The 144179-nt window shown below is 39.3% G+C and overlaps 2 protein-coding genes and 1 long non-coding RNA gene across 6 annotated transcripts; 2 read left to right on the forward strand and 1 right to left on the reverse strand.

The window, feature by feature from the left end:
- Positions 1-13923: 13923 nt before the first annotated feature.
- On the forward strand, positions 13924-95151 carry LOC149751090 (transmembrane and coiled-coil domain-containing protein STS1-like). Of its 3 annotated transcripts, none has more exons than XR_016398709.1 (16): positions 13924-14389; positions 14486-14626; positions 14728-14809; positions 17296-17790; positions 37585-37747; positions 37829-37981; positions 40843-40961; positions 41136-41227; positions 70277-70347; positions 70434-70569; positions 70677-70733; positions 70824-70909; positions 70992-71068; positions 93000-93622; positions 94540-94610; positions 94685-94745. XR_016398709.1 is itself a non-coding variant. In XM_089927840.1 (16 exons), exons 1-16 carry the CDS (start codon positions 14136-14138, stop codon positions 94906-94908), a joined length of 2136 nt encoding a protein of 711 aa, XP_089783966.1. In that variant the 5' UTR covers positions 13924-14135; the 3' UTR covers positions 94909-95151. The 3 variants fall into 3 exon arrangements, 1 of the variants encoding a protein (XP_089783966.1); XM_089927840.1 differs by lacking the exon at positions 93000-93622 and adding an exon at positions 94828-95151 and having other exon boundaries at positions 94685-94742; XR_016398710.1 differs by lacking the exon at positions 93000-93622 and adding an exon at positions 94828-95151 and having other exon boundaries at positions 13927-14389; positions 40866-40963; positions 70677-70740; positions 70827-70909; positions 94685-94742.
- LOC148699707 (uncharacterized) lies at positions 26064-31831 on the forward strand. Its single transcript, XR_015973971.2, has 2 exons — positions 26064-27225; positions 27300-31831. It is a non-coding gene; the product is annotated as an uncharacterized LOC148699707 (long non-coding RNA).
- Positions 95152-103477: 8326 nt separating the features above from the next.
- LOC103723430 (uncharacterized) lies at positions 103478-119171 on the reverse strand. Of its 2 annotated transcripts, XM_088713036.1 has the most exons (11): positions 117863-119171; positions 117695-117774; positions 114877-115064; positions 112655-113600; positions 112414-112541; positions 111542-111682; positions 110270-110329; positions 110130-110180; positions 109963-110033; positions 107397-107551; positions 103478-107294 (listed from the first exon to the last, which is right to left on the reverse strand). In XM_088713036.1, the coding sequence occupies exons 1-11, from the start codon at positions 119050-119052 to the stop codon at positions 104164-104166; spliced, it is 6141 nt and encodes a 2046-aa protein (XP_088569162.1). In that variant the 5' UTR covers positions 119053-119171; the 3' UTR covers positions 103478-104163. The 2 variants fall into 2 exon arrangements, with proteins under 2 accessions (XP_088569162.1, XP_008812561.1); XM_008814339.5 differs by lacking the exon at positions 111542-111682.
- Positions 119172-144179: the final 25008 nt, after the last annotated feature.

A 144179-nucleotide genomic window follows, 5' to 3' on the forward strand; every position in this document is an offset into this window, starting at 1 on the left:
GCACGCGGGAGAAGCGGAAGGAAGCTGAGATCTTTGCTGGAATCTTGGATGCGGACGCGTGCGGGATCTGGGAGAAGCTGAAGATCATGGGATGCTGGGATCTTCGGACTCGGATGGGAGAAGCGCAACGGATAGCAGGGATGCTGGGACGCGTGGACTGATCGCGAGTTGATGAGCTGCATGCGGACGCTGGGAAGCTTCGCGAGGATGAATGCATGGATTCGGATGATGTGCTGTGGGTTGCTGGCGCAGAGAAGATGGAAAACAGTTCCTTGGGGTCGCAAATTCGGAAGACGCCCGGATGGATCGCGCTCTTCCACGCTGGCGCTGTGAACTGGGATGACCTGGAGAGAAAGGAGATCCGGGAAGAGCTGGGACGCGTGGACTGCGAGGAAGATGCTGAAGGAAGCTTGGACCGATCACACGAACACGGGATGGGAGCTGGGATGCATGGCTTTGGACTTGGGTTGCTGGATGCTTCGTGGACGCACAGGAGAAAGACCTGATTGCGGGTTCCAAGAGCTGGGAGAAAGGGTCTTCGGACGTGGCAGCTGATGCGGGGGTGACGGCTGGGATGAGTGAACTCCAAAAGCCTTTGAAATGGGGGAAAGAAGAGAATGCTCATTTCTTCCACGCAGGCAGAGACGTTGAATAGTGCCGGCTTGCAAAAGACTGAAGCTGCAACAAAGTAGACGGCTGAACTTGACCTCCTCCTAGTATGCAACTGGGGTCGACCCATGCGGTTGGCTGGTCACCTGCGGTGATGCATATTTTTGGACCCGATGCGCATTTCAACTTGATTTACGATCACCTGCACCCAACAAAAATAAAATATTAATGCAGCACTGTTATCATTATTTGTTAGCAATAATGTTAATTTAAGTAATGTGTAGATCGCACTTTTGTGCTCTCATCACAAACTCTTGACAAAGACTATCATTAGTAGCACCAAAAATTATATCATCCACATAAATTTGCACAAGCAATAAGTCATTCCCTTTTCTTTTAATGAAGAGGGTTTTGTCTACATTTCCTCTCTTAAATTTATTTTCAATTAGGAAATTACTTAATCTTTCATACCACGCCCTAGGGGCTTGCTTAAGTCCATACAATGCTTTATGCAATTTATAAACGTAATCTGGATGTAAGTGGTTTTCAAAACCTGGAGGTTGTCCTACATAAACTTCCTCCATTATATAACCATTTAAAAAGGCACTTTTTACATCCATTTGATAGAGTTTAAAATCCATGAAGCATGCATATGCCAAAAGTAGTCTAATAGCTTCTAACCTAGCAACAGGAGCAAAAGTTTCATCAAAATCTATTCCTTCCTCCTGATTATAGCCTTTGGCAACTAGTCTAGCTTTGTTTCTTATAACTATTCCATCTTCATCTAGTTTATTTCTATATACCCACTTGGTGCCTATAATTAAAACATTAGGGGGTCTTTTCATTAGAGTCCAAACTTGATTTCTCTCAAATTGATTTAATTCCTCTTACATAGCATTTATCCAATTTTCATCCTTTTCGGCTTCCTCTAGTGATTTAGGCTCTATTTGTGAAACGAAAGCAAGATAATTACTAGTATTTCTTAGAGAGGATCTTGTTCTTACCCCTTGTGAGGGATCACCAAGGATTAAATCCCTTGGATGACCATGTGCATACCTCCATTCCCTCGGAAGATCTTGATTTCTTGTTTGGGGTGGATCTTCTTCATCTTGCTGAATTGCATCTTCCTTGACTTCATCCTCAAGTTGTTTGTTTTGTATGGAGAACTCCTTCATTCTGTCTTCAAGTATACCTGCATCACCATCTTCTTCTTTTCTAGAAGAATCTCCATTAGCTTCATCAAAAACAACATGAATGGATTCTTCAACAACGAGAGTTCTCTTGTTGAAGACCCTGTATGCTCTACTAGATGAGGAATAACCTAAGAAGATCCCCTCATCTGATTTAGCACTAAATTTACTTAGATTATCCTTTCCATTGTTTAAAATAAAGCAACGACAACCGAAAACATGAAAATAACATATATTTGGCTTCTTATTATTCAGCAACTCATAAGGTGTTTTCTTTAAAATAGATCTGACTAATGCACGGTTTAGAATGTGACATGCAGTATTTATTGCTTCAGCCCAAAAATATTTTGGTAGATCCGATTCGCACAACATGGTACGAGCCATATCTGCTAGTGTGCGATTCTTCCTTTCTACCACCCCATTTTGTTGGGGTGTCCTAGGGGCCGAGAAATTGTGATTGATACCATTTTCGTCACAAAATTTTTCAAAGTGCTGATTTTCAAACTCGGTACCATGATCACTCCTAATTGCTTTTAGTTTAAGATTAAGTTCATTCGAAATTCTGTTATGAAACTTGATAAAAGTGGGAAAGGACTCATCTTTATGTGCAAGAAATGAAACCCATGTAAAACGTGAAAAATCATCAACAATTACAAGACCAAATTTCTTACCCCCTAGACTAGCAGTTCTAGTGGGTCCAAACAAATCCATGTGAATTAGTTCTAGGGGTTTTGATGTTGAGACTATGTTCTTAGACTTGAAAGAACTTCTTGTTTGTTTCCCTAATTGACATGCAGCACAAATTTTGTTCTTTTCAAAGTCTATTTTTGGTAGTCCTTTTACTAGATCTTTTGTAATCAATTTAGAAATTAAATCCATGCTAGCATGCCCTAACCTACGATGCCATAACCAACTAGTCTCATTGACTTTGGTACTCATGGCTACAAGACATTGGCCATCCTTCATGGTGAGATCATCAAGATCTACCATGTAAACATTTCCATGCCTATGTCTTGTAAGTATGATCTCATTGTCAACTGGACTACTAATTATGCATAGTGAAGATTCAAATGACACTTTAAAGCCCTTGTCACAAAATTGGCTTATACTTAATAAATTATGTTTTAGTCCATTAACTAACAATACATTGTCAATAAATGAGGAGGGTGATATGGAGATTTTACCAACACCAATGATTTGACCTTTAGCATTGTCTCCAAATGTGACTATTCCTCCTTCTTTTGATTTCAAGGTGACGAAGAGACTCTTGTCACCGGTCATATGCCTTGAGCAACCACTATCAAGATAACACATTCTCTTTTTACTCCCGGCTGCCAGGCATACCTACAAAATAATCATGTGAAGCTCTTAGGTACCCAAGTTTTCTTGGGTCCTTCTTGGTTAGTGTAGTTAGTTCCCTTAGGCACCCATACTTTAGTTGTGTTTTTACCCTTTACAAATGTATTCTTGTTAGTTTGAATCTTTCTTTGAATGCAAGAATAGACTTTATGTCCACTTTTTCCACAATGAAAGCATGTAGGTTTTTCAGTTTTGACATCTTTTGCTTTCACAAAGAAATTCTTTAGATACTTTTGTTGTTTGCTAGTTTTATATCCTAATCCGGCTTTATTAAAAACAGCTCTTTGATTGGATAGAATAAGATTTAATTTTTCAGAGCTTTGTGTAAATTTTTTCACAATTGGTTTGTACTTATGTACCTCATTTTTAAGAATAAAATTTTCTTTAGCCAATTCTTTCTTATCATTTTTAAGGGATTCAACATTTTGCGCAAGTGAGGTATTACTATTCAGTAGGGATTTAACTTTTAGATTTAATTCCTTAATTAGTGTTTTTGTCGTTTCATTTTCAATGCTAAGTTTTGAATTTTTATTTTCTAGGTCAATGGTGTTAACATTTTTAACGCTCTCCTTCTCAATCAATAGGTTTTTAATATCATCCTTTAGTTTTTGATTGGAGGCCTTTAATTCTTTATTCTTTGCTCCTAGCATACTACAATCACTCATGAGTTCTTGAAAAGCTTCATATAATTCTTCTAATGTAAAATTTGTAGTTGAGCTTTGACATACCTCATCGTCTTCGAATGCCATGAAGCACAAGTTGGCGGTCTCCTCCTTCTCTTCCTCGGAGGAGGATGTGTCACTATCATCCCACGTTGCTTTCAACGCCTTCTTCTTCTTCTTTCCAAAGTGCTTCTTCTGTTGAGGGCATTCGGAACGGATGTGTCCCGGTCTCTTGCAATCATAACATATGATTGGGTCTCTTTCCTTTTCTTTTTCCTTTTTCCAATCATTTCTCCCTCCAAACTTCTTTCTTGGGAAGGGTTTCTTTCTTCTCATGAATTTCTTAAACTTTCTTACTATTAAACCCAAATCCTCATCTTGCTTTCTTCTTCACTCTCACTACTTTCTTCTTCACACACACTCGAAGTAGCCTTGAGTACGATTGTCTTCTTCTTTGGCAAATCTTCTTCATGTTGCTTCATTGTGAGCTCATGCGTCATCAATGAGCCCAATAGTTGTTCAAGCCCCAATGTGTTGAGGTCTTTGGCTTCTACGATCGCCGTGACCTTCGCTTCCCATGCTTTTGGCAAAGACCTGAGAATTTTACTCACAAGTTCTGGGTTAGTGTAAGATTTACCTAAATTTTTTAGACTATTTATTATGTCCGTGAAGCGTGTGAACATGCATGAAATGGTTTCATTGGGTTCCATCTTAAATAACTCATATTTGTGAACTAGAATGTTCACTTTAGACTCTTTGACTTGATTTGTACCCTCGTGGGTAACTTCAAGCCTATCCCATATTTTCTTAGCGGAATTACAGGTGAAAACTCTATTGAACTCATTCACATCTAGAGCACAGAATAATGAGTTCATGGCTCTAGCGTTGAGTTGAACCATCCTATTATCATTCTCATCCCAATCCTCCTCAGGTTTGGGAACTTGAATGCCATTAACCATGTGAGATGGTTCGTGTGGTCCCTTGATTATAACCCTCCACAAGGCATAATCTTGTGCTTGAATAAAAACCCTCATTCTAGTCTTCCAATAGGTATAATTTGTCCCATTGAAGAGTGGAGGTCTATTGGTTGCCTGCCCCTCAGCAGGAATATTATTGAAGGGTGTTGCCATCTAGATCTTTGGCTAAGACGGTTAGGTCTTCAAGAAATACACAGAGCACCTGCTCTGATACCACTTGTTGCCCAGAGATGGTCACCCAAGAGGGGGGTGAATTGGGTGTTTTAAAAACTTTTTGACTAATTAAAATCAAATACTCAAGTGTGTGTGCAAAAATAAAACTAGAGTAGCAATCACAGTCAATCGCAAACACACAAAGGTTTATAGTGGTTCGGAGCTTCCACTGCTCCTACATCCACTCCCCAAACACCTTTGGGAATTTCCACTATAATCTGCGATTACAGTACGGTAGTTTTGCGAGTTCACTACCCAACTCGTTGTTTTACCCTGGGCTAACAACGAACCCTACAATCTCCCAATTTAACCTAGGCTTGGGACGCCTATCTCTTGTTCCAAGTCCCTTGACTGGAACAAGCACAATAAACAAAGGTTTTACAAAAGATTTGAAAGCTCTTAATAAGCAAATATGACAATTAGAAATAATAAAAAATCTGGAAGAATCCTTTTGCCGTTGGAAGCGTGGGAAATGGTGATTCTTCCGATGTGGATCGCGTTGGCTTGAATGTGAGCTTTGAATGCCGAGTGGGAGTGAATATTTGAGCACGAAATCAGTTGGAAAAACTTGAATGCACTTGATTTCTCCTCTTGAAAGCTCTATCTCCCTTGAACCTCTTTTTCTTTCTTCTCTCTTGAATGATCTTGTGTTGGGTTGGTGAGAAGTTGTTTGAAGGCACTTAAAAGCTCCCTTTTATAGCCCAAAAAGCAATAGATCCGTTAGACACAAAAATATGACCGTTTGAAATTCAAATTTACCTGAAAAAGTGTGTCAGTCGCATCCCAGGCGCTCCGAAGACGTCTCCGCTTCAACGCGAGACGTCTCGGCTGTGTAAATTTTCTTTTGACGATGTTTGGAGTCGACTCTGCACTTTATGGGGACGACTCCGCAGAAGGACTCTATGACTTCTTGTTTTTCTGTTTTTCTGAGAGAGTCGCCTCGGCACTTTACGGGGACGTCTCGGGATGTTTATGCTTTTTGCATGGGGACGACTCCGCTGCCTCGGGGACGACTCCGCTGTTTTATCTCTGAAAAACAAGTCCTCTGGAATTCCCTGAGAGAGTCGACTCCGCGCTTTCAGGGGACATCTCGGCAGTTCTGTCAACGAAAAACACATCCTCTGGAATACCCTGAGAGAGTCGACTCCGCGCTCTCTGGGGACGACTCGGAAGGTCTGCTTTTTACTCGCGGGGACGACTCCGCGTCCTGTGGAGACGACTCGCGCGCATCCCTTGAAATCGGCCTTTCTGCCGCCTCTGAGAGAGTCGACTCCGCAGTGTCGGGAGTCGACTCCGACCCTGCGAGACGCCTCACCAGGTGCCGGGGACGTCTCCAGACGTGCTAATTCTTCCTGTTTGTGCCAGAGACGTCTCTGAGACGACCTAGAGACGTCTTGGCTGTCCCTAATCTGTTTTCTTCAACTCAAAAATTCTTCAATAAATTCTTGAAAAATATGGGAACTTACCTAGACATTTCTTAACAATATTCTTAATTAATCACCTGAAATCCTCAAGTAAATTGTTAAGATAAATGGAATTATACTCTAGTATTTTGTATTCATCAAAATCCATTAGGCGGTCAACATGTTATATATTTTTTTTGAAAAAAGGGTTTTGTTCTTATACTCTGAAAATTAGTTCAATTGCTCTCATGTTGCTAAAATACTTAATATATTGGGCAAAAGATCTTAAATGAACAAGCTTTCATACTTATTATTAAAGAATGGTTAGATTTTCATTCGTGCTTTTTTTGAATATCATTCTTGGTACTTCTTGAATTAACTTGAGAAAGATTCTACCTACACTTAATTTGAAAACTATCTTTGGAAAAAAAAAATTCATATTCATTAATCTTTTTCTAACATTGTTGCCTTGAGTTATATGATTCATATTCTTGCAATAATTTGACATGCAAATTAGAGTACAAAAAGAAAAAGAAATATTTGAGTATTCTTATCTTTGTGCTTAATGTTTCATTATCTTGCAACCTTTTTTATGTTGTCAAAAAGGGGGAGAAATATCTAAGTATATGCTCATAATGCTTTATGTGTTGATTATGTTAAGTTGATTAAATCTAAAGCATTATCATGAAGTATATTTAAAGATATATATTTTCTACTTCAAACAACTTAGCTATGCATTACTTCTAGAACACAATATATTTTATATTACATATACTCCAAGTTTTGTCATCATCAAAAAGGGGGAGACTGATGACCCAAAGATTGATTTAAAGATTGATTTTGATGATCACAAAACCTTGAAGTATAAATACTAATGTTTGTGTTGCAAGAAGAAAGATAATTTATTTTGCAAGGAACATAGCAAGTTGGAAAAATACAAGAAGGCCTCAAAAGCTCTCAAAAAAAGTTGGAAGAAACCTACACTTCATTGGCCCAAGTTTCAAGTTCAAAGAATTCAAGTTGGAGGAGCAAATTTAAAGAAAGATTCAAAAGAATAGTCCTCGAGTCGACTCCTGAAAGTTTAGAGTCGACTCTGGCACTCTGGAGTTTCAAGGAACAGTGCTCGAGTCGACTCCGGGACTCTACGAGTCGACTCCGACTAAGAACAGGCAAAAAGACAGAGAGTTGTTTTTCAGCGCTACAGTGCTCGAGTCGACTCCAACTTCAGCGCTACAGTGCGAAGTCGACTCCCAGCTACAGTGCCGGCAGACTACTATTCACGAGTCGACTCCTATTTCAGCCGAGTCGACTCCTGCTTCAGCCGAGTCGACTCCTGCTTCAGCCGAGTGACTCTAGCACGCTGGGAGGCATAACGGCTAGTTTTTTCTTGACTCCAACGGCTCTATTTTTGTCTCTAACGGCTAGATTTTTGTTTCCACGCCGTCTAAAGCTATAAAATCAAGAGGAGAGCTAGGGGAGAAGTATGGAAGTGGGAGAGAACATTTAGGGAAGAGATTTCAAAGAGATTACAAGAGAAATCTTCCAAAAGCACAAAAGGGCCATTCAAAGTAAAAGAGAGAGAAGAAGAGCATCCAAGTGAATTCCAAAGCTTCCTCACCAACTGTGTGCTGCCTCGGTGATCTTCTACTTCATGCAAAATCAGAAGAGGGTCAAGTAAAGAAGAAGCCGAGTTTCTTCATCTACAAATTTGTTTGAGGGCTTCTTCTCTTTACTCTACTTGTTTACATTGCTATATTTGCTTGTTTAAGAAGCTTGTATTTGTTTTAAATTCTTGTTCTAATATCTTGTAACTTGATTCAATCAAGGGATTGAATCAAGGGGTTAAGGTTTGTTGGTGAGCCAAAGAAAAAAACCAACGTTGTAAGGTTGTGGTTGGTGAGCCTTTGGGAAAACCAACTGGGTTGATTGTGAACCCGGAAAACAATCGTTGTAAGGTTGTGGTTGGTGAGCCTTTGAAAAAACCAACTGGGTTGGATTGTGAGCCCGTGAAAACAATCGGTTGGTTCTAGTCGGTGAGCCTGTGAAAACCGACCGAGTTCGTTGTGATCTCGCAAAACAACAAGTTGGATTGTGAGCTTGTAAAACAACCGACTGTAATCTGAGGGATTATAGTGAAATTCCCAAGAGGTCTTGGGGAGTGGATGTAGGTGCTGGGGTGCACCGAACCACTATACATCTTTGTGTTTGTGATGCCTTATCTCTTGTATTTCCTGCCTTACATTCATGCTTGATTGTGTAATATCTCTAGCTTTGTTTTCTATAGAGTTACAAGTGATTGTTTAGAATTTGCTTAGCTTCCACTCCGTTCTTACCATACACATAGATTAAATTTGATCATACAACTATAAGTTAATTTTAGATCAATTGCACCCTAAAGCCATAGTATAATTGCTCTAGCTTAATTTTCCACTGCTTTACTTATAATTGCCTAGAGCTTAAGTAAATAACATCTTATCATTCCGCTGCATTCTATTCAAAATAAAAATTAGGAAACATAATTTTTAGAAAACCTAATTCACCCCCCCTCTTGGGTTGTCACCTTGGGCAACACCTATCATTGAAGAACTCTATCATTGCCCACCATTGCTAGTGATCTCCACAAGTACCACCACTATTATTAGTTTTTGCCACCACCCACCATGGCTAATGATCTCCACCATAGTCATTACTGCGAGCAATCTCCATCATTGCCCACCACCAACCAAGATCTCTATCACTACACACCATTGATAACGATCTCCATCACAATCCACCATCATTGATGATCTCTAATATCACCAATCAATGATGACAATCTTCACCACTGCCCATAATCAATGATAATTTCTATTGGGGCCCACCATCATGATAATCTCCACCATTGCCTATCCTCGCCGATAATTTCCACCACCACTCGCTATTGATAATATCCACCACTAGCCACTATTACCATAATTTCTACTATTGTCCATAAACAACAACAATGGGGAGTGGATGATTACTATCGGAGATGACATATCTCAACCGAGTGATGCATGCATTAAGAAATGAAAAATCTCAATGCCCACACAATGCCTAGATCTCACGCTTGTTAGCAAATTTATCTTTGTTATCCAAGAACGCCTATATTTAAAATTTGACAGGCTCCAACCATCTTTCATAGCTTCTATCTCGGATTATCCCATAATGTAGCCAGGTACTGGTAAAAAATATATGAAGATAAGAAGATTCTATCATTGCTTAGTCTCATTTAACAAGAATACAAATCCCAAGACATCATCTTCAACTTGAAGCAAGCAATTTCCACTAAAAAATTATAGAACAAAAGTCATGCAGGTAATGTGATCATAGTAGGCGCAACAAAAGGAAACAAAACTATTTTAACTATCACTATTATTCAATTCTCTATACCAATTCAATGGAAAGGAGAGAGAAAACACAACCCATATATTTATTAAATTACTCTTTCATACCCGTACATCCCCTGACCTATATTGTACATGTTCAAACTCTCTAAGTCATTCTTCTCTCAATTTATCCCAAACTGGTATTAACTCTATCTTTTTATGAATGACTTCATTTTTTTATTATCTTTTCTCATATTACTACGTATCCATCTGGGTTTTCTCATTTCGGCCTCACTCATCTTGTGCACATGTTATTTTCTAATTGCCCAATATTCTATAACATAAAATACAGCTGGTCGTATGATTTTTTTATAAAATCTTTTCTTTAACTTGACAAGTATCCTAGAATCATAGAATATTCAACTTGTAGTTCTCTATTTTATTCATCTTGCTTTAATCTTATGGATAAAATCCTCTTCAATCTTTTCTTCTTTATGAATAATCGGTCCTAAATATTGAAATGATCATTCTTAGGATCTTCATGATCCTCAATTTTTATTGTACCTTCGTCTGTTTTTCTAATTTTACTAAGACGACATTCCATATATCCTATTTTGGTCCTATTTAAACTGAAACTATAAGATTCTAATGTCCTCCTCTATAATTTCAACTTACAATTAGCTCTCACACCTTAGTTTCATTTATGAAGACTATATTATCCACAAATAGCATACACGAAGAAAAATCTTCTTGAATATGTCTAATAAGCTCATCCATAATTAATGCACAATAGTTAAGGATTTAGAGTAGTTCTTTGGTATAAATATCTTATGATGGAAAACTCACTAGTCTTACCACTAGCCATTCTCATATTAGTAATTGCTCTATTATACATATATGTAATCATATTAATATAATTAATGGAGACTCGCTTTCTTTTGTAATGCTCACTATAAGACTTCTCTATGGTTCCTATCATGTTCTTTCTCAAAATCATCAAAATATTATTAATTTTAACATAATTTCAGAAGTCAAAATTAAATACTACGGTCTCATGCCCCTATATCAGGTTGGTCAGGTGATTGTGCCCAATTGGTCAGTCCGAGCTAGAAGGATTCAATGGATCAGATAAAGATAAAAAGTGGTCAAATCTAGCTGCGGTTCAAGTAATGGCCGGTCTACCGCTAGGTATTGGGACGGTTTAGTGTCTCCAACCTAGGTCAACTTAGATCCGAGCAACAAGAAGAACATGGCTTATACTAGGATCCCCGAGCTCATCTCGAGGGAGAAAAAGGAGGAGAGAAAATCTCAGCTCGGGTCAAGATTTAGTCTGATCATGGTCTTGGGCTTGGTCCGAGTGGATCTGATCGGCTATCAGATGAAAGGTCTAGATCTAGTCAGAATGCGGGCTTGCTTAGAGAGAGAAAGAGATACACAATCTAAGATAATTAAGCTTTTGGGCCTGATCCACTTAGTTTCGGGCTTAATCCACTTGGTTGATCCAATTAGAGGCCTGGCCTATTTAGTTTGGTTTGACAAAAATAAAAAAAAAAAGAGAGATTTGGCCTTGGTCGACTAGATAATCAATGTAACTGGTCCAAAATGAATGGAGTCAGCCTACAATGGATGAACAAGGCCCAAGAGGAATGCAGCCCACATGACACGACCCAACATGATGAACATGTCCTGGACTTGGCCCATGATGGATGCAGCCTAACAGAGTGACCATGGCTCAATAGGGCTCAAAAGGTATACAACCCACAATAGACGCGGTCCAACAGGATAAATAGAGCCCGAACTCAGCCACAATGGACATGACCTAACAGGGTGAACAGGGCCTAAAAGGTATACGACCCACAATAGGCGTGGCCTCAATTGGATGAATAGGGTCCGAAGTCGGCCCACGATGGACACTACCCACCAAGGTGAGCAGGGTTCAAGATCAGCCCACAATGGTCATGACCTAACATGATGAACGGGGCTCGAGCTCGGCCCACAATGGACGCAGCCCAACAAGGCCCAAAATAACCGAACTGGGCCCAAATTTGGCCTAAAATAGGAACGGCCCAACAAGGCCCAATATGATTGAATTGGGCCCAAATTTGGCCTTGTATGGGTACAACCCAATAAGGGTGAACGAGGCCCAAACTTGGCCCACAATGAACACGGCCCAACAGGGCCCGAACTCGGCCCATATTGGACACGACCCAATAGGACCAGAACTCGGCCCATATTGGGCACGACCCAATAGGGCCAAAATGGTTGAAGTGGGCCCACATTTGAACAGGGCCTAAGCTCTGCCCAGCTCGGCCAACGATGGGCATTTTTCATCCCGACACAGTTAAGGATAGGAAGGAAAGAAAAGAGAAGGAAGAGGGAAGAGAGGTTGGAAGGGGTGGCTAGGCCTAGGTGGCCGGAGGTCCGGCATGGTGGAGCCGGTGACGAAGGCAGTAGTGATAGTTGTGGCGGCTAGCAGAGGTGGCAAAACAGCCTGGTGGAGGACCACTACAGGGAGAAGAGGAAGAAGAAAAAAGGAGAAGGAAGAAGAAGAGAAGAGGAGGAAAACAGAGAAGAAAGGGAGGCTAGATTTTATTCAATTCTTCAATGCCCTAATTTATGAGAGGGATGGCCTTTATATAGGCCTTATATCAGGTCAATCAATTGACGACATACCAAACTTGGATCCTCAATCCATTGACTAAGTCAATCGATTGATAACATACCAAAATCGATCTAATCTCTCAACCCAATTACATGACTTAACAGCTAACCCAATTGATTTGTCTAATAACAAAACAACTGACTAAATTGACTTGACTAAGAGCAAATGACCAAATTGACTCAATCAAACAAAAACAAAATGTAGAAAATAAAAATGACGCAGACTAGATGGGATCCAATCTGGAGCCCGACTCAATCTGGTGGCTCAAGATCATCTTCTAGCCATAATGATGTCAACCCCCGGTGCGAACGCGAGCGAGTGACTCTGATAGCGAGATCGTCTGAGCGAACGGCTCTGATGTCCCCATCACAGCAGGCGATGGAAGAGAAAAAGGAAGAAAGGGCCGAAAATAGATACTTCAACCCCTTTTTTCACGATCTCAGATGGGGGCTCCGACAACCATCTAGAGCGAGGGAACAGGAAGAAGAAAGCTCATCGAGGCAATGCGGTGGTTCTTGCAGCGGCGACAGCTTCCCACGAAGAAAGGAGTCACAGAACAGAGCAAGCAGAACAACAAGGCTTCCATGAGGTGGCGCTCAAGCAGGGTGGCACGTCGACCATCGGAGAAGGAGGAGGGAGGAGAGGGAGGAAGAGGGAGGAGAAGGTTCTCTGGTGGTGATCTTAAAGGAATTGGAGGTTTTATAGGGCTTTTGAACGAATAAGCCTATGGGCGGTTGCTCCGCTTGCGAGGATCGTGGGCAATGGCACCATGGGACGGCTAGCGATTGTTCTAACTCCCCACGTAGTTGGGAAGTTTTATTGCTAGTGGAGTCGACCACGACTCCGCGGTCTCGTTGCTCCGAGGAAGACGAAGCAGAGGCTCCTCTGTTTTGGCTTTGGGGTCATGGGCTAAAGTCGGTTGGGCCTGCCGACTTCAGCTCATTTATGCCTACTTTTGTTGATGGGACACTAGCTGCCTCCCTTGAGAGGGGGGGGGGGGGGGGGGCTAGCCGACCTCAGCCCGGCGGGGGCTAGCCGACCTCAGCCCATTCAGGCCTACTCTTACTGATGGGATACCGACCGCCACCCTTGGAGCATGGAGGGGAAGGGGGGAGGATGCTGTGGTGTCTCCATCCGCAACCGACTTCAGCCCATTCAAGCCTATTCTCACAGATGGGCCACGAGCTGCCTCCCTCGGAGCATTGGGAAAATGGCCTCCACTTCCAAAAAATTACTACACTAGCCACTCGTGTCAGTATGAAAACAATCCTGGAGTTCTAGAAAATTACCACACCAATGTACTGGCTTCAGGCGTTTGCTGGTTGACGGATCTTGATCGTTCATGTCGGCCAGAGTTTTTCTCTTAGATCAAAGGACGATTTTACCTTTTGGAGCAGAGAATGGACTGGATCGCATTGACATGAAATATTGAAAAAATAAATTTTGGAGGCTAAAGGAGACCTTTGTGTCGTGCGATGTATAAATACGTTATCACGTGCACTACTAGATGGAAGCGGGCTCCGGATGCATCCCCAGCATGCAAGAGCGCGCGTTTCCGGTGCCACCGCCGCTCACCTCGCTGAACGATGGACCCTTTCTTCCCTCACCCGGCGCACATGAAACGCCCAACCCACGAATCATTTCTCTCAGCCCAACAGGCCGACGTGCCCCTCCACGCCCGCTTCAAGGCAGCGACTCGAAAAGCCGTGAGCGATGACGTTCTCGATTCTGACCCCCGACCAGAGAGTCGCCGCGGGAGGGCTGCTCGCCCTCGCCCTCCGCCATGCGCAGCTCCTCCAAATCCTCCCCTTCGGTTCCTCCTCCTTCTCCATCTTTACCAGCGCCGACGACGGCCGAAGCAGCAGCAGCAGCACCACCGACAAGGATGGCGAATCCTCCCTCCCCCATCATCATCGTCATCATCACAAGATCCACAAGTCTGGCGGCCTCCTTCGTCCCGTTTTCGAGTCGCTTCTCCCCTCTTTGCTGTGCCTTCTTCTTGTTTGTTTGTTTGTTTGTTTGTTTATTCTTAGGATCACTCTTATTCGCTGATTCTTTTATAGGTTGCTGGATATTGAATCTATGGACTGGCCTGGACTGCGTGAAATGGTAGCGCACATGAAGGGCGATGGCAAGGAAGGGGATAGCCACTCCTCCCAGCTCTGGACCCATGAATCGCATGGCCTTCTTCGTCCCGTTTTTCGGTCTCTTTCTCACCCCCCCGCTCTCTTCTTTTATAATTGTTTCTTCCAGTTCCATGGAATTGAGGTTCTTGGGTTTGCTCTGATACGCTGAAACTTTGTAGGTTCTTGGAGATTGATTCCAAGGCCTGGCCCGTGTTGGAGAAAGCGGCTGTTTCTTCTCCAGCTAGGGAACAAGTTGTGATGGTATGCCGTCCAATTCCTTTCCTTTCTGCTCCCCTGTTCTATCAGGTTTACTGCAAGATGATGTCTGCTTGCGAGAAGAATAAATGTCTGCACGGTTATGGAGCTTGAAATGAATTAGGTTTGTGTAATTATAATGTTGGTAAGTAAAGCTCATGTGAAAAGGCATGAGATGTTTGATTAAAAATGTATCACCCAAGAAATTTGTTAAAGAGGCGAGACAAGAATTAATGCCAAGGTAATCTGATTTTTGGATTAAAAGAAAATAGCCATCAGCAGGAATGCATGTCGGGTCAAGGACACAAAATGGAATTTGAAATCTGTCAAGCTTATGGTAAAGGAAGCACCATCAAAGCTTTGAGAGTCAAAAGGAGAAAATGAGACCATGACCGTGGATCACCATCAAGCCCAATCCAAATATGAAACCTTATTTTCCAAGCATTCCAATTAAGGGCTACTTAAAGATGGCTGACTTACAAGCTTTTTCAAATCATGGTGCCCAATTTTCTCGAGTGTTCTCTAGATGTTTGCTTTAGATTATGCAACTTTTTGATAGAAAATGGAGCTTTTTTTTTTTTTTTTTTTTTTTTGTATTAGAGCCTCCTCTGGTCTTTTTCTGCATGTGCACATGCTATCTCCATCTCAATTTTTCCTCCATCATTTTTCCCTCAACTTGCAAGAGCATGATGGAGAATCATAACATTCCTAAGAAAGGTTTTAAATTCTAACAATTCTAAAAACTTGCTAGAAATTTAAATCCTTAGGCTATATGGTGCATCTTTTCGATCGGTTTTCTTTTTCTTTCTTGAGTTGAAAGAGGGATATATAATAATATAACCCTTCAGATGCAAAGGCCTCTAAAATAATTCTTATTATAGTACTTTACAAAGATTATTTCAATACAATATAAAAATAATTTTTTATATAAATAAATAAAACATTCTATAACTACATGGATTGGTGGTGGTAATGATGATGATGATGCATGACCCACCTTGCAATAGTATTAATATGCGGTAGTTAATAGGTAATCTAATTTGTTTTATACTCTTACTACTTGTCTGGTTAGTTTATGCTTAATTAAGTGATATTGGTATTTTTCTTAGGAGATCAGTGCGTTCATGTGATTTATTAAAGCTATTAAGCTTCAACATAGCCTAAGTTCAGCTTGAAACCCTCAGAGCTACATAAATTATGATATTTGATAACTTAAAACAAAGTTAAATGATGTGAAATAACTTGTCTTATTCTTTATGTTTTTATTTTACTTTATTTTTGGATTTTCTCATGACTTTTTTTTAACTGAAACTCTGCAACTTGGAGTGAGACTAGTGAAACCGCTGAAAGTGCTGAAAACCAAATCTCTGGCTGAGAGGCACCGAATCTGAGTTTTAAAAACTTGCAAAGTTTTGAAAATTTTGTTTATCTTGCTGATAATATTGCATATTTGTGTTGATATATAGGGACCTGAGATGTACTCATGTTAGGTTGGCTCCAGGGGGTTCCTGGGACATATTGGGTGTCATATGGGCCTTACAGTAAATAAAACATGATTGGAAAAATTATATATATCAGCTACACTTTTCCTTTATGGGCAAGACACTTATTTGCAGAGATACACATGTGGAGGAAAGCTGCTCACCTATTTTTATCATTAAGGTTCTGCTATGTAAATAAACATGACTGGAAAAATTATTTATATCAGCTACACTTGTCCTTTATGGGCAAGACACTTATTTGCAGAGATACACATGTGGTGGTCTCAATAGAACAGGCATGCTGCTCACCTATTTATATCGTTAAGCTTCTGCCGTGTCTTTTCTTCTGCTATGTGTGTTTTATTATTCTATAATATCTGACATCTTGATGATAAATCTGCAATTTGCTGGTGGTATTTTTTTCATTCCGATGAACTCAAATTTTTTTTGAAGTATTGGAACTTTGAAATTCATCGACTAGAATTTCTTGTGAACGAACTTTCTGAAATTTATTGTCCATATCTTATGATATCCCACTTAAAGATATTTAACTCTACTTTCTGAGGTTACACAAACTTGATCTTTAACTTATTCATTTACCTAGTGGGTATGCTCACTGGCTTTATCAATTTTAGGAAAGTGCTTCTGAATTTCTTGAAATACTCAATAATAGGTGAAGCTACTACCTGGTTTATACCAAGTTGTATGACAAACCAAGCTACCTCCTTCATGAGCAAAAGCTTCTTCCTTTGTGGTGAAGATTTCATATAACCATTCTAACCATCGTCGTAAGGAAGATTCTACATCACTATTTTATAGGCACATATAGTTCTGAGAAAGGTTAATAATAATAATCCTTGCACTTTTACTATGTTGTACATAGATTCTGAAGTTTTAAGCATTTCATTCATTGAATTCTACTTTTTTGTCACTTTGCTCTAACTCTGTTCTTTCACTTATGAGTGTATTTGATATTATTTTTATTCCCACTGTTTGTTCGTTCTTTTCTAGTTCCTGAAGACAATTTTTGATGACGAGGAAGCATGCTCAGAAAGATCAAATCAAGAATTTGCATTGACAGAAGCAGTTGATTATATGGTAAAGGATTTGCAAACTTCTTCTGCCTCAGCTGAGGCAGTAAAGAAGCACAACAAGCACAAAGATAAATATCATGAAAGAATCACTTCTGATGTGATGTGTAGAATTTCTGAAGTGACATGTAAGCCATATGAAATCTTTGAAATGACAAAGCTGGAGAGCTTATTCAGTAGAGAGGAGGCACACAGTCAATCTAACAATGAGCATGGTGAAAAATCTTTCCTAGAGGACATTTTAGTCAAACATCAGCGGAAAGTGGTAGTTCTATATGAACTTCTTTCTGCCTGTGTGGCTGATATACCTCAAGAGTGTAAGAAACCTTCACAACACAGGAAAGGCTATGATGCCCGTCACCGTGTCGCTCTACAATTGTTGGCAAAGTGGCTCAATGTCGAGTGGATAAAAATGGTTTGTTTGTCTACTGAAACTGCTTTTAATATAGAACAAGAGCTTCTCTGATATGACTCTATTCATATTATTTCTCTTGAATTTCTAGAAATATGTATATCTTTCACTTTTTCCTCAAGCATGATGATGTGATGCAACTACTATGTTTCTTCCCCTGCTTTGAAGTAACATATAATTACTTGATGATGTCAAGCTTAATTTCATAGTTTGGGCCTTGCTTTTTCTGACTGCTTGTCATTCATAAGATCAACCTCTATTATTTTTGTTCAGTCTTGACACTGGCATCAGCAGTGTTAAAACACCAAGATTCCAGGTTCTTAAGGCCACATTGTAGCATTCTAACTTTTAACCTGCAACAACTGAAGCTTATTAACTACACTCCAACCTATCTGGCTTTATGTAATCTTCAATCCATGAGATTTTGATTCACTGTAGATTTTTGGTTTACTCGAGCCCAAGTAAAGTTGGGGTAACCAGGTGCTTTCAACATTGTCTTGAAAGATGTAGAAGCCTGAGACTCCAGTAGATGTCTTTATAAATCATGTTATTTATTGTTGTTTAATCTTGTACTAGCTAGATAAATTGATATTCTCTTTTATAGACTTGTATTTCCAACTTTTATGGAAATAATTACTTTCAACAGTTAATGCTGTTTTCATTTTGGCATAATTTAGATTATCAGTGTTAACTGACCACTAGACTCCAAAATCTTAAGCTGTTGGGAAGTGGTCAACAATGTATGTCAGGTCCTAACAATCAGAATTCTCATGCTAATGCTATTGAAAATAAGAACATAGGGTGGTGCAAAGTCCGCCGAACCGGTACCGGGACCCGTACCGGTCGGCCCTTGGTATGGTTTGGTACCATACCGAATCAGTACGGGTAGGGCGTGCCGGTTCATGGGCCGACACACCCATTTTTTTTGGAGTTTTCAAAAATATTTAATTGGTAATCACTCTTTTTGAACTTTTTCAATGATTTTAATTTGATGTTTTCTTGATATTTTTTTGATGCTTTTTGATGTTTCTAAGATTCCAGTTTAACCAAGATGATGCATCTTATTGCTTTAAAATGATACAAATTATAAAATGAACAACATAAAATATATTCAAATCAAGTAGTGATGTGAAAATTTAAAAATAATACAATCAATTACATACATTTAAAGTTCAACATGCATACCGATATTTAAAATCGGATCGAGTGGCGATGCCCCTCATAGATATTCAGATCATCAACATAGTCAGGAGGTACATTAGCCTACCCCTCTAACCAAGCGGCGTTGTAGTCTTATACGTTTATCCCATAAAAAAACATGCATCAGGTTATAAATACTTTCAGATATCTCGCTGAAGCTTTGGCTATGATAGGTGTTTTCTGACTGATAATCCGGCTGTAGAGGGGCCCATTCAAATATACCGGCAGCAAAATTCGACTAGTAAGATGCTCAGATGCTCTAGATTGCGTAGGATAGTAGCAACTGAAAGATGCCTTAGACGCACCATATTCATATCTGTATCCGTATGGATTATAGGCTGCATGTGGTTACGGATAATAGGATTCAGTATACGACTCGAAATTTGATACGTCTATGGATCTTACTCTACGTGCAAGGTCATCTACAGCTGCATCGTGTCCTCCTAAATGACCTCGAGGGGTCTGTCTCCTATTCTCGCGGGCTCTACTAGATCGTGCACTGTGGTTTCTATCCTGTGTAGCATGCGTAAATTGGAACTCATCGATGAATCGAAGACTACCCTGCGGCTGTCTCAAAAGCAGTAGTCTCTTGTCCTCCACTGTCTCTCTGGCCGGCAGATCCATGACCATTAGAATTGCCATCACTGCTGCTTCTAGTCTCTAAATCTGAGTGTATTTACTCCTCAACACTGCCCATTGAGGCTGTAGGTGCCTTTTGTTTTTCTTTTTTGGAGTATTGGGCAACTACCTTCTTACCCTTCGTCTCTTTTTGCCGGGCTATGCTGAAGGATCTATGTCGCCATCCTGACCGAGTCGACCGAATAGTGTAGTGGCATCGTTTATGTGGAGTGATTGATTAAAACCCTATTTGATTTTGATGAGCTCAAAGCATTTGAGTATATCTCTTGCTTACTAATGAATTCAATTAAGTGTTTCAGTGAAAATCTTGTCTAAGTGTCTCTAGACTTGGTTCATAATATTTTGGATAAGTTAAGAAGTCAGCCTGAACCAAAGTCTGAGACTCGAGTCGACTCCAGAGTATCACGAGTCGACTCCAAGCGTATCAAGTTCACTGGCACGGGCTCGAGTCGACTCCGGATAAGTACGAGTCGACTCCGACTTAGAACAGACAGACGAACAGAAAGCATCAACTCAAAACCTGTCAGCGAGTCGACTCCTGAAGTGCGCGAGTCGACTCCGATGTTCACCGAGTCGACTCCAGGGTAGCAAGAGTCGACTTCAAGGAGCCACAGGCAGAAAAGTCAGAGAGCAGTTTTCGGGTCTGAGATTCGAGTCGACTCCCGTGGAACGCGAGTCGACTCCGATGGTTGGCAAGTCGACTTCAAAGAAAGTGAGAGTCGACTCTCAGAGGAACACAAGGAAAAAGTCAGAGAACGTTTTTCGAACTCTGAGATTCGAGTCGACTCCCGCAATACGCGAGTCGACTCCGAGACTCCGCAACCACAAAGAAGACAGAAGACCAATTTACTGTCTCTGAGATTCGAGTCGACTCCCAGACAGCTAGAGTCGACTCCAAGGCAGCTCTACATCAAAAAGACAGAAGACGGTGTTTCGGAAACTGAGAGCCGAGTCGACTCCGGGGAAGTTCGAGTCGACTCCAAGACTGGACGAGGCAAAAGACAGAAGATAGGGAGTTCGGGCTCTGAGCGCCGAGTCGACTCCCAGGATTGTCGAGTCGACCAAATTCAAAAATAGATCCACGGACTCCATGGGATGAGCCGACTCCGAGAAAGCCAAGTTAGCTCCAGAAGTTGGCGAGTCGACTCCAGGTCAAGACGAGTCGACTCCCAGCCTAAGAGGCTACTTTAATTCAAATCCGAAACAGTTGCTGAGTCGACTCCAGAAAAGCATGAGTCGACTCTCGCTACAGCCGAGTCGACTCCTGATCGCGCGAGTCGACTCCAACCCACCAACGGACACATTGTCAGGGTGTACAGAGTGTGCAGAACGGGCAGAAAAAGCTCTCTAACGGCTAGTTTCCGTGGGGGTTGGTTTAAATAGCCACAGAGGACTGTAGCAAAGCAGAGAACAACCATTCCACTCCAAGTAATCAAGCTTTCAATCTCTGCAACTTGTTCTTCAACGAAAAAGAGGGAAGAGCAGCATTAACTGCATCCACCTACTTCTTCCCAACAGTGAAAGAGCGTCCTCCTGCATTCAAGTCGACTACACATTCAAGAGAAGACCCGAAGTTCAAGAAGCCCTTCCTCTTCTCCAACTTAAAAGCGTTTGAGGGCTCTTAACTTCGTTATTGTTCATATTGCCATTTATCTGCTTTTGAGAAGCTGTATTTTTCTGTTTGTTCTTTTCATCTACACATTGTCTTTGCTTGGTTCAATCGGGGGATTGAATCAAGGGTATAGAGGTTGGTTGGTGAGCCGAGTGTAAAACCAACGTGTAAGGGTTCGATTGTGATCCCGGAAAAACAATCGGGGTTGGTTCTAGTCGGTGAGCCTGGGAAAACCGACCGAGTTCGTTGTGAGCTCGTAAAACAACAAGTTTGGTTGTGAGCTCGGAAAACAACCGGCTGTAATCCAAGGGGTTATAGTGAATTCCCAAGTGAGACTTGGGGAGTGGACGTAGGAGCAAGGGTTAGCTCCGAACCACTATAAAACTTGGTGTTTGTGATTGATTGTCTCTCTTTCTCTTACTCTCATATCACTCACAGCACATAGCAATTAATCGAACAACTTGCAATAGCTTTAATTAGTCATCCACATCGTTTTAAATTGTAAGATTATTTTAAAACCCAATTCACCCCCCCTCTTGGGTTGTCTATCTGGGCAACAAGTGGTATCAGAGTCTAAACTCTTCCACCCAAGAGTAAAAGATCGAAATGACAACCCCATTTGGATCTTCCCACATTGAGGGTCAGTCCACCCAAAGACCCCCATTCTTTAATGGATCCGACTACTCATATTGGAAGGCTAGGATGAGAATATTCATCCAAGCCCAAGACTATGAGATGCGGACCATTGTAGTAAATGGGCCATACATCCCATCCATATATGTAGAGGTTGTCACGGTACCCAAACTAGAAAAGGATTGGGATGAACATGACATGAGAAAGGCACAACTAAACTCTAAAGCTATGAATGTGCTTTATTGTGCCTTAGATAGAAATGAATTCAATAGGGTCTCAACTTGCAATTCTGCAAAAGAGATTTGGGACAGACTTGAAGTGACCCATGAGGGCACGAATCAAGTCAAAGAATCCAAAATAAATATTTTGGTTCATAAGTATGAACTATTTAAAATGGATTCTAATGAAACAATCACATGCATGTTCACTAGGTTTACTGACATTGTCAATGGCCTAAAAAGCCTTGGCAAGAACTATACTAACAGTGAGCTTGTCAGGAAAATCCTTCGTTGTCTACCAAGGTCATGGGAAGCTAAAGTGACGGCAATCCAAGAAGCCAAGGACTTGAACAAGTTACCACTTGAGGAGCTTCTTGGATCCCTAATGACGCACGAGCTAACCATGAAGCAACACAACGAGGAAGAGTCCTCCCATAAGAAAAAGGTAATAGCTCTTAAATTTACTTCATCTAACAAGGACTTGTCTTGCAGTAGCAGCAGTGAAGAAGAAGAACATGAGGAAGATGATGGTGAGGCTCTTCTTGTGCGCAAATTCAGAAAATTCATCAACCACAAGAAGTCCTATCATCAAAGGAGAGGCCCCTCAAATTCCTACCGCAAGGACAAAGGTAAGGAAAGGGAAAATGAGGGGATTGGCTGCTATGAGTGTAAAAAACCGGGACACATCAGAGCTGAGTGTCCCTTACTAAAGAAGGGCAACAAGTACAAGAAGAAGAAAGCCCTCGTCACCATCTTATCGGACTCCGACGCATCATCTTCATCATCGGATGAAGAACAAGAAGAAAAGGCCAATTTGTGCTTCATGGCCAATGAAAATGAGGTAACATCTGAATCACATCTCGATTTTTCTTTTGATGAACTTTATGATGCATTTAATGAATTAATGATAGAATATAAGGCCATAAATCTTAAGAATAAAGAACTTAAAATAGCTAATCAATCATACATACTTAAATGCGATAAACTAGTTAAGGATAAGGACTGTATCACCAAAGAAAATCTAGAACTTAAGACAAGCAACCAACTCTTAATTAAGAAAACTAACACCTTAAGTAAAAATAACGAAGAACTAACTAAGGAATTTTCAGAACTTAAAAACCATAAACAAATCTTAAACAAGGATCTCACAAAAGAACTAAATGATCTAAAAGCAGAAAATCAAACACTAACTAAAGAACTTAACAAATACAAACCTTTGGTTGAAAAATTTACATATAGTTCTGAAAAGTTAAATATGATACTAAATAGTCAACGAGCAGTATTTAATAAAGCGGGTTTAGGATATAAACCAAGAAATAAACAAAAACTTCTTAGTAACTTCTTTGTTAAAGCTGGGGAAAGTAAAACTAAGAAAATAACCTGCTTTTGTTGTGGAACTATAGGTCATAAAGCAAATGTGTGTAATTTTAGGAAAGGTAAAACAAAAAGAAAAATTAAAAGGGTATGGGTTCCAAAAGGAACCAACTTGACTAACCATGAAGGACCCAAGAAAACTTGGGTACCTAAGATGATATGATTTGCTTGTGTAGGAGTGTCTTGCAGCCAAGGTCAACAAAAACTGCTGGTATTTGGATAGTGGCTGCTCAAGACACATGACGGGTGACAAGGATCAATTTTTCACCCTTGAAGCTAAGAAGGGAGGTGCTGTGACTTTTGGAGACAACAACCAAGGTCACATCATTGGTATTGGTAAAGTTCAAATACCCCTTCTACTTTTATTGATAATGTTAGATATGTTGATGGTCTTAAGCATAACTTATTAAGCATTAGTCAATTATGTGATAAAGGGTATGATGTTATGTTTAAACCATCACTATGCATTATAACAAACCCTAATGACAATAGTTTAGTTTTTAAAGGAATTAGACGTGGGAATGTGTATGTTGTAGACCTTGAAGATCTTGCCAAACATAACCAATGTCTAGTTGTTAATGAAACTAAGGATAATGATGCTAGCTGGTTATGGCACCGTAAGTTAGGTCATGCAAGCATGGACACAATAACTAAACTAGTTAAAAGAGATTCCGTGATAGGTTTGCCAAAATTAAAATTTGAGAAGAACAAAATATGTGAAGCATGTCAATTTGGCAAACAATCTAGGAACTCATTTAAATCCATAAAATGTGTCTCTACATCTAGACCTCTAGAATTATTACACATGGACCTATTCGGACCAACTAGAACCACTAGCCTAGGTGGAAATAAATATGGTCTAGTTATTGTAGATGACTATTCTAGATACACTTGGGTTATGTTCTTAGCACATAAAGATCAAGCTTTTTCAGTATTTAAAAAGTTTCATAAGGAAGTAACCAATGCTAGAGATACTTCAGTAATAGCCATTAGAAGTGACCATGGTACCGAATTCGAAAATCAGTCATTTGATGAGTTTTGTAGTAAAAAGGGGATAACCCATAATTTTTCTGCACCTAGGACACCACAACAAAATGGAGTTGTGGAGAGGAAAAATAGAACTCTAGAGGAAATGGCTAGAACTATGTTATGTGAAAGTAACCTCCCTAAGTACTTTTGGGGAGAAGCCATTAATACTTCTTGTCATATATTAAATAGAGTTCTATTGAGACCCATCATAAAGAAAACACCTTATGAACTTTGGAAAAACAGAAAACCAAAAGTTAATTACTTTCATGTTTTTGGATGTAGGTGTTTTGTTCATAATAATGGGAAAGATAATCTAGGTAAATTTGACTCTAAATCTGATGAGGGAATATTCTTAGGTTACTCTACAACTAGTAAAGCCTATAGAGTCTTTAATAAAAGAACCTTAGTTATAGAAGAATCTATACATGTTGTATTTGATGATTCTAGTGACATCTCCTCTAGTAAGAAAGTTAACTTTGATGATGATGCTGAAATTCTTGAAGAAAAGATAGATGAGATGACATTACAAGATGATAATCAAAAATTGATTGAAGGAGCATCATCAAGCCAAGAGGCTATTGTGAATCATGGGCTAACTAAAGCTTAGAGGTATGCTCACGGGCATCCTAAGGAACTAATTCTAGATGATCCATCTCAACCGGTTAGGACTAGAGCATCTCTTAGGAATTTAAATAACCATCTAGCTTTCGTCTCACACTTTGAGCCCAAACATATAGAAGAAGCCGAAAATGATGTAAATTGGATAAATGCAATGCAAGAAGAATTAAACCAATTTACTAGAAACAAGGTATGGAATCTAGTAGAGAGACCTTCTGAATATCCGATTATAGGTACTAAATGGATTTATAAAAATAAACTTGATGAAAATGGAATTGTTATAAGGAATAAGGCTAGACTAGTAGCAAAGGGTTATAATCAAGAAGAAGGTATAGATTTTGATGAAACCTTTGCTCCTGTAGCTAGACTTGAGGCTATTAGATTATTATTAGCATATGCATGCTCTAAGGACTTCAAACTATTTCAAATGGATGTAAAAAGTGCATTTTTAAATGGGTATATAAATGAGAAGGTATATGTAGAACAACCTTCTGGTTTTGAAAATCATCAATACCCTAATCATGTATATAAACTGAACAAAGCACTTTATGGTTTAAAACAAGCACCTAGAGCATGGTATGAGAGGCTTAGCAAATTCCTACTAGAACATGAGTTCTCTAGGGGTAATGTAGATACAACACTATTTCTGAAAAAGAAAAACCAAGATATGCTACTAGTACAGATTTATGTTGATGATATCATTTTCGGTGCTACTAACAATCGCCTCTGCGAAGAATTTGCTGATTTGATGCAGAGTGAATTTGAGATGAGCATGATGGGAGAGCTGAACTACTTCCTCGGGCTTCAAATCAAACAGTCTGAAGGAGGCATCTTCATCAATCAAGCCAAATATATCAAGGAGATGCTCAAGAAGTTTGATATGGAGGGAAACAAGTCAATCAGCACCCCCATGAGCTCATCATGCAAATTAGACCAAGATGAATCAGGTAAATCTGTAGATCAGAAACTGTATAGAGGTATGATAGGATCTTTATTGTATCTTACTGCAAGTAGACCTGATATTATGTTTAGTGTCTGCATGTGTGCTAGATATCAGGCTAATCCTAAGGAATCACATCTAGTTGCAGTTAAGAGAATTTTTAAATACTTAATAGGAACTAAGAATATAGGATTATGGTACTCTAAAGAATCTAGCCTAAACTTAATAGGATACACAGATTCAGACTTCGCTGGATGTAAGCTTGATAGAAAAAGTACCAGCGGGTCTTGTCAATTTCTAGGAGAAAACCTAATCTCATGGTTTAGCAAGAAACAAAACTCGGTTGCATTATCTACTGCTGAAGCTGAATATGTTGCAGCCGGGAGTTGTTGTGCTCAAATCTTGTGGATCAAACAACAATTAGAAGATTATGGCATTAAACAAGATAAAATACCTATTAACTGTGATAATACAAATGCCATTAATCTAACTAAAAATCCAATTCAGCATTCAAGAACTAAACACATTGAGATAAGACATCACTTCATAAGAGATCATGTACTGAATGGTGATGTGACACTACAATTTGTTTGTACTGATGATCAATTAGCAGACATTTTTACAAAACCCCTAAGTGAAGAGAGGTTTAGTGTGCTTAGGAGGGGATTAGGAGTGATTGATCCATCCTAGTGGTAGTTTCCACTAGATTCGTTGATTTTGATGATTAGATTGTGGTTAAAATAGAGTTTCTTTTCAATGATCATCAAATCAGATCATAATTTAGTGATTTTCCCTCATTCGGCACGAACATAACATGATTTTTAGGTGCGTGCCAAAGTTAGAGACGACTCGAGTAAGTTTCAGAGTCGGCTCCTAAGGGGGAGTCGACTCGCGCATTTGCGGGAGTCGACTCGCGCATTTGCGGGAGTCGACTAGCAAAGATGGCAGCAGAGGGGGAGTCGACTCTCATATAGTCGGGAGTCGACTCGAGGTCTACAGGCGCATAAGGAGAGTCGACTCGCGCATATTCTGGAGTCGACTCGAGGTCGAGTCGACTCGCGACTCAGTGGAGTCGACTCGCAGTCGGGATCCGACTTTTTAACCCTAACTTTGTCGTTTCGAAAACACTTCTTTCTCAGCCGCCACTGTTCACAAGCCCTAGAGCCGACTCCTAGGTCGTCCCCGGTCGTCCCAAAGGCCTTTTCCCGTCGATTTTTCACCGTCCCTTAGGGTTTTCCTCCCTTCCTAGGTCGTCCCCGGTCGTTCCCAAGCCTTCTCCGTCGACCTTTCACCATCCTTTAGGTTTTCATCCCGTTCTAGGTCATTATGCCGCGTAAAACCGTAGTCCGGAAGAGGTCCCGACCCGAGGCCGGTCCCGAGAGGCGCTCCAAGGCTCGGCACGATCCCGCGAGGCCACAACCTCCGGCTCGTTCCCCGCCAAGGGCGGTTCCCGCGAGGCCATTAGCCGGGAAGGCCGTCACCACCGGGAGATATGTCGACTTCGACTATCTCTCCCGGGAAGGGTTCACTATAAGTGATAGACTTAGGGCCCAGGGCTTAGAGTACTTCCTCACCTTAGATCTCCCCACATATCCAGGGCTCATTAGAGAGTTTTACGGTACCGTCCATCGGGGAGATGGGGGTATCGAGGGCACGGTAGCCGGTGTCCCTCTGTTCATTACGGAGGATCTTATTGCCCACATCCTCCACCTTCCACTAGTAGGGGTGGCTCCCACACATCCCGAGGACAGGGTTGAGGCCCTTACGGCCGTTCTAGGGCATCCACCCCAGTCACCCTTAGACGAGGTATCCGCTAGCTCACTTCCGATTGAGATGCGGATCCTCCTAAGTATATTGTCTAGGTCCATCTTCCCTAAGACCGGGAGATTTGACTTTGTATCTGAGAGAGACCTAGCTCTCATGTTCTACATGCTTCATGACACCCCAATCAACTTCCCCAAACTCATATATCGATACATGTGTGAGCCACTAGACAGACCTAGGCTCACTTTGCCCTACGGTATGGTCTTCACCTTGTTATTTAGGGAGTACGAGATTCCTATCCCTGAGGGGGAACCCTTTCGCGCATTGCGATGGACTGATCGCACGCGTGCAGGGACCCTACACAGGATGGGGTTTCGGAAGAGAGAGGGGACATGGGTTAGGAAGTCTTCCATCACCACACAGACCACCAGACCTTCTCCCAGTCCTGAGCCAGACTCTGACCTTCCCGACTTACCAGACTTTCCATCCACTTCTGCTCCTACCACCTCCGCCGGACCCTCCTCCTCGTCTCCACCATCCATGGAGGTCCGCATCGCTCCTGAGCAGCTCCGGGAGCTGCGGCAGGAGATAGTCCGAGATCTGAGGGATGAGTTGCTTCGGGAGCTCCGAGGTTCGGTGCCTGCTCCCTCTCCCGCTCCATCTTCAGCGTTGGTCCCTTCCCTGACGGCCGTGACTGACATGACGGCTCATGTGCGGAAAGAGATCTACAACATGAGGACTTTGCTCCAGGCCCAGTTTCATAGCATGAGTGAGGTCACGAGCACCACTCGACAGATGAGGGAGGACATCGGTCGTGACATGCACACCACTACCGAGGGGGCCGAGCGCTTGTCGAATGTGCTCATCGACAAGCTGGACGCACTTCAGACGTCGGTGACTGAGCTCTCTACTACACATAGCAGAGCCACTTCGTCCATTATCACTCAGCTCGGGCATGTTACAGATGCAGTCACCCTCCTCATAGAGCAGAGCAGATCGAGAGGAGGAGCTACATCCTCGAGGAGACCATAGCTACTTTTTGTGTTTTGTTTTGACTGTATTGTTTTGCCTTATTTTTTTTTGTACTCTCGAATGTATTTACATGCAAATCAATACAATGAGTAGCCATATTTTCTTCAATTCTGTGCCATTTGATGATTGATTGGTTGTGCCATTGATTGTGTGTGCTTACCTTCTTTTTGATACGATGACAAAAAGGGGGAGAAATATGTATAAAATATGTAAAAGGAATCAATGAAAATCAAAAAAACTGTTAAAACACACAAAATTTGTTCTAAGTGGATTTGGTACCTCGAGGCTCATTATCTCTCTTTTGGGGCTCCTAATGGAGTAATCTCCAGAATCTATTCAAGGGATATTCGGAGATTAGCTGAATCCTACTCAAGAACAAATTGACAAATTTTTCCTCTAAAAACAAAAAATTCAGTTCAAAAACTTCAAAGCATTAAAAGAAAATTCAGAGAATCAAAACATAGTAGAATGCATATGTTGAGGGGGAGAATCTGAATATTAATCAAGCTAAATCATTAAAGATATATAAGCCAAACAATTGATTGTATAATATGAAGGCTTATATAATTCCAAATGAAAGGGGGAGCTTTAACTCCGAAATTTATTGTTTCACTCCTTTCAAGCTTGGATAAATTGAATTACCAGACATTTGAATTCAATTATGGATTTTATTTCATTGTTTATTGAGCAATTCACTTTACATATACTCAATGTTTTGTCATCATCAAAAAGGGGGAGATTGTGGAGTGATTGATTAAAACCCTATTTGATTTTGATGAGCTCAAAGCATTTGAGTATATCTCTTGCTTACTAATGAATTCAATTAAGTGTTTCAGTGAAAATCTTGTCTAAGTGTCTCTAGACTTGGTTCATAATATTTTGGATAAGTTAAGAAGTCAGCCTGAACCAAAGTCTGAGACTCGAGTCGACTCCAGAGTATCACGAGTCGACTCCAAGCATATCAAGTTCACTGGCACGAGCTCGAGTCGACTCCGGATAAGTACGAGTCGACTCCGACTTAGAACAGACAGACGAACAGAAAGCATCAACTCAAAACCTGTCAGCGAGTCGACTCCTGAAGTGCGCGAGTCGACTCCGATGTTCACCGAGTCGACTCCAGGGTAGCAAGAGTCGACTCCAAGGAGCCACAGGCAGAAAAGTCAGAGAGCAGTTTTCGGGTCTGAGATTCGAGTCGACTCCCGTGGAACGCGAGTCGACTCCGATGGTTGGCAAGTCGACTTCAAAGAAAGTGAGAGTCGACTCTCAGAGGAACACAAGAAAAAAGTCAGAGAACGTTTTTCGAACTCTGAGATTCGAGTCGACTCCCGCAATACGCGAGTCGACTCCGAGACTCCGCAACCACAAAGAAGACAGAAGACCAATTTACTGTCTCTGAGATTCGAGTCGACTCCCAGACAGCTAGAGTCGACTCCAAGGCAGCTCTACATCAAAAAGACAGAAGACGGTGTTTCGGAAACTGAGAGCCGAGTTGACTCCGGGGAAGTTCGAGTCGACTCCAAGACTGGACGAGGCAAAAGACAGAAGATAGGGAGTTCGGGCTCTGAGCGCCGAGTCGACTCCCAGGATTGTCGAGTCGACTCGAGTGGACCAAATTCAAAAATAGATCCACGGACTCCATGGGATGAGCCGACTCCGAGAAAGCCAAGTCAGCTCCAGAAGTTGGCGAGTCGACTCCAGGTCAAGACGAGTCGACTCCCAGCCTAAGAGGCTACTTTAATTCAAATCCGAAACAGTTGCCGAGTCGACTCCAGAAAAGCATGAGTCGACTCCCGCTACAGCCGAGTCGACTCCTGATCGCGCGAGTCGACTCCAACCCACCAACGGACACATTGTCAGGGTGTACAGAGTGTGCAGAACGGGCAGAAAAAGCTCTCTAACGGCTAGTTCCGTAGGGGTTGGTTTAAATAGCCACAGAGGACTGTAGCAAAGCAGAGAACAACCATTCCACTCCAAGTAATCAAGCTTTCAATCTCTGCAACTTGTTCTTCAACGAAAAAGAGGGAAGAGCAGCATTAACTGCATCCACCTACTTCTTCCCAACAGTGAAAGAGCCTCCTCCTGCATTCAAGTCGACTACACATTCAAGAGGAGACCCGAAGTTCAAGAAGCCCTTCCTCTTCTCCAACTTAAAAGCGTTTGAGGGCTCTTAACTTCGTTATTGTTCATATTGCCATTTATCTGCTTTTGAGAAGCTGTATTTTTCTGTTTGTTCTTTTCATCTACACATTGTCTTTGCTTGGTTCAATCGGGGGATTGAATCAAGGGTATAGAGGTTGGTTGGTGAGCCGAGTGTAAAACCAACGTGTAAGGGTTCGATTGTGATCCCGGGAAAACAATCGGGGTTGGTTCTAGTCGGTGAGCCTGGGAAAACCGACCGAGTTCGTTGTGAGCTCGTAAAACAACAAGTTTGGTTGTGAGCTTGGAAAACAACCGGCTGTAATCCAAGGGGTTATAGTGAATTCCCAAGTGAGACTTGGGGAGTGGACGTAGGAGCAAGGGTTAGCTCCGAACCACTATAAAACTTGGTGTTTGTGATTGATTGTCTCTCTTTCTCTTACTCTCATATCACTCACAGCACATAGCAATTAATCGAACAACTTGCAATAGCTTTAATTAGTCATCCACATCGTTTTAAATTGTAAGATTATTTTAAAACCCAATTCACCCTCCCCTCTTGGGTTGTCTATCTGGGCAACAGTTTAAGCATCTCATGATCATATCTCTGAGAGAATGTCTCGGACAAGGAGTCATATGGTGACTGGCTCCCCTGTGGCTATGGCTGTGGCTGATCAGCTGGAAAAATGCATGGAATTTTGCGCTTAGCCCATTGCCCTTTATCGATCTTAGCCTCGCTGGCTACGAAACTGGCCGATCGTGGAGGTGATCCTCGCTCTTCAAGCTCCGAGTCCTGCTGCTAGCCCACAAGCCATTCGATCATAGGATCATCGTCATCATTAACAAAAATACTATAGATCAGATTTGTATATTTGAGCTCCACTTCCTCTCGAATGCACTTCAGTCTCAATCTTAGATTGTAGTTTACATATATAAGGTCGTTGAGGCACTTTTGTATCAAACGATTCCTCTACTTGCTATGGATGAGGGCGAAGGTGGATCAGTTTCGCTCACAACCACTCGAGGAGACTGTCTGGAAGAAGATTTGGATAGCTAGCTGCTTAAAATTTTTCGCGGACAATCCAAAATGAATCCACCATTCAGCTATAAAAATATTGAAGAAAATTACATATCAGAGTACTATATTAGTAACCATCTAATGTCAGGTAAATGCCCTCCTGATGTGTAACATACCTGAATTCATACTTTTCTTACTTACGACCAAGATACTAAAGCTGTCGCTGCCCTCTCCAAATATTTTGGTTTGTGAAAAAAATCGTATTGTACTATATTAATAATAGAAGATACCAGTTAACTTAATATGTCACTTAAGTTAATTTACTTCTTCCAAACATAGGGCCACGACTTATATTCTGGCTCCATCTTGTAAATCACATTACGCAGAGCGACCAGAAATTCATCATCCATATCGATTTCAGATACGCATCTACTACTTATTTTTTAATTTTTTCCAAATTTAAGCCTAGGCCACTGTGCGCATGATCGCATCAAAACTTGAATGAATGTATACCAAATTTTTATGGAGAGTAGCTTGCATACCCCTAAATACGTTTCTCATTTTACCTTTTTTTTAATTTTGATTTATTTTAAAAAAATTAATCCAAAATTATATTTTTAATTTTTAAAAATTATATATAATCTAAAAATTAAAAAGTTTTATATCAGCGTGTTGATCGTGCATAGATCTACAACATATAAAAAGATCAAGCCAAATTAAAATTTTGGCATGATGTCTACTTATTTTGTAATTTTTGAGCTATTTTTTTAAACCTCCAAAAAAAAGAGTGAGTGAGATAGGAGAGAGAAAGCACACCTTATTTAGCCTTGGATCTTCGTTCTGATAGCCGGAATCGGTTTTTTTTGGAGTATTTGGAAAGCGGAAGCGGAAGCGGAAGCGGAAGCGGTGGAGGGAGCCGTCGCTTTCAAAATGCTGTTGGGAAGGCCTTCGGCCTCCCTACTGGTGAACAGTCAACAGTGTCAACCTGGTTCGGAACCGGATTGACTCGGTGCGAATCGGCTGGTTCGCACCAAGTCTGCACTGAACCAACTAGTTGCGGCCGGTTTTGGTTAATAAAGGACCGGTTCCGGCTGGCTCAGTAGAGGTTTTGGCCGGTACAGGGCCAGAAATGAATGCATTAGGCAAGGCGGTACAGGGCCAGAACTGAATGTATTAGGCGAACCGACCCGGTTTCGCACCATATCGGTTCGACACTGCCCAAACTTGGCGATTTGACACAGTTTGGCAGACCTTGGAGTGGTGTTTATAATTGTATTCTAAGCAATTATCTTCAGTAGGCATCTGTAGTTGCTCAAGCTTACTACTTGAATAGAAAGTTATAGTCAAGGTAGGCCGAACTGGATTGAACTGCCCAGGTCGGCCCGTACCGAGCCGACTCGATGGGAAACTGGGTCGGTTCGCCTATTGAATTCGGTTTAGGCCCCCAATCGGCCAGAACCGGTTCCAAACCGACCGAAATCGTTGGAAAAGGCCTGAACCGACCGAAAAAGGCCCGAACCAACCTGAAAAGGCCCGAACTAGCCCGGAACCAACCGAAACTATCGAAACTGGCCGGTTCTGTTCAAACTCGGTGCGAATCGTCCGGTTCGCACCGAGTCGACTTGGTTCGGAGTTTGCACTAAGTCGACCTGGTTCGGAACCGGGCTGCCTCTTTCTTTCTTTGTTTTGTGACAAAAGGATGTTGGAAGGCTCGAGAAGGCCTTCTTAACATCCTTATTATGTTTCTAAGTTGGAGAGTTTTTCCCTTTTCCCTCACGGCAAAAATCACACCAATTCAACTTGATTGAAGAAAGATCCAAGCTTAAATAAGGTGTGCTTCCTCTCTCTTATCTCATTTCCTTTATTTTTTTGGGCTTGAAAAAATAGCTCAAATTTTGCAAAATAAAAGAAGATCATGCCAAAATTTTTGATTTGAGCTTGATTTTGTTATATTGTAGATCTATGGATTATCCACATGATGACATAAAATTTTTTAATTTTTGGAGTATATTCAAATTTTAAAATATATTTAGGGGCATGCAAGCTACTCTCCAAAAAAAATTGGTCTCCATTCATTCAAGTTTTGATGCGATCATGCGCATAGTAACCTAAATTTAGAAAAAATTGAGAAATAAGTAGTCTTTGATGCATGTCCGAGGGCCTAGAAAAATATATGTAGCATCCATTGTTGGGTTCAAATGGATCTAAGCTGAAATTAATTTTTTAAAATATTAATATTTAAAAATTATTTTTAACTTCAAAAAAATAAAAATATATAAATAATACTAAAAATTATGAAAAATTAGTAGTACATATTACATAATTCAGAAGTAATTTCTGAGGTAGAAATCATATTTTTTTGAATTTATGATATTTAAACATATTTTTAAATTTAAAAAATATTTAAAAAATATAAATAAATAATAATAAAACAAATTAAGGTGTATTAGATAATCAGGTGTATTTTTTGAGAAAAAAATTTTATCTTCGTCGTAATAAAATTTTGCTATTTTTAAATAATTGATAAGTTGACATACTTGATAAATCTGCAGAAATAGAGCCATCAAGAAAAAAGGAGGACCTAGAGCATGATATTGGTTGGGATCATGGAAAAATGCTCTCGGGCCGGCACCATTGGAAGTGCAATTGGTACGATACAGAGTTTAAGAGAGGAGAGATAACCAGGTTAAAGCAGCACTTAGCTGGTATCTATGTGCCGGAAATGTCCACAGGAGGTTCGTCAGCTTATGAAGTAGCACTTCGCTGATTTCAGAGCAGCGAAGGAGAGAATTTTCAAAAAGAAGGCGGAGGTGGACCGCCGAGAGGCAGAGCCACCTTTCTATCACTCTATGGATTTAAAGGGGGCGTCCACTCCAGATGACGAGGAGCCACAAATTTAGGCTGCTATACAGGCGAGGCTAGATGATCAGTGGTAGCAGGATGAGGTAGCTAGGCATAGGGCTCGATTTGGGCCTCATACTAGGAGTCGGGCTTTGGTCTGTGAGCAGTAGGGCAGATTCAGAGTTTAGGAGGACTACCTGAGTCTAGAAGGCCGTCACCAGAGGTGGTGGCCATATTGCATCTATGCTTGGCGTTTGTGGTAGCAAAAAGAAGTCATTTAAAGAGATTCCACTAGGAGCAGCAATTCATGATTTAGATCTTTATATCTTTTCCAATAGAGATTCAAAGCAGCAGAGGGTTGACACAATACTAATGAAGGATAAGAAGAAGGATATGTGGTGAGCTATTGGATCTTGGTTCCACTTTAGCCATATCCCAGCAAATGTGGCAGACAATACGTACTATAGGTCTGCTATTTTTATCATACAAGCTGGCGGTCTCGGTGTAGATCCTCCAGGCCCGAAGGGCATCTACTGTGAGCTTCTTGACAATAATAAGGAGGAGGCAATTCTGGTTTAGCAAGCTTTGGCTGTTGCTGCTAGCTCTCAAGCTAACCAATTATCAGATCTTCCTTATTGCATACAAAATTATTGTGAAGTGGATTATTATACTTAAGATCCCCTTCCTCTTATATGCACTTCAATCAAAGACTTAGATTACCAAATTATTCCACTTCTTCTGCTTCAAGAGGTTCCTCTATTTATTGTGAATCGGAGTGAAGGTTGACTAGTTGCGCTTATAGCTATTAGAGGAGACCGTTGCAAGAAGATCTGGATCGCTAGCCTCCTAAGATGTTTCAATGATAAGGCAAAGGGAAACTACCATTTAGCTGCAAATGGATTCAAGTGCATATTAGATACTATTTATCGTAAGATATTAGATCAGTTTGTCTATGTTGAAAAATACCTGGATTCATGTCATTTTTGCTTTCCATAACCGCCCTCGCATCGAAGTTGTGGGAACCCTCCTTAAATACTTTAGTCTATAAAACATACATGTCATATGATGTTAATAATTTGCTTACATTGATAAATAGTGATTCTGTATCTCATTAAAATTAACTTATCTTATCCAGACATCGAGCGACAAAGGCCAAATCAAGCTTCCTCTTATAAATCACTTTGTTAAAAGGCGGTCGAAAGTTCCTTCTCCATTTCCATTCTTGGGATTTTGAACTGGAATTTTGGATTCAGATAGTAGGCTACCAAGATATTTTGTACGTAATTAACAAACACATGATTGAGCTTGGATTTTATTTTATAAGAATAAACTAGCATAAGAAATATACTTGTTTATTAAGAGTAAATTAATGATTACATGCTAGATGTAAGGTCCTGTCTATTTGCTAATTCCACCTATGCCCAATGATCTCAATATATACTCATTAACATGCATTGGATCTGCCTGCGCAATCTTGACTTTAACAACCCTTATCATATGAGATAGGAGCTTATCTGTCTCACTATCCATGGCCCTAAGCACTCGATATAATGGTGCAATCGCTTTAACCATTTTGTCAGCCTGCTTCCAGAATTGTTGGTTTGTTACAAAGCCTCAATGTGACTGCGTTTCATGTCACTACAGGCATATTTGCTCTTTTGCTACTTGGCACTCGCGAATATTTGACACAGTCATGCCTTTTTTGATAAGGCTTTAGAGTGCAATGTAGTGCATGGTAAAGCGGGTGACTACTGGCCTCAATATACGAATTTTGTGTGCTTTCTCATCAAAGACAATACCTATGTGTGGTTATATACGAATTTTGTAATGGATTGGGCTGTCTCCACAACTTCACCCTATAGATCTTATTGATGTCCATTAGAATCAAATCTATGCAATGGGCAGAATATGGGGTCCTAAAATTATGCGGCCTCGTGATCATCAAAATCTCCCCGTGGCTATGTACTATGGTCCATTATCTATAAGCACCTACACAACAAGCTCTCCCCTAATGGCCTTTGTACCTTATCGGTCCAACGATGGCACCAAATGATGACAACAACGACATCCCCAGTTGGGTAAGTCTCTCTCTCCCTCTCTCCCCCCTCTTGACGGCGACGATGGCCTCTCTCTCCCTCTCCCTCTCCCTCTCCCTCCCTGGCTCTATCCCCCCTCGACAATGATGATGGCCTCTCCCTCTCTTTCTTTCGGACTCTCTCCCTTCCTCCCTCTCCCTCTTCCTCTCCCTCTCTCTTTTTTCCTCTCTCCTCTCTCTCCCTCTCCCTCTCTGGCTCTCCCTATTTTGGTATGCCTTGGAATGGCATGGTACAGACTTATACCGTGCCAAACCAGTCGCCGGCCGGTACGACCTTCGGTACTGATTTGGCGAACCTTGAGTTGGAGCTCTATGACTTAATCATTGAACAATAGGAGAGGTGATGTTGGCTATGATAGTTAAGTGATGAACAATAGAAATTACCAAGGAACTCATCATGTTTTAGTTTAAACTTAGTATGCCTTGAGTTGCTAAGTAAAAGTTTCATTCTACTGCTCTTGTAAGTTCACATAGCAATCTTTCAAAACTTGTGAACTTAGTCGTACCACAAGAGATGCATTTTACTAATTTCTTATTTAAATTTTAGCTTGGGAAAATTATAATGAAAATGTTGAAGTTTGTATTGTATTTTTCTCTCCCTGGGTTTGCTTCCCACTTCCATATTTGATTAGATACCTTGGTTTTTAGGAAGCTATGGAGATTATGGTTGCTTGCTCTGCAATGACTGCAGCAAAAGAAGTACAGTCAGAAGAATGTGAATCAACAGATAACAGCTGGTCTGGATGGAAACGTAGCGGCATCATTGGTGCAGCTGCACTTGCCGGAGGAACGTTGTTGGCCATTTCTGGAGGTAACAAACTCATCAATTTGAAAGAAATATCAAAATTTCCATGCATTGTGATTTAGCCCTTCCCCCTCTCATTTATAACAGGTCTAGCTGCTCCAGCAATTGCTTCAGGATTTAGTGCTCTATCTCCCACACTGGGAACCTTGGTCCCTGCTATTGGAGCAAGTGGCTTTGCTGCAGCAGCGAGTGCTGCAGGATCAGCTGCTGGCTCTATAGCTGTTGCTGCATCCTTTGGAGGTGAACTTCTATTGATCTTAAAATTCTTTGCATTAAGCAACCACAAATTTTTAAATCACAAAAACCGTAAAGGCAACAAGCTTGAGCATATTCTTACATTATTTTTTAATTATTCCTTGCCTTTTGTGCTGCTGCAATTTGAGCAAGACTTTATAAGGTTCTTTCCTGTCAATTACATTTGGCTCACATGGCTGTGTATTGCTTGCCACAATGTTGGTTTGGTGTCTTTCCCCATTTTCTCTTTTCATTTTTTTTTTCCAAAGAAAGAGGTGGCTGTTCCACATTGTTTAATTTCACTAAATTTAAAAGAAACAAGCTTGTAGAAGTCTTAAGGAAACAAAAGAAACCCAACAGCAAGAACAAAAGTAGAAGCCCCCCAAAAATATAAACCCATTCCTAACATGACCAAGAAAACGAGATAGGGCAAAAAGAATAGGGAAACCATTTTAAGAGGAATTAACTACAAGGTTGTCATTATTTGGCATGTCCAAAAGGTTATCACCGTTACTCTTGGGTAACATTTTTGTAAGTGCTTTTCCTTTCTTCTAATTGAGTACCTACCAGCCATTGAGATAGAAGAAACTTCATTGAAGAACCAAAGTCTCATCAAGTCAGCACACTTGTTTTAAGAAAAAATCTAGAGTTCTGTTCATTTGGAACAGCTGAAACAAAGTAGTAAATGCACCATCCCACACTTGTAAGACATTTTTCTTGATATTCTTTTTGTCTCAAAGAAGTCCAGCCTGACGTAAGAGAACCTGGTCCTCACACAAATTTGAAGCATTCCTTGAGCCACCTAAAAACATCCTAAAAAAAATGTAGTTTATAAAAAAATATCTCCTGTTTCATTGAAAGGAAAACATGGACATCTGACATGCATCCAATTCTTCTTTAGAAAATTAATTTTCGCCAAAATTTTGCACAAGGTAAGCCAATAAGATGTTTTCATCCTGAGAGGAGCAATAGAATTCCAAATTTGATTGACAATGCCCCCTAAAACTCCACCACAATTTAACAATCTATAGAAAGAGCGCACAGTAAAGACATCACTGCATTTCCATATCCTTAGGCATTTGTCCATATCATCAGCACTTAAAATCCTTGAAGAATCTGCATTAAAATGTCGAGTTCATCTGTGATTCTTACCAAGAATTCTTCTGAATTTCAAATCTCAGCTACCATGGTGCCACTTTGAAGCCATTTTACATTCTCTCTCCCAGGCAACAGAAAAGAGTTTAGGGAATTGTGAACTAGTTAAAATGAAGGCGGCGACTGCTGACTTCATTTAAAAAAATAAAAAAGGGGCCGAAGCCCCTATTTAATTTCGAAATAGGGGCTCTACCCCTATTTCGAAGCTGCAGAGGAGAGAGGGCTTTCAAAGCCCTCTCCCCCCTCCCTTCGCCTCTCTCGCTCTTCGCCACCCTTTCCCTCTCCCTCCCTTCCTCCTCCCTCTGCCTCTCTCTCTCTTCCTCTCTTTCCTTCTCTATCTCCTCCTCCCTCCGCCTCTCTCTCTCTTCCTCTCTTTCCTTCTTTATCTCCTCCCTCCGCCTCTCTCTCTCTGCCGCCCTCTCCCTCCCTCCTTCCCTCTCTCTCTTTTCCTCTTTCTCCCCCCTCCCCCCTCCCCCTCCCTTGTCGGTTCCCCTTTGTCGTTGCGTGCTAGAACAGCATGATACTGTACTGTACTGCCACCCTATCGGCTTGAGTGCCAATTCTACTACTGCAGACCTCGGAAGTCCCTTAATTCGAGAAATTGGCGAGGGAGGGGGAGATGGAGAAGGAAAGAGGAAAAGAGAGAGAGAGGGAGGGAAGGAGGGAGAGGAAGAGAGAGAGGGAAGGAAGGAGGGAGAGAGGGAGGGGAAGAGAGAGAGAGAGGCCGAGAGATGGAGAGGGCTTTCGAGCCCCCTTTCCTCTAACCAAGGCATAACAGGGGCAGAGCCCCTGTTTCGAAATGAAATAGGGGCTTTGACCTCCTTTTTTTAAAGTCCGCTATATTCCCCATCATTGTAGATTTTTGACCATCTTGTTTCCAAATCCTGATCAGGGGAATAAGAGCCATGTTATCACTTGCTTTTGATGTGCAATTACTTTGTTTAGTGATGATTTGGTCTTTTGGAAAGACTATGCCAATGATCAAATTCCTATGAAGGACATTACATAAATTAATTTCCAAGTATTACTCACATATGGTCCATGATCTGGTTATTCTCACATCATGAAGTGATCAAACATTAACATGATTTTACATTTTAACAAAACCTTCAATAACTGGATTAACTCATTTCGTTTATAAATCAATGGAAATCTATCTGCAAATATAATGATGTTTTCTTATTTCTCCAGATTGCCAATGTTTATTTCATATAGTTCTTTTTCTATTTTTTGAGCAATAACTATGATTTGAACCTGTGACCTCCTCAATGTAGTTCCTTTTCTTGTTGTTTTCTAGATAAGATCATCCAGGATTTTGTGCTAGCATTCAAGACTTCTATGAGCAGTCATATGTGAAAAGCTAAATTCAAGAAGACCAATAATAGAAATTTCATTATTAGTCCTATAGTGCTCATAGCAGCTATTAATTTTCTTTTTGCGAACCTGCATGTATCCCTGCTTCGTGAATAGATGGCCTATGCTTCTGAAATCTTGCTAATGCAGATAGCTACATCTTGCCAGGCATTGATACTTGTAAACATTGGTGGGGCTCTAAATTCTTCCAAATGATAATATCAATCGATACAATATATATCTATATCTCTCGTATAGACTTGCATTGGTAAATACAGCATGCTTGGTCGTGTGTTTTTTTTTCCCTTGCCAACCATCTAATCATTCTTCATCAGAACTCATTAAGTGATCGTGGATAGTATGCTTGATTTGCAAAACACAGTTGCTGGAGCTGGACTTTCAGGTAGCAAAATGGCTAGAAGAATTGCAGACATCGAAGAGTTCGAATTCATACCAATGGGAGAAAACCATAACCAGGGTGTGAGTTATCCTCCCTTTGCCGTTTTTCATGTGGAATTCTGAAGGAGGCTACTTTGTTGTGTGTTATAAGTGCAACGGCTTTGTTATGCCCAAAAGGCAGCTTAAACACCTTGGGGCTTTCGTAAATTCTGAATTCTGTCAATGAATTTTAATTAATCCTCTATTATTTCAGCGTCTAGCAGTCGATATCTTTGTTTCTGGTTTTATATTCGAAGAGGAAGATTTTAAAAGGCCCTGGGAAGAAATTGAAGATAACTTGGAAAGGTAGACCATTCTAGAATCATAAATGCAATTTTAGAGACAAGTGTATGATGATTCTTTTCTTTGCTGCCATTTTTCTTGTAGTTGTTCTTTTATGTCCTGCATTCTTTTATGTCCTGCATTGAACTATTAGCATATACATTTATGATCCTATATTTTTACAATTTTATTCTTAGAATGTAAATTCTGGAATATATCTTCCGCATTTTTTTCTTTTACTTGTATCTCATAGAAATCGTTAACCAAAGTTTTCATTACTTGGAGATCAGGTCGATAATACTGTCATCATTTTCACATAATCATAAGAAAATAAATTCTTATTATCAGGACAAAATCAACACATGTACTCAATAATCTTTTAAATGATGGGCTCATATGATATTGCTATGGTGAATGCCATGATGTGTTCTGAGTCGGGTCATAAAATCATATGTCCAACTGCATTGATTTTGATTAATAACTTAACTGTAGTTCTGGTATGCACTAAGAAACTACACTTATACAGTATGAATTGGTATTGTCTCGAGTATGATTTGAGAGTACCAGGAACTACACTTAGAAGCATCTTACAGGCTTGCTGATTACGTCACAGATTCTCTTACGAAGGATGGGTTTGAAGATATAAAGTGATTGTAACAACTTTCTTTGATCCCTCTATGTGCTAAACAAAAGACCTCTTTTTTCCCCTTTACTCATCTCCATTGTTTATAAATGTATTGAAATTCAAAATACCTTACCATTTAAGATTCTCCTACAAATAGGAATTTAGAGCTTAATTTGATGCTAGAAGGACCTTATAACTTGCGCATTTGTTTCAGACCTATATTTGCAAACTTGGCCCTTCTATTTTCTTATGATCATGCCTTTCAATTAATGCCTGAATTTACACATAGAAGTATATTTATCAGCATTAGAATGATCAATTGCCACCTTCACATCTAAATTTCCTAATGAATTGTCACCGAAATTTGTACTTCATGAATTTGAATAAGTAATCTTGTAATATGTTATTTTCTCCAGTTGTTTCAGTCAGGTCCTGGGTTGGTAAGGGTACTGGGGTGCTACCATCCTGACACTTGTGATGGTCTAGCATCCTGGTACCATATCAGGACACCTTTTTTTGAAAAACAAATTTTTTTTTAAAAGTTTGTTTAACTTTTTTAAAATGAATTTGTAATGAATTTTAGATGTTTTAACATCCTTTTTTTTAGTGAATTGTGGGGTTTATGGTTCTAGTACTATTTTTGGTCCTTTCTTCTCTCCCTTTCCTTCTCCCTCTTTCTCTCTCCTCATCTCTGTCTCTGGGCCCTTTTTGTGTCTGAGCCAAAGAGAGAAAAAGAGCCATCAAAGGCTCTCTTTTTCTAGTCTTGGGACTCTGCTATCCTAGTTGGTTGGTATCGACTGAGCTGGCTAGCGAACCAGCCTATCCCGAATGGTACCAACCAGGATAACCATGACATTCCAGTTCACAGAAAACTAGTGTCCTATACTCCTGCTCGTCTTAGGTACTGTTCTCTTATCAGAATGATCTAGCCAATATCATGGTATGTTGAACTGCACGTGGGCGCGGTTCCCCGTGCTGGGCGGCGCGCTCGCATGGGCGAGTGGGGAACTGCACCTGAGCACGGTTCCCCGTGCTGGCCACTGCGCCCAGGAGCGATAAACTCTGCGGCATTTAACGCGGCGGGCGCGCTGGCGCTTGCACTACGCACTTTGCGAAATTTTTTCCATGAGCGCATTGCAGTTCGGTACCAATTCAAACCGGTCCGAACCGAAATCATACCGCTCCGGTCGGCGACCGGTATCTCTACCAGTGCCGGTACGACGTACCTTGGGGACATGAGTTCTTGATAATACACTTTGTCATTTTTTGCATATCCATAAGAGCCATTTCGGTATCTAAGATTCATTGAGTAATCTTTCTTTCACAAAGACCAGTTGCTATAGTGAACAGAGTAAAGCTGTTAAAGGATGTCGAATTATAATGAATCTGTATTTGTTATTTTTTAATTTTCTTTGGGAAAATTGAGTTTTCTATTATACTGTTGGCCCTTGTGATCATTTCAGGAGTAAGGAAGAATTATGAAGATAAATCTAAGATAAACTCTTTAATTTATTGAAACGACTCTCTGTAATTTTGTTAAATAAATCTATTCGATTATTTTGTTGAGTGCGAATACTTTTCAGGTTCAAGTTGAATCCTTTTATTAGGTTTGTAAAGTAGGTTCAGAAAGTATGGTTACTACATGGATATTGCTTTCACCTATAGCATATAAGCAATATAACATGCTAGTCTTCGCCATATATATCTTAGTACATTCTATTTCATTATATATATGTAATTATTTGCTTAGGATATTTGTCTATGCAGGGGTCCTTGAGTGTGTTTGTCCTATAACCAAGTTACTGTGGTGGCATGTATGCCTAGTGTAAATGTTTATACATTAAGGTCTGCCAATGTAATAACCCTAATTTTTTTTTTATATATAAAAAAGGGATAGAATAGTCACTTAAAATTGATATAAGGGGTAAAATTGGAAGGAATCAAAAGTTAATGGCATAACAATAGATGCGTTGAAGTGTTAGGGGCAAAATGGAAAATTTAGCATTTTGATGTGACTTAATTCATGGGTTTGGCTATGTCGGTTGTGTGAAACAGAGAAGAAAAGGGGGGGAGTCTCAGGCAGTGACAGAGAGAAGGAAAAGAAGAAGAAGAAGAAGAAGAAGAAGAAAAAGAGAGAAGAAGAGAAGGAAAAAGAGAGAAAAAGAGAAGAAAAGAGAGAAGAAGAGAAGGAGAGGAAAAGTCCGAAAGAAAAAGAAGAGAAGGGAAGGGGGGATCCTGGTTGTGTGCCGGCTGAAATAAAAAGAGAAGTATCAGTCTTCTTTCCCTCGGTGCAAGGACCCAATCCTTCGAAGAGAAAGAGGTAAATACCCGTCCCTACCTAGTTTTTTTTTTATAATAAAATTAGGCTATACAAAGGGTGGATGTAGTCTAGAGGGGTCGGATAAGGGTTGTAGAGGTGGTTAAAAGAGGAAGAATCGGATTTCGACAAGTTTTTTTCGGCACTGCGGAAAAACTGTGTCGAAGTTTCAACTTCGGTGAATTATTTCGGGGGTCAGTCGGTCTCCGATGGTGATGCATGTTACCTCTCTGGAAACCCCTATAAGTGTAGAATGTTAGGTAAAAATTTTATAAAATTTGGAGTTTGGAAAGTGGATCAAAACCGGGATGAAGTAACCCACTGTCAGTCCGAGTTACTGTTCATCCGAGATGAAAAGTGAGAAAATGGTGGGAGTCGCCTCAAAACGCGCCAGAGTCGACTCGGGGCAGATTGGGGTCGACTCATGCCTCAGAGGGGTCGACTCATGAGGTTGGGGGTCTACTCTCTCTGAGAGTTCAGAAAATGAAGTTTTGCGGCTCTTGGTCGGGGTCGACTCATGAGGTTGGGGTTGACTCATGCTTCAGTGAAATTTTTAGTGAAGGAGGATTTTGACTCTTTCTCGCACCTTGACCCTATAGCAGTGGCTTAAGGTGTGTGTGCGATGCTTTTGCATCATAATACATATAAGGGGAAGATTAATTGATAGGAAAAAGAGAAAAAGGAAAGGATTTAAAAAAAGGGGGAGTTGAATCAATTAAAGTTTCCTATATTTATGATTTGGCACGTAGATTATGGCACTTGATACAAGACTAAATGTAATGTAAATGCATGTCACAGTTTGGCAAGAAGTTAGGGAGTAAGAAGAAAAAGCCCCCTACTGCCTACCATAAAGTTTGGGAGGCGTATCGAGGCCGTGCCGGATCGGCATGTGAGTGGGAGTCATGTACTTTGCACCATGAGCATTCTTAATTCATTTTCATGAATGTCGCCAAGTGTGAATTGATTCCACTTGTGCATATTGATTGATATTGTAGTAGATTTCTCTATAATCTTGTTTCTCCATGCTTGATTATTTTGTACATGCATTTGAGAGAACATTGTGAGGAATTACAAGGGGTAGATGAGTAGTTAAATTGGTTCCAAATTGTGAAATGACTTCTTTTGTAAATTGATTTCATTTTCTCTATTTTAAAGACTTGTAGAGCCCTTTTCAGTGGTATATTGAGTTGCATTGCACTTCCTTGATTCCTCACTCCCAACCCTGATGTTAGTTATGATTGGGTCGTGGTCGAGTGAGTGGTAGTCTTGATTATACTCCTTTTTAGTATAGTATTGGGAGGGTGGATTATGACATTATGCATGGCTTGGCAGTATCTACAGGACACCTATAATCGATGGGGTTAGACATCGGCCTGTGTGCACATAGTAGTCTTCTGGATGGGCGGAGCCCAGTCCCTTCCTAGGGGGGACACGACCCTAGGCGTAGGATCGGCCGGTCCTACGACTTATATTCTGCTTGCCGCCGGGCATAGTAAGACCCCGCGAGGTGCAGTATGGCTTTCCGCGGATGTAGAATTTCCGCGAGGTGCCATTTAGTAGTCAGATGTGAGATGATTCTCACGTATTTTTATGGATTTCTGTTCTGGATACTGGCCGGCATTTACATGATCAGTGTGGTGTCTTATCCTGCATATGCATGTGATAGTAGGAAGTTGTTGTGGTTCGCCTGGGGCGTAAGACCCACCTCCCGATAGCTATTTATCGATGTTTCAGAATATTGACACCCGATTTGTATGTTCCAGCATTATGATCTGTCGAGCATATTCATGAGTAGCATATATGGTTACTTGATTATTCCATTTGTGCCTCAGATGAGTTGATTGTGATTGTGGTGATATTGATGATTTACTCCATATTCTCTATGTTGAGTTCATGTTCATCTTGTTATTGATCTTGAGATTTCATCTCGAGCTATGATTATATCTTGTCTCATGTGCATAGTACTCTCTACTCCACTCACTGAGTATTCATATATTCACTCCTCAGTTTGGTGTTTTTGATTGCAGGCCATTCCATCAAAGATTTGAGAAGGGGCCCAATCTCGTATTTGATGGTCGGCGTGGCAATAGGCTTCGCTTCGTAGACTGGCAGGTGTTATATAGAGAGGAGTAGGATTAGAGATTGCCTACTAGCTGTGCTGCTCCATAGTATAATGTAGATAGAGGTTTATATCTTTTGGTGTATTATAAACCTTCTATTGTATATAGTGTATAGTTACAGTCATAGATCCTGTTGTGGATATGGGTTGACCATGGAAGGATTGGGAAGCAGGTATATATATATATATGTGCAGATCAGTTGTGTGCCTGTGATAATGTATTGCTATATATTGTCCAGGTTTATTATGTGATAGATTATGTGATTGCTGCTCTGACAGGTAGTGTTGTTGTATGTATTGAGATAATCCTGACATGTCAATATAGAAAGGTGATCATTTTGTGCATGCATCATGCCAAAATTTTCAAGATTTATTAATGATTGATAGGTAGTAGGGTTCTACGTGGTGGTTGGTGGCCTTATGCCTACCCGCATCCTAGGACCGTCGCGACTGCCCGCCGGAACGGGGCGGGGGTCGTGACAAAGCTTGGTATCAGAGCAATGGTTAATAAGAGTCCTGTCAGAGCAATAGGGTGAGTCAGGATTAAGTATAGGATTATGTTATGGAGTATAGGGGTTTTCTGTATGTTATTTTATAAGTCATTTACAATTCAGTAAAATATATTTGGGGATGAGACTTAAGAGTTCTTTTTGGCTCTACTTGATATAAAATTTTATATTATTCAGTTTACAATCAAGATTTGTATTTTAATAGAAAGTCAATTAATAAATTCATAGGATATTAATCAGAGTTGTGCAACGAAAGTATAGTGGATCGAGTCAATTTAAATTGGTCAAAAATATTGACTGTGATGGGAGACTAGATTTTTCAATAATGAAGATTTATGTTAATAAGAGAAGGGGAATATTGTAGATTTTCAGATTAATTATGATATAACTATGTTATTTCTCTGATGGTTTTTGCTATTTTTGCTATGTTAAGAGATAATTTATGTAAACTCATCATAAATTCTTGACTGCTACAGTAAAAGAGTGATATTCTAGATACCTGAAGAACCAGGGTTCTTCTTTCAAAGCGATGCACCTGTGTAATGTAATTCATCATTACATTTAATTTCTGCCCTAAAAGCTAGGAAGGCAATAGGAAAGGAGTATAAGACTTATTTAACCTGTGTAATGGATACCTGAAAGGAGATCAAATTGAAGGATATTCCAGTAATGAATGAATACCCTGATGTTTTTCCAGAAGATATTCCTGGTTTGCCACCAGAGAGAGAGATTGGATTTCTAATTGATTTGATTCCCAATACCACACCAACCTTCAAAAACCCCCTATAGAATGGCTCCAGTTGAAATGAAATAATTAAAGGAGCAGTTGCAAGATCTGTTTGATAAAAGCTTCATTTGACTTAGTGTGTCACCTTAGGGAGCTCTAGTATTGTTTGTAAAGAAGAAAGATGGAAATTTGAGGTTATGTATTGGTTATCGAGGATTGACAAGGTAACAATAAAGAACAAATACCTTCTGTCTCGGATTGATGAATCTTGTGAGGTGTATACGGATCATAAAAGTCTAAAATACCTTTCTATCAGAAGGAACTCAATATGAGACAGAGAAGATGATTGGAATTGATAAAAATTATGCTTTGTCTATACACTACTCTCCGAAAAAAGCTAATGTTGTGGTAGATGCACTAATCAGAAAAGCTTCTGGTAGTATTGCTGCTTTACTCACATTCGGAAAAAGCTAATGTTGTAGCAGATGCATTGAGCCGAAAATCAATGGGCAGTTTATCTCACATCTCCGTCCAGAGGAGAGAGATAGTCAGAGATCTGGCAGATTTATTTGGTCAGAGACTATCTTTTGAGGTATCAGAGGTTCGTCCTTTGATTGCACAGTTTCAGGTGAAACCGAAGTTGATAGATGAAATCAAGGTTTCACAGGATTTAGATCCAATCTTTATGAAACTGAAAGGAGAAGTGCAATCAGGACAGACAGAAAGGTTTCAAATTGTGGATAAAATAGTGTCTCTGCTTGGAGTGCCAGTTTCTATTATATCAGATAGAGGTTCACAGTTTACCTCTAGATTTTGGCAGAAACTCCATGAGGCATTAGGAACTCGGCTTGATTTCGGTACAGCATTTCATCCTCAGACAGATGGACAGTCGGAGAGGACCATTCAGACCCTCGAGGATATGCTCAGAATGTGTGTACTGGATTTCACAGGTAGCTGGGACAGATACTTACCTTTAGTGGAGTTTGCATATAATAACACCTATCACTCCACTATTGGTATGGCACCTTATGAGGCACTTTATGGGAGGAAATGTAGATCTCCCTTATGCTGGTCTGAGATTGGGGAGAAGCACCTAAAGGACATCAGAAAAGGTGTCAGTGATACAGCAAAGGTTGAGGACAGTGTTCAGTAGGCAGAAGAGCTACTCAGATGTCAGAAGGAGAGATGTGCAGTTTGGCATGGAAGATCATGTGTTCCTAAAGATCTCTCCTATGAAAGGAGTAATGAGGTTTGGAAAGAGAGGCAAGCTTAGTCCTAGATACATTGGCCCCTTTGAGATATTAGACAAGGTTGGCACTGTATCTTACAGATTAGCACTGCCTCCAAACCTCAGCCATGTGCATCCAGTATTCCACATATCTATGCTCCGGAAATATGTGCCAGATCCATCCCATGTGCTACCAGTGCAGGAAGTTACAGTAGAGGGAGACCTTTCTTATGAAGAACTTCCTGTAGCTATCATTGATACTCAGATAAGGAAGCTGAGAAATAAGGAAATATGTATGGTGAAGGTCCAATGGCACCGGCACAATATTGAAGAATGCACTTGGGAGTCGGAGCAAAGTATGAAGAGCAAATACCCTCACCTCATTGAGTAATCAGGTAATTTACTCTTTTAAATTCGAGGACGAATTTTATATAAGGGGGAGGATGTAATAGCCCTAATTTTTTTTTTAATAAAAAAAAGGGATAGAATAGTCCTTTAAAATTGATATATGGGGTAAAATTGGAAGGAATCAAAAGTTAATGGCATAACAGTAGATGCGTTGAAGTGTTAGGGGCAAAATGGAAAATTTAGCATTTTGATGTGACTTAATTCATGGATTTGGCTGTATCGGTGGAGTGAAACAGAGAAGAAAAGGGGGGGAGTCTCAGGCGGTAACAGAAAGAAAGAAGGAAAAGAAGAAGAAGAAGAAGAAGAAGAAAAAGAGAGAAGAAGAGAAGGAAAAAGAGAGAAAAGGAGAAGAAAAGAGAGAAGAAGAGGAGAGGAAAAGTCCGAAAGAAAAAGAAGAGAAGGGAATGGGGGATCCCGGTTGTGTGCCGGCTGAAATAAAAAGAGAAGTATCGGTCTTCTTTCCCTCGGTGCAAGGACCCAATCCTCCGAAGAGAAAGAGGTAAATACCCGTCCCTACCTAATTTTTTTTTTATAATAAAATTAGGCTATACAAAAGGGGGATGTAGTCTAGAGGGGTCGGATAAGGGTTGTAGAGGTGGTTAAAAGAGGAAGAATCGGATTTCGACAAGTTTTTTTGGGCACTGCGGAAAACCTGTGTCGAAGTCCCAACTTCAGTGAATTATTTCGGGGGTCAATCAGCCTCCGATGGTGATGCATGTTACCTCTCTGGAAACCCCTATAAGTGTAGAATGTTAGGTAAAAATTTCATAAAATTTGGAGTTCGGAAAGTGGATCAAAACCGGGATGAAGTAACCCACTGTCAGTCCGAGTTACTGTTTATCCGAGATGAAAAAAAGTGAGAAAATGGTGGGAGTCGCCTCAAAACGCGCCGGAGTCGACTCGAGGTCAACTGGAGTCGACTCGGAGCAGATTGGGGTCGACTCATGCCTCAGAGGGGTCGACTCATGTGGTTGGGGGTCGACTCTCTCTGAGAGTCCAGAAAATGAAGTTTTGCGGTTCTGTGGTCGGGGTCGACTCATGAGGTTGGGGTCGACTCATGCTTCAGTAAAATTTTTAGTGAAGGAGGATTTTGACTCTTTCTCACACCTTGACCCTATAGCAGTGGACTAAGGTGTGTGTGCGATGCTTTTGCATCATAATACATATAAGGGGAAGATTAATTGATAGGAAAAAGAGAAAAGGAAAGGATTTAAAAAAGGGGGGAGTTGAATCAATTAAAGTTTTCTATATTTATGATTTGACACGTAGATTATGGCCCTTGATACAAGACTAAATATAATGTAAATGCATGTCACAGTTGGGCGAGAAGTTAGGAAGCAAGAAGAAGCTCCCTACTGCCTACCATAAAGTTTGGGAGGCGTATCGAGCCCATGCCGGATCGGTAGGTGAGTGAGAGTCATGTACTTTGCACCATGAGCATTCTTAATTCATTTTCATGAATGTCGCCAAGTGTGAATTGATTTTACTTGTGCATATTGATTGATATTGTAGTAGATTCCTCTATAATCTTGTTTCTCCATGCTTGATTATTTTGTACATGCATTTGAGAGAACATGGTGAGGAATTACAAGGGGTAGATGAGTAGTTAAATTGGTTCCAAATTGTGAAATGACTTCTTTTGTAAATTGATTTCATTTTCTCTATTTCAAAGACTTGTAGAGCCCTTTTCAGTGATATATTGAGTTGCATTGCACTCCCTTGATTCGTTACTCCCAACCCTGATGTTAGTTATGATTGGGTCGTGGTCGAGTGAGTGGTAGTCTTGATTATACTTTTTTTTAGTAGAGTATTGGGAGGGTGCATTATGACATTATGCATTGCTTGGCAGTATCTACAGGACACCTATAGTCGATGGGGTTAGACATCGGCCTGTATGCACATAGTAGCATTCTGGATGGGCGGAGCCCAGTCCCTTTCTAGGGGGGACACGGCCCTAGGCGTAGGATCGGCCGGTCCTACAACTTATATTCTGCTTGCCGCCAGGCATAGTAAGACCCCGCGAGGTGCAGTATGGCTTTTCGCGGATGTAGAATTTCCGCGAGGTGCCATTTAGTAGTCAGATGTGAGATGATTCTCATGTATTTTTATGGATTTCTGTTCTGGATACTAGCCGGCATTTACATGATCAGTGTGGTGTCTTATTCTGCATATGCATGTGACAGTAGGAAGTTGTTGTGGTTCGCCTGGGGCGTAAGACCCACCTTCCGACAGCTGTCTAGTGATGACTTCGCATATTGACATCCTGATTTACATATTGGTGTGGTGTTATATTCTATTCATGCATATGGCAGTAGGGAGTTGTTGTGGTTCGCCTGGGGCGTAAGATCCACCTTCTGATAGCTATTTATCGATATTTCAGCATATTGACATCCGATTTGTATGTTCCAGCATTATGATCTGTTGAGCATATTCATGAGTAGCATATATGTTTACTTGATTATTTCATATGTGCTCCAGATGAGTTGATTGTGATTGTGGTGATATTGATGATTTACTCCATATTCTCTATATTGAGTTCATGTTCATCTTGTTATTGATCTTGAGATTTCATCTCGAGCCATGATTATATCTTGTCTCATGTGCATAGTATAATGTACATAGAGGTTTATACTTTTTGGTGTATTATAAACCTTCTGTTGTATATAGTGTATAGTTACAGTCATAGATCCTGTTGTGGATATAGGTTGACCATGGAAGGATTGGGAAGCAGGTATATATATATGTGCAGATTAGTTGTGTGCCTGTGATAATATATTGCTATATATTGTTCAGGTTTATTATGTGATAGATTATATGATTGCTGCTTTAACAGGTAGTGTTGTTGAATGTATTGAGATAATCCTGGCATGTCAATATAAGAAAAGTGTTCATTTTGTGCATGCATCATGCCAAAATTTTCAAGATTTATTGATGATTGATAGGTAGTAGGGTTCTACGTGGTGGCTGGTGGCCTTATGCCTATTCGCACCTTAGGACCGTCGCGGCTGCCCGCCGGAACGGGGCGGGGGTCGTGACAAAGCTTGGTATCAGAGCAATGGTTAATAAGAGTCCTGTCAGAGCAATAGGGTGAGTCAGGATTAAGTATAGGATTATGTTATGGAGCATAGGGGTTTTCTGTATGTTATTTTATGAGTCATTTACAATTCAGTAAAATATATTTGGGGATGAGACTTAAGAGTTCTTTTTGGCTCTACTTGATATAAAATTTTATATTATTCAGTTTACAATCAAGATTTGTATTTTAATAGAAAGTCAATTAATAAATTCAAGGGATATTAATCAGAGTTGTGCAGCGAAAGTATAGTGGATCGAGTCAATTTAAATTGGTCAGAAATATTGACTGTGATGGGATTCTAGATTTTTCAATAATAAAGATTTATGTTAATAAGAGAAGGTGAATATTGTAGATTTTCAGATTAATTATGATATAACTATGTTATTTCTCTGATGGTTTTTGCTATTTTTGCTATGTTAAGAGAAAATTTATGTAAACTCATCATAAATTCTTGACTGCTACAGTAAAAGAGTGATATTCTAGATACCTGAAGAACCAGGGTTGTTCTTTCAAAGCGATGCACCTGTGTAATATAATTCATCATTACATTTAATTTCTGCCCTGAAAGCTAGGAAGGCAATAGGAAAGGAGTATAAGACTTATTTAGCCTGTGTAATGGATACCTGAAAGGAGATCAAATTGAAGGATATTCCAGTAATGAATGAATACCCTGATGTTTTTCCAGAAGATCTTCCTGGTTTGCTACCAGAGAGAGAGATTGGATTTGTAATTGATTTGATTCCCAATACCACACCAACCTTCAAAAACCCCCTATAGAATGGCTCCAGTTGAAATGAAATAATTAAAGGAGCAGTTGCAAGATCTATTTGATAAAAGCTTCATTTGACTTAGTGTGTCACCTTAGGGAGCTCTAGTATTGTTTGTAAAGAAGAAAGATGGAAATTTGAGGTTATGTATCGGTTATCGAGGATTGACAAGGTAACAATAAAGAACAAATACCTTCTGTCTCAGATTGATGAATCTTGTGAGGTGTATACGGATCATAAAAGTCTAAAATACCTTTCTACCAGAAGGAACTCAATATGAGACAGAGAAGATGATTGGAATTGATAAAAATTATGCTTTGTCTATACACTACTCCCCGAAAAAAGCTAATGTTGTGGTAGATGCACTAATCAGAAAAGCTTCTGGTAGTATTGCTGCTCTACTCACATTTGGAAAAAGCTAATGTTGTAGCAGATGCATTGAGCCGAAAATCAATGGGCAGTTTATCTCACATCTCCGTCCAGAGGAGAGAGATAGTCAGAGATCTGGCAGATTTATTTGGTCAGAGACTATCTTTTGAGGTATCAGAGGTTCGTCCTTTGATTGCACAGTTTCAGGTGAAACCGAGGTTGATAGATGAAATCAAGGTTTCACAGGATTTAGATCCAATCTTTATGAAACTGAAAGGAGAAGTGCAATCAGGACAGACAGAAAGGTTTCAGATTGTGGATAAAATAGTGTCTCTGCTTGGAGTGCCAGTTTCTATTATATCAGATAGAGGTCCACAGTTTACCTCTAGATTTTGGCAGAAACTCCATGAGGCATTAGGAACTCAGCTTGATTTCGGTACAGCATTTCATCCTCAGACAGATGGACAGTCGGAGAGGACCATTCAGACCCTCGAGGATATGCTCAGAATGTGTGTACTGGATTTCAGAGGTAACTGGGACAGATACTTACCTTTAGTGGAGTTTGCATATAATAACAGCTATCACTCCACTATTGGTATGGCACCTTATGAGGCACTTTATGGGAGGAAATGTAGATCTCCCTTATGCTAGTCTGAGATTGGGGAAAAGCACCTAAAGGACATCAGAAAAGGTGTCAGTGATACAGCAAAGGTTGAGGACAGTGTTCAGTAGGCAAAAGAGCTACTCAGATGTCAGAAGGAGAGATGTGCAGTTTGGCATGGAAGATCATGTGTTCCTAAAGATCTCTCCTATGAAAGGAGTAATGAGGTTTGGAAAGAGAGGCAAGCTTAGTCCTAGATACATTGGCCCCTTTGAGATATTAGACAAGGTTGGCACTGTATCTTACAGATTAGTACTGCCTCCAAACCTCAGCCATGTGCATCCAGTATTCCACATATCTATGCTCCGGAAATATGTGCCAGATCCATCCCATGTGCTACCAGTGCAGGAAGTTACAGTAGAGGGAGACCTTTCTTATGAAGAACTTCCTGTAGCTATCATCGATACTCAGATAAGGAAGCTGAGAAATAAGGAAATATGTATGGTGAAGGTCCAATGGCACCGGCACAATATTGAAGAATGCACTTGGGAGTCGGAGCAAAGTATGAAGAGCAAATACCCTCACCTCATTGAGTAATCAGGTAATTTACTCTTTTAAATTCGAGGACGAATTTTATATAAGGGGGAGGATGTAATAGCCCTAATTTTTTTTAATAAAAAAAAGGGATAGAATAGTCCTTTAAAATTGATATATGGGGTAAAATTGGAAGGAATCAAAAGTTAATGGCATAACAGTAGATGCGTTGAAGTGTTAGGGGCAAAATGGAAAATTTAGCATTTTGATGTGACTTAATTCATGGATTTGGCTGTATCGGTGGAGTGAAACAGAGAAGAAAAGGGGGGGGAGTCTTAGGCGGTAACAGAAAGAAAGAAGGAAAAGAAGAAGAAGAAGAAGAAGAAGAAAAAGAGAGAAGAAGAGAAGGAAAAAGAGAGAAAAGGAGAAGAAAAGAGAGAAGAAGAGGAGAGGAAAAGTCCGAAAGAAAAAGAAGAGAAGGGAATGGGGGATTTCGGTTGTGTGCCGGCTGAAATAAAAAGAGAAGTATCGGTCTTCTTTCCCTCGGTGCAAGGACCCAATCCTCCGAAGAGAAAGAGGTAAATACCCGTCCCTACCTATTTTTTTTTTTTATAATAAAATTAGGCTATACAAAAGGTGGATGTAGTCTAGAGGGGTCGGATAAGGGTTGTAGAGGTGGTTAAAAAAGGAAGAATCGGATTTCGACAAGTTTTTTTCGGCACTGTGGAAAACCTATGTCGAAGTCCCAACTTCGGTGAATTATTTCGGGGGTCAATCAGCCTCCGATGGTGATGCATGTTACCTCTCTGGAAATCCCTATAAGTGTAGAATGTTAGATAAAAATTTCATAAAATTTGGAGTTCGGAAAGTGGATCAAAACCGGGATGAAGTAACCCACTGTCAGTCCGAGTTACTGTTTATCCGAGATGAAAAAAAGTGAGAAAATGGTGGGAGTCGCCTCAAAACGCGCCGGAGTCGACTCGAGGTCAACTGGAGTCGACTCGGAGCAGATTGGGGTCGACTCATGCCTCAGAGGGGTCGACTCATGAGGTTGGGGGTCGACTCTCTCTGAGAGTCCAGAAAATGAAGTTTTGCGGCTCTGTGGTCGGGGTCGACTCATGAGGTTGGGGTCGACTCATGCTTCAGTGAAATTTTTAGTGAAGGAGGATTTTGACTCTTTCTCGCACCTTGACCCTATAGCAGTGGCCTAAGGTGTGTGTGCGATGTTTTTGCATCATAATACATATAAGGGGAAGATTAATTGATAGAAAAAAAAGAAAGGAAAGGATTTAAAAAAGGGGGGAGTTGAATCAATTAAAGTTTTCTATATTTATGATTTGGCATGTAGATTATGGCTCTTGATACAAGACTAAATATAATGTAAATGCATGTGACAGTTGGGCAAGAAGTTAGGAAGCAAGAAGAAGCTCCCTACTGCCTACCATAAAGTTTGGGAGGCGTATCGAGGCCATGCCGGATCGGCAGGTGAGTGGGAGTCATGTACTTTGCACCATGAGCATTCTTAATTTATTTTCATGAATGTCGCCAAGTGTGAATTGATTTTACTTGTGCATATTGATTGATATTGTAGTAGATTCCTCTATAATCTTGTTTCTCCATGCTTGATTATTTTGTACATGCATTTGAGAGAACATGGTGAGGAATTACAAGGGGTAGATGAGTAGTTAAATTGGTTCCAAATTGTGAAATGACTTCTTTTGTAAATTGATTTCATTTTCTCTATTTCAAAGACTTGTAGAGCCCTTTTCAGTGATATATTGAGTTGCATTGCACTCCTTTGATTCGTTACTCCCAACCCTGATGTTAGTTATGATTGGGTCGTGGTCGAGTGAGTGGTAGTCTTGATTATACTTTTTTTTAGTAGAGTATTGGGAGGGTGCATTATGACATTATGCATTGCTTGGCAGTATCTACAGGATACCTATAGTCGATGGGGTTAGACATCGGCCTGTATGCACATAGTAGCCTTCTGGGTGGGCGGAGCCCAGTCCCTTTCTAGGGGGAACACGGCCCTAGGCGTAGGATCGGCCGGTCCTACAACTTATATTCTGCTTGCCGCCAGGCATAGTAAGACCCCGCGAGGTGCAATATGGCTTTCCGCGGATGTAGAATTTCCGCGAGGTGCCATTTAGTAGTCAGATGTGAGATGATTCTCATGTGTTTTTATGGATTTCTGTTCTGGATACTTGCCGGCATTTACATGATCAGTGTGGTGTCTTATTCTGCATATGCATGTGACAGTAGGAAGTTGTTGTGGTTCGCCTGGGGCTTAAGACCCACCTTCCGACAGCTGTCTAGTGATGACTTCGCATATTGACATCCTGATTTACATATTGGTATGGTGTCATATTCTATTCATGCATATGGCAGTAGGGAGTTGTTGTGGTTCGCTTGGGGCATAAGATCCACCTTCCGATAGCTATTTATCGCTGTTTCAGCATATTGACACCTGATTTGTATGTTCCAGCATTATGATCTGTCGAGCATATTCATGAGTAGCATATATGTTTACTTGATTATTCCATATTTGCTCCAGATGAGTTGATTGTGATTGTGGTGATATTGATGATTTACTCCATATTCTCTATGTTGAGTTCTTGTTCATCTTGTTATTGATCTTGAGATTTCATCTCGAGCCATGATTATATCTTGTCTTATGTGCATAGTACTCTCTACTCCACTCACTGAGTATTCATATACTCACTCCCCAGTTTGGTGTTTTTGATTGCTGGGCAGGTGTTGTATAGAGAGTAGGATTAGAGATTGCCTGCTAGCTGTGCTGCTCCATAGTATAATGTAGATAGAGGTTTATACTTTTTGGTGTATTATAAACCTTCTGTTGTATATAGTGTATAGTTACAGTCATAGATCCTGTTGTGGATATAGGTTGACCATGGAAGGATTGGGAAGCAGGTATATATATATATGTGCAAATCAGTTGTGTGCCTGTGATAATATATTGCTATATATTGTTTAGGTTTATTATGTGAAAGATTATATGATTGCTGCTCTGACAGGTAGTGTTGTTGAATGTATTGAGATAATCCTGACATGTCAATATAAGAAAAGTGTTCATTTTGTGCATGCATAATGCCAAAATTTTCAAGATTTATTGATGATTGATAGGTAGTAGGGTTTTACGTGGTGGCTGGTGGCCTTATGCCTACCCGCACCCTAGGACCGTCGCGGCTGCCCGCCGGAACGGGGCGGGGGTCGTGACAGCCAACCCGTACCGAGACCCGTGCTGATACACGGTACACCGAGGTATGTAGGTTTCGAACCGACATGCCAATTTTTTTAAGCTTTTTAGGTTTGATTTATTCGTAATCATTTTTTTTTCAACTTTTTCAATGATTTTAAGCAAGGTACGTCGTACCGGTACCGGTCGGCATGCCGGTGGTGTCCCGTACCGGTCCAAACCGGTTCCGTACCGGTCCCCTACCGGTCCGTACCGGTCCCCTACCGGTCCGTACCGATCCCGTACCAGTCCGAACTGGTTTCATACCGATCTGAACCGGTCCCGTACCGGTACCGGATTCCACGCTGATCCGGTACCGGTCCTAGGCCGGACCGGTACGTACGGTCCGTACCGGCCAGTACGTACGGTACGACAGACCATGATTTTAAGTATAATTTGATATTTTTTGATATTCCTATGATCTTGATATAACTTTTTTTATGATTTTAAGTATAAATGATGCATCTTGTCGTTTTAAAGAGATACAAAACATAAAATAATTAGTGAGATGTTGCATGCTACAAGAAACAAAATGAAATTTCCTAAAATTAATTCGTGAGATACAAAATATAAAATGATACAATCAATTACATATATTTAAAGTATAACATACATACCGATATCTAAATCTCATCGAGTGGCAATGCCTCTTGTAGATATACGAATCGTTAGCATAATTAGGAGGCACATTAGCCCACCATTCTAACCAAGCGGCGTTGTAGTCCTGTACGCTTTTCCCATAAGGAAATGCTCTCAGTTATAACCACTCTCAGATCTCTCGCTGAAGCTTTAGCTCTGAGAGATGTTTTCTGGCTGATAATGAGAGGCCCATCCAAATATGCTGGCAGCAAAATCCAACCTGTAAGATGCTCTGGGCTGCGTAGAGTAGTAACCGCTGGAAGACGATGTTTTCGTACCGATGTCTTAATAGAAAAATATCGATCAATACATGCCTAATTGTTATCAATCAGACAGCTACATAATCTGTCTAAATATGGAATAATATGTGCCTGATTGTTAGCAATCAGACAGCTACAGAATCTATTTAAATATGGAAACCTATGCACAATATGACAGCAGCTATTATAACGTAATATGCGCTTGATTGTTAGCAATCAGACCGCTACAGAATCTGTCTAAATATGGAAACCCAGCTCACACCTATTTGACGGACATCCCTCTTCAAATTGATGCTGGGCAATCAATAAGCATCAATTTGCCAACAAGAAATTGATGACGCTGCTGGGTCATGGCCTTGGTAAACACATCAGCCACTTGAAGATCTGTGGAGACACGAGGAAGAGAAATAACACGAGTGTCAACTGCCTCTAAAAGAATGACAATCTACTTCGATATGCTTGGTGCGCTCATGATAGGCAGGATTAGCGGCAATCTGAATGGCACTAGTATTGTCAGCATGAAGAGGAGTAGGATGATGTTGAGAAAATCCAAGTTCAGTTAGCAGCCCGCGAAGCCAAATGATTTCAGAGCAGGCAACAGACATGGTGCGATATTCAGACTCAGTCGAAGACTTGGAAACTCGATCTTGTTTTTTACTTTTCCAAGAGATTAATGCATCCCCAAGAAACATACACCAACCAGTAATGGAACGACGGGTATCAGGACAACCCACCCAATCAGCATCACTATAGGCAACAAGATGAATAGGCGAACCAGTGGGAAAGAACAAACCACAGTTAAGAGATCCCTGAATATACCTAATGATGTGACGGACATCAGCCAGGTAAAGATGCTATGGAGATTGCATAAACTAACTGACCTGCTGAACTGCAAAGGAAATATTAGGCCGAGTGATAGTCAAGTAGACTAAACTCCCAAGTCCCAACTAAACGACGATAAAGCATAGGATCAGGAAGGAGATCACCCTTTTCTCGGCGATACTTAACATTCACTTCTAGTGGAGTATCCATTGAAGAAGTATCCTGAAGACCAGCTAAAGCAATCAAATCTTGGGCATATTTGTGCTGATTCAAGAACACTAGTAGACTCTGCATGCACTTCCAGTCCCAAGAGTACGTAAGAGGACCAAGGTCCTTCATATGAAAGGAATCTTGGAGATGCTGCTGAAGTTGAGCAATTAATGTAGAATCTGTCCCTGTGATGACTATATCATCTACATAGACCAGTAGCACCACAATACTTGTAGATGTCTTGCGTAGAAACATAGAGAAGTCATGCTGGCTTTGTACAAAAGAGAAATGAAGCAAGGTGGACGGAAACTTATCAAACCATGTCCGCGGAGCCTGTTTCAAGCCATACAAAGAACTTTTCAACTTATACACATTCGAAGTGGATGAGGAGAATAAACCAGGAGGCACCGTGTAAATGTCCTCTTTGAGATCACCATGGAGAAAAGCATTCTTGACGTCCATTTGGTGAAGTGGCCAACTCTGAGAGGCAGCAATAGCAAGGATTGTACGCACAGTAGTCATTTTGGCCATAGGAGCGAAAGTTTCCTCATAGTCCACCATATATTTTTGCCTATTACCAAGAGCAACCAGCCGGACCTTATATCGATCCAAAGTCCCATCTGAGTGAAGCTTAACTGAGTAAATCCTCTTGCAGCCAATGGGTGCAACAGTAGGAGGACAAGGAACAATGTCCCACGTGTGATTAGTTCCTCTTGCATTGCCTTCTGCCAACACTCATGCTTGATAGCTTGCCAATAACAAGGGCGAATCGAATAGATGACAATTAGCAGTGAGGGATTTATGTGAAGAAGCTACAACCTCTAATAGAAGACCATACCTCTTGGGAGGATGTGAGAGTGAGACTCTCGTAGATCGTTGAGGAGCAAAAGGAGCAGTCTCAGGTGGCGGATCAGCATTGGGAAGGGGCAAATCTGTTCGACGTCTTGCATACACTAACCCTGGTTTGAACCGCTTTATAGGAGGAGATAAGTCATCAAAGCTCGGAAAAGCAGTAAAAGTAGGTGATGACTCAACTTGGGTAGGAAAGAAATACTGATTCTCAAATAAAACAACATTCCTTGACACACGAAACCTATTAGAGCATGAATCATAGCATACAAAACCTTTTTGAGTGACACTTTAACCCATAAAAGCGCACTTAACAGACTGAGCAGAAAGTTTATGACGTTCATCGGAAGGCAAATGAACAAAACAAACACAACGAAAAGTGTGAAGGTCATGAAAACTAGGATGGTGTTGATAAAGGCGATAATACAGAGAATCTAGATGCAAAACTTGAGAAGGCAGCCTATTACTTAAATAAACTGTAGTAGATAATGCCTTAACCCAAAATTTAGGTGGAACAGAAGATTCAAGCAATAATGTCCTAACAACATCCAAAAGATGGCGATTTTTCCGTTCAACCACGCCGTTTTCTGAGGTGTATATGAACAAGAACGTTGAGATACAATCCCTGTCTGATGCAGGAATGCATGAAACTCATAGACATATATTCTCCACCAGAATCAGATCTTAACACCTTAATACAAGTAGAAAACCGAATCTCAACATAAGCCAGAAAGATCTTAAACATAGCCAAGACCTCAGATTTGGAACGAAGAAAGTACACCCAAGTAAACTGACTATAATCATCTATGAATGTCACAAAGTACTTATAGTGAGCATGAGAGATAATTGGTGTAATACTCCAGACATCGCTATGAATAATGTCAAAACATTTTTCTGCACGACTACCATGAGTTGGAAAAGGAAGAGTTTTGCTCTTCCCTAACTTGCATGTAAAACAATCAAACTTAATGGCATGAGAAGAAAATTGATTGTTATTTTCCAAGAAACCAGAATTCAACAAATGAGACAAGACTTGAGAGTTAGGGTGGCCTAAACGTTTATGCCACACTTTACTCTTATTTTTAATAGTAGTACAAGCAAGAGACAATAAACCAGGAAATGAGACAGCAGAAGGAATAGGAAAGTGCAGCAGAAAGAGTCTTCCAACTTTAGGCCCTTTCATGATTAGCATCCTCGACACCTGATCCTGCACAAGACAACCATCACGGAAAAATGGACATCACAATTGTTATCAACCAATTGACCAACAGAAATAAGACTTGTAGAAAGTCTAGGAGATACAAAAACATCTTTGAAAAATGAATAAATATCTCCAACAACAGTAATAGGTAGATTACTTCGATTAGCAATCTGAATATGTGATGAACCATTATACTGACGAACATTGCTAAGCATGGTAGGTGAACTTGTCATATGTTTTGATGCTCTAGAATCAACAAACCAAGGCTGAGATGGTGTATTTCGATTACCTTGAAGCCCTAAGGCTGAGAGGCAGAAACAATCATCTGCTGTACCATTTCAGGGGTGAAAACAGCTGGTGCAGCAACTGAAGAAATAGTTGTGGACAATGCTAGGGCAGCCACAGATGATAGGTTTGTAGGACCAGTTGAACACTGACCATTCGAGGAAGAGGAACCAACCGCAGCTTGAAAAGCATTTGCTTGACGATTCTGAGGATGAGAAGGACATTCCTTAATGATGTGCCTAGGTTGCCTACAATAATTGCAGAACTTCTTGCCACAATTGATAGCAATATGTTCATATTCCTTGCAGCTATAACACTACCTTTCGCATATCCCGTGTCTTTCCCTTGCCTTGTGCCGCATAAGCAACATTGACAGTATTGGAAGGCACCTTTTCCTGTTCCAAAACAGCCCGAGTATGGGTCCTCTGTTCTTCACAAAGTAGTACTCCCAAACAGAAATCCAGAGAAGGAAGAGGGTCTCAGTTCAGTAAAGAAGACCTAGTGACTTCAAACTCAGGTTGAAGTTTCATCAGAAATTGATCACATCTGCTGAATGGCAGAGAGAGCTTCTGTAGGTACTTAGCATATACTATGTGTGAGTATTCGGTCAACAAATTCAAGAAACCCGAGTGTAATCCTGTATGGAGAGATTCCCTTGAGTATAATTTGTGATTTCCAACTCCAATTGAAACCTCCTAGCATTATTGTCTTGATTGTAGACCCACTTCAAATAATCCCACATTGCCTTAGCCGTGCAATGAGGATGCAAGTTAAGAACAATGTGCGGTTCAACTGACCCCAGAATCCAGGTTATAATTCGAGCATCTTTGGTCTCCCATTGAGAGAGCTTTGTTGGTTCAGAAGGTGTCTCGTCTGACCCATCAACATGGCCCCATAGTTCCTTGCCTTTGAGGAACATTTGGAATTGAAATTTCCATGTAGAGTAATTTTTTGCCCGTGAATTTGACACAAATTATCAGTCTTCTCCATAGACATGATGAAAAACTTTCAACCAAGAGAGTTGCTGCCAAGAAAACCAAGAAGAGAACAAGAGGCTGAGAGCCCAGAACACCAAGGGCTAAACACCTAGAGAAAATCGAGAAAACCAAAAATCCTTAGACTCGATGAATAGGAAGGTTTAGAGGTATATCTCTGATACCATTATCAAGATTGCATCGAATGCCCCCACTTGTGAGAGTTGTTTCTCATAAATAGAAAAATATCGATCAATACACACCTGATTGTTAGCAATCAGACAGCTACGGAATCTGTCTAAATATGAAAACCTATACACAATATGTACAACAGCTATTATAACGTAATATGCACCTGATTGTTAGCAATTGGATGACTATAGAATCTATCTAAATATGGAAACCCAGCTCACACATATCTGACCGACATCCGACACACCATATTTATATTCTTATCCATGTGTCAAAGGCTGCTTGCAGCCGCGGATAACAGGATCCAATATACGACTCGAAATCTGATACGTCTATGGATCCTACTCTACGTTGAGATCATCTGCAACTGTATTGTGTCCTCCTGAATGACCTCGAGAAGCCCGTTGCCTGTATGCAATCGTATCCTTGCGGGTTTTACTAAATCGTGCACCGTGATCCCTATCCTGTGTAGCATGCGTAAACTGGAACTCACTGGTGAATCGAAGACTACCTTACGACTATATTATAAACGGTAGTCTCATGTCCTGCACTCCCTTCCTGGCTAGTACATCCATAACCACTAGAACTGTCATTGCTGCTGTTTCAGATCTTTGAACCTGAGTGAACCAACCTTCCATACTCTCTATCAAGGCTGCAACTGCCTTTTTTTTTTTGTGTTGAGCAGCTGCTTGCTTATCTTTTGTGCCCTTCTTTACCTGGCTACGTTGGGAGGATGGATGTCACTTTTCTGCCCAAGTCGACCAGGTAGCATGGTGGCCTCATCTAAGCAACTATCAATCATATCTCTAAGAGGATGTCTCGGACAAGGAATCATGTGATCGGCTCTCTAATGACCCCTGTGGCTGTGGCTGTGGTTGACAAGCTGGAATGATGCGTGGATTGTTGCAATCTGCCTATTGCCTTGCATCAATCCTAGCCTTGCTGGCTATGAATTTAGCCGGTTGTGGAGGCGATCTTAGCTCATCAAGCTTCGGCTCCTGCTGCTGGCCCACAATCCATCTGATTATAGGATCATCCTCATCGTTAATGAAAGCATTATGGATTGAATCTATGTACTTTAGTTTCATTTTCTTTTGAATACACTTTAGTCTTAATTTGAGATTGTAGTGAATATATACAAGGTCGTTGAGGCACTTCTGTCAAACGGTTCTTCTACTTGCTGTGGATGAGGGTGAAAGTGGTCCAGTTGTGTCATAGCCACTCGAGAAGATCGTCTGGGATAGGATCCAGATAGCTTGCTGCTTAAGATTTTTTGCAGAAAAAACAAAATAAATCTATCATTTAATTGTAAAAACATCGAAGAAAATTATATATAAGATAGTATCATGTTAGTAACTATCTAACATCAGGTAATAGTTATCGTAATATACATAGATTCATACTTTTCTTTTAACAGCTGCCAAGACTCCAAAGTTGTCAGTGACCTCTCTAAATATTTTTGTTTGTGAAAAAAACTGTTATAATATATTAATCCTTGAAGACATAAGTTAACTTACGTATGTTACTTAAGTTAACTTACCTCTTCTAGACCAGGGTCGGCGAAATCGTCCCGAACTGGACGGTTCCCGCCGTTCTAAGCCTTATCGGTGGCTCACCGGTATGGTTCCGGCAACGGAAACAGAACCCGCTGCCCGGGCCAGAGGAGAAGGAAAGAGAGCTAGCAGGGGAGGGAGGGAGGGAGAGAGAGAGCGGGACACCGCGGAGTGTCGGTGGAGGCCGTCGGAGGCCTGCCTCGGCCGGGGGAAGTGAGGCCGTGATGCTTGCCCCTATTTCGAACGAAATAGGGTCCGGCCGTGGCCTTAAAAAGATTTGCGATTTATGAAAATTCGACAAGAGATTTGTCGACTTCACTTAAAATATACGAAAATTTGTAGCCGTCGTCGGACCCCTGTTTCGTTCGAAATAGAGAAATCGGCTGCGGCCTCGCTTGCTGCGGCCTCCGCTGGCCTCCATTGGCCTCCGCGGCTGTTCTCCGGCCCTACCTCCCCTGCTTGCTCTCTTTCTTTTTCTCTCTCCCACGGTCCCTTTCTCAATACAGCCCTGGCACGGGCCGTACCAAGTCAGCCCGCCGAAAATCGGTACAGTGTCCGGTACTGGTTTCTCCGACCTTGTTCTAGACATAGGGCCGCGACTTCTGAATCAGAGTCCATCTTATAAATCACATTACATAGTGCGTCCAAAAGTTTATCATCTATATTGATTTCAAGTGTAGTGTACTAGAACCTCGGGTTCTGGTAGAAGCTGCAGATAGAGTTCATAATTGTTTTAGTAAAATTGTACAAGTATAGTAGTAGTCTAATACTCAATATTTTTGCTTACCTGCTAGATGCAAGTTCCTACCCATCTAGTAGTCCCACCGCCGCTTAATGATGTCGATGTACATCTGGGCATGCATTGAAAAAAATCTGCCTCCCTAATCTGATTCTTTTCTCTCTCCATCATATGATACAAGAAGCCTATCTAGCGATACCTTTGGCTGTCACGGCCCGAAGCACTTTGTACAATGACTTGATAGCATTCACTATCTTCTTGGTCCGCTGCTAGAATGTCTGCCTCATCACCAAATCTCCCACAATGCTCTCCTTTGTGCCGACCTTGGCAAATCTGGTTTGTTGCCACTCGACATGATAAACATCTAACATAGGGCTGCTTTCCTCTCAAGAAGGCTATCAAGTGCAATATAGTTAGTAGCAAATCGTGTCTCACTCGGTTTTCAGATCTCTCCCTTTGCATACTTCCTCATCAGTGATAGGACCTATGTTTGGTTATAAATTATCTAGTGATGGTCTGCTACACCCTATGAATCTTCGCAATGTCCATCCATATGTGGTTGATACAATGTACAGTACATGAGATCTAGAAAATATGTGGCCGCTGCTCCATCAAGATCTCTCCGGCGGCCTTATATTATGGCCCATTATTAGTGATGACCTCACGACATTTTTCTCTCCTATATAATCAATCACCTCCTCCATCAATCTGAGGATGTACGTAGCATCGTACACCAGATCGAAAGCATCAACCGACTTATGGATTTTCTAGCAAAAATTTGATATGTATGTGACTAAGGGAAAAGCCTACAAGAAGTGAAACTTGGAAGAAAGATCGATAAGAGAGAAGAACAAGAGAAACAGGTGCAAAATCAAGTAAAGAAGAAAAGGGAGTTGCATAATCAAAACACAAAAGGGATAAACTGGACTCACTCCGGGACCGAAGAATCATACCTAGGGTTGCAAGTCTCACACTTGTGCTACAACATCACACCATAGGAGAGGGAAATAAAAGCTAATATTTTCTTCATCTTATAAATTCTCATTACATAACTCTCATATTTAATGTAAAAGAAAACCCTAAGGACTTCTCATCTCCCTAAAGTACCCCCCATAAAATATAGTTACTGTTTAGAGTCACTGTAGCTTGAACAATACCACTACAGTAACATTCTTCTAATCTCAGATTTTGATTTAAGTAACCTACTACGAACTAAAAATAAATAAAACTAAAATAAAATTTCAGAAAATTGATAACTAAAATTAATTCTAAGAATATACGTCAGATACAATTCAAATTTGTCCTAATCTAAATAATATACGTCAATATACTTTGTCATATATAAATTGGAGCAAGACCAAAAGGTATTGGATGTCTGCATTTGTGCATCATATGCATTGCATGGTCTACTTCGTTGCAGACCTATGTTCTTCATGCGTTGTTTTTGTATCATATGAGTGATCATGCTTGTCATATTCATGCATATATTTGGGGAATTTCGTAGGTATATCATATTTCTACATTTCTCTATACTTCTCCCTGAAATCAAGAATATTATGTAGCTAGTAGTGGTAGCCACCTCATGTTGAAAGCAACGGTGACTTCCTCGGAGAAAGATTTGAAAATTCTTGATGTGACATCTTATTGCGAGCTCTCAATTTGGTAACTACTTTTAACACATACTGTATCGACACCATGTGCCAACCAACATGACTAGGGCCTATTACTGCACCCTTGACACAACTAATTTTCAGATTTAATTTGATTTCTTTTTCCTTGTCTTGTATTTCAGTGTTTAAATGATTATATAAAATGAAAGGAGGAAAGTTTTATAGACATTGGAATTTAATTTGGAAAGTTTTAGGTATCTTGATATAGGAAGTTCCATGGGGATCCAAACTTTGTGATTCTTTCCTTTTTATTCGTCTCTTTATTTTGTTAAAAGGTCTAGTTAGGCAATCAACTTTCTTGAGTCATAATAAGAGTCATCACTTGTGTCCTTAAATTTATTTTCTATTCTTGAGTCATAATAATGCTACATCAGTCAACATAGATGCTTCACTCTGAGTTCTTGTTGTTGCTTGAAAAACCTTTCTCCTACCTTCAGGTGAGGTAAAACACAAAAAAAGGAAGAAAAGAAGGATTTAAAGGGGTTTCTGCAAGGTATCAATCAGTATCTGCTTGATTTGGAACTACTTTGCCCCGGTGTGATTTGAGTTGTGTGGTCCTGTGTTATGCCTTACATACATTGTTGATCCTTTTCTTATCAGCTTAAGTGTGTGGGCTCAAGCAGTTAGTTAACATGGTTAGAGCTCAGATTTTGTTGGAGGTCACAAGTTCAAATCCCCTCCAAAATTATTGATTTAATTAACTTGGTTATGCTCTTGTATAATTCCGGTAATTATGGTTGTTATCTTGATTCATTTCACTCATTGTTCTCTCTACGTGCATGGTCTGGGTTGCATGTGATGGGGAACCTTAGCCCTGACATACATTGTCGACCAGTTTCCTATTGGCTTAAGCTTTGGGAGTCATTAATACCTTGTATTGCTCCGGAGCCAGTATGATACATACCAGGCAACACGGGCCAGTATAGGTGGTACTCAAATTCTTGCTATGGATTGGGAGGAAGTGGGTCCTATAAAATGACTAGTGGAACTACAAACCTTAGAGGCTAAAAGGGTGAAACAAGGATGTTCTGCAAAGGAAACCTCTACATGCTAGTGATGCAATTCCCCTAGCGGATTTTGTGAATTTGCAAAGTAGTGGACCTTAGGGATGGAATTTGTGTGCAAAGACAAATGTATAACAATTGAAAAAGGGCCTAATATAGCAAAATAACAGAAACTTTCCCAAAACAGGGTTGAGAATATCTGAGATTCTGAATACTACAGTTAAACAATGAATATTTTTTCCATAAGATAGTAACTATAACCACGTAAATTAAACATTCATTAAAAATGGCAAGAATTCTTTGATATGTATTAGAGAAGGAATATTCTTTAGACTTAGAATTAAAACAATTTTACATATTCATATACATTAGTAGTTGTTCATCTATATCCATCTAGTTGGTCGAACCGTGCCAAACCGGCTGGTTCGGGCATATCAAACCGGACCAGTCGGAAACCGACAGCTCAATGCTTCGGTTCAGCAAATAAAAGGATTGTGTTCCTAGGATGCTTTGAAACCCTACTCATGTTCCCGCCTGCATTCGAAACCCTACTCATGCTCCACCTGTGCTGATCGAAACCCTACTCCAAACATCCCAGCTCTTGATCACCTTCTCATTCGACATCCTAGATCCAGTCCTCCTCTGCATCACATGTGCATACTGGCATTTCTCACCAATGAGGCACCAGTCCAGTAGTCAGGATGGAGATCCAGGACAGAATCTGGCAAGGGAGAGGGGAAGAGGTTGACTATGGGGGCAGTTCATTGACCAGGTCCAGAACATAGGTGATTTCAACGATCTTTGGGCTCCGGTCTCCCTATCTCCCTCTCCCTTCCTCTCCTTCTTCCTTTCTGACTCTCTCCCTCTCCCTCCCCATAGTTCCAGTATGCTGTGGTTCGATATAGTACGGACAGGTACCATACTGTACTAGTCACCAGTCGGCTTGTCGGTAAAGAAGGCAAAGAATCTAGCAAGAGATAATAGTTGATGCATCTAACTGCATCAGAGGAGGGAGAATAATTATGTACAGTTACTCATTGAGCAAATAAAGTAGAGGGGAGAAGGATATGAGTTGGAGTTCTGTTGAAGCCAGCATTGAAGACAGGTGCATGTCTGTAAAAATTTACATTGTTCGTTTTTCTCCTTTTGAAAGAAACATCTATTTTTTATTGTTGATTCTAAGTTTTGAATAGAAGGATTGGCTCTTGTGATTCATCCACAGGCTGTCAAGTCTTAAACAGCTGCCAAATGTTGAATAGACCATCGGTTTTAGGCGAGTCCCCATCTCATGACAACAGAAAGAGAATCATCATGTATTTTTTTTGTTCATCTTCAAGAATTACTCTATAAACCTAGAGTTACTATGATTTTTCTCTATGCTACCAGATAACATGAGCAAGTATTGTACTGGATTTAAATGTTCATAATTCCATACTTGCTTATGCTGTGCAAGGCACTGCACAAGGGCTGCATGAATGTAGACCCAGTACATAGAATTCATCTATGGAGTTGCTACAGAATACCAGAAAACTAATGTTCAATATATCAAACATATAATGCTTGAAAATATGAATAAATTTTAATTTTTCCTTGTTGGTTAGATACACTACCAATATGTTATGATGATTTTTGTTTGCAAAGAAAATATGGAATAATTTAAAAATTGGATGTAGTTTCTCTGCCAAGCTTCATACTTGCAAGCCAACTCTATTGTAGATATAACTATCACATACTCCAAATGCACTAGCATTTTATGTGAACAAGTTGTGCAAGAACTTTCTATGTCTAGTGAAACCTTTCCTTACACACACACACACACACACACACACACACACACACACGTGTGTTTGTATGTCTATACGTACATATGTATGTATATTATTGTGGAGTGTGTTCATCATTACTATTTTGTAGTTAGATTTCACAAAAGAAAGCTTCACTGTTTTGTCTAGTTATTAGTAGTGATTTTATCGAATTGATAAGTATCATTGTGTGATATATGTATCTTTGTTTTTTTACGATTTTTCCTTGGAATGTGTTTTGAACTCTTCGCATGCAGAAAATTTGTATATATGCTCTATTGTTGCTTTGCCTAGTCGGAATTTGCTTTTAAATGTGCCTTTTTTGAATCTTTAGGTATGCTCTTCAGTGGGAGTCAAAGCATTTAATTGCAGTGAGTACTGCAATCCAAAATTGGCTTACAACAAGTAATATGCTGGACCATTTTTAGTTGTACGGCAGATTTGCTATGCTGCCACAAGCATTTCTTTCACACAATGGGTTGCTGCTGTAGAAATGACAACAGAATTGGTGAAACAAGGTGCCATGATGACTGTCTTAAGCACACTTGTTTCTGCATTAGCCTGGCCAACTACATTACTTTCAGCTACTGATTTCATAGATAGCAAATGGTCGATCGCGATTGATAGGTGCTACTTTTAGAAACATAGCAATATTTTCTGTAGTTGTGTGTCTAGTGCTTCATTAATAAGCAACTGATTGACAGCTTCCTTTAACTTTACTTGGTATTATGCAGATCAGATAAAGCAGGAAAGCTTCTTGCTGAAGCATTGTTGAAGGGGTTGCAGGGAAACAGGAATGTTATAAATAAGAATCATTATTTGTTCAACTGTTATCTAAGTCAGACATACTGATTAACTCTTTGGTGCTGCTTTGAATCTACCAGGCCGGTGACCCTTGTTGGCTTTTCTCTAGGAGCACGAGTTATCTTTAAATGTTTAGAACATTTGGCTAAATCAGTAGATAATGGTAATTTAAGCTGTTTTTTATTGTTTATTGTACCTCTCTTTATGAGTTAATCAACAAACCTAATGGACTACCAATTTGGTAGAGGGACTTGTACAAAAGGTTGTTCTTCTTGGTGCGCCAATTTCCCTCAAAGGCGAACAATGGGAGAGTGCTAGAAAGGTATGGAAATTGAATGATGTTATTTTCGTCTTTATGATATATACAACACTTTCTCAAAATATATTCTTTCTTGAAACATTAAATTTTTATATTTCAATGTTGTCACATCTTTTCATATATTGCTTTCTTTGTTCTCATAAAGCAAAATTTAGTGGTTAGAAATTATTATCGCTAAACTATAGAAATCACATAAGAGACAACATTATCGTTATAACATGGGAACGAAACATTATGCATGCATCATATAAATAGGGAGAATCATCTATGTACAATATTTCATTGTTTGGAGAGTTTGAACTAAGGTGCAGATTAATAATGCCAGAGATATTGCTTACAGATAGTCTTTGGTTATGTAAATATCTCATAAGATTACATGTTATATATTAGCATGTGTAGCTGAGAGGATCACCAAACCCTTTGTGGGTATAGGATCCGTGAGTGAGATCTGCCACATTTGCGGCCAATTTGTTCAACAAAACATGCTGGTTACTTGGGGTGTGTTTTTGTAAAAAATATTGGGCACCTTTTCAAAATCTACAATGCGGCAAACCACTGTTGGGCCTGTTGGGCTCTAGACGACCCCATTTTGTGAGGCATCCAAAACATTTGGTCAAATGATTTTTCTCATGTTTCTAGACTTCTTGGATTTTCCAATTTGGGAGGAATTAGGCGACACGACAGAAGACAAAGTTGGTGCATAAGTCGAGGTCTAGGTCTAGGAAGATTTTATCTTTGCATGATTGTTCCTACTAGTCACTTACTATTTTAGAAAAATCCTAACTGCTTTGTACTAGAAGAGGTATGCATCTCGGATTTTGTCAGGGCAGAACTCACTACAATAAATAGAGGACTTGTATAATAGTTTTATTCATCTTGAATGGAAGTAAAGGGTTTGGAATCCCACTTTCAAAATTTTTTAATATTCTTTATTTTTCAATTATGAGAGATTTGAGTTGAGTGAGTTGAAAAAATTTCTTTCTTCTCTCCAATTGGATCAATGTGCCTGTTCATATTATATGTGTTCATGTGCTGGTTCATAACCTGCATTAAGGCTGCAATAGGCTTGGAACATGCCTTTTTCCTAATAAATAGCTTTTAACAGGTGGGAATGAGAGGAGAACAACTATTTTGGCTAAAATGTCATTAATTCAGGAATGACTATTCTAAGCTGCTCTTCTTGACCACGTTATGGATCCTACTTTATTCCCAGTTCTCCCTTCTCCTTTCTTCCATCTTTAGTAATATTATGATGCTATAAATCAGTTTTATGATAGCCACATAAATATATCTTGTTTTAAGATAAAGAGTGATATATTGTATTCTATGTTATGATATATTAATAATCATACTATTTATGATATTGTACTATTATATATATGTAAGATATTATACTGTTATTATATACTTAGAGGATAACAATATCGTAACATATACGATAACAGACAACATGCCAAGTACAGTTTCCCTTGGAAAATATGTTCCTTTTTAATATCTTCCTTTTTTCAAATGAGACCTCTGTATCAGCATCATACTATTTCCATCAGCTTCTTTCTTTCAGGATCAAAACCCTCTAGGCTTATGTAACATCACTTTCATGCTGCTTCTTTGTGCTTCCAATCAAATGCTTTGAAGTTTTCTCTCTCATTAAGCTCCTTTTAACCTTTTTTATTTTTCCATTCCTTTTCTGTAAGCCATTCACATAGCTGCTCTATGGTTATTCCTTCTCAATCATTAAAGTTTTTGTTGGCTTCTTCTCAGTTCTCACATGTTTGAAGTTCTTCTAACTTCTAAGTAGATGCTTAGCTCTTAATTGTTTGTTTTTATAGTTGTTCACCTTTTTTTTCACGCTTTGGCCAGTAAAACAATTGATGGTTATCTTCCACCTTTTCACCCTCTCATGCCTTCTTTATACTTTCTCGTTGATCATATATTCCCACACTCATCACCACACCACACAAGCTAATTTTGTTAACTATGGAAGTTTAAGAGAAGGCAGCCAGGGTTGTGGGGAGGGACTCTTGGACTAGGATGATAAACTGCAGATCTTTGAAATGTGATTTTTGTTTCACTTTTCTCCTTCCTTTGCTTCCTCTCCATCTCAGATAGGTCAAAAGTTTATACATAATCTTTCTTACGTTTTGAAATTCTAATGATATGTTTCTAATTTTCTCTTTACTATCTATTTTCTGATTTTTTAATTTCTTTTAGCATCAACTGCTAGGTACCCGCCAAGGATTTTAAGTATCACTAGAATGTGTGTCGTCATGCTGTGCCAACACTTGTCATGCCAAAACCACAGAGGGAGAGACTTAAGAGCCCTTTTGGCTTGATTCTGAGTTATATGTAGCTATATCAACTTGTGTCGGATTGGCATTTGTCAATGTGGTCCAACATTGCTTAATAATGAACAGCTCATATGGTGCCCCATGCAAGGTTTTAAATCCCTTGGGACGGGGGTGTTCCGGTTTTTCCATAGAATGGATGCCTTGCTATCCCGCCTCGTCTTAGTTTTTCCATAGAATGGGATGACCGTCCTATTGTCCGTCTTTCTCCCCTTCTTTCCTTCATTTCTTTATTTTTTTCTTTTTTCTTCTTACTTTCCTTTCTTTTTGTTGTACATTCCTTTTTTGCCTTTCCTTTTTCTTTTTTTTATTATCCCTTTATTTCTTTTTTCCTTTTTGTTCTCCTTTCCTTTCTTTCTTTTTTCTTCTTCTTCTTTTCTTTCACTTTTTCCTTTTCCTCACCTTTCCTTCTTTTCTTTCCTATTTCTTCTTCTCTCACCGCATGGATGGGTTTTGGAGTCCCAATCCCATTTTCTAATAGGAACAAGGTAGGACGGTTTGGATGGTTTTCAAAGTTCAACCCTGTCTTGGTCCCATTTTCTCACAGAAACGGGACGGGACGGGACGGTCGGGTTGCCCCCCCGTTCCATTAGGACTTAAAACCTTGATCCCATGCTAACCTAGTGCTGCATTCTAGTTTTATCTCTACACAGCATGCGCTGGCTGGAACAAGCTGACATAAGCCAGCACTTGTAAGCATAATTTACCAATATCTGATACAGCCTTTGCAGAGTTTAAGCCACATAAAGCCAACTTCTTAGTCATGTCCAACTCAGCTTCTTTGCTTCTTAAGCAAGTGTGGATGCATGGCTTATGCTAGAAAATCAGCCTTTTCTTACTAGTCTAATATTCACTTCAATTACAGAATCTTACTCTCCTAAAGATTGTCAAAATGGATGAGTGGTCATAAAACCGCCTGCCTTCCTTAAAGTGGATTCATGTGGTTAAATAAACATAAAAAAGGTTAGAGAAATTTATCTTTAGGCATAGACAACCTTTATGCACAAAATTGATATAAAATTGAATTCATAAATTACCTGGCCTACTCGGACTATTTTAAATTGATAACATATATAGCTATGTAAACAGCCTTGATTTAATATTTTTACCTAAACAGCTTGGATGCTGTTTACTCTATTTAACTGGTTATATAGCTTGATTGCTTCATTAGAAACTGAATTAATCAAGGAACTTTCCTATATTAATAGTCATTAGAAATTATCACTTTTTTATAATCTAGAGGAAAGAAACAAACATCCAACTTAAAGAAGATGAAGAAAGGAACAGTGAACAGTTAGTGCTCAGCATGAGTTGGATACGACATTGACGTTAAGAAACAAGAGGAAGAAGAAGAGGACACATAATGAAAATTAAAGAAGAGGAACTTTATGAGTAGGCCATCGGCTTGAGGAGTCTAAGGATTTTGATCAACGATTCGATTGCCAGATGTTTGGATCACAGTACAGTGCATGGGCCTCCAAGGCTAGTAAGGGTGGTAAGAATTGCAAGTCTAAGGGGAAAGCGCTAGTCATTGATCTGGTTCAGGCAACCAAGAACATACTAGTCTGGAAAATGATAGCGAGACCAAAGCCATTAGATCCTGGCTTCCATAGGTCTTCTTGCAATAACATTGATGATAATAATAATGACAGTTCAAGTGATGATCTGGAGGCTAGGGTGGGTAGGGTGGCCAGTCTAGATGTGGTGGTGGTGGTTATTTTAAAGGGTTTAGTCCATTCAATGGCAAAATAGTTACACACATGCATGAAAGAAGAATGGCAAAGTGATAGCGAGACCAAAGCCTCTTCCATAGGCTTAGACAAAAGCTAGATCTAGCAGGGAGACACTATCCTATAGAAGAAGAGGCTGGAGTCGTAGTTGTATGAACTATGTTCAGGAATAGGAGGATTATATGAGCACCTGGCACATTAGAGGCTGAGTTGATGGAAAAATTCGATGGCAAATGAAAGGAGATCAGCGTTACTATGAGACCTGTTACATAGATTGAAGGTAGTAGACATTAGTGACAGTTACAATGTGCATCAGATAGCTAGTGGACAACAGATCTTGTCATATGCTGGAGGCAGATCTCCTTGTGCATTGGGTTATTAGAGTGGACATTAAGCTCTATTCATATTTAATTTCTTCCACCCATCATAACCTATGGGATCCGGCTCAGCGCATTACCCCTCCTGTGGATATGGATATAGCCAGGGATTAAAATATGGTGTTACTTCCTCCCGTACTAAGTAGGGATGGTGTACCAGATATAAATACATGTCCACGCACAGGTCGTTATCATACATCTTATGACTACTAGGGATGTGAACAATATCCAGGTTGGTATAACATCCAAGATCCAGATTACAAGTAAGTTTTGGATATATATGGGAGCCATCGATGCTCTACATGGGACTAAAGTCATGAGCGAGTTATTATACACTTCCATTTTTTACAATATTATATTGTATTTTTCATCATTCACGTATAAATATTTCTACTTTATTGATCATTAAGTGTCGTTATATCGACACTTTGGTATCACATATCAATTAAAAAGCCACTAAAAATACAAAATAAAATCATCTCAATACCCTTATCATGCATAGAAACCGAAAAAACCTGAAAACTATTTTTTAAAAAATCATTTTTGGGCATCCTGGTACAAGAATGGTACAAGGCCTCATGGATGGACTGGTACCGTATCTTCTAGCCAGAAAATTGGTAGCAACTTTAGTATTGGATTTTAAAACCTCGGCTCCAAGTGTCGGGCTATGGCGTGCCCCATTTTGTGGAAAAGCTGGGACGATGCTATCCTACAAGATTCGAACCAAGGTCCGCCGAACCAGTACTGGGACCCGTAATGGTCGGCGGATGGTCGGTCCCATACCGACACACGGTACCGTAGGTCATGTCGGATCCAATCGGCATGCCCAATTTTTTTGTAGTATGTCAAGTTGATTTAATTGGTAATCACTCTTTTTGAAGTTTTTCAATGATTTTAAGTCCAACTTGATATTTTTTTAATATTTTTTGATGTTTCTATGATTTCGATTTAATCTAAATGATGCATCGTATTGTTCTAAATGATGCATGCTACAAGGAGCAACATGAAGTATCCTCAAATCAAGTAGTGAGGTAAAAATTATAAAATAATACGATCAATTACATACATTTAAAGTACAACATACATACCAATATCTAAAATCAGGTCGAGTGGCGATGCTTCTTGTTGCCCAAGGTGACAAGCCAAGAGGGGGGGGTGAATTGGTTTCTTCTAAATTTTGGTGCTTTAAACGTTTTCTTAATTAAGTGCGGTGGATGCTTTCTTAAACTATTTGAATGATTTAAACTAGTGCAAAGATAGAAGATGATGCAAGAATAAACGTAAGCACAAGCACAACACAAACACAACAATATATAGTGGTTCGGTGCTCTCCTTAGCACCTACGTCCACTCCCCAAGCGTCCCCTTGGGAATTCACTATAATCCCGCGGATTACAGTTGGATTGTTTTTCGGGCTCACAATCCAAAGACCTTTGTTGGTTTTACGGGCTCACCAACGAACCTATACACTTTGGTTTTCCGGGTTCACCAAAAACCTTTGTTGGTTTTGCGGGCTCACCAACGAACCTTTACACTTTGGTTTTCCGGGTTCACCAAAAACCTTTGTTGGTTTTGCGGGCTAACCAACGAACCTTTGCAAAGTGTTTGACAAACAAAAAGAAAAGATTCAAACTCCTAAATGAGCATATGAAACAATATAAACTACAAAGAAGAGTTAGAAAGTATTTATCGCTTTGAAGTGGCTTTGCTCTTCTTTGTCAAGGATGCTTCACTCTTCAAGGGAGGATGGAGCTTTTGATGCCTCTTTGAAACTGCTCAATCCCTTTCTTTGATTCTTGAATGAAGCACTTGGATGAAGCTTGCCTTGCTAGGGTTCTCTCTTGAATGCACTTGATGTATTTTTCCAAAAGTTTGCTTCCTCTGATGAATACTCCCTCTTAAATACTTCTCCAACCTTCAAATAGTCCTTTCTGACCGTTGGATTGAAGAAACTAGCCGTTTATAGTCGTTGGGAGTCCAAAAAGCATTTCTGCACAACTAGCCGTTATGTTCAGCCTGTGTTTGGGTCGGCTCAACCTGTCCTTGGGTCGACCCAACCTTCACTTGGGTCGACTCAAACATTCCTTGGGTCGACCCTCTCAGAAACCACAGAAACCTCAATTTCAGCCTTCCTTCCCATGGGTCGACCCAACCATTCTTTGGGTCGACTCAAAGTTCACTTGGGTCGACTCAACTTCTTCTTGGGTCGACCCTCTCAGTAATTCCAGAGAACCATTTTCTGTCTGTCTTTCTGTCTTGCCTTTGGGTCGACCCTCTCAGGGTTTGGGTCGACTCAAGATTGGGTCGACTCAACCACTGTGTGGGTCGACCCTCTCAGTAAATCCAGAGAGCATTCTTCTGTTGTGTTTTGAGGTTCTTTGGAGGTTGGGTCGACTCATGCTTACCTTGGGTCGACCCAACTCACTGTTCATTTGTGTCATTTTTGCAGGAGTGTGCCAGATGACTTCTTGATGTGCCGGGGTCGACCCAATCAACCTATGGGTCGACTCAAACCACACTTTGCTGCATTCTCAAGGTTAGATTCATCCAAATGAACAAGGCCATTTATCCATTTTCAATTAAACAAATATACTGAGAGTAATGAACTTATAAATGAAGTATCAATTTAACTTATAGCATGCTCTAGATAATTGCTTGTTAATCATCAAAATAACACTATCATCCTCAATCTCCCCCTTTTTGATGATTACAAAATAAAGAGTATAAGCCTATTGATACTTGTCTTTAAAATCAGTTTATAAAAAGGATTAAACTGCTGAATTTCAGCTTTTCATATATACTTGTGAAATCTCCCCCTATATCATTTAAATGTTGCCAATTTGACTCTTTGAATTGCTCCCCCTTTCATTTATAATTCATTAGCGATGAAACTTCAAAAATTTGAGATAATATGAGTTTCAGGCTATGTATCGGGGTGCGAGAGGTGCGTGCCAAATTCTGAATTTATGTGTGCCAAATTCTGAAATTTGATATAAATTCTTGAGTTGATCATTTTCATTGTTGCAAATTGCTCCCCCTTGGATGTATATGCTTTCCTATATGATTTTCAATTTGTTTTACAAATTATTTCTCTTTCTTTCTTTACTTCTCCTCTTATTACTCTTTCTTTACTTCTCCCCCTTTTTGTTACTCTATTTACTCTAAAGATATCTTTACTTCTTCCTTTACTTCTCCTAAGATACTCTTTCTTTACTTCTCCCCCAAGATGATCTTTGCTTCTCCTAAAGTACTCTTTCTTTACTTCTCCCCCTTTTTGTTATCATCAAAAAGATACATGGGAAAAAATGCAATAAATGATAAACTTCAAACTTCATTGATCAAAATAGGAATCATTTTCATACATTCAGACCAAAAACAAAAGCAGATACAATGTTCCTTAATCAAAGTTTAAAGATGCATGATAAACACAAAATACATATGAGAACTAGATACATATCCTAGGCTCTAAACAAGATCATGAGACTCTCCCGGATCGCTTGGCTACGACTCTCTTGGGTCCCATTTTTCCAAGATCTTGAAGTAATCTACTGTTTGGAGATGATTGGAGAAGATTTGAGAGTGGGGAATAGGGTTTTCAGAAGAGGACAAGGGCAAACAGTGCCCTAGATAGCTCACGGGTCCCCCTTTTAACAGTGGGATCCCGACGTTGGGTCGACTCAAGAAACTTCTTGGGTCGACTCAACGTTGGGTCGACCCTATTCTGGGTTGGGTTGACCCAAGTGCAGAATTTTTCTTTTCTCTTCCTTTTTGCTTCTAAAAATTTTTCTTGCTTCCAATCCTTATAAATTCTTTCTGGGACAATGATACATGAGTAAGGAATCTATAGATAACAAGTTTGACTCATGTTTCATGGATTTTTAGAAATTGGAGGAATGTATCATGAGACTACTGGCTCCCTTTTATATTTCTTCAATAAAAAGGATCACATATACCTAATTCTCTCCTTAGCGTGCAGAATCTATCTTCACTCAAGGGTTTTGTGAATATGTCGGCTAATTGTTTTTCAGTGCATATATGCTCAATACATATGTTTCCATTTTGCACATGATCCCTAATAAAATCATATCTTATTTCTATGTGTTTGGCTTTAGGAATGAGATATTTAGGATATAAGCCAGAAGTGATCTCTAAATGTAGATTCCAAAGATAGTTTTGAAATCAAGTGTAGATGGAATCTTTTTCAAGTTATTTCAAGGAGTATCAAGAATAATATTCAAAGAAAGCACGAATGAAACTTCAATACTTTTTTTTTAATATATTAAGTATATAGCAACATGAGAGCAATCTAATTAATTTTTAGAGTATAGTATAAGAGCAGATAAAGATCAAAACTTATATACTCGAAAAACATAAGATTATGTTGAATCCTTAATTCTTAATGACTTCAAAGTTCTTTCATGATATAAAAGTATTGGAGCATAGATACCAAAATATGAATTTATGCAATGTAGGATATATAAAATTCAGGGCTTTGAAAGTTCTTTGAAAGCTCTCTTAAAGACTTTCTTTTACTCCTTTAAAGATCATATCATCAAAATCAATTAAAATGAATTGGCTCATGATTGAAACACTAAAGTGCAAGCCAATAAGAGCTCATTAGTAGATTCCAAAGTAAATTTCCAATACTAAGACAAATGGAATCCTTTTCACTTAGTTTTCAAAACAAGTGATTTACCAATTAAGTACAGATGAAAATCCAGCTTTCAAAAGATATTCAATGAGGCACAAAGTTTAATACCACTTTACATTTAGTATTTTTTGTCTCATCTTTAGATGCGAATTTATACGATTAAGTTCTATATGATCTCTTCCTCTGAAATTTTCTTTCTCCCTCTTAATTAATCATTCCATTTGAGAGTTTAGAGTTTGAAGATAATTTTCAATAAAGAGATTGAGTATTTAAAGCTCCCCCTCAAAAGATGTATTTTCTTTCAAACTTTTTTTTTGTTCTTCTATAATATCAAGAATGTAGAGTGATCCAGAATTTTTTCAAAATTTATAGCAATCACTCTTTTTAATCTTTCAAGAATAAATTATATTTTCTCTTATTTTTTTTGAATATGTATGGAAATATTAATCAGAAAATAATTCTTTTGAAGCTCAAATTTCTTTCAAAAGTAATTACATTTTCTTTCCTATAAGAATTATTGAAGTGAGTTGAAATATTTTAAGCTTTAGGATCATTAACTCTCTTCTTAAAAATAGCTTTTCTTTTTTTTTAATGATAGAAGCATTTAATTATGCAGGAGTGTATATTCAAAATATTAATTTCTTAGTCATAGTTTTCCAACAATGTATATATGAAGCACCATAAATTTTTTTAATATCAAAATAACATCATATGTTTAGAACCATTTGTTCGCAATCAAGATCATTGAAAAACACATCATTTAGACCAATTTCAGTACACTTATAAGATAAAAAATGATATGTTTCAGATGCGTATCGGAGCAGACAACCAAGGTATCAAAATTAATTCTATTTTTCTTAAGCTGTAGTTTTTATCTAAGAATCATAGTAAATTATTCTCCAGCATGATGCAATCATTGAAGCATATAATGAAAGTTACAAAAATGTAACGATAGGAGCATTTTTAAATTAAGTTTAAGCTTTTATACAAAATCAGATTCTGAATTTCATAAAGATTTTCAAGGAGGCTTTCAGGATTATAATTTGAGATATGCATCTTTTACATTGTAGCTCACCTTAAATTATTAAGATTGAAAACACATATTTCAAGAACATTAGAGCACATCCAGAATCTTTGTAATTCATATTGAATTTTGGTACAAATTGGAGGACATTATGTACTAATGTTAGACAAGATAAAAGATAAATCAGAATCAATTCATTTTGCCTAATTTGCAAATTCAAATTATTCTTTTATTTTATTTTTCAAAATATATTCATTAAAACAAAATGATGTTGTTGTTGGTAATAACATGTTTCAATCAAATTTTATAGGCATGAAGCATTACAAGTTATATTTAGGAAAGATCTTTGTTATTTGAATATTGAAAACACATAATTCATAACATCATGTTACATGCAAAACATAATATGCATTAAGTCATAACATCATGTATTAAAACATTAAGAGCAAGCATGTCAAGGATCAAAATTTATTCTTTTTAAATAAACTCTCCCTATTTATATATAATTCTACACTGATTTTATCCTAAAGGTGTGTTTCAAGTGATCGAAACTTTATTTGGCTTTTCACAAGCTTTTTATATACTTTCATTTATCTTGTCATTCATTTCCTCATTTTTGAATTTCTTCCTTTAACCACTTAGTGAACATTCTAATCTTCATTTCTTTTGGTTTTACTTTTCTATGCTCTATACTCTATTTGCTCCCTATCCGGTGGAGTTGGAAGGGGCACGAGGTACTACCATTAGCCTCCCTCTTGTGCCGTCCCTAATATGCCCTACACCGAATAGTTGGGTCAAATAGTGTCGGGTACTACCACTAGCCTCCCCATTGACACCATCCCTATGATGAGCAATATAGAAGGGTTAAAATGTTCACTTCAAACTTTTCTTGTAATTAATTACGGATTTTATCTCTTCCAAAGGAATGTTCATATTAGTCTTACAAATGTGCCAAATATATTATGCTTGTTTTGCTTTTCCTAAAGATTGGAGCATTTGCCTTTACTTAGATTTTACTTTCCTTGAATAATTGTTCATTTTCTTTTCTTTATCTCTTCCTCTTTTTGTTATTCTCAAGTAATTTACATGAAAGAGCAGAATAAAGAATTAATCTAATATGCTGCATATAAATGTATATCATGCAAACAGCATTTTCATTATGCCCAATGATTCATAGCTTATCACAAGTTATTTTGAATTAGAGATTTGAGGCATAAACTTGTGTATTTCATGGTTATGCATTATATAGGAAAAAGTAAACTTCAATTTAATCACACCATGAAACAATTATCACTAGCATGAGAATGAAGCATGATATCAAGATGATCAGCAATTAAAGGTTTAATCATGCTACCATATAATTTCAGACTATTGATTTTGCTCAACTAACTCACAAGAGAAGAGTTTAGATTACCAGTACATTTAGCATTCTTCAATCCAAATACCTTTTAGATTCTTTACACCCTTGGCTGAAGAAAATCTCCCTTTTTTTTGTTTCCAAGGGAATGTTTATTGTATCTTTCATCGAGGTGTCCTTCAAGTTGAAATTTCTCATTTTCTTGCTCAAGTATCCTGCATTATTAACAAAATTCTTTTCTTTCTTGAAGGAAAATCATTAGCTTCTTCAAGATACAAAACATTCATACAACATATTTCTTAACTAGATGACTCAACATAAGATATGACAATAATTTAATATTGAGCCACTTTACTCAAGAGATTGCCTAAATATAAATAAGCACATATCACTTGAACTAAAGAGATAGTTTCATGAACCAAAATGCTTCAAGGACAAGCATGTGAGGCAATAGGAAGATTCATCAAGATCAAATCAATTTTTTTTGTTTTCAGAATCAATTTAGCTTAGATTCTATTTGTTTAAGATAATTATCATGAGACATGCTAGCTAAGTTTTAATCAAATTATCTTAAACAATTGTTTCTATCAAAATTCAGATTGTTACATAGAATCAAAATGATAAACTATATTCTCAATAAAAGATCTAGTTTTAATAAGAATAATATAAATTGATATTTCTACAACTAGTATCTTGTCATTGAATATTCTATATGCATTGCTTAAAGAGTAATATCCAAAGAAACACTTGTTTTATCAGATTTGGCATATATTTCATTCTTGAGAACATAATATGTATAACTGAAAAACATGAAGGTATGCACCATTTGATTTTCTGTTTTTCATGAGTTCACATGGGGTTTTCTTTAAAAATAGATTTAATAGAAACCTTATAAAACAAAGGTTCTATTTTTATATTTTTATAACCCCTATATGCAATAGTGTTCTTGGTGCAAAAATAATTGTATTCAATACCATTTTCTGTGCAAACCTTATTGACAAATTGGTTTTCACAACTGTGCCATGATACTTTCACAGTTTACAAATCCCTTTTTTTTTTTTATTTGAAACCTTTTGTAAGTTTATGCTAATGCAGAAAAATATTTCAATTTAAGTGCCAAGAACCAAACCAATGTTAGCTTCGAGAAATTATCCATAATTACAAAATTAGAGAGCTTATCTCCTAGGTTCACAATCCTAGAGATCCAAATAAGTTCTTATGGAGAATTTCCAACGGCTAAAAGGTGGAAACAATATTTTCAAATTTAGAAATGATTCTAGTTTATTTTTCTAGATGACATACATAGCAAACTTTGACCTTGCAAAAATTAATCTAAGTGAACCAATGACAAGGTCTTTTGAGATTAAGTCCATACTAGTATGAGTTGATTTTATATGCCAAAAGTGGTTTCTTTAATCTTGGTATTTATAGTGCATATATTTAAAGGCATACCAAGTATACATTCTCATGTCTATGATCAATAAGATAATACCATTGATAAAAACTCTCAATCAAGTAGATAGAGAATTCATAGAGTTATTCTTAATAAATTGATTAATCATTTAGCAACTTATCCAGCAGTAAGTAAGGCATACTATAAAATGAAGTGATTTGATTATATTTTTAAAAATATTACCTATATCACAAAATTGATTAATACCTCCAATTTATGTTTTAATTAGATACTAAGGCAAAGAGAATGATGAGATGCAAGGATTACTAATTTCATTATTCTTTTCATTTCAATTATTTTTCTAAAGTATATTTTAAGTTTCATTCTTTAATATATGTCTAGAGCACCCAATTTCTAAATTAGCATCTTTTGTTGGAGCCTTGAGTGCTAGACACACCTACAGAAAATATTCAGATTTTCAACTTAGGAACCCAAGCTCTTTTGGGTCCTTGTAGGTTAGCTATTATTGTTCCTTTTGGAACCCATATTTTCTTAATGGCTATTTTGTCCATAGGCTTGCAGAATTTAGGATTATAAGGAATGTATTTCTGCATACTCTTATTAAATTTAACAAACATTGATTTAATATAAGTGGATGATGGATTTTTAATTTTCTGTTTTTGTTCATTAGGTTCATCAGATAAATTAGAATCCGTTTTAGGATAGATAGTGGAGGATTTAACACATATATCATTAAGGGATTTTTGTGTGTACCAAGATTGATATCCTAATCCAGCCTTTTCAAATTCAGCTCTTTGATTATTTATCATTAAGTTCAGTTTTTCAGAGCTGATAGTAAATTTTTCAACTATAGGCTTAAATTTGTTAACTTCTTTAGTTAGCCTTTCATTGTCTTCTGAAAGTAATTTATTATTTTTCTGAGTTATATTATAGCTTTCAGCAAGAGATAGATTTTTCTGATTTAGCTTTTTATTCTTTAAACTAAGCTTCTTATATTCTAAGTATAAATCAGAAAAAGCATCATGAAGTTCATCAAATGTAAAATCAGATTGAGCTTCAGTATGTACTTGATTTTTGAATGAGAAATCACTTTGTGTTCGAGTACATACCTCATCTTCATGTGCTCCAAAGCATAGATTTTCAGTTTCAGTTTGATGCTCTTCTTCTTCGGAACTAGTTTCAAATTCACTAGAAACGTTAGTGCATTCATATTTAACTTCAAGCATATTCCATATTTCCTTAGCAGTTATGCAAAAAGATATGCTATTAAGTTCACTATCATCCAATGCACAATATAGAATATTCATGGCTTTTGCATTTTGCTGAGCCCTTTCTTTATCATGATTAGTGTTTGTGTGTAGCCCATTGACTATGATACTCCATAAATCGTAGTCATGTGCTTGAATGAAAATGCGCATGCGTGCTTTCCAATATGTGTAGTTTATACCATCAAATAGTGGAGGTCTATCAATTAATTGTCCCTCACTCATAGAATATCCCACTTGGGTTGTCATGATCTTTAACTCTTGATTGTGAGATCAATGAGTACTATTAGAGCACCTTGCTCTGATACCACTTGTTGCCCAAGGTGACAAGCCAAGAGGGGGGGGTGAATTGGTTTCTTCTAAATTTTGGTGCTTTAAACGTTTTCTTAATTAAGTGCGGTGGATGCTTCCTTAAACTATTTGAATGATTTAAACTAGTGCAAAGATAGAAGATGATGCAAGAATAAACGTAAGCACAAGCACAACACAAACACAACAATATATAGTGGTTCGGTGCTCTCCTTAGCACCTACGTCCACTCCCCAAGCGTCCCCTTGGGAATTCACTATAATCCCGCGGATTACAGTTGGATTGTTTTTCGGGCTCACAATCCAAAAACCTTTGTTGGTTGTACGGGCTCACCAACGAACCTATACACTTTGGTTTTCCGGGTTCACCAAAAACCTTTGTTGGTTTTGCGGGCTCACCAACGAACCTTTACACTTTGGTTTTCCGGGTTCACCAAAAATCTTTGTTGGTTTTGCGGGCTAACCAACGAACCTTTACAAAGTGTTTGACAAACAAAAAGAAAAGATTCAAACTCCTAAATGAGCATATGAAACAATATAAACTACAAAGAAGAGTTAGAAAGTATTTATCGCTTTGAAGTGGCTTTGCTCTTCTTTGTCAAGGATGCTTCACTCTTCAAGGGATGATGGAGCTCTTGATGCCTCTTTGAAACTGCTCAATCCCTTTCTTTGATTCTTGAATGAAGCACTTGGATGAAGCTTGCCTTGCTAGGGTTCTCTCTTGAATGCACTTGATGTATTTTCCCAAAAGCTTGCTTCCTCTGATGAATACTCCCTCTTAAATACTTCTCCAACCTTCAAATAGTCCTTTCTGGCCGTTGGATTGAAGAAACTAGCCGTTTATAGCCGTTGGGAGTCCAAAAAGCATTTCTGCACAACTAGCCGTTATGTTCAGCCCGTGTTTGGGTCGGCTCAACCTGTCCTTGGGTCGACCCAACCTTCACTTGGGTCGACTCAAACATTCCTTGGGTCGACCCTCTCAGAAACCACAGAAACCTCAATTTCAGCCTTCCTTCCCATGGGTCGACCCAACCATTCTTTGGGTCGACTCAAAGTTCACTTGGGTCGACTCAACTTCTTCTTGGGTCGACCCTCTCAGTAATTCCAGAGAACCATTTTCTGTCTGTCTTTCTGTCTTGCCTTTGGGTCGACCCTCTCAGGGTTTGGGTCGACTCAAGATTGGGTCGACTCAACCACTGTGTGGGTCGACCCTCTCAGTAAATCCAGAGAGCATTCTTCTGTTGTGTTTTGAGGTTCTTTGGAGGTTGGGTCGACTCATGCTTACCTTGGGTCGACCCAACTCAATGTTCATTTGTGCCATTTTTGCAGGAGTGTGCCAGATGACTTCTTGATGTGCCGGGGTCGACCCAATCAACCTATGGGTCGACTCAAACCACACTTTGCTGCATTCTCAAGGTTAGATTCATCCAAATGAACAAGGCCATTTATCCATTTTCAATTAAACAAATATACTGAGAGTAATGAACTTATAAATGAAGTATCAATTTAACTTATAGCATGCTCTAGATAATTGCTTGTTAATCATCAAAATAACACTATCATCCTCACTTCTAGTAGATGTCTGGATCATCAGTACAGTCAAGAGGTACATCAGCCCATCTCTTTAATCAAGCGGCATTGTGGTCTTGTATGTTCATTCCATAAGAAATGCGCTTCAAGTTATAAGCACTCTCGAATCTCTCATTTAAGCTCTGGCTCTAAGAGGTGTCCTCTGGTTGATAAACTAGTTGATAAAACGGTTGTGAAGGGGCCCATCCGAATAAGCCAGTAGCAAAATCTTACCCATAAAATTCTCCGGACTGCGTAGGGTAGTAGCCATCGAAAGATGCCTCAGACGCACCAAATCGATATCCATATCTGCTGCTGCATCATGTCCTGAATGACCTCGAGAAGCCCACCTCCTATATGCAATCGAATTTTGGCGGGCTCCACCAGATCATGCATTGTGGTCCCTATCCTGTGTAACATGCATAAACTGTAACTCACCGGTGAATTGAAGACCATCATGCGACTGTCTAATAAACTATGGTTTTCTGTCCTCCACTCCCTCCTTGGCCAGCAGATCCATGACTACCAAAACTGCTGCTCTTGGTCTCAGTGAACTGACTTCTCGACACTCCATTAGGATTGTAGGTGCCTTTTTTTTAATGTACTGTGCAGCTGGTTTCTTACCCTTCGTGCCACTCGCTGCCTACTTACCCTTTGTGCCCTTCTGCCTGGCTATGTTGGAAGGATGTATGTTGCCTTCATGACCGGGTCGTCTGGATAGCGTAGTGGCCTCGTCTAAGCATCTCTCGATTGTATCTCTAAGAGGATATGTCAGACAAGGAGGCATATGGAACTAGCTACCTTGTTGTGGCTGATCAGCTAGAAGGATGCATAGAATATTGCTCTCTTCCATTGCCCTGTATCGATCCTAGCCTCACTGGCTACGAAGATGGCCGATCGTGGAGGCAATTCTGGCTCATCAAGCTCCGGCCCCTGCTGCTGGCTCACAAGCCATCCGATCATAGAATCATGGTCATCATCAACGAAAACACTATGGATCGGATTGCATACGGTTCACTTCCTCTTGAATGCACTTTAGCCTCAACCTCAAATTGTAGTGGAATTGGATATATACAAGATCGTTAAGGCGCTTCTGTGTCAAACAGTTTCTCTTCTTGCTATGTATGAGGAGAAGGTGGATCAGTTGCGCCCATAGCCACTTGAGGAGACTATTTGGAAGATGATCCGGATAGCAAACCGCTTAAGATTTTTCGTGGACAACTCAAAATGAATTCATCATTCAGCTACAAAAATATTGAAGAAAAATGGATATAAGATAGTATCATATTAGTAACCATCTATCGCCAGGTGAATGTCCTCCTGATGTGTAACATTTCTGGATTCATACTTTTTACTTACAACAACTGCCGAGACTCCAAAGCTGTCGGTGCCCTCTTTAAATATTTTGGTCCATGAAAAAAAATCTTGTTATACTATGTTAAGAATTGAAGATACGAGTTAACTACACATGTCACTTAAGTTAACTTATTTCTTCGATACATAGGGCCGTGACTTCTGAATCTGGCTTCATTTTGTAAATCACATTGCTCAGAGTAGCTAGAAGTTAGTCATCCATATCCATTCTAGCTACGGTATACTAAAACCGAGGGTTAAGGTAGTATGCTACAGATAGAGTTTGTTATTATCTTAGTAAAATTGTATAAGTACAGAAGCATACTAATTTTTAATGTTCTTGCTTACCTGCTAGATGCAAGTCTTTACCCATCTGGTAGTCTCACCGTCGCTCAATGATGTCGATGTACTTATGAGCACACGTTGGATCTGCCTCCATGATCTGAATTTTTGCCCTCTCCATCATGTGATACAAGAAGTCCATCTGGAGATATCTCTCACTATCTACGGCCCAAAGCACTTCATACAATGGTCTGATAGCCTTCACCATCGTAGTGGTCTGCTGCCAGAATGTCTGCCGCGTCACCAAATCCTCGACACTACTCCCTTCAGTGTCGACCTTTGCATGTATACTTTTTTGTCACTCGAGACTGACAAACATCCGACGTAGAGTTGCTTTCTTCTCAAAAAGGCTATCAAGTGCAATATAGTTGGTAGCATATCGTGTGACTCCTAGTCTCAAGATCTCTATCTGCATACCTCCTCATCAGTGAAAGGACCTACGTATAGTTATTAATATGTCTAGTGATGGTTTGGGCTGTCTCCATTGTCTACTGTACTTTACGAATCTTCATAATGTCCATCAACATGAGGTCGATACAATATATAGTACATGAGGTCCAGAAAATATATGGCTATCGCTCCATTAAGATCTCTTCGCCAACTTTATATTGTGGCCCATTATTAGTGATGACCTGCATATCTCTCCTATCTGATCAATGACCTCCATCAGTTTGAGGATGTACGTGGCGTCCTGCAACTGATCAGAAGCATCAACCAACTTGTGGAAGAAAGTCTTTGTATCACAATATGTCAGCAAATTGATAATGCTTTGCCTAGTAGGACCAGTCCAACCATCATACATCATGGTTAGTCCGTATGTGGTCCACTTGCTTTTATATAAGGCAATCCATTTCTCTAGCTTATTATTGTCAAGAAGCTCACCGTAGATATTCTTCGAGCTTGGAGGACCTACAACGGGACCGGCAGGCTGTATGGTAGAAATAACAGACCTATAGTACGTATTGTCTGCCATATTCGCTGGGATGTGGCTGAAGTAAAATCAGGATCCAATAGCTCGCCACATATCCTTCTTCTTATCTTTCTTTAGCATTCAGTCAACTCTCTACTATTTTGAATCTCTTCTGGAGAAGGCATGTGGATCTAAATCATGGATTGCTTTTTCTAGTGGAATCTCTCTGGATGGCTTCTTTTTGCTACCAAAAGCCTCCAACATAGATGCAATTCGGCCACCGCCTTTGCTGATGGCCTCTCTGACTAAGAAGGTCTTCATGAACTTTGGATCTGCCCTGCTGCTCACAGAACCAGAGCCTGACTCACAGTACAAGGGCCCAAATCGAGCCCTATGCTTGGCCATCTCATCCTGCTGCTAATCTAAACTCGCCTATATGGCAACCTAAATTTGTGCCTCATCATTTGGAGCAAACGTCTCTAACTCTCTGGAGTGATAGGAAGGTGGCTCTGCCGCTCGGCGGTCCACCTCCTTTTTGAAAATCCTCTTCTTTGTTACTCTGAAATCAGCGAAGCGCTTCTTCATCAGCTGTCGAACCTCCTGTGGGCATTTCAGCATATAGATACATCAGGGTAACCACCTGCTAAGTGCTGCTTCAACCTGGTTATTTCTCATTCCTTGAACTTTGTGTTGCACCAGTTGCACTTCCAATGGTGTCCATTATCCTAACCAATGTCGCACTCTGACTTCTTTTTTCTTGATGGCTCCATTCTTGCAGGTTTATCAACTACGTCAGTTTATCAATTTTTTAAAAATAGCAAAATTTTGTTACGATGAAGAAAATATTTTTTACACCAAAAAATACATCTGTTTTATCTAATACATAATACTAATTTTTTATATTATATTATTTATTAATATATTTTTAATAATTTTTAAATTTAAAAATATGTTTAAATATCATAAATTCAGAAAAAAAAATTTCTACTTCAAAACTTACTTCTGAATTATGTAATACGTACTACTATTTTCATAATTTATGGTATTATTTATATATTTTAAATTAAAATTTAAAAAATATTTTTTAAATAGTAATATTTTAAAAAATTAATTTCAGCTCAGATATATGGAGAATCCAACAATGGATACTACATATATTTTTTTAGGCCCTTGGGTATGCATTAAGTGTTACTTATTTTTCAATTTTTTTCAAATTTAGGCTTAAGCCATTGTGTGCATGATCGCATCAAAACTTGAATGAATGAATACCAAATTCTTTAGAGAGTAGCTTGCAGGCCCCTAAATACGCTTATGATTTTATTGAGTTTTTAATTATTATCTATTAAAAATATTTTTTAATCTAAAAATATATTTAAATTTTTATGTCATCATGTAGATCATCTATCGATCTACAACATATAATAAAATTAAGCCCAAATCGAAAATTTTGGCAGGATCTCTTATTTTATAATTTTTGAGCTATTTTTTTAAGCTCCAAAAAAATAGGAGAATGAGATAGGAGAGAGGAAGCACACTTTATTTAGTCTTGGATCTTTCTTTCGAAGTGCTGAATCTGCGTGATTTTTGACTTAGTAGGAAAGAGAAAAGGGAAGGCATGGAGTTCTCTGCCGCTTACAAATGTTGTTGGGAAGGCAACATCATTTTAACACCAGACAAAGAAAAGAGAGGGGCCTGGTTTAGAACTGGATCGACTTGGTGCGAATCGGCCGGTTCGCATGGAGTTCAAATGAAACCGGCTGGTTTCGGATGGTTCCGGCTGGTTCTAGGCCGGTTTTCACTGGTAAGGTTTGGTTCATACCTTTTTTGGCCAGTTTCGGTCGGTTCGGGGATGGAACTGAATCCAAAGGCCGAGCCGACTTGGTTTTCCACCGAGTCAGCTCGGTATGGGCTGAACCGGGCGGTTTGGCCCGGTTCGGCATTTCTTGATTCAAACCACTGATTTAGGCCCAGATCGACATTTCTTGATTCAAACCATTGATTTAGAGCATAACTGTTTGAATTACTGGTCCGGTTCAGCCTGGTTCGGCATTTCTTGATTCGAACCATTGATTTAGAGCACAACTATTTGAGTTACTGATATTGGTTTGTTTAAGTAAAGATTACATTTCTAGTAATCTATACACTGTCATTTCAGATTTTCTGATGCCTCTAAAAGTAATACGATAAGTGTTTAGTCATCAAGAATTATTAAAAAAGCTTGCTATGAAGAAATATTTCTTGTGAAAAATTTATTTGTTGCTATTTTACTAATTGTGACAAATTTCATATGAAAATCACAAGATGCATCCAAAGGTAAAAGATTCCCTGTTAGAATGAAAACAAATGTATTGAAATTTACAAAATTTCTTTTCTGTACCTTTAAGGAATTTCAGCCCCAACCCCTCTCAACTTGGACTCAAAGAGGCTATAATGGGTTATCACAATAATATAATTTATACATCATATGAAAACATTACTATCCGTAAAATGTAACATTTACTCATTATTCAGATTCATGGACCACAATCCATATTCCATATGATAACAATGAACGGTCAGTGTTTATTAAAAGGAACAAGAAATCCCTCCTTTTGCCAAAAAAAAGTTAGATTCATTAATTTATAAGGGGGCTAAATTTAGAACATTATGTTCACACAAAATTCAAGGAGGCTCTGTACTACATGTCATCAAATGTGTCAAGAGTGACTATTTGGTGTCTGTGTTGTAAATCATAGTGAAGATGAGATGTCATAAGTATGATCAAAAACAATGGTTTGATACTCTTTTATTATATGAATCCTATACGTCATATTCTCTAAGAAAAATATCATTCTTTGGATTATAAATTCAATTGGATATTGTGTTCATCTCTTACATCTGTTTTAGATAAAGCTGATCTTTGGGAGCAAAGCTAAAAAAAATTAAGAAAGAAAATGTATAGACTATCGAGAATATTTTATCATAACTATGAAAAAGGAAGTATCTTAGATGGAGATTTGCCAACTTTCAATAGCCCAATTCCATAGCAATAATATATCATATCATAAGAAAGCAGAGAACTTTAGGGAAAATCTTAGTCTCCTATATTCTTTTTTCTGTAGATCCCTCTGAAAGTCAGAGAATGCATGGTTATCTCATTTTTCAGGAATAAAGAGGCAATATTAGATGTACTAATTGTTGATATTTGAGCTTTCTATATGTTTATCCACTTTTTCTAAATTTCCAAGTTTCTTATATTCTCAAATTCCTAAAATTTAAAGTCTTTTCCTTTGATGGCGTTCTTATATCAGACAGGTTAGTTGTGACTTGTGAGATGTTTAGTGCTGAAGAGTCCATTGAGAGATTTATGGGTATGTTGCAAAAGCAGGGTCAGTAGGAGAAAATCTTTCTCCACTTCTTTGAGGCCTAATCAAGGATTCTCAAATCATCTTGAAGTTTGGGCCTTCTAAATGGGATAACCAGGCCATATTGGGGGAAATTGGGCCAAACCAACCAATTCTAGCCAATTTCAGATGATGTAACCCAATTCGCCTAGGTTGAACTTGAACTGACCCCATATAATCCTCCGTCTCGGCTTCTCAGCTGCCCTCAATCCCAATCCAATCTCTCTTCTCTCCTCGCCTTTCTTTTTGATCACCCTAGGCCACTGCTTCCTATCACCCTCCCCTCCCCCTCTCCCTGATCAACCAGCACCATTGATCTCCTGAGTCACCTCTCTCTTTTATCTCCTTGCTGCCACTTTGGTCACCCTCAATTGCTACCGCTGGTCGCCCTACCCCCTCTCCCTACTCAATCCCAGCTCCCCACCCTCCTGTCTTCCACTCCAGGACCTCCAAATCCTCAGGGTTAGAACTTGTCTATCAGGAGCTGGAGGTCATAGATCGAGGTCTGAAACATCCACCACCGCCATCAGGTAACCCCATTCCTCCCTCTCTTTCTCCTTTTTCTCTCTCTCTCACTCTTGGGTGAAGTGTGGAGGTACGGGTTTGATGATGCGTACCATTTGTCTGTATGGTACTGACCCAGTTTCTAACTAGTATGGCACCCAATATCAGTTAAGGAAACCATGGCCTAATATTGCTTCACATTGTCTACCAAAAAAAAAAAAAATTGCTTCACATGGGTTTATATGTTTGAAAGACCCTTTGTGACTGGGAGACCAACGGATAAAACTATCAAAATCTCCCCACTCTCTCAATTTCCTAGTATGTTTTGCTCATTCTTGTTTCCAAATCAAGATAGGTTTCTTCTTCCCTTCGTTTTTCTCCTTTTCCTGGCAACCCAAAGATGGTGAGAAGCTATTCCTTCACTCCCTATGGACATGCATACAGAGGAGCTGGATGCAAACTTGCTAAGCTATCGTATCTTGGAGTAACCAACACTTATAGTACCTCCATGAAGGGAGTTGTCAGCAACTTTGCAACAGCAAGCCAATATCAATCCTAGACCAACCATTTTACTTCTTACATATTTTACCAATTTTTATAGAATATTTTAGATCAAATTCTTAATTTTCTGCATCTAATTTTTCCTGGGGCTCTTGATATATCAGATATTTAGCGTCTGGCATTGTTATCTTATTTGCAACTCTTCAAAATTTTCCTTATCTTTCCAATTCAGTATTGTGAATGTCACTTTGATCTTTCCAATAAACTAATCAGAAATCAGACCTATTAACTCATTCATTTCTCTGGCTCTTATAAATGGAATAGCATATTCATTTTAGAAAATTATTTCAAATTCTTCAAACTTTCTCAACAAGCATGTTATTTTTTTTTTCATGTATTTCTATGAACTTGGGATACCTTTTCATAGTTGCTGCTTTCACAGATGGTTGCTGGGAGATTTGTGAATGTTTTCTCCACAAATGACTGGATACTTGGAATTACTTTCCGTGCAAGGTATATTAATTTGCGAGAGAAGAATCTTCACCCCCTTCATGATGGGTTAATTTTGCTCAATTCCTATTATGCAGCTTGATGACCCAAGGTTTGGCAGGAATTCAAGCCATCAATGTGCCTGGAATTGAAAATGTATGGACAATACTCGCTATCCTTGCCCTAGCTTATTCATGCTAGTTTTGTTATGTTAATGAAATGAGTGTTTTGTGATTGTTAGGTTGATGTTACTGATATCATTGATGGCCACTCTTCATATCTTTGGGCTGCAAGCGAAATCCTGCGAAAGTTTGATGCTTGATACCCTATTTTCTAGTATCCTGCCAAAAATAAATTCAGTTCTTAGCTCTTTGCAGCTTTTGTTGTTAAACGAAGATGTGCCACTTCCTGACATAATTGCATGTCCGGATATTTCTGGTGAAAGTCTTCTTTTTTTTTATTCAATGAAGTAAGGCCTTCCTGTTAACTATAACTTCAGAAGATGGTTGTATGGCAAAAAATTATCTTGAATGCTGATATTATAATAAAGGTTGACTCCTAAAAATATGAACATCTGAAAATAAAATTATGGATGGCTCTTGTAAGCGTTAGTTACATGTAAGATGATTATCAAACGGAAAAAATTGTGGTCTGCAATTGTTGTGATGAGGCCCATTTTGGGTGGTTTGCTCTGCCTGTTATATATATGTTCGATCAAATGTTTTGGATAGCTCTCTTTTGTAATTTCTTTTTTTAAAAAAATTTCCGGTTGATGATATTGCTATTCAGATGTGCTATTGCCCTTCATGGGCTTTGTAGCTGTCACTCGTTTGGTCTTTTGAGTGAGCCGTTTGGGGATCAGCGGTTTCGAAAAATGCTGGTTTCTGGCTTTTTGATGGCTGAGCAGCTTCGCAGCTGCTCCCATTGTTGTGGTTCTGCAAATTTGCTGAGGTGATGCTGAGTTGTGTAATGAGGCCCTGGATTTCCTGGCTGGTATCCTTTTGTGGGGAACTTAATATCCAGTCGTTTTTTGACTGGACTACAACACTCGGTCCCTGATCCATTATCATTTAAATTCTAGTCCTGGACATATTTATGCAAAATTTGCACATACTTACACTTATATTATACACTGATACTAGTTTTTATACACAGTTATATTCTCTCTATATACAATTATAGTGTCCTGGATACAGTTATATCTGTGTGTAAGCATATATTGGTAACCGGGTGTACATATTGAAAAATGGGTGTGTGCAGCCGTTAGGGACGGGTAATTAAAAAAACTTTGAAACTTAGGATGGTCTTAAAGTTCCGGTCCACAGCGACTAGAAGTTATAGTCCGGTTAAAAGTTATAGTCTGGTTAATAGGATGATTGACTATCAATTTACTACTTTTTTCTAGCCTATTTTGTTACCCAAGATTGCTTGTGGGGTTTGGAAAATAATTGTGATGCTTTTTGATTTCCATGGGCATTCGGCATCGTAGTTCCTCTCATTATTATTGTTTGGCAAATTTTCCCAAGCTGATGATGCCGAGATCTGCGACAAGGCCAATATTTGCTTTTCCACTGATTTATTTTTCTAATCCTTGTATCTGTTTTATCTTTTTTTGGGCCAACTATGGTCGTGACTTCTACAATAAGGGTTTGGAAAAAGATCATGAATTTTTATTAGTATGAGGGCTTCTTTTTTGTTGCTTTTTCAAGGTCTATGATTCTTATTTCATTTTGATTTAGAAAATACTGTGCAAGGCACGAGGGCTTTGTGAATAATAGAACTAGTTCTGGCGAGATATAATTTAAAGGGTTGCGTCAGGAAAATATGAAGCCAAAGCATACAAATATACGTATATGTATAACAGCCAATATGGCTCATTGGAGCACTAGTTGCAACACATGTAATTTTTACAAGGAATGTCTCATAAACTCATGGATCTTAGACCTAAACAACTACTATAGTTCAATTTCAACAACTGCCCAACAAACATAGATATTGTAAGTTTTCAAATTATCTATGTTTTTAATATCTTGGGTTGGCCATATACCAGCTTTAAAATAACCATAACTAATAAAATAACCATAACTAATAATAACACAAGCTAACTATCTAAGCTCACATTCTAAGCAATATCAATTAGATAAGAATTGCCATGCTAATAAGAAATGTAGGCAAATAGTGAGTTTGAAGCCTAGTACATACTCAAAATAAAGATAAAAATGATTTCCAGTATAGTAAAGCTGCATAAAATAAATAGGATGGCAGGGGGAGACTGAACCTAGGTGCATGGGTAGGATTTAGGCACAACAAATCTGTAAGGCTCAAATGAAACACTACTAGATATGGCGAGACTAGGATAGAAAGAGGACTTAGATGCCTTAGTCAGGGGCCTTGGAAGGATCCAGCTATATTGACAAGAGTTAATCATTCTGGAGAGATATGAAGGCTGGTGGGTGGGTTAAGCCTGGATAAATACGTTATAAAATTACAGCACTTATAGTACTATGATCTAGATTGAAATTAAATTCCAATCTAAGGATCACTTAATTAGATGAGCGTTGATGCCGAAATCCTACTCGATCATGGCCTAATGATCTGGAGGCAAAAACAAGGGATTGTCGTAACCACCTTTCTTATTTGGATCCCACCAAGAATTTAATTTTTTTTGAATTCAATTTTTTTTTAAAATGCTCGCCATATGTCGACCTGTGATAGGCAGATTAGATTTAAGTTGCATCACTTGCCTCCCCCCCCCCCCCCCCCCCCCCCATCCCCAACCCCAACTTCTAAGTCCATGCCCTTTTTTCTAGCTTGGTTGAAGGAAGTAGTCAAGTTAACCAACTGTCGGTAGGTTTAAACTTATTTTGCCGCACCTATCTTTTAAAATCATGAGTCGAGAGTACAATCAGGTGCACAAATCTCGACTGTTCATTGAACCCTTCTTTTGTTATAAAAGCCACTAGGGTTGGCTTTTTGTGTTGAGAGCTGTGAAGGTCCACTCTTTGGCTTGCTGGATAGAGATACTTGCCCCCCATTTTTAGCACTATATAGCCAAGGTGGAGGGTTTGGATCTTTTCAAGTGCAGGCTTGTAGCCACGAATCTATTGAGGTTAAGAAGAATAATTGGTCCTTTCAACCATAGAGAGATGAAGGGCCGGATGTAAGAATGTTGTAACCTTTTATGTAGGAAAAGTACCACCACTCCTTGTTCTCGGGATGCATCTTCACTTGAAAGAAGGCTCCGAATGATCCCACGGTCAGGACAAACCCATGGAGCCTCAAAAAATAGAAAAACCCAACTATCATTTTTCAAGCATTGGAGACAAGCTGGTATGGAGCTTAGTAGATCAACAATGATAAAAGGAATCGCTCATCCCCACCCTTAGAGTTTCCACATAGAGGGTGAGATGATTCTCCTGAGGTGACATCATTCAATCAGGAGGACTAGGCAACTCCAAGGAGAAGTTTCCAGATCCGATCAAGGTCGGACTCTTCCAGATACTATTTTCAGTATCCTGACCCGAGACAATCTCGAACTAGATTCTGCCTGAAGCTATGGAAGCTCAGTTAGGAGAGCCCTAACCCAATCTCTTATTGTTCGTGGACCATTCCTCCAAAGATGGATCCATCATGGGAGAATGAAAGAAAATGGGGGAAGAAGAATGAAAGGTCTCGAGAAGGCTGAAGAAAAGTTTGGAAGGAAAGCTTAAGAAGAACCTATCAAAGACCTACAAAGCTAGAAAAACTCCAATGAGGTAGCGAAAGTCCGGCAGAAACATGGAAAGAAAAATGACCACGGATGCTTGATAACAACTACAGATGCTTGATCGTGGTTTGTCTCTCTCTAAGCTCTAGAGCATAAGAGTTCGAAATGAGGGAGACACATTGGTCTCCTACCTTATAGAGCCTTAGATGACTCGGATCGGCACAACGGTTCACGTACCCCAGCTAATCTTTACCATGTGTCTTTCAAACATTCGCCCCCTAACGATCACTCATATCGCCATCAACCCAGATGTCTAATTATTTGCGTCGATATTCCTGTTGTGAATGATACTGCTTCAGAAAGTGCAAACGATGGCACATCCTTCATAAATGCAATATCTAGAATACCTTTGTGGCAAAACTAAAGGGATGACTAGGGTAGCACGGCTTCACAGCTTGACCTCATAGCTTGATAGCTCATCTTGGTTGGTTGACCTCACCAACAAGTTTACTTTCATCACCTAAACCAACAAGTTAGCTTAGCCTCGCAGTGGAGGGCAAGCGATACACCTTAGAGATGACGATAGCCGAAATGGAAGACCGACCAATTAGAGCTTGCCAGAAAGCCCTTGATCAACTGGTCAAAGCCTGCCATGTGGCCAACCTAGACGCGTGCGAAGAGTCCTTTAAGTTTCAAATTCTCTCCCCAACTGGTGACACTCCGGCCATGATCGTGAGCAATTTCTATAACCTCATGGGCGAGATAAAGCGCAATGTGCGGGAGAAATGCTCCCACATAACCTTCAGAATATGCAATAGGCTACAAAAAATGGTTGATCCGTATACCCGAATCCCTCAGCGATGGGCACCAACCCTTACCTATACAATCCATTTCTGGAGGACCCTATAGGTAAATGCTCTCGAGCCTTCTTACGCCTTCATGCTATTGCTTTCCTACTCTCACAACACCTCCATTGTTTTCTTAGAGTCCATCTGAATTAGGCATCGGAGGGTCCCCCACCAAACACTCTTTAACCAGAGGACTTTTTCATCTTTGTTATTTTTGGTTGGATCTTGTATTGGATCTAGGTTCGAGCATGATCTCCTCTTTCATCACCACCTCGGAAGCATCTAGCATTAGAGTTATCGCCATTCGAGCACAACGACCACCTCCTCGCTGCCTCGGAGGAACAACACGACCTTGAGCCATCTTTTGGCTGGCTAATCATCCAAGCCCTCCAGCAACTCAGCCAGCTCGGTGCCTTGGTCGAGCTAATTCGTAGTGGCAACAATGGGCATCTTTCAACTATGAAATCATGAGTTTAAGAGGAAATTTGTAAACCCTTTTTTTGAATTTAACATTTCACATAGATACAAAAATTTCTTGCAGGATCCATAATCTACTTTGGTCTTTGTGATTGGCCAAATTATCACTCTAAATGGGTTCAAAGCACTATATTTATCTCCAGCAAGGTAGAATCAAAGTATCGTCACAAGATAGAACCAAAGCATTCCATTTAACCCTTACATAGTGGATCACCCACTAATTGATTTGAGATCTATGCATGGATGAATAACAAAGTTTGGAGAGCTTTGAGATTTGCACAGTGAGTGATCCAATAATAGATTCGTACAAAGATAGCTAAATTCTTTTTTCATGCAAAAGATACATGACTCTCGAGTGCCGGAGTCGGCAAGATGTTTTGACTTTGTTGACTTTTGACATGTGGGGACTATAGACTCTTATTTGTGTTTGGTGGGACCAAATGATGATGCCAATTATATGGAGATAGGTATAATGCTTCCTTATTTTGTCAACATTTACGTTTTGTGCATGCATTGGTTGTCTCAATTTTAACACAATTGTCTAATATAACCTCTCAGATTATGGATTACCTCTAGCAGACTGCATGTTGTGGACTTCATGATGCTACCTTTTAAAACAAATATGATCTCGACGATCCATAACCTTAATTATGCATCCTATTTCTTAACTGATATTTCGGCATTGCAAGCTATCCATTCGTGTGGATAATTTCATGCACATCTTAAATCATATTTGTAACTTTAATGAGTCAGAAAAAATGGTTCGATCCTCCTACTTTTCAAAATGAGAGATCTAAAAATGTGCATATAGATACTAACTGGAGGTGTATAAAAGAGCTTATTTAGCCGAAGGATATGCAATAGAGACAGAGACTCGACGTAACAGGATCTGCAAGATAGGTTATTCCATAGGTTGAGTAGCTTGCAACTGGGCGAAAGAAAGTGAATTCCGTTCCATCACTCACGCTTTAGCTTCTCTTGAATTGACTCGGTTTAGCGGCTCTGAAATGGCACATATATATACCCCATCTAATGAATAAGGAAAGCCGAGAAAGAAGTAGGCTGAACGCCGAAAGTGGAGTCAACTGATGCCTCTCTTTGTTCGGAAAAACCCAGAAATAACGAATAATGAAAGAATTCATTTATAGACATTTCGTGCTCATTTCAAAATTTCTGCTTTGTTATTCCCATCATCCGGTAACCACAGGATGATCCCAATCTCCGCCTCCGCTTTTTTTGGCTGTGAAATTGGATCTGACATTCCCTTTTGAGCAAGAAGTTTCAGACTCCCTAGTGACGTTGACCAAAGCCAGCTAACCACGTGGATAGGTCAGGGACATCCGGAAGGAAAGATCACGGCCTCTCAAAGCAAAGTGTTGATCCTTATCGGTCATCCACATCACACACAATCAAACTCTCTCGTGATCGAAAGGAAAATTTTCAAAAACATTTGGAATATTTCATTTTCGAATAGAAGAAACAAAATAATAAGCTCTTTTATGAAAGTGGTAGATTTATCAATCAATTGGAAATATTATTTGTTTCCATCATTATGATAGTTACTTAGAGTATCCCCTCACAATTTCGTGTATATGATATCACCACCAAATATTCAATAGTTGGGTTCCTCAAACCATAGCCTACACTTAGCCTCTCATATCTAATTTAACAAAAGGAAAAAAAAAAAGAAAAACTACCATCTCAGTCAATACGTCAATAGTATGACTAAAAATAATTATTTGCCTTTGGCCGTTAGCCAACTTGGTAGTTCTTTACATGGAAAACCTACTTAATGCTTATGATACTTAGCCTTCAAATCTTCAGCATATCCAAAGGCCTCAAGGATGGAATTTTTTATATACAAATGCTTCAACATAAGGCTTTACATCGACATTTTGAACATGTTCAGACTGGGACAACTTTTCCACCATGACCAAGCTCCTTGAGGTTTGTTGAGATATCATATCATTCGATAATCTCACAACGGTCATCATATATTGCCACGGGATTTAGCTGATTTTTCCCGTTCAACACCCATCCAACTTTACGTGTACATTATATAATATATTGTAATATAGTTTAGTATTCCACTTATTTTTCCATAGTAATAACAGTATTGTATGTAATATGCACGGTCACCATATCACATATTTTAAATTATCCTGAAACTTAAAATAATGCTCACATGTCATATTTGACATTACAATCCAATATTCAATATTACGATATATTATAGCATCATTATATCAACCTTTGCCTGCCATATTCTATGTCATTTAATATAATATTCCGCCACACAAATATTAACTAAAAAATTAATATTATCATATGAAATGTTATAATATCTTAGTAATGGATAATAATATAAACAAATATATCACTAAACTATTATTAGGCCATACATCGCCAAAAATATTGTATATTTTAATATTATATTATCATATACAAATATTAGCTGATAATATATAATATAATATATTTTTTTGTTATACCATCATTATATCAACCATAGCCTGTTATATTGTGTGTCAATTTTAGCATAACATTCTGCTGCATAGATATTAACTAAAAAGTAATATTAGAATATAAAATATTATAATATTTTAATTGTAGATAATATATCACCTATTGTAACATTGCTACACCATACCTCGTCAAAAATATTGTATATCATGTTTTAATATTATATTATCCTATACAAATATTAATAGTATAATATAATTTTTATTATATTGATAATATAAAAATGATTAATCCAGTATGCAATAAACTATAGTATTATTTATCAACATTCGCCAACTGTGTATATGATGTCATATTTAGTATTATATTATAGCTACGCAAATATTACTCAAAATCAATAATGTAATACAATGTTTATTATAATTTAACTATAGTTAACAATGTTAATATAATCCATCACCTCAGAAAATTATCCAAATTTATTCTCCAATACAGCGAACCAGACCCAAAGGGCAAACTTTTCTAGTTTCCCAAAAAGCCAACCTTACCTTCAAATAGCATTCAAACATCTTGTTATCCTTTGCATTCAAAGGTCCAAGTACAGGACTATTTCAATCATTACATGGAATAGCTTTATTTTTCCACACAGCAAACAAAGCATATACCCGCTAAACCTAGTATAAACTACACTACCGGCATTAACTTTTCCTTAACTCCCGATTTTGCCTATTGTATGCTTCCAAGAGTGGCTTAGAGTATAATATGTATGACATATAATGCTTGCTTCAGTCACGAATGCGGGAGAAAATTATATCTGCACATAGCCATGCACGCCACCAATCACAGCCACTTGTTCTTGCAGCAGCACACCAAAATGAGTGCTTGATGAATGAGCCCACAAAAACGAATGGTTATGATTGGCAGCATATATGAAGGATATAATTTCTCCCATTGTTGGCACTGCATTAGAAGCTTATTGTCTAATGCGCCACCAATAACATAAAGTTCCATCCACAAAAGCTGCTTGCATTCAAGTCTTCTACAGGACGACAGGAAAAAGATTTCTCCCACTGGAAATCTTCCAAATTGTTGATGCATCAATCTGATAGAGAGTTATCATACTGTCTTTATCTTTTGATACCAGGAGGTAATTAGGTAAAGAGGGACAGGAATTGCACTAGATTTTTTTAACATTTAACTCTAGGCTCCACACTGAACTGTCATGCTGCCTTCAAAGATTGGATATAAACAAGGACGAAGAAAAGGGGAAGAAAAAAATAGCTGAAGTAACAAACTACCTGGTGACTGAAGCTATCTATTCATCAGTCCTCCATTGTAGCTGATATTTTCGCCTGTTGATGATAAAAACTGATAAGGACAGAGAGATCGCCACACACTCACATGAATCAAACTGGTCATTACAGAAGCTTTTGAGAATTTCTATAGACAGCTGATGCTTAATTACAATTCTTGGAACTTCTGGAAACGCAATAAACTTTTTGCAACCCTTCAAAACATGAGAGAATTATGTAAAATAGGACCAAAATTTTGCATTACCAGGGGAGAAATTATAGAATAGCACAACACACTTGTAAGAGCTACTAGTTCATGATTCAGAGAAATTGATTCTGTTTCAAGGCCCTTATTAATCATCAAGCTAACCATTGGCTTCGGAGCTTAACTCGAATCTGTTTTGACTTCTCAGCTGGAAGACGATTGCCAGTACACAAGCACATGTATAAACACAAAATATTAGGACATGGATCACCTTACTCTGTCAGGACAAAATCCCCGTGTTTAGCTTGTGGACCATATGGGCAGCCGCAACATTGTGCCTCCAAGAAGGAACAGGCTACCATCTCAGTTACATCAACTGCAGATCTGTCTGGATGGCTTATTTCTACCGTTTGTGGGTAGGGTATACCAATAAAAAGGTTACAAAAATACTATTTTAACTGCACAAACTTTCAAATGGCAAGACAAAACCAGCTTCCAAGCCAATATAGCTTTCAAACCAACTAAAAGAGAGACTATGTACAAAAAAGAAAAAAGAAACCATACTGTTTTTCTCCACCTTACTCGATCATGAATGAATGTAGTTGCAGGATGCTCCTTTCTTGCAGTGCCCATTCTCATGGAATCTGCATATTCCTCTTTGCCCTCTTGGAGGTCGGGATGACCCTCCCCCACCACCAGACTGAATCCTATTCCACATAGGCCTCCCAGCAGCATTCCCTGTGTCGCTGCCACTCTGACCAGAATGCCTATCTCCAGCTTGTGCTTGAGGAGTGTTCCAGCTGTTCGGGTCTCCAACTGATGGATCCCAGGTCGGATTCATATTTCCTTGTCCTGATCCCCAAGTAGAATTTGAGTTCATATCCATATTTCCCTGCGTCGGCGTTCCCCAGCTAGCATTCTGGTTTGTATTTCCTGATGGCAGTGTTACCAATCTTGGATTTGAGTTTGTATTGCCCTGTGGGACCGTGCCCCAACCAGGATTTACTGACATACTTCCCTGCACATGCGCCGCCCAGCCAGTACCAGGGTTTGGGTTTCCCTGAAATGGTGTTCCCCAAGCTGGATTTCCAATTGTATTTCCCGGCGCTGCTGGTACCCAACCTGCATTCACAACCATATTTGCCTGAGGTGGGGTCCCCAAACCCATGTTCAAATTTGCAAACCCTTGAGCTGGTGTTCCCTGAGATACGTTAATATTGCTCTGTGCAACCAAACCCCAGCCCATGTTCATGTTGCCTTGTATTGTTGTTGCCCAATTCATATTTGCATTTCCCTGTGATACTGTACCCGTGTTTGGATTTTGTGGGGCCACTCCCCAGAAATTGCTCTGACCATGCGCTGCAGCACTGAGGCCTGCATTTGATGGTTGAGCAAGTTCAGCAGATGCCTCGCACTGAGAAGATGCCAAAGGCTTAGAACCATCCAATGAGACAAATTGAACATTTTGATTGTTACCAACGTTAGAATTGACACCACTACCACTCCATTCAGAGGAAATCATTTTAATTGCCGGAGCAGGCATCAAATGCTCAGTGCTCTTCCCATCTGATGGTATTCCCGAATTATGAGAATTGATGCACTCAGGACCTGCGAGGCTTGACTCTGGCCTTTGGGATTGATTTTGTTCTGATCTATTCTCAGCAAATGCAGGAATGGGACATGAACTGTCAGGCTTTTGTTTTGGAGCTGAATGAGATGTCCAGCCTAGAGATTCAGACCCTAAATTAGGGCCTGAAGAAATTTCTGATTGCTGAGCTGATTTGGGCTCCAATGCATAGGATTCAGTGATCAGATTAGTATCATGTGCATCAACAACAGAGCCAGGATCCGACCCCCTGCCATCTACCAATGACTTTCTTTTATCAGCCAATCTGTCATGTGCTTCAGCCCACTTTTTGCCAAGATCAGGTTGACCTTGCCAGACTACACGATTGTCCTGCCTGTCATTCAATTGGGAAGGGACTGTCTCACCACATCCAGAAGACAAGATGTCACCTGATACCTGCTCACTTCTTGGAGCTGGACGTGCGTCATCACTCTGTGGGCACTGGTTCTTGTCCAAGCCACCAGCAAGCTGAGTGTCAGTAGTTGGGGAAATAACTTCATCCCTACAAGGCAATTCAAGAGATGATTGGTTTTCCAAAGTCATCGATGACTCATGCACAGGAGGAATTTTCTGCTGACTGGATATCTGAAAATTTCCCCTATCATCTACCTTATCTGGAAGCTGGGAAGACCCCATGGTTTCTACCACTTCAGCTGCATTTGGCATTGAGGACATTGCAGCAGGATAAGGATTACCACCATCTGCAGTGACACTTTGCTTAAGCATAGGAGTTACAGCACTTGAACCCCATTCCCCAACAGAATCTAACATAGTAATTTTATTGGACATCCCACTTGCATAGAAAGACCGGTGTGCTTCGCTGCTACTTGGAGTGGTACCCCAGCCATAGATCATGGGTTGAACAGAAGCACTTGAAGGAAAAGATTTGTTTAAAGCACCTTGATCACCTGTCGAGTCTCTGCTGCCCGACTGTGGTGCAGTAGGAAGATTATATGAATCATTTTTCCACTGATTTGGAAATTCACTTGTTTGGACCTTAGACATATCTTCAGAAGACTGTTGGCTTGAAGAGCTCCAGTGAGGATGTGGCTTGTCATAAACCTGACCAGTAGGCTGTGACCCCATGGGTGTGTTTGAACCCCAATTACTTCCATGGTCCTGACTCCTATTCCATCTACCAGAATTTCCTCCTCGACTGCCCCTACTTGGATGGGATAATGGTTGATAAGGGCTCCCAGTGAACGATGCTGCTGTTCTTTCACCATTCCAACCTTGCATTTGCCCTGGCCAAGCATTGATACCCTTTGATGATCCCTGGTCTCTCAAAGAGGTTCCAAGACCTCCCTCATTAGGATTGACAACTTCTGTCTTTGGTGCAGACCAAGCTGATGGCCGAGTAACCAACCTATCAGCTTTCGCCGACTCATTTATACCAGGGGTAGATAAATTAGCATCATTCTGACTGGCTTTCCAATTTGCTATGTTCTGCTTGTTGTCTGTTAAATTATTATGTGCAGGTTCATGCTGTGGTAAGTCATTTCGGAACTTCCCAATCAGTGCATCAGTCAACAATATAGAGTCTTCTTGCTTCTCAAAAGTTCTCCAAATCCTCAAGTTAGTCGGGAAGTATCCAGTTGTACTCCACTTTCGCAACTGCATCATCGAAAAGGGCCCTTGGGTTTTTCCAGACGGATCTTGATAGCGCCAGATCTTCTCGGACTCATTTGCATTAGATGGTACCACAACACCAGTTGATAGAGATGCTGTTGGAGTTTCTGGTTGAACACCAGATGACTGTGCGGGTCTTAAACCGTGCTGGTTATTATTCCAAGCACCAGTCTCCAAACCAGTTGCATTTGTTGGCATTTTTGGAGGTTCCCAACTTCTTGTCTCGTGCACATCATTTCCTTGTTTCCAAGATAACTCATTTGTTATACCAACCATACTAGCAGATTTAGAAGAAGCACCTTCTCTCAGTATACTCCTATTTGACTCCATGATGTTTGAATTTTTCCGTGAACCATTCCAGTTATCACCTGAAATGGAAATTCCTCTCCCAGGAGATGTTACTTCCCTTCCTTTCCTAAGGAGGGCAGAGGCCCTTGATCTACTATAGTGATCTGCATGTTCTGCAAGCAATTTATCATAAGAATTATATAATTAAAACAAAACACAGGCAAAGCATAAAAGCTACACAAATAAGACAGTCAAAATTTCAAATTGCTATAGACCTTGTCTTTTACTATCTGGCTCTTCCTCTTCCTCAGCTGTTTCATAATCTGGACTCATATTTGGGTCAGCATGTATTTCAGGAACTCCATTTAGCCTACGGTTGCGCTCTTCAGGCATATTCAGAAGCCCCAACTTTTCCACGCATTCTCTAAGCGTAAGTCACAGTTAAGGAGTGCTCGAGAATTGGTTTATTGTCATTTCAATGTGAACAATTGAACACGTTAGTGGTACATAACCGGGCTACATGCAAAAGAACTATGAAAACTAATTCTTTTGCCAGCAACTAGAATTTATGTGGCATAAAGAAGCAGAATAACATTTAATAAAAGTCTGCTTTGCTAGAGTTACCATGACCTAGCAAATATATTCACAAAAGCACCAAAGCATATCAACTTTGGCTCCTTGACACATGGAGGTAATAGGAGTTACACTATCAACAATCAATCTTTCCAAAAGGACTAATATTATTGATTTCTTGACTCTGTTCTTTTTTGATAGACATGAAAGAAAAATCTTGCACAACACTTGTAATATGCATAGTACATCCACCTTAAAATACCATCAAATTTAGCAGACTAGTATAATATTCGCAAATTAATGATAACAATGGCCAATAATTTACTAGTGAACAACGTGGCAAACTAAAGAAAGGACTCAAACAATTACATGCCAGTTTTGAAAAGCTTTATATAATAGTGTCCAAATCCTTTGGTTTGAAAGTTGTCCAGACCTGATTTGAATGACTCATGCAGTTTAGTAATGAACAATTTCCCGTACTTATTTGGTTTGTGAATCTTAAACATTATTTCACAAAAGAACATGCAAAAGATTCTTCTGTATGCTGAAATATCCTTTCCCCCAAACTTTTTTGGAAACTTAAAGCCTCATCGCATCATCCGATGGTGGATCATGGCAATGCTCACAATTGCCGCTGGAACTTCCTTGCAAAATGGGCCATGATACTTAGAGTAGGAGAACTCAGGTCATCCTTAGCTGAAATGACATGAGAATATATTCCAACCTGAATGTTAAGCCAATATATAATAACGAAGAGTACCATTTTGGCTAATAGTATATAAAAGCATGCTAAGTTTATGCATAGATATATTTTCAGCTAACTATGAATCAGAAGTCTTTTATCAGGAAAAAAATTCTGAATAGAACTTTGATTTCATCACTCTACTGATTACCAATTTCATGTCCCTATTACATGCCAGATTTAACTCTGCACATGCCCTTTTTTGGCAGCATTAAAAGTCACTGAAGGAAGCAGCTGGTCATGTTCCAGCAGTCCCACCAAGAGATGTAGCATCAAAGATAACAGCATATCATCACTTGAAGCACTTTATCTTTCATTGATTTCATAGATAATTATCTAAGAACAAAAAATCAAATAAAATGTTTTGCATTGAGACCTTGAAAAATGCATGATGAAGACGAATAAAATTTTACTAAATATCTTTTTTGGAGTGTCTTAAATCTCCATACTTGAACCGGGAAAGAGCTTCCTCCACAAAACTTTAAGATCCAATCAGAACAATAGTAAAATTGTATGTTACTGAAATCTCAATAAAATGTGGGAAGCATAGAGAATGAAGAATAGTCAAGACAGAATCTGCTAAAGCAAGTTTAAAATTTAATTTAGCAGGCAGATCTATTAGGAACTAATATCCTTTTATATCGTATGTCTAAGATAAAGATTTCTAAAAGCAATGAAGAAATGCAGCCTGTACAAAAGGAAGTAGGAGGCAACCTAGAAAAGAACGATAGTCATAAGGGACGGAAACCAGGAGTGGATGGCCCACAAGGAATACACACATGGAGGCCCGACCTTTTCTACCTGGCCCCTGAACAAATCTTCATCTCTACCTGTGCCTTACATCACTTATCCTCCTCTAACTATTTTAGTAAAATTCAAGTGCCGCAATTCCCAAGCAATCGCACCAAAAACTCAAAATGGTGGAATGACAAGATATGTGAACAGATAGGAATGAACATCAGTTTCATAGCCTGATTAGAAATTCCAAGGCCATCAGAAAATGTGCTTTATCCACCAGAAAAGTGTGAGAAGAGAGAACGGGAGGGAGGGAGGGAGGGAGGGAGGGAGGCAGGTGGGTGGGGAGGAGGCGGGTGGAGACACACGCACACACACACACACACACACACAGAGAGAGAGATGATCTTAATTTTGTTTGAGCATGGCAGCAAGCAAATGCAACAGCACAATTCTGCAGAGTTGCCTGCCCATATAAATGCATCAAAAGCATGCGCACGCATACACAAACTCACCCACCACCCACTCACATATTAGCTTGTATGCACCCTAGAGCACATAGACACTGTAAATGCATAACTATTGTCAATAAAAGATCAATCGGTACATAAAACTCCTTCAGGATGCTGTGGGCATATGTTTGACAGGCAAAAGACAGCTAATTAAGCCAGTAATTCTTATGAATATAAAAATTCATGGAAATATCAACCACCCAAATAACCAGCATAGCATGACAAGATTGATGTAAAATTACAAATAATACCATTTTGTGTTTTAGGGTGAAAGGATATTCTTTCCTGCGACCCTTTTCGCTGGCACGATCACGAAGATGAGCAAGTCGTAACTTCTCGCTTTCCAACCACTGCATGATAATTTCAGGCATTTAAGTAAAGAAAGCATCCTGGAAAGCTGTAACTTTTCCATAGAAGTAAATATACTTCAATGGTATAATACTCACATCATTGACTCTGACAGCCTGTAAAACCCGAGCTTTCTCCTGAACTTCTCCCTACGAACATTGAAATGGTAGCCCTTTCAGGTATTTTCTTGAAATTAGATCAAGCTGAGGTGTAAGAGTTGAAGTTAAAAATAGTATACCACAGTCAGTCGACCAATAAATCCACATTTTATGCTTTGCCTGAGGCGTTTACATTCCTCCTAGAAACGGCATAGTAGCCAGTTAGAGCAAAGGACAATTTAGAAGCATCTTTTACAATTCAAGGAGATTTTAGTAACTTTGAGAATCCTAAAATATTCTGTCATTACTAATGTCATCATGGTATACATAGAGAAACAAAAGATACCTATCTATTCGTTATCATTTTCATGAGTTATTAAGGATAATGCATCAGTGTGAACTTTTTGGTACTAATTACAGGAACCCATGTATGGATCACTTCTCTCTCTCTCACTCACTTACTCTCTCAATCCCCCACCAGAAAAAACAAAGAAAGAAAGAAAATCATCTGTTTCATCTTTAAAGAATCTCTCACACACAACCACCAAAAGAGCCCCCAGAAGAAACCATCAAATTTGATCATAAATTTTCTTCCACATCACACCCAAGTAGGTGAATTTATTGCTTAAAGCTCGCAAGTGCTGGAGCATGACCATGTCTTGATCTTGTTGATAATGTTCATTAAAGGAACAATTTGTTTAACAATGTCATGGATTGTATTCACCTAGGTATTTAATAGTTCCATCATTAAGCCCCTAAAGCAATTAAACACAGACATGTCTGCTACGTTTTGAACTTCAGTTCATAAGAGCATCAATAAAATTCATTAAAAAGGTAAAAAAGGTACCAAATAATTAGATAAGGCTGTTTGCATCTTCATGACTTCAATGTATAACAATACATGTGGAAAGAAATTTATTGAGAATTTCAAAGTATTTGCAAAAATAATAATTTTTTTTCATGCAACACATTCTAACTCCTCATATTAACCTGATTTTACCCAAAAAAAAGCATATAAATTGGCTCCAAGCTGAATTACTCAGCAACAGATTTAAGAACCTAATTTTAGCAAATAAGAATATCATTGAACTGTTCCACTTAATTATTCATGTCACCCGAGATGAAAGATAGCAAAAGTGGAACCATGGATTTAGGTCCCAGTAATTTTAAGTTTGTACAATTTTGTAGGTATTCTGCTGGCAGAATGGAGGCATGGTACAGTGGCATTGTAACTGTACACAATAACAGTGTCCATTGGCCTGTATTCGTCCATGCCAGACCATAACAACAGGCATGGACCCCTCTTTCGATAAAATCAGCCCAACGACATTATCAGCATGTCACATCCTACTGATATCGAGAAAGCAAGGACACTATGAGCACTCGCTAATGTCAGCCCTTTGATTGCTTACCTCGCTATGCAAGCGGGATGAGACTTTGTGAGAGTTTCCATAAAGCGACATACGTATTGGATTGATCAGCATGTGCCAACTATGGTATAGTCGCATTGGTGGGGCACATGATTCTTTTGGAATGTGTATCAAGGCAAGGCACTTGACATCAAGGAAAAGCAGTGAGAAGTATATCAAAAAATTAACTAACAAATATTGCAGTCAAGACAGCATGTCTTGGATAGGATAGCATGAACATCAGGGCATCACCCTGTAAGTATTGAATCAGATAATTATAATGACAAATGAAAGCATCCTATATCTACAATATCTGTTATATTAGTCTCGGCCTTCATATGTTATTTGTCTAATTACGATACCTTGTGGACTTTATATAGTGGTTCAATTAAGTAGACATTTTTTATCACGTTACTTATGGGTTAATGGTCATGGAAATAAAATTCATAATACATATATGCAAGAGCCATTACTCCATTAGAATTGACTATATTTCAATCTTTTTACTTATTCATATCTAAACTTTTTGAAAACATTCCGAAAGAGTCTCGCAACTCACAATTCAATCCACAAACCAATTAGATCTGACCCCCTCTATGATTTAAAACTAGATCACAATATTGATAAGCAGGAGTTTGCATGTTTTGCAACATGTGTGCATAAAAGAACCAAAGAACCTTAAACATGTTCACTTGCGAGTCTGTAACCTGAATAAAGTGTAGTGAAATGAACCATTACAACCTTATAAGCAATTCATATAGGCTTAAATAGTGAAATAGAAAGAAGAAAGCACACATGTACAGAAAAGATAACGGTAAGAGCAACTGAACAGGGGCAATATAAGCATGTGATCATGAATATTGACAATTACTCACCTCAGTGAACTCCTGATTTGAAATGATATCAATGGTTATTACCTCCGTCTTGTCTAAATTTAGTATCTCCAGCATTACATCTGTTGTCTTCTTTCCACTTTTATATTTCTCTGCTGCTTTGCATGTCCCTGAATAAGAAAAGATGGATATTTTATATCTTAAAAGATCACAGTGCTCAATTTTTGTCCATACTATTTGAAAGGAAAAAAATCAAAAAGAATTAGTAACAAGGGTATCCTACCTTTAACTTGCACCAGGCGATATACATCTTGTCTTTGACCAACACCACAAATCCGTATTCTGACAAATGATCCAACAACCTTCTCATTGAATGCATCAATATCATCAAGCAAATCCTCCATCAGGTTACGACGCAAGTATATTAAACTGATGTTGTGAACATCAATTGCAGCATAATCATCAATATTGGTCTGTGGTTCTTTTTCTTCAACCTTTCTACGTGATTTCCGTCTATTATCTGAAGTCGTCATAATTGAGGCATCACTAATTCCTTCAACATCCATTGGATCAGGATCTACAACCCCTCCTTGATTGTCATCTGTATCAAGTGGTGAAGCCTCTTTCATCAGAAAGTGTGATTCAAGAAGTTTAAGCATTTCAAAATGTCCCACACGTGACTTCCCAAACAGATTTTCAAGCCTTGAATCACAGATAATTTGGCTTTTTCTGCGGCGATCACGAAGATTGTTCCTTTTTATATATTCAAGTAAAAGTGCCTGAACATCAAATTGGGATAGCTCAGATATATCACCATCCTTCATGTGCGCCACAAATTCTAACAGCTCCTCTGAAGCCCAACTAATGTCCTTGGAGGTAGACGTCCCTGTATTTTCAGGTTCTTTCATTAAGGTTTCCTTGTTAGTGGTTTTCCGAGATCGTTTTTTCCCCTTTTTCTTTGCAAAGATGTTTTCTTCAATCTTCTTCCCAGGAGAAATTCTTTCTTCAGGGTGCCCCGAAGAGCTGTCAGAACTAGCTTGTTGCTCATTTTTAGCATCACAGAGATCATCAGAGGATTCCTCCTTGAGAGAGATTAAATTAGAATCCTTCTGTGGACTTCTAGCTCCCTTCAGTTCTTCTAATGTCAAGGACAACTTTCCTTTCAGATCTAACCAGTAGTCCTTGAACAAGAATTCCCAGCTGCTTCTATCATCAAAATCTACTCTATCCTGTAAATGAAATTCAAGCAAACAAGATAACAGGATTAGTCATGACATACTAAAGAATCATGAGACTAGCAAGCATCAACCAGTTTTGCTACAGAAAATACCATAACATATCTATTAACACGAACATCATCTTTTACCATAACAATCTGATATCAAATTATACCCAAAAGAATCCTGATATAATGCTCCACACCCATAAAAAGTACAGTTCAAGAATTTATTGTTAGTTGCGACCAGTGGCATGCCTTTTCCATTTATCACTAGTTACCAGGGATTGATTTACACTCAACTAGATATCCAAAGACATTTCGTAACCGCCACTTTGCATCTTCCTTCTATTTCCTGTTCCCTATTTTTTGAACAATCAAGATACTCCAGAACTATTCTAACTCTGAAACACAATGAACTGTGCTTTTGGAAAAGTAAATTTGCTATTTCCATGAGGCAGGTTGTGCAGAGGACAAGTAATAACTATGTAAAATGAGAATTTACAGAATCTTAATGTCCAAAAATAGAAGAACAATGTCACATGAGGCAGGTTGTGCAGAGGATAAGTAATAACAACATAAAGTGAGAAATTACACAAACTTTAGTATCTAAAGCAGAAGAATATTATCAAAGAATACAATAGCAATAGAACAATACTAAAAGAATAGAAAAAAGTAATACTTTAAAAGTTTCTGATAAAGTGAATCTACAACAAGTTTGCAGAAGAGAACATCAGTGGAACAGCCTAAATAAAATCAAGGACTAAATCATTGTGTATCGTATCATGACCATCAAGGACTACTTTTGATTGATCTGAAGTAACAAACAGACCTGCTTTCAACATCCAAGATGAGTTTTGACCCATCTAAACACAATAAGAGCAGAAAGCAGCTAGTAGTTTAAAGGAATAACATTTCTTGTTATGCAAAGAAAATCTAGGAGATCAATTCATATTTGTCAGTTAACTGCGTTTTAACATAACCGAATTTTCATAATATCTTGAGAAGCATTATATTTGCAGACCATCCACGAACTTCTGGGCTAACTTATTTTACATAAATGAGAACCTATATAAAAACTTCTGATAATTTTTAAATGCAAAAAAAATTAATAACTAGTTAGCAACAAAGTTGGCAAAATACAAAAGCCAGATCATGACTATTCACTTCCAGGGCTGAGTCAATTTACATAAAGAAAAACCTGTACAAAAACTTCTAATAATTTTAGAATGCAAATAGCACTGATTTTCAAAATATAATGCATAAAATAAGAGTTGAAGAAAGCAAACCGTTTTCTCATTTCCATGCCCATTTGTTTCTATAAGCATCACGGTGTTCATGCATGTTTCACAGAAGCCCTTAGTTCCTCTGACACATATAAATCTACCTTCTCTGATGCATCCTTTACATAAAGAATACGTACATGTATAGCACATATAATGTGAGGATTTCTCACAGATGTTACAAATATGCCATCCTGATGCAAAATTGAGAAAATCCCAATGTTAGGAAGGTTGCTATGCCCAGATAAAATATTACTAATGAATCAAAGTAATGATTTATACAAACAGGAGAAGGAAATAAAACAAAATTAATATCTAAAAAGCAAAATCAAGGGCCCAATACAGCATTTATGGTGTTATAATGAAAATATTGAACAAGAAAACAAATGTATTTGAACATCAATACAAAGATATGAATATTATAAATTGATAGCAAAAGAAGGAAAAGTAAATTTGTAAGAAACAACAAGCCAAATAAAATAGTAGGAGTATTCTAACTAGGATTCCCCTCCTGCCTTTTTACTCATTCACAGCTCTCAACTTAATGTTTTTTCTTTTTTTTCCTTCTCTTTTTCTAACTACCAACTTAATTAACAAATTATTTTCATTAAAATAGGCTTCCAAAATTTCACTCAGCATTTCTAGTAATTCTACATAACTTATTTTTTGTATGTCATATTTCAAAAAAAAATCACTTGAACTTAATAGAAATTTCTCACTGGAACTTAATAGCCACCGCTACATTAATAGTTTGAATTTACCTTGCACAGAAGTCCAACATAAAATACAAGCTGAGAGGGGATATCCACATAACGCACCCTTACATTAAAGCTTGTTATATCTAATGAGGACTGATACTTATCTTTCTTAACTTCAGATGTATGTGCCATGGCTTGTAACACAATATGGTCATTTTTCATTTAAATGATCTATTCCATAGCACAGCAAGGAAACAGTGCTACCTCTAACTTGATATCACATAGATATAAAGATATTACATCAACTATCCCTAGCATTTCTTACACTCATTCATGCCTAGTGTCTCATGCATAAAGATGCATAAAGTGCAGTCTTACACAAAAAGGTCAACATATGCAAGTTATATATTTGATTCCCTGATTCTAATATATTAATATTGTTTCTAATATGCCATTAACTCTAACAGAAATTAAGAAATATTGACAATAATTCGAACTAACAAGAAATGATTACATTAAATTGTTTCTTCAACTTAAGATTTAAAATTATATGATAATCTTGGCCCTTTTTATTTAAGTCTCATGTCTGCCCAATAGTTACATGTGCACTTAGGGCCTGTTTGGATATCCGCATAGGATGATCATGAATAATCCTTTAGCAGTTAGTAATGGGAATAGCTCAATAGGGAAATCTTACAGTTCCTAAATCCCTATATATTAGGGAAAACGCAAACCACCTTTCCAGAGGAATCTCTTATCTCAAAAAGCCAGCAACCGTGGCCTGTTGGCAAGCTCCCTCGGCTGGCCAGACTGCTCTTTCCTTCATCTTTTTGAGACGACAACAACTGTCAAACTTATCTTTATGGAAGATAAGATATTTGGGCATCCAAGCAGCCCCTTAATGGGCTCTTCGTTCTCATATGTGTTCCACACATCCATCACTCAATCTATGTGTTTAGCACATACCAGATAGACTATAATTTCATGGAGGATTCCAGTCGAAGTCACAATTTGCATAAGACTTTTCTATTGTTTTTCTTTTCTCTTTCTTTTATATGCATGACCATTGCAACAATTAATCACACACCTACCTTGCAACAGCAGTTGTAAATTCAACTGCATGAGCCACTGGTCGAACACCTTTCTACTACATTATCTTTTAAACTTGTGACGGGTTTTTTTTCCTCTTTATAAAATCTCATCAACATTTCTGCCGACAGTCTAATATGCCAAGTGATGACCCAACTGATGCTTTTTACCTCTTCGATAATAAATACAAATTCGGCTACTATCTTACTAGTCATAGACACGGGCATAATTATGATAAATAATAACATATAAAAAGTCTAAAACCCCTCAAAATCTCACGATGTTAATTTTGTTCGGTAGAGATGATGTTAATTATTTCAAGAGTCCTCTCAAACAATTCTTCTAGTTTATGTTGTTCATTCCATCATAATATCATTGCCACGAATCATTATAACATAGCATTCAGTGGAACAGCAAAGTATATAATAACAATATTTATTGCATTATAACCAAGCTGCTGAAATTATATCTTACTCATCTTGTTCTTTGATATTGTGTAGCCATTGCTAATTCCAAGAGCAAAGAGTCTTCATGAACACTACAACAAAGGTTGATGATTCCTCATAGACTCAACTAGATATTTTGAGTTTCACTCAAGTTATGTTATGGATGAAATGATTTCAATATCACAGACCACGCTATATTGTTGACAACACAGAAAAATGTTTTTGGAATACCATATCTATCCTTGCAAGTCTCCACTATCAATGTGAGTCACTCGCCCTTTTACCTTTGAATGCACAATAATATCAACTACCACTTGGACATTCAATTAGAATTCTTGAATAACCCATTCTTCTATCTATTAACCCTAAGGAACCACAGGCACTGGGAAAATTTAAATTCCTGAGCTGCTTGCCAGATGTACAGGGAAGGCAAAGTAAGATGTTAGCGGATGCATATCCTTCAACCAAGCACAAAGCGAACCCTCGAACGGATCATGGCACAATGCAGCTTTAAAACAAGCTACAATTTTGATTCCACGATTTACATGCAGAAAGATAAAGATGGGGTATGAGCAAGATGGCAAAGTATACCGCAGTTCCATCGCCCCTTCGCCCGGAAGAAGGCCTCATCCCGATTAACACATGAAGGGTGATACACCTTTGGACAGCCCCTAGAAGCAGGAAATAGGTAGAAACATGAGAAGAATCAGAGAAACATAACATACATCTCAAAGAAAGACAGAAATGAGGCCCACTCACCTACGATCACAGACTACGAGATCACCCCCATCAAAGCATATGAAACACACTTCCTCCTCTTCTTTCCTCCTGGCTGGAGCCCTCCCAACGTGTGCCTTCTGTGGTCGGCCTCTCTTCCATCTCCCTCCACCTCTCCTCACACACACCACCAGGGACTCTGCAGCTATCCGCTCATCCTCTTCTTCCACAGCAACGTCACCGCCACCAACAGGGGAGATGGCAGCCTCATCAGTCTCAATCCGCTCATCCTCTTCTTCCACAGCAACGTCACCGCCACCAACAGGGGAGATGGCAGCCTCATCAGTCTCAATCCGCTCATCCTCTTCTTGCACAGCAACGTCACCGCCACCATCAGGGGAGATGGCAGCCTTATCAGTCTCAATCCGCTCATCCTCCTCTTCCACAGCAACGTCACCGCCACCAACAGGGGAGATGGCAGCCTCATCAGTCTCAAAGGCAAGATCTTTCTTCTTTTCTCCTCCTCCGGAGGATGAGGGGGATCCCATGGGGGAGCTCGGGCGATGGGGCTCACCCTGGGGCTCCATCGCGTCCATGGCCATCCGGGCGGCCCCCTCTTCTAGGGAATCATCACCGCCGGCGAAGCCGGACGTGGTGGCCGCATCAAGCCAAAAAACAGGACCTTTCCCGTCCTCCGCATGGGAAGATGGGGATTCCACAAGGGAACTAGGGCATGGGAGCTCCACCTGAGGTTCCACCACATCTACAGCCATCCGAGAAGCCTCTTCTTCTATGACATCATCACGTCCGGCATCGCCACCGGTGATGGCCGCATCAGTCTCCAAGATCGGAGCTTTCTTGTCTTCTCCGTCAGAGGAGGACAAGGACACCGCAGCGGAACCCGGGAGCACTGGTTCCTCCCGGCGCTCCACCACCACATCGACAGTCATCTGAAAGGCCTCTTCCTCCAAGGAATCATCACCTCCGGCTACGCCGGAGGTCACGGCGGCATCAAGCTCAAAGGCGGGGGGGTTCTCTTCTCCCGCGACGAACGAGGGGGAGAGCGCAGGGGATACGGGTAGCTGCGATCCCTTCGCCGCTTCCCGGTCCTCCATCAGCTCGCATGAGAGAATGCCAGCCTCCCCGGCCTCCGGCGGGGGCGGCGGGTTCTCCTCGCTCGATTGGTTCATCGGCGGAGGCCCAAGAACCTCTTCTCCTTCTGGTCCTCTCATCGATCGATGGCGGGGAGCAACAGAACGGACCTAGGGTTTCAACAAAAACCCTAGCTTTCTCCCTTGTTCGATCTTATCGAAGGATGAATGGGGCGGGCTTTAATTACGAGATGAACGAAGAGCAGGAGCGGCTTGGTATTTATTATTTATACTTTCTTCTTTTTAAGATTAATCTGAAATTTCTTTTCTTCTTTTTTATTATTCATACGTTATTGTGCTTATATTTTCCATTTTTTCTCTGAATATTATATTTTTTTCCTTATATTTTTTTTTATTACGCGTGACAAGATTGTTTTGGATTTTTGGCAAGAAACCACAAAAACTGAAGGGTGCCTGGTTACGAGCATCAGCTCCAAAATAAGGTGATGAGATTTAGATGGAAGGTAGAAAAGTATCGGTAGCTGAGACAAAAGATCGGAGATATTAATAAATAAATAAATAAAAATTTAAGAACAAAGATTTAGATATCTTTGTTATTTTGTTCCATACAAGTAATTTTATTTACTCTCTCTATTTGATAGAGAAAGAATGGATCAAAGAAAAAGAATGGATGATTATATAACTTTTTAATAAACTATCTTTTGATTAAAAAAAAAAGCTAAGAAATATTAGAATTTTATCAAAAAATTAATAATAGATAATTTTTTATGTAGAAACTCATCCCACACACTTTATCCTTTCTTCGTTGCATCCTCATAAATTAGGAAAATGTGAATTGGTGAACCAAGATGAATGGACAATCTTTTTTTTCATCCATTTTTTTAAAGAATTTTGAACCAAATGGTAGATGGAAGTTATCCATTCTTCCAACCCTATTTATTTTTCTTCTCATAACCCCAACAAAAGACGGAGGTAGGGCTGTCTTCTACATCATTTTAAAGATTTTTATGTATTTTCCTACAACTTTTATCATGAAATCTTAAATATTTTCTAAAGATGCTAGAGCATGTCTCTTCATTAGACCTTCTTTATAGCACGTGCATCAATACATTGTTGGTACTTCTCTCATTCATTTATTCGTTATTCCTAATTATACCACTTATCTATTTCCATATTTTCATGTTTAAAAAATTAACTTGTTTGGTGAGATTCTCTTTATTCACAATAATCTAAGACCTACATTGTTGCAAGCTGTGCTATTATTATCTAAATCATTATCTTTTAGGTTCAAGGAGTATATGTCAATCATATAATTTCTAATGGCATTTTTCTACATCATCCAACTAGCTCCTATTTTATTCCATCTCCCGTCATCAGTCTTTACGTTTGTTTATCTATAACAAAAGTAAATATTTTGAATTATATGTTATCCACAAATATTAACTGATACCTAATTTTGTTTCTTATTTCACCAAAATTACATTTATTGTACACTATTTATAGTCACATAGTTTTTATTTTCTTTTCTAAGAATTTTTTTACCTTAGCATTTAATTTTTTTTCCTAAGTTGCTCAGTCCTTCCCAATTTGGCGACCACCTCCCAAACTTCGAATCTTGTGGCTTGATAGAAAAGAATTATCTTTCACACCAAAGGACATTGGCCAAACTTTCTTACTATATGACCGAGCAACTTTTAAGTTTCCGAACATGCAAATGGTCTAATATTGCCAACCTTATTCCATCTAAATCCTCCAACTCAGCAATCATAGCCTAAGCATAATCCTGACTAGCCAATTCGGACTAATGAGCCATATAGTAAGTCAAAGAATAGGAAGCTACTCTGGTGGCCGATCTTTTAGAAGTTCTGTACTCTTGCGGTACTTTAGAAAGGACTTCATGTTATACTTTCAGCCTTTCATTAGCAAACTTGCCAATGTTAGCTATCAATATTTTATTGGTCGACTCGATCTGACCATTACTTTAAGCATAATACAACTTTGAATGGATAATGCAGGAATTAGTCCCTTTCGCAAACATTTGGACATCTTGATTGATAAAAACACTTTCCTGATTGGCCATGATAGTCTCCAAAAAGTCAAATTTGCAAATTATATGATGTCTGATGAAGTTAATAACAACAGTCGGATTAACTAACCTTATAGGCACCGCTTTCACCTACTCTGTAAAACCACATTTATGAACTTATGGCCTCCTAATGATGGTGGATGATTCATTTGACTGATTAGGTCTATGGCCCAACTAAGGTTGCAAATGGGTCGGGTTGGCTCGTGACCCGGCCCGCTTAGACCCAACCCGATCCATTTTGGAGGACCCATGGGGCTGAATCGGGTTTTAATATTGAACCCATTCTATTTTTCGGATTGGATTGGATTTATTGAATTCAGACCCAACCCGACTGATTTGAAATTTGGATAATTTTGGATTTCCAATCCTACAACCTGCCTCACTCTGATTCAATCCAAATTTGTAAAATTATTCGGGCCCGTGGGCCGCTAAGTACAAATTGCTTAAATTTTTCTTGCATTGCGAACCAGACCAAGTTCTTAAAAAGGCCAGCATAGGTGGGACTCTGGGATGCAGCCCACATTGAAGGCATTGTTACCATACAATACCTTTTTTTTTTCTCGGGGTCTAATCCTGTCCGGTCGCGTATCTTTTTCAATATTTTACTCTCTCTCTCTTTCTCTCACTCTATTTGTGTGTGTCTCTGAGGACAGCGCTTGTGTGTAAGGCCGAGCTCCTCTGTCTCTCTTTCTCTCTCTCATCTTCGTATGGAACTCTTTTCCACCATCGTCGCTACCACCACCGAAGGTTAGAAACCATCTCACCAACCCAGTCTCGATGACCCCCTTATCATTTTTTTCAATGTCTTGTGGGATCTCAAAGAGCACTTTTTCCAAAGCCTTCTTTAACCAGCTTGTGTTTATTTTTATTTTTATTTTTCTGGGCATCTTGCTTCTTGCAGCTTATTCTTCATCCTTCTTTTTTTTTTCTTTCTTTCTCGTTGTGACTCTTGCTTGAGGTTGCTTTGAGAGGGTCTCTTGGACCAAGATTTGTTGGTAGTTGTCGAGACCCAACTATTTTCTTAGATTCGACAGCCATTGCAAGGCATCTGTAGCATACCAGGTGGATCTAGAGGCGATCTGGACCCCAGTCTCTGCGAACCAACAAGCGGATTCCAGGGTTATGGCGACGGGTAGGGGATGGTGGGTTTCGCCGGTCCTGGGGGTGATTTCGTGGTTGTGCGTGGTGGTCTCCGTGAGTGGATCAGTGCCAACTAGGGGATGCAAATGAGCCACCAGCTGCCACCTTCCATGCTTGTGTGGATGCTCAGAGAGAATGGGTTCCAGAAGGTGAAACTGTTTTGGGTACAAATCCGACCCGAATCCGAATCGAACCTAAATTTTTTGGGTTGAGTTTGGGTTATATATGGACCCGATCCGACCTAAATAATTCGTTGGGTCAAAAATTGTAGCGGAGGACCCGACCCGACCCAATCTTCTATTGGGTTAGGTTTGGGTCCAATATTAGGATCCAAATAAAGAACCGAATTGGATCAGGATCACTCATAACCTGACCCGACCCGACCCATTTGCACCCTTAGGCCCAACCTTTGAATAGCAACGATTTGAAGGTAGGATGTAACTCACCACTAAGACCCTATGCAACTGTCAATGACTTTGACGCACTTGGCACCTCTTAGCATGTCTCTTGCAATCTTCTAACATATTCGGTTAGAAATATATATGTATACCTGGTAATTAGCCATCACATCTAAGGTCCTACTTGATGGGTTCCACAAATATCTTCTTAGACTTCACCTGTTACTAACATAGATTTTCCTTTACTGAGGCACCTCAACATCAACTATCTGGCTATTTCTTGTATAGCTCATCATCCATCAGAACATAATTGATGGCTGTCAACTTTGTCTTCCTCCTAGTCTTGATCAAAGAGTCTATTAGATACAAACAATAATCCTAGAATCTCGTCTGTTTTCTAGATTTGGAAAAGTGCTGATTTTCAAGAATACGAATTTTATGATATGTTGGAAATCTTTTATGATAATCATCCACGCCTTAAAAGTATCTTAATGCCTAAAAGTTGGATAGGTTAGCCCTTACACAAGGACTATATTACCCCAATTTTTTATGAAATACTAGATGCTCATTGAATTAGGGTACCTCCAATCATTCTAACCAATACTCAAGGCATACATTTCATATTGCTTATTAGCATGTCTCTCAAATATGGATGGCAGAAGCCTCTTCTCGACCGTAATAAATTTAACACAAACATTCTCAAGAATCTTCACTCTTGACACCATCAGGGCTAATTCATGAGCCTCTTGATTCTCAACTCTGGGAATAAACTTCAAAGTCACCTCAACAAAGCCCTCCATCAACTACATAGCCTTCATGTGATGTCGCATAAGTATTTTTCTTTTCTGATAAGGCGGATGGATCATACAAGTCTAGTGCGAATACACCCAATAAAATTAGAAAACAAGATGTCCCTCAATGTAGCCGGAACAATTTCAGTGTTGGCCCACAAAGCTCCACTGGAATGCTTTGCCACAAACGAGGCAACCTAGTCTACCGCACTGTTTGCTTCATGGTAGATATGCCTAGCTACCCAGGACATGCATCTTCTAAGACTCCTCCAAATGTCAAGTAGGACTGTAGGAGCGGATGGGCATCATCGGACCCTGCCTGGCTAGAGATCCACCTGATGACTGTCGCTGAGTCCCCCTCAATCACCATGGGATCCGCCCCTCGAAACCTGCCTCCTATAGGTGATCCCCACCTAGGCTACCCTCAGCTCGGCTCTCGAAACTATGGTATCATAGATCGACGATCTACTGCCACAATTAGTCTGGAGTCTAAACCCTTGATCACGAAGGCTGCACTGTCTTTATTGCCGCCATCCATTACACTGGCATCGAAGTTGACCTTGAGGAAGCTTGGGGTGGGGGCTCTTGGGTGATACAAATCACCCAAGTCTCTGCATGAGTAGAAAGGGAGTCCTAGATGTTCCAAACTGTTTCTATCTCTCTGGTAGTGGACAGGGAGGAGATCTCGGTAGCATGTACCATTGCCCTGTTGAAAATAAACGCCGTCGCATGAGTCTCGCCCTCGAAGAGATGGGCATTTCTGGTAAGCCAGATGTGATAGGCAATATAAGCAACCCAGACATCTCGCAGTCTGGATGTCTTGCTGTTAGAACTCTCTTGAAGGAACTCCAGAAAGGCATGGGTAGGAGTCGTCGGATAGAAGAGACCAGGGAAAGGCCGGGCAGGCTGTTGACCCCCTAATGGATTTTGATGAATACAAAACACTAGAGTATAATTCCACTTATCTTAACAATTTATTTGAGGAATTCAGGTGTTTAATTAAGAATATTGTTAAGAAATGTCTAGGCAAGTTTCCATATTTTTCAAGGATTTATTGAAGAATTTTTGAGTTGAAGAAAACAGATCAGGAACAGCCGAGACGTCTCCGGGTTGTCTCAGAGACGTCTCTGGCACGAACAGGAAGAATTGGCACGTCTGGAGACGTCCCCGGTACCTGGCGAGGCGTCTCGCAGGGTCGGAGTCAACTCCTGACTCTGCGGAGTCGACTCTCTCAGAGGCGGCAGAAAGGCCGATTTCAAGGGATGCGCGCGAGTTGTCTCCGAAGGACGCGGAGTCGTCCCCACGAGTAAAAAGCGGACTTCCCGAGACGTCCCCAGAAAGTGCAGAGTCGACTCTCTCAGGGGATTCCAGAGGACATGTTTTTCGGTGATACAACTACGGAGTCGTCCCCATGGAAAAAGCGCAAACATCCCGAGACGTCCCCGTAAAGTACCGAGCCGACTCTCTCAGAAAAATAGAAGAACAAGCATTCAAGTCGTTCTTCTTCAGAGTCGTCCCTGTAAAAGTGTCGAGTCGACTCCAAACAACGTCAAGAGAAATTTTATACAGCCGAGACGTCTTGCGTCGAAGCGGAGACGTCTCCGGAGCGCCTGGAACGCGACTGACACACTTTTTCAGGTAAATTTGAATTTCAAACGGTCATATTTTTGTGTCTAATGAATCTATTGCTTTTTGGGCTATAAAAGGGAGCTTTTAAGTGCCTTCCAACAACTTCTCACCAACCCAACACAAGATCATTCAAGAGAGAAGAAAGAAAAAGAGGTTCAAGGGAGTTAGAGCTTTCAAGAGGAGAAATCAAGTGCATTCAAGCTTTCCCATCTGATTTCGTGCTCAACTACTCACTCCCACTCGGCATTCAAAGCTCACATTCAAGCCAACGCGATCCACATCGGAAGAACCACCATTACCCACGCTTCCAACGGCTAAAAGGGTTCTTCCGGGTTTTATTATTTCTCATTGTTATATTCGCTTCATTAAGAGCTTTTAAATCTTTGTAAAACCTTTGTTTATTGTGCTTGTTCCAGTCAAGGGACTTGGAACAAGGGATAGTGTTGCCCAGAGATGGTCACCCAAGAGGGGGGTGAATTGGGTGTTTTAAAAACTTTTTGACTATCTAAAAGTAAAACACACAAATATAAGAGCTAAAGCAAGAATAAAGCAATGAAGACAACCAATCGCAAACACAGGCTTTTATAGTGGTTCGGAGCCTCCACTGCTCCTACATCCACTCCCCAAAGCACCTTTGAGAATTTCCACTATAATCCACGATTACAGTACGGTAGTTTTGCGAGTGCACTACCCAACTCGTTGTTTTACACCGGGCTAACAACGAACCCTACAATCCGGTAGTTTTTCGAGTGAACTACCCAACTCGTTGTTTTACCCCGGGCTAACAACGAACCCTAAAACCCCCAATTTCACTTAGGCTTGGGACGCCTATCCCTTGTTCCAAGTCCCTTGACTGAAACAAGCTCAATATTCAAACGTTTTACAAAAGATTTGAAAGCTCTTAAGAAGCAAATATAACAATGAGAAACAATAAAATCGGAAGAACCCTTTTTGCCGTTGGAAGCGTGGATGATGGTGGTTCTTCTGATGTGGATCACGTTGGCTTGAATGCGAGCTTTGATTGCCAAGTGGGAGTGAGTAGATGAGCTCGAAATCAGATGGGAAAGCTTGAATGCACTTGATTTCTCCTCTTGAAAGCTCTAACTCCCTTGAACCTCTTTTTCTTTCTTCTCTCTTGAATGATCTCGTGTTGGGTTAGTGAGAAGTTGTTGAGAAGCACTTAAGAGGTCCCTTTTATAGCCCAAAAAGCAAATATAGCCGTTAGACACAAAGATATGACCGTTTGAAATTCAAATCTACCTGAAAAAGTTGTCAGTCGCGTCCCAGGCGCTCCGGGGACGTCTCCGCTTCAACGAGAGACGTCTCGGCTACAAGATTTTACTTTTTACGTTGTCTGGGGTCGACTCGGCACTTTACGGGGACGACTCTGCTTGTTTGCACTTTTTGAATGGGGACGACTCCGCTGTCTCGGGGTCGACTCCGCTTCTTTATCTCCGAAAAACATATCCTCTGGAATTCCCTGAGAGAGCCGACTCCGCTCTTTCAGAGGACGTCTCCGCTGCCTTATCACCGAAAAAATCATTCTCTGGAAAACCCTGAGAGAGCCGTCTCCGCTATCTTGGGGACGACTCGGGAAGTCTCCTTTTTACTTGTGGGGACGACTCTGCTTGCGGTGGGGACGTCTTGCGCATATCTCTTGAAAACTGCCTTTCTGCCGCCACTGAGAGAGTCGACTCCGCTATCGTGGGGACGACTCGGCAGGTGCCGGGGACGTCTCCAAGTGTGCCAGTTCTTGCTATTTGTGCCAGAGACGTCTCTGAGACTATCAGGAGACGTCTCGGCTGTCCCTGAACTTTTTCTTTCATCTCAAAAAATTCTTCAATAAATTCATAAAAATTATGGGAACTTGCCTAGACATTTCTTAACAATATTCTTAATAAAACACATGAATTTCTCAATTAAATTGTTAAGATAAATGGAATTATACTCTAGTATTTTGTATTCATCAAAATCCATTAGGGGGTCAACAATCTCCCCCTTTTTGATGATGACAAAACACTGAGTATATGCAAAATTCGAAATTTAAACATATACACAGTATTTGCTCAGATGTACAGGTATAAAGATAATTGAAAGCTAAGTTCTTTTTGACTCCCCCTTTCTTTTCCAGAAGGGCAATTATCTTAAAGCCAATATTCTTCAATTCCAATGTATCCATATTGGTTCTACTCTCCTTATCCATATTGGTTCTATGGTTCTACTCCCCCTTTTTGTCATCAACAATGAAGGGGACAAATTATCTGTAGGTGCTTAAAGCATACTTCCTAGTAAGATTCAGCATATTTCCATGAACGACTCAAGAATATTCAAGTTGTGCTCCCCCTGTCCAAGTCATTTCTATTAATGAATTCAGTCATTCATATCACTCCCCCTTTGTTTTGGAATTCATTTCAGACTCATCTTTTTGTTTAGTATAGTTATCACAAGATGTGCCCCCTCTGTTTTATATGCATTGTTTCTTTGTATCAAATTTGAACACTCAAGGTATGTGATAAGATTTTTATGGCACATCACAAACTCACATACACAATCACATACACAGAGTTAGAAATGTACACAGGGTTTCAAAAGAGATTGTATGTCATTCATATGTCATTGTAAACCTTTGAAGTCAGTACATAGTCAAAAGAAGAAATCATTACAAGTATTGATTTCTAATACAAAAAGTGTTTCAAAATAGCCTAGGGTTTACAAAAAGAAGATTCCTAGATGTTTACAAAGCGTCCCTTATCGGCGACGTTGCTCATAAATCCTATAAGCTGCATCTATAAAAGCATTGATTGAATCCATTAGGGTCTTAAATTGATCTCCCTGTGACTTGTGGAAGGCTGCCACAAGTGCTTCAAATTCTTCAGTTGCCATTTCAATCCTCCCACTAAGTTGGGCAACTAAAGTGCCCACATTGCCTCCTGGGCTTGTCAACTCTTTGAGGCTCTTGGAAATGGTCTTCAAGCTGTCCTTGAGCTCTATTGATCTGAATTTTTGGGAGGCATCCACACCAATTATTTCATGTGTTGTGGCTTCAATTTGACTTCTAATGTCCTTCAGCTCTTGTAGAAGCACTTCATGTGAAGCTCTGAAGGGGGCCAACTCTGTAGAGATCATGGATCTCATCTCCTCCCTCATTTGTTGGCAAATTGCAGATGCTAGGGTGCGCATCTGATCTTCTGAAAGAAAGGAGGGCCCGCTAACTGGAGGAGGTGGTGGCATGGATGTGGAAGGTCCAGCTGAGCTGGAGGGTATATCAGGGATATCCAAGTGGCTAGGTGGAGGAGAGTGATGGTCAGACTCATGATGTGGGTTCTCGGGCTCTAGGATTTGGGCTTTTCTCTTTGGTACCTTCACCCACGACCCATCTATCTTATGAAATTCCATTCTTCTCATTGTGCCTCATTATAATAGTCGGTGTTTCTCAAGGGCTTTGCAGGTTCATTTTCGGGAATGTGAACCTTAAAGTGTTTGAATACTAAGGTAAAGATCATGCCATAGGGTATACTAAACCTAGAATACCTATGACATAGTGCAATGTAGTTTAGCATAAGTCTAGGGAGGTTTAGTGGTATCCCTAGTAGGATATGGTGCATTATAACTAAATCTCGCTCCGAAACAAAATCGAAGCGACCGGTTTTGGGAAATAGGACCCGGTTGACAATACTTAAAAGAAGTCTCATCTCTACATTTAGGTCCTGGGAATTGACAACATCAAGAGGGCCGCAGTCCTCTCTTCCTAAAAGTAGATTTAGGGCTGATTCCCTTTGGGAATGTGAGGTTGGAGCCTCACCGTCCTTAGGGATTTGTAAGACAGTGGATAGGACATCCTCATTGATTTCTACTAATGTCCCCCGGACATATGCAGTGTACCCTTGGTCCCCTAAGGCCATATTGCTAAAAAGTTCTCTAACTAGGCCGGGGTAGGTCGAGGTATTAAGGGTACAAAGGTGCTCCCACCCTTGGGCTCGGAGTCTCTCTCCAATAGAGAACCCCTCATTATCTAAAAATGAAAAATCTATATACCTACCGGTCGTGACTGTGCGATTTGCACAGGAGATGGTTGTGGTTGGCGGAGCAACCGGAGGAGACGGCGCGGAAGGTTCTTCCCTCCATTCCTCACCGTCGGCCGCTGCCCTAGGTCGCCTTCCACGGGTTGTTCTAGCTCTTTTGGGTGCCATGATTGGAAATCCTAAGAAAAAGTGGAGAAGGAGGCTAGGGTTTGTGATGGAGAACAAATGGAGGCTAGGGTTTTCGTTTTTGGTCGGGGATGAGAGAAGATAGCTCGGGTCGGCTCGAGCTGTTTCACTTATTTTAAAAACCCTAGTTCGGTCCCCGAGACGTCTCCGCGACTAAGGCGAGACGTCTCGCCTGGGGGGACGTCTCTGCGACTTGCCAGAGACGTCTCCGGCACTGAAAAATTTCAGACTGAATTTTATCTTTTCCCAAATTTTTATTTAATCGCCCTAAACAACATGATTTCTTTTGATAAACACAGAGTGAATTTGTTTGTGATCCTCCCCATTAATAATACACCCTATAATAATTTGGTTATGATTTTTGAATTATTAATATTGAAATGAGGAATGTTTGACCAAATTTCGAATACCTATGATATAGGCTCTGAAAATATCTCTATGAAGAGTCCAAGGGAGGGTAACCATCCTCCGGAAAGTCAAACAGTTCGTCATTTAGATTAGATGGATTCATGCTTTCACTTATATTGACCTTGAGATGGATTACTAGTTTGAGTAGCAAAGCAATGCAATACAAATTCAATTCATTTGCTAGGATCATACAAGCTTAAAGCATTCCTCAAGAAATTGAATCTATCTTTACAAAGGGGCTTTGTAAAGATATCAGCCAATTGATTTTCAGTACATACATATTCAATCATCACATCATTTTTCAGCACATGATCCCTAATAAAGTGATGCCTAATCTCTATATGCTTTGACTTAGAGTGTTGGACAGGATTTTTTGTTAAATTAATTGCACTTGTATTATCACATTTAATTGGTATATTATCCATTTTGATACCGAAATCTTCAAGTTGTTGCTTAATCCAAAGAACTTGGGCACAACAGCTTCCAGCTGCAATGTACTCAGCCTCAGCTGTGGACAAGGCAACTGAATTTTGTTTCTTGCTAAACCAAGAAACCAAATTGGCACCCAAGAATTGACATGTGCCACTTGTGCTTTTTCTGTCGAGTTTGCACCCAGCAAAATCAGCATCGGAATAAGCAATTAAATTTATGTCAGATTATTTAGAATACCATAAGCCTACATTAGATGTCCCTACTAGATATCTAAAAATTCTCTTAACAGCTTGCAAGTGTGATTCCTTAGGACATGCTTGGTATCTAGCACACATACAAACACTGAATAATATATCTGGTCTACTAGCAGTAAGGTAAAGTAGAGAGCCTATCATACCTCTGTACAATTTGCAGTCTATACTTTTACCTTTTTCATCTTTGTCAAGCTTGCAACTTGAGCCCATGGGTGTGCTGATTTCCTTTGCATCCTTCATCTTGAATTTTTCCAACATTTCCTTGATGTATTTGGACTGACTGATGAAGATGCCCTCCTCTGATTGTTTTATTTGTAGCCCAAGGAAGAAGTTGAGCTCACCCATCATGCTCATTTCAAATTCTCCCTGCATAAGCTTGGCAAACTCTTGACAAAGACTATCATTAGTAGCACCAAAAATTATATCATCCACATAAATTTGTACAAGCAATAAGTCATTTCCTTTTCTTTTAATAAAGAGGGTTTTGTCTACATTTCCTCTCTTAAATTTATTTTCAATTAGGAAATTACTTAATCTTTCATACCATGCCCTAGGGGCTTGCTTAAGGCCATACAATGCTTTATACAATTTATACACATAATCTGGATGTAAGTGATTTTCAAAACCTGGAGGTTGTCCTATATAAACTTTCTCCATTATATAGCCGTTTAAAAATGCACTTTTTACATCCATTTGATAGAGTTTAAAATCCATGAAGCATGCATATGCCAAAAGTAATCTAATAGCTTCTAATCTAGCAACAGGAGCAAAAGTTTCATCAAAGTCTATTCCTTCCTCCTGATTATATCCTTTGGCCACTAGCCTGGCTTTGTTTCTTATTACTATCCCATCTTCATCTAGTTTATTTCTATATACCCATTTGGTGCCTATAATTGAAACATTAGGGGGTCTTTTCATTAGAGTCCAAACTTTATTTCTTTCAAATTGATTTAATTCCTCTTGCATAGCATTCATCCAATTATCATCTTTTTCAGCTTCTTCTAGTGATTTAGGCTCTATTTGTGAAACGAAAGCAAGATAATTACTAGTATTTCTTAGAGAGGATCTAGTTCTTATACCTTGTGAAGGATCACCAAGGATTAGATCCTTTGGATGACCATGTGCATACCTCCATTCCTTAGGAAGATCTTGAATTCTTGATGGAGGTTGATCTTTTTCACCTTGCTGATTTGTATCTTCTTTGATCTCATCCTCATGTTGTTTGTCTTGTATGGAGAATTCCTTCATTCGGTCTTCAAGTATACCTGCATCACCATCTTCTTCTTTTCTAGAAGAATCTCCATTAGCTTCATCAAAAACAACATGAATGGATTCTTCAACAACAAGAGTTCTCTTGTTGAAGACCCTGTATGCTCTACTAGATGAGGAATAACCTAAGAAGATCCCCTCATCTGATTTAGCACTAAATTTGCTTAGATTGTCCTTTCCATTATTTAAAACAAAGCATCGACAACCGAAAATATGAAAATAGCTTATATTTGGTTTCTTACCTTTTATTAACTCATAAGGTGTTTTCTTCAAGATGGATCTAACTAATGCACGGTTCAAAATGTGACATGCAGTATTTATTGCTTCAGCCCAGAAATATTTTGGTAGATCCGATTCGCACAACATGGTACGAGCCATATCTGCTAGTGTGCGATTCTTCCTCTCTACCACCCCATTTTGTTGGGGTGTTCTAGGTGCCGAGAAATTGTGATTGATACCATTTTTGTCACAAAACTTTTCAAAGTGCTGATTTTCAAACTCGGTACCATGATCACTCCTAATTGCTTTTAATTTAAGATTGAGTTCATTCGAAACTCTATTATGAAACTTGATAAAAGTGGGAAAGGACTCATCTTTATGTGCAAGAAATGAAACCCATGTAAAACGTGAAAAATCATCAATAATTACAAGACCAAATTTCTTACCCCCTAGACTAGCAGTTCTAGTGGGTCCAAACAAGTCCATGTGAATTAGTTCCAAGGGTTTTGTTGTTGAGACTATGTTCTTAGACTTGAAAGAATTTCTTGTTTGTTTCCCTAATTGACATGCAGCACAAATTTTATTCTTTTCAAAGTCTATTTTTGGTAGTCCTTTAACTAGATCCTTTGTAATTAATTTAGAGATTAAATCCATGCTAGCATGCCCTAACCTACGATGCCATAACCAACTAGTCTCATTGACTTTGGGATTCATGGCTACAAGACATTGGCCATCCTTCATGGTGAGATCATCAAGATCTACCATGTAAACATTTCCATGCCTATGTCCTGTGAGTATGATCTCATTATCAATTGGACTACTAATTATGCATAGTGATGATTCAAATGATACTTTAAATCCCTTGTCACAAAATTGACTTATACTTAATAAATTATGTTTTAGTCCATTAACTAACAATACATTATCAATGAATGAGGAGGGTGATATGGAGATTTTACCAACACCAATGATTCGGCCTTTAGCATTGTCTCCAAATGTGACTACTCCTCCTTCTTTTGATTCCAAGGTGACGAAGAGACTCTTGTCACCGGTCATATGCCTTGAGCAACCGCTATCAAGATACCACATTCTCTTTTTATTTCCGGCTGCAAGGTATACCTGCAAAATGATCATGTGAAGCTCTTAGGTACCCAAGTTTTCTTGGGTCCTTCGTGGTTAGTGTGGTTGGTTCCCTTAGGCACCCATACTTTAGTTATGTTTTTGGCTTTCACAAATGTACTCTTGTTAGTTTAGATCTTTCTTTGAATACAAGAGTAGGCTTTATGTCCATTCTTTCCACAATGAAAGCATGTAGGTTTTTCAGTTTTTACATCTTGTGCTTTTATGAAGAAATTCTTTAGATACTTTTGTTGTTTGTTAGTTTTATATCCTAATCCGGCTTTATTGAAAACAACTCTTTGATTTGAAAGAATAAGATTTAGTTTTTCAGAACTTTGTGCAAATTTTTCAACAATTGGTTTGTACTTATGTACCTCGTTCTTAAGATTCAAATTTTCTTTAACTAGTTCTTCCTTATCCTGTTTAAGAGATTCAACATTTTGTGCAAGTGAAGTATTATTATTGAGTAGGGATTTTATTTTTAGATTTAATTCCTTAATTAGTGTTTTTGCCTTTTCATTTTCAATGCTAAGTTTTGAATTTTTGATTTCTAGGTCAATAGTGTTAATATTTTTAATGCTCTCTTTTTCAATTAATAGGTTCTCAATATCTTCCTTCAGTTTTTGATTGGAGACTTTTAATTCTTTATTCTTTGCTCCTAACATACTACAATCACCCATAAGTTCTTGAAAAGCTTCATACAATTCTTCTAAAGTAAAATTTATAGTTGGGTTTTGACACACCTCGTCGTCTTCGAACGCCATGAAGCATAAATTGGCGGTCTCTTCCTTCTCTTCCTCGGAGGATGATGTGTCACTATCATCCCATGTTGCCTTCAATGCCTTCTTCTTCTTCTTTCCAAAGTACTTCTTTTGTTGAGGGCATTCGGAACGAATGTGTCCCGGTCTCTTGCAATCATAGCATATGATTGGGTCTCTTTCTTTTTCTTTTTCCTTTTTCCAATCATTTCTCCCTCCAAACTTTTTCCTAGGGAAGGGTTTCTTTTTCCTCATGAATTTTTTAAACTTCCTAACTATCAAACCCAAGTCCTCGTCCTCACTTTCTTCCTCACTCTCACTACTTTCTTCTTCACACACACTCGAAGTAGCCTTGAGTGCAATTGTCTTCTTCTTTGGCAAATCATCTTCATGTTGCTTCATCGTGAGCTCATGCGTCATAATGAGCCCAAAAGTTGTTCTAGCCCCAAGGTGTTGAGGTCTTTGGTTTCTACGATCGCCGTGACCTTTGCTTCCCATGCTTTTGGCAAAGACCTGAGAATTTTACTCACAAGTTCTGGGTTAGTGTAAGATTTATCCAAGCTCTTTAGACCATTAATAATATCGGTAAAGCGTGTAAACATGCATGTAATAGTTTCATTAGGTTCCATCTTAAACAATTCATATTTGTGAACTAGAATGTTCACTTTGGACTCTTTGACTTGATTTGTACCCTCGTGGGTAACTTCAAGCCTATCCCATATTTCCTTAGCGGAACTACATGTGGAGACTCTATTAAACTCATTTACATCTAAAGAACAAAATAATGAGTTCATGGCTCTCGAATTGAGTTGAGCCATCCTATCATCATTCTCATCCCAATCCTCCTTAGGTTTGGGAACTCGAATGCCATTAACCACGTGTGATGGTTCTTGTGGTCCCTTGACTATAACCCTCCACAAGGCATAGTCTTGTGCTTGAATGAAAATTCTCATTCTAGTCTTCCAATAGGTATAATTTGTCCCATTGAAGAGTGGAGGTCTATTGGTTGCTTGCCCCTCGGCAGGAACATTGTTAAAGGGTGTTGCCATCTAGATCTTTGGCTACGACGGTTAGGTCTTTCAAGAAATACACAGAGCACCTGCTCTGATACCACTTGTTGCCCAGAGATGGTCACCCAAGAGGGGGGTGAATTGGGTGTTTTAAAAACTTTTTGACTATCTAAAAGTAAAACACACAAATATAAGAGCTAAAGCAAGAATAAAGCAATGAAGACAACCAATCGCAAACACAGGCTTTTATAGTGGTTCGGAGCCTCCACTGCTCCTACATCCACTCCCCAAAGCACCTTTGGGAATTTCCACTATAATCCACGATTACAGTACGGTAGTTTTGCGAGTGCACTACCCAACTCGTTGTTTTACACCGGGCTAACAACGAACCCTACAATCCGGTAGTTTTTCGAGTGAACTACCCAACTCGTTGTTTTACCCCGGGCTAACAACGAACCCTAAAACCCCCAATTTCACTTAGGCTTGGGACGCCTATCCCTTGTTCCAAGTCCCTTGACTGAAACAAGCTCAATATTCAAACGTTTTACAAAAGATTTGAAAGCTCTTAAGAAGCAAATATAACAATGAGAAACAATAAAATCGGAAGAACCCTTTTTGCCGTTGGAAGCGTGGATGATGGTGGTTCTTCTGATGTGGATCACGTTGGCTTGAATGCGAGCTTTGATTGCCAAGTGGGAGTGAGTAGATGAGCTCGAAATTAGATGGGAAAGCTTGAATGCACTTGATTTCTCCTCTTGAAAGCTCTAACTCCCTTGAACCTCTTTTTCTTTCTTCTCTCTTGAATGATCTCGTGTTGGGTTGGTGAGAAGTTGTTGAGAAGCACTTAAGAGGTCCCTTTTATAGCCCAAAAAGCAAATATAGCCGTTAGACACAAAGATATGACCGTTTGAAATTCAAATCTACCTGAAAAAGTTGTCAGTCGCGTTCCAGGCGCTCCGGGGACGTCTCCGCTTCAACGAGAGACGTCTCGGCTACAAGATTTTACTTTTTACGTTGTCTGGGGTCGACTCGGCACTTTACGGGGACGACTCTGCTTGTTTGCACTTTTTGAATGGGGACGACTCCGCTGTCTCGGGGTCGACTCCGCTTCTTTATCTCCGAAAAACATGTCCTCTGGAATTCCCTGAGAGAGCCGACTCCGCTCTTTCAGGGGACGTCTCCGCTGCCTTATCACCGAAAAAATCATTCTCTGGAAAACCCTGAGAGAGCCGTCTCCGCTATCTTGGGGACGACTCGGGAAGTCTCCTTTTTACTTGTGGGGACGACTCTGCTTGCGGTGGGGACGTCTCGCGCATATCTCTTGAAAACTGCCTTTCTGCCGCCACTGAGAGAGTCGACTCCGCTACTGAGAGAGTCGACTCCGCTATCGTGGGGACGACTCGGCAGGTGCCGGGGACGTCTCCAAGTGTGCCAGTTCTTGCTGTTTGTGCCAGAGACATCTCTGAGACTATCAGGAGACGTCTCGGCTGTCCCTGAACTTTTTTTTTCATCTCAAAAAATTCTTCAATAAATTCATAAAAATTATGGAAACTTGCCTAGACATTTCTTAACAATATTCTTAATAAAACACATGAATTTCTCAATTAAATTGTTAAGATAAATGGAATTATACTCTAGTGTTTTGTATTCATCAAAATCCATTAGGGGGTCAACAGATAGGCGTCCCAAGCCTAGGTTAAATTGGGGGATTGTAGGGTTCGTTGTTAGCCTGGGGTAAAACAACGAGTTGGGTAGTGAACTCGCAAAACTACCGTACTGTAATCGCTGATTATAGTGGAAATTCCCAAAGATGTTTGGGGAGTGGATGTAGGAGCAGTGGAAGCTCCGAACCACTATAAATTTTTGTGTGTTTGCGTTTGACTGTGATTGCTACTTTAGTTTTACCTTTGCACATACACTTGTGTGTTTTGTTTTAATTAGTCAAAAAATTTTAAAACACCCAATTCACCCCCCTCTTGGGTGACCATCCCTGGGCAACAAGTGGTATCAGAGCGGGTGCTCTGTGTATTTCTTGAAGAGCTAACCGTCTTAGCCAAAGATCTAGATGGCAACACCCTTCAACAATGTTCCTGCTGAGGGGCAGGCAACCAATAGACCTCCACTCTTCAATAGGACAAATTATTCCTATTGGAAGGCTAGAATGAGGATTTTTATTCAAGCACAAGATTATGCCTTGTGGAGGGTTATAATCAAGGGACCACACGAACCATCTCACATGGTTAATGGCATTCAAGTTCCCAAACCTGAGGAGGATTGGGATGAGAATGATAATAGGATGGTTCAACTCAATGCTAGAGCCATGAACTCATTATTTTGTGCTCTAGATGTGAATGAGTTTAATAGAGTCTCCACATGTAGTTCCGCCAAGAAAATATGGGATAGGCTTGAAGTTACCCATGAGGGTACCAATCAAGTCAAAGAATCTAAAGTGAACATTCTGGTTCACAAATATGAATTATTTAAGATGGAACCCAACGAAACTATTTCATGCATGTTCACACGTTTCACTGATATAATAAATGGTCTAAAGAATTTGGGTAAATCTTACACTAACCCAGAACTTGTGAGTAAAATTCTCAGGTCCTTGCCAAAAGCATGGGAAGCGAAGGTCACGGCGATCGTAGAAGCTAAAGACCTCAACACATTGGGACTTGAACAACTATTGGGCTCATTGATGACGCATGAGCTCACAATGAAGCAATATGAAGAAGATTTGCCAAAGAAGAAGACAATCGCACTCAAGGCTACTTCGAGTGTTTGTGAAGAAGAAAGTAGTGAGAATGAAGAAGAAAGCGAAGATGAGGATTGGGCTTAATAGTAAGGAAGTTCAAGAAATTCATGAGAAGAAAGAAACCCTTCCCAAGAATGAAGTTTGGAGGGAGAAATGATTGGGAAAAGGAAAAAGAAAAAGAAAGAGATCCAATCATATGTTATGATTGCAAGAGACCGGGACACATCCGTTCCGAATGCCCTCAACAGAAGAAGCACTTTGGAAAGAAGAAGAAGAAGGCGTTGAAAGCAACTTGGGATGATAGTGACACATCATCCTCCGAGAAAGAGAAGGAAGAGACCGCCAACTTGTGCTTCATGGCATTCGAAGATGATGAGGTATGTCAAAGCTCAACCACAAATTTTACTTTAGAAGAATTATATGAAGCTTTCCAAGAGCTCACGAGTGATTGTAGTATGTTAGGAGCAAAGAATAAAGAATTAAAAGCCTCCAATCAAAAACTAAAGGATGACATTAAAAACCTATTGATTGAGAAGGAGAGCGTTGAAAATGTTAACACCATTGACCTAGAAAATAAAAATTCAAAGCTTAGCATTGAAAACAAAACGGCAAAAACACTAATTAAGGAATTAAATCTAAAAGTTAAATCCCTACTCAATAGTAATACCTCACTTACGCAAAATGTTGAATCCCTTAAAAATGATAAGGAAGAATTGGTTAAGGAAAATTTGGTTCTTAAAAATGAGGTACATAAGTACAAACCAATTGTGGAGAAATTTACACTTAGTTCTGAAAAATTAAATCTTATTCTATCCAATCAAAGAGCTGTTTTTAATAAAGCCGGATTAGGATACAAAACTAGCAAACAACAAAAATATCTAAAGAACCTTTTTGTGAAAGCAAAAGATACCAAAACTGAAAAACCTACATGCTTTCATTGTGGGAAAAGTGGACATAAAGCCTATTCTTGCATTCAAAGAAAGATTCAATCTAACAAGAATACATTTGTAAAAAGTAAAAACACAACTAAAGTGTGGGTGCCTAAGGGGACCAACTACACTAACCAAGAAGGACCCAAGAAAACTTGGGTACCTAAGAGCTTCACATGATTGTTTTGCAGGTATGCCTTGCAGCCGGGAGCAAAAAGAGAATGTGTATCTTGATAGTGGTTGCTCAAGGCATATGACCGATGACAAGAGCCTTTTCGTCACCTTGAAATCGAAAGAAGGAGGAGTAGTCACATTTGGAGACAATGCTAAAGGTCAAATCATTGGCGTTGGTAAAATCTCCATATCACCCTCCTCATTTATTGACAATGTATTGTTAGTTAATGGATTAAAACATAATTTATTAAGTATAAGTCAATTTTGTGACAAAGGCTTTAAAGTGTCTTTTGAATCTTCACTATGCATAATTAGTAGTCCAATTGACAATGAAATCATACTTACGGGACATAGGCGTGGAAATGTTTACATGGTAGATCTTGATGATCTCACCATGAAGGATGGCCAATGTCTTGTAGCCATGGATGCCAAAGTCAATGAGACTAGCTGGTTATGGCATCGTAGGTTAGGGCATGCTAGCATGGATTTAATTTCTAAATTGATTACAAAAGATCTAGTCAAAGGATTACCAAAAATAGACTTTGAAAAGAACAAAATCTGTGCTGCATGTCAACTAGGAAAACAAACAAGAAGTTCCTTTAAGTCTAAGAACATAGTCTCGACATCAAAACCCTTGGAACTAATTCACATGGATTTATTTGGACCTACTAGAACTGCTAGTCTAGGGGGTAAGAAATTTGGTCTTGTGATTGTTGATGATTTTTCACGTTTTACATGGGTTTCATTTCTTGCACATAAAGATGAGTCCTTTTCCGCTTTTATCAAGTTTCATAATAGGATTTCGAATGAACTTAATCTTAAACTAAAAGCAATTAGGAGTGATCATGGTACCGAGTTTGAAAATCAGCACTTTGAAAAATTTTGTGAAGAAAATGGTATAAATCACAATTTCTCGGCCCCTAGGACACCCCAACAAAATGGGGTGGTAGAAAGGAAGAATCGCACACTAGCAGATATGGCTCGTACCATGTTGTGCGAATCGGATCTACCAAAATATTTTTGGGTTGAAGCAATAAATACTGCATGTCATATTTTAAACCGTGCTTTAGTAAGATCTATCTTAAAGAAAACACCTTATGAGTTAGTGAAAAATAAGAAGCCCAATATAAGCTATTTTCATGTTTTTGGTTGTCGCTGTTTTATTTTAAACAATGAAAAGGACAATCTAAGTAAATTTAGTGCTAAATCAGATGAGGGGATCTTCTTAGGTTATTCCTCATCTAGTAGAGCATACAGGGTCTTCAACAAGAGAACTCTCGTTGTTGAAGAATCCATTCATGTTGTTTTTGATGAAGCTAATGGAGATTCTTCTAGAAAAGAAGAAGATAGTGATGCAGGTATACTTGAAGACAGAATGAAGGAGTTCTCCATACAAGACAAACAACTTGAGGATGAAGTCAAGGAAGATATAATTCAGCAAGATGAAGAAGATCAGCCCCAAGCAAGAAATCAAGATCTTCCGAGGGAATGGAGGTATGCACATGGTCATCCAAGGGATCTAATCCTTGGTGATCCTTCACAAGGGGTAAGGACAAGATCCTCTCTAAGAAATACTAGTAATTATCTTGCTTTCGTTTCACAAATAGAGCCTAAATCACTAGAGGAAGCCGAAAAGGATGAAAATTGGATAAATGCTATGCAAGAGGAATTAAATCAATTTGAAAGAAATCAAGTTTGGACTCTAATGAAAAGACCCCCTAATGTTTCAATTATAGGCACCAAGTGGGTATATAGAAATAAACTAGATGAAGATGGAATAGTTATAAGAAACAAAGCTAGACTAGTTGCCAAAGGCTATAATCAGGAGGAAGGAATAGATTTTGATGAAACTTTTGCTCCTGTTGCTAGGTTAGAGGCTATTAGACTACTTTTGGCATATGCATGCTTCATGGATTTTAAACTCTATCAAATGGATGTAAAAAGTGCCTTTTTAAATGGTTATATAATGGAGGAAGTTTATGTAGGACAACCTCCAGGTTTTGAAAACCACTTACATTCAGATTATGTTTACAAATTGCATAAAGCATTGTATGGACTTAAGCAAACCCCTAGGGCATGGTATGAAAGATTAAGTAATTTCCTAATTGAAAATAAATTTAAGAGAGGAAATGTAGACAAAACCCTCTTCATTAAAAGAAAAGGAAATGACTTATTGCTTGTGCAAATTTATGTGGATGATATAATTTTTGGTGCTACTAATGATAGTCTTTGTCAAGAGTTTGCCAAGCTTATGCAGGGAGAATTTGAAATGAGCATGATGGGTGAGCTCAACTTCTTCCTTGGGCTACAAATAAAACAATCAGAGGAAGGCATCTTCATCAGTCAGTCCAAATATATCAACGAAATGTTGGAAAAATTCAAGATGAAGAATGCAAAGGAAATCAGCACACCCATGGGCTCAAGTTGCAAGTTCGACAAAGATGAAAAAGGTAAAAGTATAGACTGCAAATTGTACAGAGGTATGATAGGCTCTTTACTTTACCTTACTGCTAGTAGACCAGACATATTATTCAGTGTTTGCATGTGTGCCAGATACCAAGCATGTCCTAAGGAATCGCACTTGCAAGCTGTTAAAAGAATTTTCAGATATCTAGTAGGGACATCTAATGTAGGCTTATGGTATTCTAAACAATCTGACATAAATTTAATTGCTTATTCCGATGCTGATTTTGCCGGGTGCAAACTCGACAGAAAAAGCACAAGTGGCACATGTCAATTCTTGGGTGCTAATTTGGTTTCTTGATTTAGCAAGAAACAGAATTCAGTTGCCTTATCCACAGCTGAGGCTGAGTACATTGCAGCTGGAAGCTGTTGTGCCCAAGTTCTTTGGATTAAGCAACAACTTGAAGACTTCGGTGTCAAAATGGACAACATACCAATTAGATGTGATAATACAAGTGCAATTAATTTAACAAAAAATCCTGTCCAACACTCTAAATCAAAACATATAGAGATTAGGCATCACTTTATAAGGGATCATGTGTTGAAAAATGATGTGATGATTGAGTATGTATGTACTGAAAATCAATTGGCCGATATCTTTACAAAACCTCTTAATAAAGATAGGTTCAACTTTCTAAGGAATGCCTTGTGCTTGTATGATCCTAGCAAATAAATTGAACTTGTAATGCAATGCCTTGCTACTCAAACTAATAATCCACTTCAAGGTGACAAATAGCAAACCTAGTATCTAATAAGTAAAAAACATGAATCTATCAAAGTTAGATGATGAATTGTTTGACTTTCCGGAGGATGGTTTCTCCCTTGGACTCTTCATGGAGATATTTTCAGAGCCTATTTCATAGGCATTCGAAACTTGGTCAAACATTCCTCATTTCAATATTGATGAATTCAAAAATCATTATAAAAACTTTTGTAGGATGTATTATTGAAGGAAAGGATCACAAGCAAACTCACTCTATATTCACCAAAAGAAATCACACTGATTATTGTGGTTGAATAAAATAAATTGGAAAAAGATAGAAATCAGTCTGAAATTTTTCAGTGCCGGAGACGTCTCTGGCAAATCACAGAGACGTCCCCCCGGCGAGACGTCTCGCATTAGTCGCGGAGACGTCTCGGGGACCGAACGAAAGTTTTTAAATTAGGTCGAAACAGCTCGAGCCGACCCGAGCTATCCTCTTTCGTCCCCAACGAAAAACCCTAGCCTCCATTTTCTCTCCACCACAAACCAAACCAAAATCTCCCCATTTCCCTAGAGTTTCCAATCCATGGCACCTAAGAGAGCTAGGCGAACGGGTGGGAGGCGTCCTAGGGTAGCAAACAACGACGAGGAACGGAGGGAAGAGCCTTCCGCGCCGTCTCCTCCGGTTGCTCCGCCAACCGCGACCCTTTCCTGTGCAAATCGCACAGTAACCACGGGTAGGTTCATAGATTTCCAGTTTCTAGCGAGTGAGGGGTTCTCTATTGGAGAGAGACTCCGTGCCCAAGGTTGGGAATACCTATGTACCCTAAACACATCAACCTATCCCGGCCTAGTGAGAGAAATGTTTAGCAATATGGCCTTAGGGGACTCAGGGTACACCGGACATGTCCGAGGGACATTGATAGAAATCAATGAGGATATTCTATCTAGCGTATTGCAAATTCCTAAAGACGATGAGGCTCCGACCTCACATCCCCAAAGGGAGATTGCCCTAAACCTACTTCTAGGAAGAGAGGACTGCGACCCTCTTGACGTAGTTAACTCCCAAGACCTCAATGCCGAGATGAGACTGCTTTTGAGCATTGTTAACCGGGTCTTGTTTCCAAAAACCGGTCGCTTCGATTTCGTTTCGGAGCGAGATTTAGCTATCATGCACCATATCTTGCTAGGGATTCCCCTAAACCTCCCTAGACTTATGTTAAACTACATCTCCATATGTCATAGGTACTCTAGGTTTAGCATACCATATGGGATGATCTTTACCTTACTGTTCAAACATTTCAAAGTTCCAATTCCAGAAAATGAGCCGGCAAAACCTTTAAGAAACACCGACTACTACAATGAAAGCACAATGCGTAGAATGGAGTTTCACAAGGTAGATGGATCTTGGGTTAAGGTCCCTAAAAGAAAATCCCAAACCTTAGAGCCTGAGATCCCACATCAGGAGCCTGACCACCACTCTCCTCCACATAGCCCTATGGCCTTCCCTGATGTACCTTCCAGCTCGGCTGGACCATCCACCTCTATGCCTCCTCCTCCTCCAGTCAGTGGATCTCTCTCCCTATCAGATGAACAGATGCACACTCTAGCATCTGTGATATGCCAGCAGATGAGGAAAGAGATAAGATCGATAGTCTCTACTGAGTTGGCCCCCATCCGTACCTCACATGAAGCTCTCCTACAAGAATTGAAGGAAATCAAAGCTCAGGTAGAAGCTACAGCATCAGAATTGGTTCATGTGGGTACCATCCAAACTATAAGATCAATTGAGCTACAGGAGAAATTGAAGATCATATCAGATGGTCTTCAAGAGTTGACGAGCCCTGGAGGCAATGTGGGCACCGTGGCTGCCCAACTTAGAGGAAAAATTGAAAGGGCAAGTCTTGAGTTCGAAGCATTAGTGGCAGCCTTTCATCAATCTCAGGGAGATCAGTTTAGAACTCTACTGGATTCTATAAATGCATTTATAGAGGCTGCGGCTAGGGCTATTGAGCAACGTCGCCGTTGAAGGACATTTTGTAAACATCTAGGGTTCACTTTTTTTTTGTAAAATCCTAGACTCATTTTGAAACCTCTTTTGTATTAGGAATCAGTACTTGTAATGATTTCCTTTCTAACCTTGTAATGGCTTCAAATGATTGCAATGATATATGAATGTCATACAATTCCTTTTGAAACCTTGTGTATGTTTCTAATTTTGAGGAATCAAACTTTGTGTATGTAATTCTGTGATGTGCCACAAAAAATCTCATAACATACCTTAAGTGTTCAAATTTGACACAACTTATCAACGAATATAAAACAGGGGGAGCACAACTTGTGATAACTACTTTTAAAAGGTCTGAAATAAATTCCAAAACAAAGGGGGAGTGAAATGTATGCTGAATTCATTAATAAAAATAACTTGGACAGAGGGAGCATAACTTGAATATCCTTGAGTGATTCATGATAATCTACTAGGAATTGTGTTTTAGGTACCTAAGG

Source organism: Phoenix dactylifera, chromosome 16 (assembly GCF_051530095.1).
Source record: "Phoenix dactylifera cultivar Ajwa chromosome 16, Ajwa_hap1_PhDact_Kaust_v1.1, whole genome shotgun sequence".
Taxonomy (NCBI): Eukaryota; Viridiplantae; Streptophyta; class Magnoliopsida; order Arecales; family Arecaceae; genus Phoenix; species Phoenix dactylifera.

Bases quoted from the DNA above. Each gene is read 5' to 3' on its own strand.
- LOC149751090 (XM_089927840.1), top strand. From the start codon at position 14,136: ATGACGTTCTCGATTCTGACCCCCGACCAGAGAGTCGCCGCGGGAGGG. The intron at 14,627-14,727 runs GTCTCTTTCTCA...GAAACTTTGTAG, and splicing joins CTTCTTCGTCCCGTTTTTCG to GTTCTTGGAGATTGATTCCA. The intron at 70,910-70,991 runs GTAATTTAAGCT...CCAATTTGGTAG, and splicing joins GGCTAAATCAGTAGATAATG to AGGGACTTGTACAAAAGGTT.
- LOC103723430 (XM_088713036.1), bottom strand. From the start codon at position 119,052: ATGAGAGGACCAGAAGGAGAAGAGGTTCTTGGGCCTCCGCCGATGAAC. The intron at 113,601-114,876 runs GTTTGCTTTCTT...TTTCATTTACAG, and splicing joins GGCATGGAAATGAGAAAACG to GATAGAGTAGATTTTGATGA. The intron at 110,034-110,129 runs GTGAGTATTATA...ATTATCATGCAG, and splicing joins AGGCTGTCAGAGTCAATGAT to TGGTTGGAAAGCGAGAAGTT.